This window comes from Haemorhous mexicanus, chromosome 9 (assembly GCF_027477595.1).
Source record: "Haemorhous mexicanus isolate bHaeMex1 chromosome 9, bHaeMex1.pri, whole genome shotgun sequence".
NCBI lineage: Eukaryota > Metazoa > Chordata > Aves > Passeriformes > Fringillidae > Haemorhous > Haemorhous mexicanus.
Genome location: NC_082349.1, coordinates 14,450,281 through 14,582,335, shown reverse-complemented (window position 1 = coordinate 14,582,335; position 132,055 = coordinate 14,450,281). Strand labels below are relative to the sequence as shown.

At 41.3% G+C, this 132,055-nt stretch overlaps 7 protein-coding genes across 7 annotated transcripts; 5 read left to right on the top strand and 2 right to left on the bottom strand.

Annotated features, from left to right (window-relative positions):
- Window positions 1-22,964: 22,964 nt before the first annotated feature.
- Window positions 22,965-43,091, top strand: SSX2IP (SSX family member 2 interacting protein). Its single transcript, XM_059854129.1, has 14 exons — window positions 22,965-23,200; window positions 29,606-29,739; window positions 30,461-30,624; window positions 30,876-31,076; window positions 32,663-32,773; window positions 34,020-34,155; window positions 35,746-35,821; window positions 35,898-36,069; window positions 36,845-36,995; window positions 38,193-38,329; window positions 38,744-38,911; window positions 40,942-41,050; window positions 41,913-42,033; window positions 42,213-43,091. The coding sequence occupies exons 2-14, from the start codon at window positions 29,697-29,699 to the stop codon at window positions 42,361-42,363; spliced, it is 1,740 nt and encodes a 579-aa protein (XP_059710112.1). The 5' UTR covers window positions 22,965-23,200; window positions 29,606-29,696; the 3' UTR covers window positions 42,364-43,091.
- A 4,222-nt stretch (window positions 43,092-47,313) lies between these two features.
- LOC132331073 (vitellogenin-2-like) lies at window positions 47,314-70,381 on the top strand. Its single transcript, XM_059854049.1, has 35 exons — window positions 47,314-47,383; window positions 47,498-47,518; window positions 47,620-47,771; window positions 49,042-49,293; window positions 49,801-49,962; window positions 50,054-50,202; window positions 50,791-50,941; window positions 51,043-51,200; window positions 51,289-51,454; window positions 52,293-52,418; window positions 52,776-52,994; window positions 53,912-54,129; window positions 54,263-54,360; window positions 54,612-54,736; window positions 54,845-54,946; window positions 55,579-55,698; window positions 55,784-55,973; window positions 57,615-57,708; window positions 57,820-58,005; window positions 58,549-58,693; window positions 58,811-59,033; window positions 59,112-59,287; window positions 59,659-60,402; window positions 60,865-60,915; window positions 61,771-61,857; window positions 62,898-63,110; window positions 63,201-63,343; window positions 63,737-63,875; window positions 64,375-64,510; window positions 64,962-65,148; window positions 65,475-65,563; window positions 66,618-66,715; window positions 67,465-67,624; window positions 69,011-69,172; window positions 70,040-70,381. Exons 1-35 carry the CDS (start codon window positions 47,314-47,316, stop codon window positions 70,156-70,158), a joined length of 5,631 nt encoding a protein of 1,876 aa, XP_059710032.1. The 3' UTR covers window positions 70,159-70,381.
- Window positions 70,382-73,956: 3,575 nt separating this feature from the next.
- On the top strand, window positions 73,957-96,605 carry LOC132331071 (vitellogenin-2-like). Its single transcript, XM_059854046.1, has 35 exons — window positions 73,957-73,996; window positions 74,347-74,367; window positions 74,545-74,696; window positions 76,461-76,712; window positions 76,849-77,010; window positions 77,141-77,289; window positions 77,712-77,862; window positions 77,968-78,125; window positions 78,206-78,371; window positions 78,859-78,984; window positions 79,997-80,215; window positions 80,620-80,837; window positions 80,951-81,048; window positions 81,476-81,600; window positions 82,216-82,317; window positions 82,915-83,034; window positions 83,125-83,314; window positions 83,649-83,742; window positions 84,531-84,716; window positions 84,922-85,060; window positions 85,895-86,123; window positions 86,207-86,382; window positions 86,590-86,916; window positions 87,196-87,243; window positions 87,397-87,477; window positions 88,800-89,012; window positions 89,105-89,247; window positions 90,572-90,710; window positions 91,431-91,566; window positions 92,790-92,976; window positions 94,232-94,323; window positions 94,794-94,891; window positions 94,971-95,130; window positions 96,200-96,361; window positions 96,484-96,605. The coding sequence occupies exons 1-35, from the start codon at window positions 73,957-73,959 to the stop codon at window positions 96,597-96,599; spliced, it is 5,175 nt and encodes a 1,724-aa protein (XP_059710029.1). The 3' UTR covers window positions 96,600-96,605.
- Window positions 96,606-96,616: 11 nt separating this feature from the next.
- On the top strand, window positions 96,617-103,067 carry CTBS (chitobiase; the record flags this gene model as incomplete). The annotated part of the gene is made up of 7 exons (XM_059854045.1): window positions 96,617-97,009; window positions 97,337-97,475; window positions 98,404-98,612; window positions 99,243-99,414; window positions 99,972-100,069; window positions 100,739-100,900; window positions 101,857-103,067. Coding segments are annotated over 7 exons (1,359 nt in total), but the record flags the coding sequence as incomplete, so codon positions are not given.
- A 1,418-nt stretch (window positions 103,068-104,485) lies between these two features.
- On the bottom strand, window positions 104,486-120,060 carry SPATA1 (spermatogenesis associated 1). Its single transcript, XM_059854030.1, is given in 15 exon segments — window positions 104,486-105,015; window positions 105,885-105,983; window positions 106,994-107,163; window positions 108,950-109,075; window positions 109,846-109,935; window positions 109,938-109,959; window positions 110,553-110,613; window positions 110,762-110,888; window positions 111,346-111,591; window positions 111,696-111,863; window positions 111,866-112,010; window positions 112,105-112,158; window positions 114,171-114,288; window positions 117,342-117,448; window positions 119,908-120,060. Coding segments are annotated over 15 exon segments (1,791 nt in total). The 3' UTR covers window positions 104,486-104,910.
- GNG5 (G protein subunit gamma 5) lies at window positions 119,955-124,412 on the top strand. Its single transcript, XM_059854128.1, has 3 exons — window positions 119,955-120,139; window positions 121,157-121,312; window positions 123,407-124,412. The coding sequence occupies exons 1-2, from the start codon at window positions 120,059-120,061 to the stop codon at window positions 121,280-121,282; spliced, it is 207 nt and encodes a 68-aa protein (XP_059710111.1). The 5' UTR covers window positions 119,955-120,058; the 3' UTR covers window positions 121,283-121,312; window positions 123,407-124,412.
- Window positions 124,413-124,573: 161 nt separating this feature from the next.
- Window positions 124,574-130,041, bottom strand: RPF1 (ribosome production factor 1 homolog). The gene is made up of 9 exons (XM_059854127.1): window positions 129,844-130,041; window positions 129,705-129,761; window positions 128,498-128,578; window positions 128,053-128,148; window positions 127,212-127,365; window positions 126,614-126,696; window positions 125,572-125,753; window positions 125,363-125,489; window positions 124,574-124,998 (listed from the first exon to the last, which is right to left on the bottom strand). Exons 1-9 carry the CDS (start codon window positions 129,997-129,999, stop codon window positions 124,957-124,959), a joined length of 978 nt encoding a protein of 325 aa, XP_059710110.1. The 5' UTR covers window positions 130,000-130,041; the 3' UTR covers window positions 124,574-124,956.
- Between the last annotated feature and the right edge of the window lie 2,014 nt (window positions 130,042-132,055).

Genomic DNA, 132,055 nt, shown 5'->3' with positions numbered 1-132,055 from the left:
CTGTCTCCATGGGCTCCAGGAGCCTTGCTGATTTACAGAAACAAGACCAAGGCCAAGGATGGAGGAACTTCTGCAGAGTACAGTGTGAGATCTGGCTGGACACTTTCTGTTAAGTGCTTGTGCCTCCTGTCCCCAGTGGCGGCTGAGATTGCACCATGGTCCTTGCTTCTCTGGAGCAGACTCTCTGCCCAACTGTTTATTTTCCCAAAACCTGTTGGTAAGGCAACACCTTTAAATCTTTGCCACTCAGCCAGGTTTTTTGAAATTGAGTGATGATTTCAAAAATTTCAAGGACTAGTCAGGCAAAAAGTGGCACACTGCCCATGCCTCATTCCATTCAGAAATCAGGATACAAGTGCTTTATGGATGCAATTTTATGCTTGCCTGTGCATAGGTGAGGACTTGCAGGAAAAGGATGAAGGCAATCCCCAAAGTGGCTTCCCAGCAAATCCCCAGCACCCTGATATCCCATCACGGCTGTGCCTCTAATCTTTGCACCCAGCCAATGCCAGGAAAACAGCAGTCTGCCATCTTTATCCATTTTGTAGTCAGCAAAATTGTTACAGAATTTTTGAGGTGAATTAGTCTTGGCTCCTCTCTGCAGGAGTATGAATGTGGCTTCTCCAAAAGGTAGCAGGATGACTTGCAAGGAGCTGTGAGTCCATCTGTAAGCACAGAGTTGCATGTGAAGGAAAATCAGGCTTCCGTGGTCGCTCACCTTGTGTATGGTGGGCTTACTTTTGTGATGCCTGATGTTCAGAGGTTTTGCAAAGTGACTTGAGGATTTACCTCTGTGTGAGTTCTGAGACCTTCCATTTGGTGGAAGTGGTTCAAATGAGCCAGAATCACAGAGGAATTGACCTGAGGGGGCTCAGGGGATGCAGAAGGTCACAGGAGATGCCCAGTGCAGAAACTCTTCTTGTTAATGAAATCTGGTGCTACTGACTCTTCATTGCACTGTTTGTGTACCAGCTGGGGTTGTAAGTTGTAGTTGTGGTTGTTTTTATCTGGATGGCATTGGGTCACCCTGGAGCTGTGGGTGTTCAGAGGCTCAGATGTCTTGCTCAGGGGCAACAGGACCAGGTGCTGATGTTCAGTGCCCTGACACAAGGGTAGGAAGGTGAAAGGACTATTAGGAGGTGACACCTCAGTATCTCAAGGGATTTAAGCCCAAATAACTCACTGAGGGTTTCTAGAAAGGAATCTTGGGTGGATGACAATTCACTTCTCTCTCTCTCCCCTCTCTTGTCTTACCTTCTGTCCTTTCTCACCCTCTGCAACAGCAGTACAAGCTTCAGAGTTGAAGTACAAAACCTTTTGGCCAGGCAAGCCAAATGATGATTAGAAGAGGTGCCAGGGATGAGATAACACTCGGATTTGGTATGAACAGTTCATCCTCCCCTGAGGCAGTCAGACTGAATATTTTGACTTGCTACAATGATTTTCTGTGCACTGATAACCACTGATTCAGTACAAATGGTAGTAACAGGCTCCATCAGGAGCTATCCTGAAGGGCTGTTGATTCATTTAATCCCACAATGAAGATTGAGTGAGCTATTATTTTGAAAGGCAAGTTGGATCCAGCGTGTATTTGTATCAACACGCCGGAGATGACACAACCAGTGCCTCACCCAGCCCAGCAAAGTGGGGTTTTGCTAATGTTTTATTTGGTCTCCATGTTTGGCTGGGAGACAAGCAACGCTCTTTTGATGTGTTGTTTCTATGAACAGTACCCTGGAAACATTCTCTGTGAGAGGGTGGCACTGCTGCGTTCTGCTCACTTGATTTCTGTGCACCTCCCTTCTGCATGGGTTCTAGAGGGAGATGCCACTGTGAGAATAAGGACCTAGGGCCCCTGGAATTGCCACAGTGACTGGGACTGCTTGCCCACCAAATGCAGCTGGGAGCTCCTCACAGTTCCTGCTACACTTTGGAAGCAGAGAGGAGAGCCTGTGGGTGGCCTTGCAGAAGGAGCCCTGGTGGTCCTGGTCAGACATTGTGCAGTAGCTGGCTCCCACCTGCATGTGGGCTCTTCGCAGGCTCCTCGTGACTGCTGGCCTTGGAGAGCTCACAGGCACTCAGGCAGCTTTCCAGGTATGAGGTTTAAATTTTTGCCCTTTAGTTTTTAAGGAACGTTTTTGACATTGTCAGAGTTGAAGCAACTGGAGCTTTCTTTAATCTAGGAATGAAGTTGACTCAGCTCTGCTTTGCCTAGTTTTATTTAAAGACCATGACTCCTACTTCTGAAACATTACTCATGAATGATGTTATTGCATTATCTGCTTTTCCATCTGTTAGATGCCATGGCCCCGGCAGCACAAATACCATAACAGTAGCAGCTGTCAAAGGTCTATTTAGGCATCTTCAAAAAGTAGTAAAACCTGATACCACTGAAGATAAGCCAAGTTTTATTACAATAAAGTTTTCTTTGGGTCTGATTTTAAAAATGTTACTACTTAGAGCACCTCTGGAATTTTACTTTTGGTAGGAGGGAGGTTGTACTAATCTATTATTTTAATTACAATTATTTGCTTATTCCTGGTTTAAACAATGTTGTGTTATTGCTTATAACCCACGTACAAAAATATAACCCTCTGTTATATCTGTCTGCAGTGTTCTGTTTGGTTGCTTCCCAACTCTGGGAGTTCACTTAGGATAAAAAAGGATCACTTGGGCCAAACCCGTGTCTCATATTCGGGGTAACCCCCATGACTTCATGACAAATCAAAAGTCTAATTATAAGCATAGCTCATGAAGCAGGAGATGCCCTGAACCAAGTCCTGTGTATCACTTAGAAATGCAAAATTACAATTCTGTAGTGAATAGTGCATTTAAATATGAATGATAATTGCAGCAACAAACTAACCTTGTTTATGCTAATTGAGTGGATCTGAAGGCTCCTTGAGGACAGGTGTCCCATTAATAAGCATTGCCTAATGGACTGCAGTTCCTTCAGAAGCCTCACAGACTTGACCAGGCACATGGAAACAACCAAAGAATTCTGCAACACTACGGCTCCATGATGCTGCACACAGACAAGCTGCAAGTTGGCAGGAGGCCTGGGCACCCTGCTCCTGGTCCTGGCTGCTCTTACACCCCTGTTCTCATGGGCTCAACTCCTGCTGGTCCTTCAGCCAACCTGGAACACTGCAGGAGAGCACTGTTCTTCCAGTCACAGCCCAGGAGGGGCAGGGGTGATGATGTAATGGCCACCAGCTCCTCTTGGTGGATGGTCTGCCCCAACAAGTAGGCACAGAGGTGAGTGGTGCCCTATGGCAGCTGCACATTCCCCGAGAGCTGAAGGACACAGCAGCAGCACCAGCCACTTTCCTGACATTTCTTGGGCATCTTCCTGCTCATGACTGGATGTCTGAAAAGCACATTGGATAAATGCATGTTTTAGGGCTAAAGCCAGAAATAGGAAGAATGCTGGGGCCCAGGCTCTTCTTGGTGATAACTGCAGTCTGCAATCTGTCAGGTAAGGTGTGCTTTTGGTGTGGCTGTTTCTTTTCCCTAACAAGGCACCCTTGGTGCTGCCATGGGGCAGCCGGCAGGAGCCACTCTGGGAGGTGGCACGGCACGTTCCCTGCAAGGTACATGGCACTCCTGTCCCCTCCTCCCCGTGTCCTGGAGCCTGCCAGGACAGCCCAGCACCTCGGAGGCATCGCCGTGTGGTGCCTGCTGGCCATGTGCCACCCCAAGAACTCCCTCCCCGCCCTGGGGACTTTGCACAGAGCGCTGATCCTGCCCAGACCTCGGAAGCCCCTCAGCAGGGGCTGGGCAGGGGGAGCCGGGGGTGTGGGGACAGGGCAGGCGGAGGAGTGTAAAGATGGGGTTGTTGATAAGGCTCCAACCACCAAACCGGTCTGGAACCGTGTGATTTGGCACGGTGCACGGAGCTGTAGCTAGCAACACAAAAGATGAATAATTGCGGGTCGTGGCATTCATTCTCTGAATTTAAAAATGATTAAGCTCTTGGTGAGGGCAGGCAGCTGCAGGTTCGGGCTGCCTTTGTCCCCCCAGCCATGGGTACCATGGCACTGACGTGCGGCTGGCGAGCAGGCGCCTCTCCTCCTCCAGCTGTGCCCTTGGCCGGAGCACAGGGGCTGCTGCAGGGCCCGGCTCTGCCCCTCCTGCCCCGGCCTGAGGGGGGATTGGGCACGGTGGGAAAGCCAAGGGTGGTCCTGCTGCCCCCCAGCTCCCCCCCCGAGTCAGGAGGCGATGTAAGCTGTGACACGGGCTACGTCGCAGCCACCGCAGCTGCCTGGCTCAAGAGGTGGAAATGAAAGGGGCAGGGAAGACAAACCCCGGCTCCAAACAGGCACGTCCAGCCCGGTGCTGTTCTCTGCTGCTGCCTTGAGCCATGTCCCAGGCCACAGACCGAGCTTTAGAGGGATTCATGGGCCTGCCTAAACTGAGTTTAGTTCTGTATTTAAAAATATTGGATATATTTAGTTAAAGCATAGTAGCTAGTGACTGGGAGCAGGGAGGTTTTTATGATGTTGTTGAAGGGAAAGCAAAAATAAAAGGGCTGGTTTCTAATCAGAAAACTGTAACCTATATAAAACTATATCTTATCAGGATTGCCTTATCTCATTTTACATTCTCTCAGTGCTTGAAAGGTACCATGTATGCCTACAAGTGAATGTGTCCTTGGAAAAGAAACAGTTGCTACTGAGAGTTCGGCAGAGGGCTTGCAGTGAAATCCCGAGGACGCTGCTAGTTAGTGTAAAAATGTTGGCGTTGGAGCTGCTGCTGGATATTTTGAGTTAACAGTCTGTGTGAGTTTTGCCATCAGATACAATTTTTTGGTACAATTAATGTGGCACTTCAAAGCCTGAATCCTGTGAGCAGGAGGCTGAAGCTAAAACAGAAGAAAATGAATCCACCAATGTTTGCTACATAGTCCTTTCCTCTGATTGCTAATGCTTTTTTAGTCCTTTCTTTGTTGGAGTCTAAATGCCTACCAGCTCCTTTCAGAGTTCACAGCATTGCTGACCCCGGAAAATTAATCTTTTTTTTTTCTTCCAATTTTTTTTTCCCTGTTTCACTGAGCAACCCTTTGAGAACCCCCTTACTGTCTGTGCATCTGATTGAAATTTGCCTTTGCTGCAAAGCCTGCAGAGCTGCCCCCCAGCTAATTCTTTACGTAACCAGGGATGGTGCACAACACTGTCACTCGTGGGGAAGAGGTGAAGTCTGGGATGGTGAAAAAGGCTTGGGATTGCTAAGAAGGGGGGAGAAAACAGTGCCTAATGGAGCAGCAGTTTCAAGCCAAGGGTTGAAAGGAATGCATTACAGCAGATTTGGAGAAGGTTGGTGTTTGTCTGCCACATGCTTTGTCTACACGTGGGAGAAGTGGGGAATGCATCAAGCAACAGCATCCGTACACAGGCTATCAAACTGCATTTAACATGGCACAAAACTCATAATAAACCTCATTTAAAGTGCTCTGCGATGCACACAAGCCTTGAACTAGCTATGAGTTTCTCTTGAGTGCTCCTCAAGAGAGGAACTTTCTGTATGAGATTATGGCCACAGCTTCCAAGCACTGCTGCTGTTGCATTTGGCTTTTCCTGGGGAAAGTTGACTGCAGTTGCATTTCGGTTTACAAAGAAAATAAAGCAAAAAGGAAAGAAAACACCCAAATGAATGAACAAACAAACAAAAACCCAGAGAAAGAATCAGGTGCAAAAATAGAAAGGGCCATCCCAAAAATAAATCATTGAAATATACTGGGTCACAAGCTGGATATAAGCCATTAGTGCTGCAGTGCTGCAAGCAGGGAAAAACCCCAAGATTTATTCTGAGATCTGTTGGTGGGATGATTGCACCAGCAGCATGGGAGCTCGACAGTGTCAGGTCACATCCAGGCTGAATGTTCTGGACACACTGAGATGTGTCCACCAGACAGCAACAAACCTGTCAGTTGTAGAAAATACCACCAGTGAGGAAAGTCTGAAATAATCGAGCTGGACCCTAAGCCTTTCTCATTGGGGAGGATAAGCACCATGAATGAGTGTTTCAAAAAGAGATGAGTGGGCATGTTGGAGCCTCAGGTGTGGTTAAATGCATCTTAAACAGAGCAACCTTAGGTTTCATCCAGTACTGTGTTCTGGGATCTTCCTGTGTTATTGCAGATGCTGAATTGGGGTTTTAAACTTTTCACCCTTCATGTTTTGCAGGATGGAGTGGGAGGAAGGCAGGCTGGCAGCCACAGCATAAGACCTCACCACCACAGTTCCCAGACCCCACTACCAGTTCCACTGCTGATCCTGAGCAGCATTATCTGCAGGTAATATTCTTACAATCCCTGGACTTCTTGAAGGGGTTAACAGCTAAACTCTTTCCTGAACTGGGCTGAGGTCTCTATGTGAGGGGGACTAAAGATCTGCTAAGTAATATCATGTTGCTGTTAAGGCGGCAGGAGGGATAAACTATCCTGGCTCATATATAAATATTTGCACTTACAAACAGGAGCAAGGGTAACTGAAGAAAAATGCAAAAGACTCATGTTGTTACCATTGTTTTTTGGAGTTTTCTGTCTGGCAATGAAACCTTTTAAATAATTCTATGGCAACCACATCATAACAAACCCCACATGGCCTGCTGCTCAGTTACTTTGACCAGCACCAGAATGAAGGTTGGTCATGGAACCTTAATAGCTGCTGGTGTTTTAGCCTAAACACAAGTCTGCAGGAGCTAGGTCCTGCTTTTTTCTTTACCAAATTTAAGAAAATAAAAATAATACAAAAGATGGTATATACCAGGTAGTTACAGCAGGAGAGATACAGAAATATCCTGTTTTATAGATAAGCTATAAGATAGCTCTGAGCATCTGAGTGCTAGGCCACTCAGTAATTAAAAATCATCTTAGAACCATGAACCAAGCTGTGCCTTACACACTCCCATTTCAGACCAAACAATTACAGACAACAGTCTAAAACAGAACTAAAAGCAGCAGACAGCTGGTTAATAACCATAGGGTACATTAGGCACATTAGGGTACATTAGAGGTTTGCTTGTTTACTTGCATTTTTTCTGCCATAAAGAAATAACATACTTCATGACCCTCTCCTCTCCAGGGCTGAACGTGCTGCAGACATCCTGTTAATAATCACAGGGTACATTAGGCACATTAGGGAACATTAGGAAATTAGAGGTTTGCCTGTTTATTTGCATTTTTGGGGGGGATAAAGAAATAACATATTTCATGAGCCTCTCCTCTTAAGGGCTGGTAGAAGGCTGAGATGGGAGATCAGCAGAGGATCATGACTGCCAGTAGCAAATCCTGTACAAAAAGCAAAGGCAGAGTTGTTAAGGATCATCTTCTCAGAACCAGGACTGGGAGTGGTGAGCCCTGGAACTTCTTCCTCCTTTACCAGCACCTTGTAGGTGGGTGAGATGGGGTGCAATGCAATGAGTCTACACAGAACATTCTGGAAGGAGAGGCTACTAGGGCAGGAAACACCTCCTGCCCAGCAGAAGAATGAGGCTGTGACTCAGGTGGTGCAGAGCTGTCTTCCTGCTGCTCTCCACAATCATGGGTGAGGTGAGTCTGGTTTTGCCAGACAAGGCAAATGCAACTGCTCTTGGAGATTAAAACAGGTAGAGGGTAAGTAGGACCTATGAACCAGCACCAACTCTGAGGCAGAACTGTTCCTGGCAGTGTAATCCCAAGCACTTGAATAGATTTGATTTTAAATTCCCCTCTCACTGTGATGTTCTCTGCTTCCTCCAAGAGGTTTGGTTCATTAGGTCCATTAGTGCAATTAGGGATTCAACACAGCAGATCACTTGAAAAATATCAGTCCAAAGGTCATCTCACTGATAGCTGATGTAACTTCTCTCTTACTTCACCAGAAAAGCTGCAGGAAAAACAAGAAGAATGTCTGAGCGTGTCCTTTCCTGGAGAAACTTCCTTTTGCCATGAAAAAGCAAGGGAGTCCATGTGGTGCTGCAGTCTGATGGCAAAGCAGAGCTTACAAGGCTCTGTGCTATAGCTGGGCTGTGTGGTAGAGCATCCTGGGGCCCAGCCATTGCTGTCTCTCCCAGCCCTCACATCCTGGGGAGACCATCCATGCAGGAGGAGCTAGGATGGTCTCTTATCTGGAAGCAGAACACAAACAGCTGGAGGAACTGCTGTTCACATAATGGGGGTCATCATGGCCTTGTATTCACTAAAATGTGCTTGTGGGTCAGTGGCAGCACACACAGCTGTCTGCTGGAGATGGTGGATGCCTGTCATGAGCTGCATCCTACCGTGGCTGCTTTTGGAGAGCAGGGGGCCTGGGAGTGAATCAGGAGTCAAGTTTCAGCCTCCCTTAGGCATCATTTGTCTTCTCTCACACCTGGAAAGGAGCTGGTCAGGGTGTGAGGGAGCTCTGGCACCATTTCAATGACACTGCAAGCCAGAACAGAGTTATTTCTTGCTGTATGCATTTGGAAGAGGCCCATTCTCCATATTGTCCTGCTAGTAATCTGCTGAATCAGAGGACAGTCAGTGCAATGAGAGGAAAATCACTTGTCAGGGAGAGAGTTGTGACATATGCTAAAGCAGTTATGAGAATTTTGCCTGGTTTTGGACAGCTAGTTTCTGTTTGATAATGTGGGAGATGATCAAGATCCACTTTTAGATTTCAGTACGGAATAATCTAAGACAGCAGCTCTTGATGTCAGTGGGAAATGAGCCTATTTATGCTAGACAGAATTTGGGCATGGCAGACCAGAGCAGCCATATGTTGCACAGTATTATGCCACGCTCCATGTACGTGTCTAGTTAGTCCCCTACAATTCAATATGCTCAAAGTAGAAGCAGGCTGTGCTGTGTTTCAGGAACTTGTGCAAGCAGCAAATCCTGTTAGGAGAATAAAGCTGCCTAAGCCACGGATTGCTTATTGCACGCTCGGCACCATCAATCACTGCTCTGCCACAGCAGCTGGGGTAGGTGCCAGGGTGCCAGAAGTGTTCTGGCAAAGAGCAATGCCAGCAGGGCTCATGGCCACCACTCAGAGTGCTGCAGCCACAGCCCCTGGGGGACCACCTGGCCCCTGCCATGGACGGATTCTTTAGTGGGAGATGTGGCTGAAGGGAATGTTCAGCTCCACTGAGTCACCACATCTTACAGCTTGGTGTGCTAAACTAGAGCTTGGCAGGTTTCCTCTTGTGTTAATATGCAGGGCAGTCAGCTAGGGCAGCTGTTTGGCTTCCAGGAAGGGCAGGACATTCCCCTGCATCTGGAATGACTCCAAGGGCCACAGCTACATCCAGCTGCTGTTCAGCCTGCAAACAATGTGTGCAGGACATGTACCTTTCAAAAGGCTGTATTGGCTTTTCCATTAGTTGAACACTTAGGAATCTTCCAGAGGTTTGAGTATTTTTCTCATACAAACTTTATTTAATTGCACAAATTCTTCCTGAGACCATTTGTCCCATCACATCCACAGTCTATTCAATCTACTGCCAGTCACCACATTCCAGCTTATAAACCTGGCCAAACAACTACCCCTGGCACTCTGTATGCACAGTGTTACAGGGCTGCCATCCCCTGCCAAAGGCTGTGAACAAGACAGAGCTGAAGAGAAACAGAAAAAGCATTTCCTTTAAACAAACAAACAGGCAAACCAAAGAAAGAAAGAAGAATCAGGTCAAGTTTCAACCGCAAAGGCTTGGGCTATAACTAAAGTGCAGATATTGATACTTTTTAGACAATAAACACTCCTACAAAGACTTATTTTATTAATTCTTTAAAAAGCTAAATTGTACAATAACACACACACCCAGTAAATTAATAGAATATTTCTTTTTCTATTTCATTTACTTAAGAGCCTGCAGTGGAGACTAATTCCTACAGCTGTGTGGATTGTCATCAGCCATGCACTGCACAGGAGCCAAACATTACAGCCCTCTGTGAGACAACTTTTCAGACATCTGCATCTCATGTTGCCATGGAAATGGACCTGAGCTCACTGAAAGCCAGGTAATGGGCTCTAAAATCATCATTCCTTATATTGAAAAATTGCTGGGGGGACCTTAAGTAGTAGTAGTAATACTAATAATGTTTTAGCTTGTGGAACATTGGTATTTGTTGGTTTTATTTTGTAGAAGTGTTATGTTCATGTCTGTATTTAAATTATCTGGTCTAGTATAACCCTTCCCTTTGCATTGCACTGACTGACCACAGTGCTACAGCAGTCAGATGCCATTCAGACCCAGCAACAGGGAGAGCATCACTAAGAAAATGGAATTGAGGAGGATTGTTTGTTTTAACTAACCAGGCATATGGATACAACTGACCTTTCCTTTTATCATGTCTGTTCTGTTGCACAACCATTTTCCATTAATCCAGAAGTGTTTGCTTGATCCCCTGCCATTACAATATGGGATGAAGTTCAGTAGTGTTATGTCCCACATTAATGTCCTTTCACTTTGCTGTGTTCAGCAGTCTTCAGCTTTGCCCTAGTTTCACAGTGTTCCTAATTGTACTGGAAATGTTTGCCTCTAGCATCATAGTAACATCTTACTAATCAAACAATACTGGCAAGGAAAATTTTGCTATGCAGATAAACTTGACCATGAGAATTTAAACTGTAAAAACATTTAAAGCTTTTAGGGAAAAATTGTTCCTGTAGTCACAGGGTGAAATGCAGGGCTGCAAACAAAGAAAGGGAGAGTTGGAAGCCATCTTCTCAGCCTATGGTTTTGTGGAAAAACCTTCTATATTTACAAGAGTCCTGCAAAAACAAAGTGCTTATATGCCAGTCTTAATCCTGAGATATTTTAATAGGTTGCTTTCAAGTTATTTAACTTTATTGAATTAGCACAAGGGCAATTTTTTTACTTTTATATTTGCTCTAGAGAAACAGCATTGTCACCAGAAACTAGTATTTTTTAAAATTACTGTAGCATATCAAGATATGATGTTGAAATGATTTAAAATCTGAGTCTTGAGCATATATTAATATACTCTAACAAATTGAGATATACACTTTAAACTCCTAGAAAAATCTTGCTCCCTTGATCTGCAATCACCATACACTGAAATACGGCTGAAATTAAGAGAATGTATGTACTCTCCACCTTAATTTGTGGCATGCTCATTTTTATTTACTGATCAGCTGATTTGTGGGTAGATTCATGGCATTTCAGGCTATTTGCTTTCAACATGTCCTTTGCCAATCCTCTGTCAAATTAAAGAGAAAATTTTGTAACCATTTCAATCCATTTCCCAAATCTGACTTGCCTCCTTATGGTGCCTAGCAGCACTCCTCAGCAGTATTTCCAGGCCTTTGCAGAGTGTTCCTGCTGTATCTGTTTAGAAAGATGCCTGAACTTGGTGTGTTATAGTCAGAAGAGCTCTGGGGCAGAGATGGGGTTGGCACATTCAGAGGGGAGGCTGGTGATGAAGGAAGCTAGCACTCTGCAGTAAAAGTCATTAGGCATGCAGCCAAATTTAGATCTTATAATCTTCCTCTAGGCCATGCTTGTGAGATTCAGGGTTGCTTTAATAATATTGTTTCTTTCAAGCAGATTTTATAGGAAGAGGATTGCTCTGTTTTCCTTCAGTGACTACTTTTTTTCAGAGGCTCAGAGGTCAAGGGTAAGATCTCTGGTGGTTAATTAATTTCTGCATAACCTTCTCACACCCATTATTGTATGGGGTTCATATTTTAGAATTAGGATTGTGACAGGAAGAGCTTAACTGGTGCAGGCTGCCACTTGCAGAAGAGGAAGTTTTCTGAGCCACTCTCCAATCAGCATAGCCACTGTTTACAGCCCTGCCAAACCAACACATGGCCTCTTGATGCTCAGGAGATGTGGAGTGCCTGTCCACAGGGCAAGGGTGATCTCCAGAAGAGACAGTCAGCACAGAGTTCTAGGAAGAGTCTTTCACAAAATCTGTCTGTCTTTCAGCATGATCTGAAAACTGCATCCCCTTTTCCTCAAGTTAGCTCCCTGTTTCAGTTTGGATGAAGTCAGGGGCAGATCTCCCACTGACTTCAAAGCAGCAAAGTCTTGGCATTTAGAGGAAAATCAATATGAAGAATAATGATGCAATATAAACACTTCTGTTATAAATGCATAATGTAAATAACACTCTTTTATAGCATTTATTTAAATCCCCAGGCACTGGTAGAAAATAGGTCTCCAAATAACCTAAATAGTTTGGCACATTAAGCCCTCAGTCCTTACAAATATTGGTAGTGTTTCAAAGAATGCATTTTTAAGTGAGCAATAAAAAGCAATTAGGCATGTAATTGTTGTTTTAGAGATTTAATCCAATTCCCACTGCAGTCAGTGGGAGTCTACAATCACTTCAATGGGGACTGAGTTGGGACCTTACACATTTGAAGGCAGGAAGGGAAAAAGAAGGGGATAGGCGAACCTGAACAAAATCAGAATTGGGAATTTCATAAGCCTAAATAAAATGCACTAAACATTTGAGATAGAAGACATCCTTTCGTTGGGCAGAAAGCATCTACTAGCCACAACTGAAGATTTCCCCCCTCCCCTCCATACAATGCCCCTCCTATCACATGCCAGCCATATGACTAAATTATGGGAGAGTAAACTTTTCTGAACTTCTCAAAGAAGATAACTCAGTTTTTCTCTGTCAGATGTCACACCACCTAATTATAATTAATTGTATTTCTGTATTTGTCAAGTAGCACAAATGCTGTTAAGACAATGTGTAAACCTGAAATGGGTAAACACTATAGAACTTATATTTGACATATTTTGGATAGACATGAATGCTACCAACACAGGCAGATTGAAAGCTTCAACATATTTTACGTTATTATTTTCAATGAAAGTAAAAGCTGTATTTAGTTTTTAAGGTGGAAATTGAAAATATATACTTTTTAGAACATTCACAATAACTTGTAAGAGTCATATGTCAATATATCAATATCATATGTTAATATCTACACTGCAGAGATCTGAATCCAGGTTGTTAAGTATTTTGCTTTCCCCTTGGCTGATGTGCAAAATATATTATGACTATCAAGTTACATAATTCAAAACCAAGCTCCCTGTTTGAATCTTTAAATTTTTGTCAGGATTATATCTGATGGGAAAAAACGTTATGCTTGTTACAAGATGTTAGAGAGATTTTATAGTATTTTTACCCCAGGTATCACAGGATCTCATTTACAGCATTTTGTTTCTCACAGGACTGAGACTGCAGCCAAATATTTTGTCATTACTGAGTCAGGGTTAGGTTCATTGCTTTGGCTGAAATCTGAATGGAGTAAACAGAAGATGGATGTAAATGGGCTACTTGGAGCTCTGGTGGAGACAACACCCCCTTTCTTTTGGTGCAGGAACAGAGGCAATGAGCATTAAGATGATGAATGGAAGCTCTCCATCCACAGTTTGAAGGTAAAGCTCTAAAACCAAATAAGGCAGATCATATCATCTTAAAACACAATTTAGGTCCAGGAAGAAATGGTATAAAGCTACACAACACAATTTCCTAATAGTGAAATGGCTAGTAAGGAGACATGAGGCAACTGACTTCACTGGCATGACAAAATGAGTTTCCAAGGATTTATAGCAACCTAAGTATTACTTCTGGTGATTTATAAAGCTGCACACAGATCTTCCTCCAGACAGCCAGAGGAACCAAACACAGAAGACAGCTGCAATGATGCATTACTGTTTGTTTGACCTCATTTGTCACAAGAACAGGGCTTTAGAGCAAATGTGTTTGCATCAAGGCCAACTCTGCCCTCCCTACAGTTACTTGCTGGCTGCAATAGGGCCTTGGAGAATTAACATTTTAACTATTGGACTTTTGAAAAATGTATTTTACTCTTTCTACTTCAATGCAAATACACTCTATTTACAAGGAAAAGCACTATCCACCACAATTCAAAAAAAAAAAAAAAAAAAGCAATCAAGGACAGACTATTAGCATATCACAGTATCTCAGTGAAACCCTGGAGAAGCAGGGCTTTGAATTTGCTGATTGACCACTGGATGCCACTATTGTTCCACTGAAATGAAGTGCAGTGTTGTCATATTCTGACTGGCTTACTATCCCAAAGAGGAGAGTTCAAATAGCACTGGTATGTGCGATTTTCTGTAGAAAACAAGCAATTAGATTTGAAATTATTAATGCCTTTCAGTGTGTTTAGAAATTTGATTTTTCTCCAGGCTCAGAGCCCTTTCCCTGCAGGAATCTCAGCACCAGTCTTTCCCTTTGAAGGCCCTGGCAGACTACCTCCATGTTCTGACTAAAGAGAAGCAATTCTAAATCCACACTCTCATCATGTAGAATATTTAGGCATTATTCAGGAAAAGAGGAAGAGATGAATGACCTAAATTCAGAGACCTGACCTGGGGAGATGGTCATGTACTGTGGTCCCCAGCTGGCAGAGGCTGCAGAGATGCTCAGAGCCTCTGCCTGTGATAAGCTCAGCCTTGGATGTCACAGAGACATTAAGATTAGAAGACAATAATGTTACAACATTGTGAAATTTTCTCTGCACGACTGGGTCTGGGTTATCTTGCTTTTAAAATCTCTGTGCTGTTTTTAACATTTTAAACTGTATATATATATATTTGAAGCCAGACCAGTTCTGCTTGTCTGCAGAATCACAGGACATGGATTGCTGTATTTCTCACAATCCTCAGGTTTGTGTGCAGCTTGTCAAGATCTCTGGAAGCCCACAGGAAAGCCCTGTAGCTCTCAGGACAAGGAGCAGTGCTGAGGTGCTGCCATGACTGCTCTGCAGCCTTCCCCCTGAAAGGGCACTGAGCCCTGCTCTAGTAACAGAAAGTGTGAGCAGCAATGTTGCTTGTGAGCTCCTCTGCTCTCAGCTTTTCCTCAGTCATTTTCCCGTGCAAGTTCTCCACACATCAACCATTAATCCCTCACTGTGCCATGGAGCCATGGTGTAGATTTTTCTCATTTCCAGGAGATAACTCTGTCAGGAAGGAATAGACATTCTTCTCTTAACTGCTCTACTTGATATTCCAGAGGCAGTCACCTCCAGCAAGAGGTGAAGAAAACAACTGCAGGTAGTAATGCCTTAAATCCTCTGCTCTAAAACTTTGCACTAAATCAGGGAGTTATGTTATCTGCTGGCACCTCACTGTACAACTAACTCCCTTTCCTCCAGAAAGTATAAGAGGGAAATATAGGAGCTTTTTTCCCTCATGAAACCCATACACATTCCTTCTATTGGCAATTTCACACACACACACACAAAATACTGGATGTTTGAAATTAAAATCAAGATTGCTTTATTCTAGCCCTGGAATCCCTAACCTCATTTTTCAATTGCCCTTCAAAATCCAGCAAGTGTACTTGAGTCACCAGGGAAAGATAACTGCCAGCTATGTGGATATGGAGCCAGAAATAACAGCATAATTTATGATTGAACCTAAACCAAATCACCAGGATTTTTTTCTTTTGCAGTTTTCAGCAGTTCAAGTGATTTCAATATGACAACAAACCTGCCCCACCATGCTTTGTGATCAGTTTTATCCAAAAAAAATGCCCTTTTTATTCATGGTGGATTTCTTTTATGCTCCAAAACAGAAGTTTAAAAAGATTTATTTGGTTTAATTTCAAAAGGGCACAGTTTAAATTTTTGTAAGTCCAATTGAACAATTCAGAACACCAAATTTCAGTCAAAAAGAATCTGATATAATAATAATCATCATCATCATCATCATCATCATCTAAGTGTCCCAGAGCACATCACAGCCTGGACAACGACTGCAGAAGTGCATAAAAGACTTGTTACCACGGCCACAGCATACAAGATTAGATGTTGTTTCTGCAGATATTCAAAGAAATAACCTAAGCTTATGGAGTGGAATATTCAGGTGTTTCCAGGAATGCAATTCCTGGTAACAATTTTGCAAAAATTATTTCACTCAAGGACATTTTTAAAGATTCATTTGTTGGCCTTGATCTGTTTTTTTTTAAGCAGTTCACTTTATTTCTTCAAATAACAGAAGACTTTTCTTTAAATATTACCTTACAGCTTGGCAAGAACAAGTTACTCATCACTGTCTTTCCAGTTCTAGACAGTGATTCCACCAGCTGTATTTATCGTGTTTGGACTGTGTGTGCTGGTGAATGAGAAGTTTCTTTGTGCAGGCTTCAGATCAAGAGCTAAGAAGAAAACAACTCACGTTAACAAGACTTTATTATTATCTTTAAACCTTAAGATTTAAAAATATTTTCCTCTGGTTTTGGCCTTTGCATTTCTTCTGCAGGCACAGCGTGCAAGAGGCAGGCCAGCTCTCAGCAGAGACAGTATGTCTGGACAAAGATATCTGAGAAATATTGCTCTCCCCCATATTGCTGTCCCTCAAATTTATTTTAACCCATATTTGATTATATTTTCAGATATTAACTTGAATACTGCATTTTTTCTAAATAGTTAAAGAGCCTTTTAGCTGGTAATCTGGCTTGAAATTTCCTTTTTTTTCCTACAGGTGATGGCACTTGTGCACGTGAAGTTTAAGTTCTACACAGGCACCTGAGCATCAGCACTTGCCAGACTGAAGAGTGATAGAGAACCACTTACACAATTGTTCCCTAAATTTTAGCTGTGCTCATCCTGAAAGAAAAAAGAAAGGATTTTGATTTAAGTGTCTTTAACTCACCATAGCTCAGACACTCCAACGGAGTGACATGAAGCACCTCTCTTGGGAGAGGCATTGTTCAAAACTAGTTGCAGCTGAGAATGCTTAAAAACTGGAGTATCAGCTGTATTCTGTGTGGACAACTGCAGTTTAATGGCTCTGCAAGCTATCAGAGATCAGCTAAAGAGTGACTACTGAAATGATTACATTATGCTGCTTCTCTAACACTTTGTGTTGCTTTGTGGGCATCAGACTGAAAGGACAGTGCTGTGGTGAACTGTGATTCTAGAAGTTTTATTTTCTTAAATATTTCAGTGTATGGTTGATAGTAGCACTGGATGAAAGCTTTTAATTCTCCTTTTTACAGTCAACAAATTATGCTGCAGTAAATTTTCTCAAGGAAGCAGAAGATTTGTATTTATATGCAGTGTCCTGGTAGCTCTGAGGCCTGTGCTGCTTCATTGGACTGAAAAATGAGTGGTAAACTCAGCTGGGTGTGTCAGGAGCACATTTTTATTGAAATTTAATGTCCTAATGATCTGAAATTGGAACTAAAAAAATAAATTGCAGCCCTCGGTTATGGAATGGGTTTCCCTGAAGATACACTCAATACTTTGGTGCTTAATTTCCCACATGTTTGAAATTAACACCACTCCTGCTCCCTTTTCGCTGACAACTCTTCAGAGTTTGGGGTTGTGTGTTTATTTTGGGGTGCTGAATTATGACATAAATTTATTTATTTGCTGACAGTAAAAAAAGTCTTGTTTTTATGACTGGTGAGAGATCAGATAAACCACACACTGTTTCTGCAGGCACCAAACTAATGCACTTCATTTATTGCTTTCCCCAGAAATGTTCTTTTGCTGCTTTTCACAAGCTGTGGGAGCTTCTCTTCATTTCCCTGGTGCTATCTTTGGCTCTTCCTCCTTTACAAATACACTACAACAATTTCCAACATTTTTGAGTGCATTAGTGTTTGGTAATGGCATTTACACAACTATTTCAGTAGCTGGTCTAATGAAGGAAAGCAGTTAGATGCACAAGATTCAGCGACATTTGGCCCTGCCTAGAGTGATATTTCACAAGTGTGAGATGCTGAACAAATTTTTGTGAAGCTTTTTCAGATGGAGATTGAAGCAGACATGCAAAATATTGCACATATTCTCCAAAGATGGTGTATGTGTAGTCCAGGATAGGGTGGGAAGGAGAACAGCTGTTTCATGGCATGAGTTGCTATAGCTACTAACATCAAAATTTGTCATTAAATATCTGCATCACTGAAACTCTTCTAAACAGTTAAACCAAATGGCATTGTCTGTGCTGCTCCTTACTTCATGGAAGAGGTCCCTTGAATTACTGGCTGAACAATTTCAGAAGGGAACCTGAGTTGCTGCAGGCATTGTAGACAGGTGATGTTTTATCTTCCTCCAAAGGTCTTTGGGGTAAATTCAGTAAAAGTTTACTTGGTGCTTGCCTCCCAAAATGGAAGAAAAACTTGAGTGCCTACAGTACCCTTATCATGTGGGAAGGCAGTTAAATGAGGGAAATATCTGCTCCCATCTTTAATCAGAAATTAGGTTGCAGAGAGAGAAAGGTGTGGTTGTGTTTCCCTGAAAGAGATTAGCATCTAATGCCTCATTGACACTAAAACTGTTGAGTCCCATTCCTCTTCTTGATCTTTCTTTTCTTTTTCTTCTGTCCTAGATTGTTTTGTACTTGCTCTAGCATATTTGGAACACCCTGTGAGCCAATTCACTTGCTAAGCTGCTGGAACTCTAGCCCAACAAAAAATTAAAATAAATAGAATTAATGAGCTGAACTGACTTAGATGAGGGTGCAATAAAAACCAGGGCCTGTGCAAAAGCATAACTATATCGACAATTTTGGGGAGGAGCTGTGAAATAGTGGCAGTCCATGTTTTAGTTGGCATCTTGTCACTCACCCTGAGGCAGTCTTGTTCAAAGGTTTTGGCTGTGGTTTCTTTTCTGTGGAGTCAGCATCCTTTTTGTGTTGCACCCACTTGGATTCCTGAAGCTTAGTTTGCTTTCCATGGCTTTGGCTTGGCACAAAGACTTGTTACTCTGACAGGTAAGAACACCATCTCATCTGTGGATGTTTTTGAGACTGTTGGTGTCCTTGGTCAAACTCCTGAGGAAAGATAGGCATCTTTCTCTCTGCTTTTTTTTTAACCTAGCAGGGATAAGTCTGAAATTTCACTGTCTAAGTGCAGGAGCAGAGGAAACTTTCAGGCAGAAGTTGAACATCTTTTAAATACTGAGCCACGTGACTCGCATGTAGTGGGACACTGGGGGAGAGGAGGGAATGGATCACACAGGTGGGCTTAAGAAAGTAAAGTCCTGTAACCTGCTGTAGGTCTCTGCATCTTTGGAGCCACCAACGGGCTCCAGAGACATCTATTAAGAGCACTGCATGACAGGAGCTTCTACTGTGGGAGCTGGAACTGAGAGCAGACGTTAAAGTGCTTACCAGAGCAGAGCACAACCCACAGACTGGCTTATGAAGTTATTTTTACACATCTCCACAAAGAGACACGAAAGCCCTGGGAGCTGGGCTTTGCTGAGACGCAGTTCTTACACCAAGAGACAATGAAGGAGTCACAGGCTGCCACTGGCCTATTGCATAACCGGATCAGACATTTTAATGAGCTTCTGCTCGCCCAGGCCTCATCAGCCCTGCTGACTGGTAATCAAGCAGGACACTGCTATAGAAACCACTCCAGCAAACAGCATTTCTGAATGTACTTAAGAAGATGAGCTTGAATTGAAATGCAAACAAACTGTGGATCAGCCCCTTGCTTTCTGAATCGTAGGAGCCTGTTGTTTTACAGTTCATGTTATGGTTTAATCCAGCTTGAATTCAAGTTTTGAGAGATATTTTGTACATTTCACTTCATAAAGCAGTTTCCTCTGGTTCTTTATTTTTTTTTCCCATTATAATTCTTAATCCCAGTTTTTAGCAAATAATTACAAAGAAGCAATTATAAATACATCTTTAAGATTTCTCTAATAAATTTATTCTATATAGTATGTTTATAAAAGAAATTGAAGTACAATCAATTTTTAGGCTAAGAGTCTATATGACAGAGTGGAACAGCTATGAAATAACACAAGTTGTTTGGTTATTTTAAAACTGAATTATGAAGCAAAATAAAAGGAGACTCCAGATAATTCAGTTGATTAGACTCAAGCACGCCCACGTAAAGAAGGAAAAAACTGTTTGAAGAGTTACTCTTAAAATCTGGATTATTGTCAAAGACCTGACATCTACTGGGGGATATTTATGATATTACTCAAGAGAATACAGGAAATAGTTGATCTTACCCTTTACTGTATCCCTTAGGACCCCAAGCTTCTAAAGACACCAGTCTTTCTCTGTACCAAAATCCTCCTTCTGTCACCCTGTTAAGAATCACTTTGGAAAGCTGTGTTTTACTTCTCACCCCAGTTCACAAAGGCTATGTTATACCAAATTGGTGCATTATCAGTGAAGGATTGTGTTGGACTACAGTTTTTCATACGGTAAAATTTTCTGATTCTTTTGCCTGAATGCATCTCACAAAGACTTCTCCTTTCCTGGCCAGCCTTTTAAAAAAACATAAACCAAACCTGATCCATGATGCACAGCAGAGTGCTTGGGGAGCTCTCCTTTGAATAGCATCAACTTCAGGAACAGCTGCTAAGATCAAATGGACAAAGGGAATTCGGCACCACCCATGCCTGTATTATGTTTTAAAGCCCCAGGAGCTTAATCCTTCCTGTGAACAAGGTCTGTTGTCCCACTTGCCATTACCACTAACATATTCTGTGTAAGTCTGCTTCCTCCTCGGAGTGCACCTGTGGCAAAGCTGCAGTATAAAGAGCCAAAGTCTCTGCATTAACCACAGTGATAAAATGGAAGTTTTCTTCTGCACTGTGAGGAATGATTTCCTACAACCCGAATAACACTAAAAAATAAAATCAGTTATCAGAAAAAATCTCAATGCTTTTGCAAAGGTACCAAAAGCCAAAACAATAATCAGTGTTTCTGCAAGATGATAGAGCGTCCTCCTGACACAGCAAGAAATAGTCAGCTTACTTGCCCCATATTCTTTTTCACCTGCCTGGAGAGGTAGTTATGGTCTGCTCATAAATGGGAGAAATAGCTTTATTTCCAAGATGTATTGCAGGAGTATACTTTACCCCTGAAAGTTAATTTTTTTTTTACTTTTGAAAGGCTGATTTTGACCTTACTCAGCATTTTTCCATTCTTAAGCTGACTTTTGAAAACAAGAAATGCTGAATGAAAGAGAATGGAAGCAGGGCAAGCAGTGTGTGAGAGATGTAGGGAAATTTATCACAGCTGTGTTTGTGGCAGGAAAACCTACAAGGCCCATTTTCTTTTGCAGCTCCATCCCTTGCTGCACACAGAGCATTGTTCTGTCTACATGGTGACCCTAACAGTGAAAATGCTAATGGTACTACTTGTGTCCTATGCTACCACTTTGTTATACTGAAAATACTCAGAAAATAAGCAAAATTTGCCAACTTGAGTGGTCAACTGAATTTAAGAAAATGTATGTACCTACAATCTATTAAAAATAAATATTTGATATCCCAATCACAGCTGTTTCTCTATGATGGTGTCTTTCCAGTCACAATAGTCATTCTGTCTACTGCATTCTAAGTCTCTTTTCTGTAATTTTTTTTCCCTTTTTTTTTTTTTTTTTTTTTTTTTTTTTTTTTTGTTTCTCGATCTTGTCTATAACACCCTAGCTTTTGAAGAAAAAATAGCAAGAACAATCATCAATCTCTTCCTGTCACCAAAAACCAGGAAATAGTCTCCCAATAAATTTACTAGGTCAGAGAGCTGGCATTAGTTTATTAGCAGTGCTTGATGCATGTGGACTTCTCAAAGCATTCATGAAGAGCAACCTAACAGGCCAGGTTATATGCGTGGAACTAATGCATATTCATCACTTTTCTACTACATATTCATTACATTTCCTGAATACATATGTAAATGCTAATTATTTCCATTAACTTATTTGAATATGAGGTCTTTTGAGCGTCTTTGGTGGTTGTTTGTGAACACCCCATGCCTCAAAATTTCCCTTTTATGGTCCCGGATTTTCTGATGAATCTCTTTCCCTTGAGATCGCTTTGTTTAATGCCTGTGATTACTTGCACTGAATCCTCCCACAAAGTGCTCTCCTCAAAGCTAAATGTAAAGAGAATATTGGACCTGTTCTGGTGACCTCATCCTTATCAAAAAAATACCACAACAGGTTAAGATTGACAATATCGAAAATTGTTGTTTATTAACCCAGAAATACATTGAATGAATACAGGATGAGAACTCCAAATTTTGAAAGGCAACATGTCACATATTTAATGGTGAGACATTGGAAAGTTGAATTGATGTTCTCTGGGGAATAAAGCATGTGCCCGGCTGGGTGTCTTGGTGCTCCTTGAGCATCACTCCCAGCCACAGGGACGGCTGTCAGGTCTTCCACAGGGAGGCATTTTTGTGACATGGGACTGGGAGAAGAACCCATTGAGAGGAGCTGTGGAGAAGGACTTGGGGGTTCTTGTGGAGAATGGACATGAGTTAACCCAGAAAGCCAACCCTGTCCTGCGCTGTATCCTAAGAGCCACTGCCAACAGGTCAAGGGAGGGGAGTCTCCCTCTCTGCTCCCGTGAGAGCTGCACACAGCTCCGGTGTCCTCAGCACAAGAACGGTGCTGCCCTGGGAGAGCGGGTCCAGAGGAGAGCACGAAGATGCTCAGAGCTGGAGCAGCTCTGCACCTCAGGCTGAGTTGGGCTTGTTGGGCCTGGAGATGGCTCAGGGCAGACCTCATCACACCTTCCCGTTCCTGAAGAGAGCTTTTCAAAGACAGAGAATGCCTTTGGCGAGGGCAGAGAGTGATGGCACAGGGGGCGGGTTTAAACTGCCCGAGGAGCCGGGCCTGTGCCGCCGGCGGGGCCGGGCAGGTGGCGGAGGCGCGGCCGGGCCGTGCTGGGCCGCCCGCGGGCGGCAGGTGCCGTTAATGGTCTCCCGGCAACCGCCCGGCCAATGGCGGCGGGGCGGGGCGGGGCGCGGCGCGGGTTTAACCCCGCGGGGCCCGGCCGGGGCCGCGCCGGCCGCGGGGCTCGCTCGGGAGCCGCTTCCCTCCGCCTCCCTGCGGCCGCAGCAGGTGGGGGGTGCGCGGGCTCCTCCGCCCCGGCACGGGCGGGGCGTTGGGCGCGGCGGGTAACGGCGGCCGCCGGCGGGGCGCGGGGGAGGCGGCCGGGGGCGGAGGTAGCGGCGCTGCTCTGCCGGGCTCCGCTGCCGAGCCCGGGGGTTGCGGCGCTCCCGTGGTCTGGGCTCGCCCCGGGCCGGCGGAGGGCCCCGTGCGGGGGCGCAGCAGCCGCTGGCCCGGGCGGGTTGCAGGTCCTGACATGTGCTCCGTTCTCTCAGGCTCCGGCTGATCCGCGGGGACGCGGGAGAGCCGCGGCGGGGCTGGGGCTGGGGCTGGGGCTGCCGGCGCTGCCCCGGCGCTGTAAGGCCCAGCGTTTGCTATCTCTGTGAAGCTACAAGCGGCAGATGCTCGGAGGTGAGAGCCGTAAAGCTTTCTACTGAGTCAGGGAATTTGTGACTGCTCGGGCTGAGCTGGCGGCTCACGTGATGTAAGAGTACAGGTTTCGTAAGTGACTTGGGCTTTTTTTTTTTGTTACTGTTATTTAAAATTTTATTTATTTGTAGCAAAGCTCATTTAAACTTGAAGATCAAATCGTAATGCAAGTCTAGTTTGTAGTGTTCCTGCATCCCCAGATTATGTAGAACGCTCTGCTGCTTGCCGTGGTGAGTGAAATAGTTAAGCAGAGCTCCATAGGCTGCCAAGGTATGATAGGAATTTCAGGGCAATGACTTAAAATAAGAGGTATTGGAAGTGTAATGTGAACGTATTAGGTAAATTTTAATAGTGAATTTAGAAAGGAGACCTAGAGAAATTATTTGATACAATGGAGGTTTCAGATTATAGGTGTGTATGGGGAAAGATGTTGTTTTTACGGTTTGTTTTATTTGAGGTAGAGGCTGTGGGGGGAGAAAGCTGTGATACTAGTATCAGTTATAATTTGGACTGGAAAGACCACAGGAGAGGGTAATACCAGGCTCATGGGGCTCAATATTTTGGTTCTGAAGCTGGCAGCAGATGCTAAGGAAAAGATGTTAAGTACAGTTTGGTTGTACAGCAATGCTTTTATCTGTGCATCCTCCCAAGATGCTGCAGTCTGGAGTTGGAGATTTCTGAGCAGAGGCTGCATCTGTCTTTTAAAATGTAATAGATGCTGATGGATGTTTTTCAAAAAATTGGAGGCAGTTTATGTATTGAGTATTCACAGCAACTCATGGTGATTCAAGTCCACAGTTTGTGCTTTATGTGGAAAAAATGCTTTTATTTCCCAGCTTTTGCACTGAATGTTACATTGCGTTCTTTATGACTGCTGTGTTAAAAGAAGCAAAGAATATTTGTTTTCTGTATGTTGGTCCTGTTTCTCCAGCTGTTTCCTCTTCTAGTTGAAAAGTCACAGCTTATTAGTTTCTTGTATGAAAGCGTTGCTTGACCTTTCTTGCACCATATTTAGGTATATTCTGTCTCTTTTTACAGGGAAGGTTGTATCTCTGGGAGGTATTTAAGGTGCAGAAGCTTAGTATTCCTCAGGAGACATCATGGGGCTCTCTTCTGTCCTCTGCCCCAGAGTTCTGTTAACTGCCTGGGAGCTCATTTTCCAGAGGACTACTCATAGGGACTGGGATCTCTTCCTGCATGATAATGCCTAGCTAGAGTCTGTTTGTTTAAGTGCATGGCAGAGTTGTCTTTTTAATTGTGTTAGTTTGTGTTTATGAACAAGGAATTTCAGCTGCTGATTTTTATTATCCATTTGTTCAGCTTGAGGACAACCTTCTGCAGTTTGTCATTCAACCTGGGTTTATTTTTGTGATTAACTCGGTATAGTACATGAGTCTATCATGTGTTATAGAGAGATGCCTGCACAGACCCCTCTGGGACTCTAATTTCTCTTTGTCACTTTCATACACTGCTCAGCCATCTATAACTTGTTCCTACACTTTGCCCTTTTCCATTTATAATCAGTCATTTATAAATTCCTTAACATCTTAATTTAAGAGCTTTTGGAGGGAACATTGTGAAAAGCTTTTTGAAAATCCAGGTATGCTGTCTTGCCCAGGTGTGTTGGATGATTCCTTCTTCCAGAGCACTGTGGCAGACTGGTTAGTGTTCCTTCCACAGAAGGTATGCTGACACTTCACCAGTCCCATTTGTTTGTCAAGTCTTTTCTGTGACATGTTTTGATTAACAGAAACCTAGAATTTACAGGAGAATTATTCCTTGAGTTCCCTGGTAATCTCTAGAAAAATTATGTACTTATCTTCTTGCATTCCATACCATACATGCTGCTGAAACATGCAAGTTTCCTAATTTCTGATATCTGGAATACTAGTTCTGGCTCTGCCCAGTAAATATCTTACCAACTTTAGGAAGTAATAAGACAGTGATTTGCTTTTCTTTTAAGAAGTTGTGTGCTTGCAGAGACAGCCAGCTGTAAAGCTTGGCTGAAGCTGACCTCAGGAAGAAGAGGAGCACATGCAGAAGATGGTTTTGAGGTTCTCTTGTCTGTCACATAGGGAGATTTGGTAACAGAATGTTCTGCTCTGGCTACATATAGTAAATGGTTTGTGAATGCAACGGGAGAAATGCAGTTTTGAAGATTAACAACAGAGTTATTGTTTAGTGATAGGAAAATGCTAATGTGAAATCCATTGTGTTAGTTCAAAATGGGGTAGGAATTTGGGAGCCAGATAAATGTTTCCATGTGTTTCAATGTTTTCAGTGATTGAAGGAACAGAATTTCAGTCATCTCTGTATGTAGCATGTAGAGTTGAATCTTGAGGTAGTGCATCAGATTATATTCCTTGTAACCTGAGTGTTTGAGGCAAAGACCATGGCAGATCAGCCACTGAACACTGAATTTTGTCAGATGTAAGAGTATATTCCTGTGTAATTATGTGTTGAGAAGATTGAATATTACTTTTCCTAAAATCCTTGGTAATTTTATTTTTTTTTCCTGTTTGCTTTTCTAAGTAAAATGGAGGAGAAAAATGTAGCTTGGATTTTTGAGTATGATGCATTCAGAATGAATGGAGACTTCATACCCACAGGCTGGGTGGTTTGACTTGATTGTTCATGCTACTTTTGACAATACTGGGAAATTCACCTGAAAATCTGATACTACTTAAAGTTTCCATGGCATGTGGATAAGTTGAGGGATTTCTTCACCCTCATTTTGAAGCTAATAGATTAATGATTATATTGTCACGATTTTGTAAGTGTGGGAAGAAAAATCTGGGCTCAGATTTAATTACAAGAGCCATCATTAAAATTGCATTTTTAAATAAAGGCCACTAGAATTAATAGATTTTTAGAGAAAGGTGTTCATTATCACTGGATATGATACATATATTAGTGCTAATGATAAACTGTTATTAGGAATTATGTAGAGAGACAATCAATGTCAAAACTCTAGGGAGGAAATGCAGGGACTTTTATGGCAATTACATGAATGAAAGCAAGTATATGTCATGACATTGTCAGGGATGTATTTGTAAACCTTCATTGTCATGTCTAGAGTGCACCCTGAATTCACTTAGAGTTCTGTGTCTCTGTCTATCCAGATAAAAGCCATTTGTGTGACATCTGCTGATTACTAGACAAGTGTAAAAGCTTTAAGCAGCTCCATAGCTCCCTTTGGGTATTATTTTAGTAGAAAAGAATCACATTGGTCTTCAAGTAAATGCTAAGTACCCCCACAGTTTTACAAGTTGAAACACATGCATGTCACAAGTTGGAGTGTTTGAAATACACAGAGAAGGGATGGTAGACTATTTCTGGTTGATCCTGACTCTTCAAACTTTCTTCTGGGGTATTGCACCTCTCCAGAGGTGCCTTTCCATATCCTCTCTACCTTGGCAGGGGTAGAAGTTTTCTGGGTTAGCAGATACTGCATTTCCCACTTGCCACACCCTGTCTGGGTTAGGGATGATCAGATGGTGCAATGTGATCACAGCACTGTGGCAATTCTCTGCTGGTTGTTTGAGTGTTTTACAAACCCAGTTACAACTGCTCCTTTCCAAGTATAAACATGATATTTAGAAATTTTGAGTGTGCTGTTTTAAGTTTTTAGTTCTTGTTGCTTGTGGTTTTCTTAATTTTTTGTTGCTTATGATTTTCAAGTTTTTATATAGCCTGAACTCAAGCTTAATTAATCAGATTTCTCTCTTAAATCTTGGCACATTTATTGTCAGTTCCTCTCCTGTCCCCCAAAACACAAGCCAGTAATTTTATGAACAGCTTCTTTCAGCACTTTGAACTTATGAAATATATTGGTTTTGAACTTTAGTTGTGTTCTTGAAAAGAAAGATGTATTTATTAATGAGTTATCTAGAAGTTTCTGGAAATACTTATGTGTTTTTTTGTCCAAAAATTCCCAAGGTGGCTTTCAAAGAAGTTCTGGTATGTGATTACCATGACAGTGATTTTTTTTAAAGTTCCTTGGGGTTTTTGTACTTCACTTGTTCCAACTAGCACTTAAATGCCTTGGTTTCATTACTACTTCCTTGGTGTAATCAAACCCTCTGTGATTTTAGTGGGGTGTATGTTGGGGTCTTTTTGTTTGATACAAGATTTTTTTTTTTCGGTGAGATGGCTCTGCTCTTGTATTCACTCTTTGGAAGTTGGGTCCCAGAGGCTCATTTTTGTACAATCCATCTGTCTTGGCCTCTAGGAATTTCTTGCTTGGGAGAGGAAGTGACACTGCCAATTGGGGCAATTGCCTCTGGAAAGCAGTGGGTGGTCATTTTGGGCAAGTCAGTGAACCTGGTGGGGAATGAGCTATAACAAATCCTGTGCACAGGGTAGTCTTGCTAGAGCATCTGCTCTGAATGAATCTATGTGTGACTTGCAGGGTGCAAATTGCATTCCTACACCTGGATTAGTGCTGCTTCCTGTCAGACATTGTTTATGGTGACAGATGCTGTGTCAGAATAGTACTGTCAGTGCAGAGACACCTGGGGGTTGAGAATACTGTGTGTTCAGGGAGTGTGGGTGCAGTCTATTAAAGAATAAAAGCCAGTTTGTTTGGAAGTAGCAGCATATCTAAAATGAGATAAGTATTTTTGTGGACTTTCCAGCAAATGATGGAATTTGTATCTTAAGGTTCTTAATAATCTTTTGAAAAATGTTGTAAGATTGCAGGGTTGTGATGTCAGTAATGAAAACATACTTGTACCTTAATTTGCTGTCTTTTTCTCTTGTGTTTGTGCATTTATCTGTCTGATGGATCCAGCAGAAACAAAGTAGAATGTAAGAAGTGTGTTCTCTTAATACTTACTGACTTTGCATTTTGTTTTAAAGACACTGTTGTCTAGTTAATTTGTCAGCATCTTGCTTTTATGGGGGGGGGAAAGTTGAAAAATGCACATAAATCAATTGTAGAGAGAAAGCAGAACAAACCATTTCTTTAACAAGAACAGCAACTAGATCCTAACATTGACTGTTTTCTTGCTGTCTTGTGTGTACTTTCTGATCTGTAAGTTTTCAGGAGCTACTAAATTACAGCACATGTGAGGAATAACTGTTAACCTTGTTTCCCATGTACGTTTATGAACCTAGGAAAAAAATATTCATCCAGCTGGATAATTATCTGGATAATTCTTTAGGTTTTTTTCTTTTAGTGCTGAGCATTCTGTAACATGACTGTGCACCAGTATGATCTCTTAAAAGCTTGGCATTTCTTTGGACACTATATTTTGTACTTTGTCATTTGAAAAGGATTTTTTCTGTCGTTGTGTTCTCAAGAGACTTTAGGGCTAACAAAACACTTCCCACACCCCCAGTCCCTTCCCTTTTTTCCCCACCCAAATGATATTTTTCCACAGTGATAAAAATGCAAGGTTTTGGTGTTAAAAATTTAGAAGTTGCTTAGCCAAAACATGTTTATTGGAACATTAGCAGGGGGTTAGGGAAGAACCTCCCTGTGCTCTAAAATCTGTTTTAGATGGATTCAATAGACTTTAGACTTTGTTCCAAAGTGTTAGTTGAAACAAAGGGGCCTTCTTTTCTGTCAGGTGGAAAGTTTGTTTCCCAAAAGTATCATTGTTCCCCTAACAGCTGATGGGTTGTGCTGTCCAAATCTTTAGCATCCGAGCTGGATTTAAAGTTTCCAGCAGTGAGAGATAACTAATGCTATTATGTGCCTTCTTACTGTGTGGTGGAGGTAGGGTGAGGGGACAGTCATTTTGTTCTTTCTTTAGAGTGGGTAGCTTCCCTTTGGTTTCCAGAGGGACAGTGCTGTACTGAGCCTGTGCCAACAGGGTAAGGCTTCTGCTATTTGTTTCCTTCAACAGTTTTGGGGTTTCTGCAAGGAAGCAAGCAACTTGCTAGGGAAAAGCAATAAATATGTAAGTTAATTTAAATGGTTAAATATTTATTAAAAGTTCCTTTGTCCTCTGCCAGTATATCCTTTCTGAAGCCTTTGTAATACATCTCTTTAAGTATTTGGACAGACCTATTTTAAAACTTCATGTAAGTTTGTAGTAATGAAATTGCTTCCTGGTTATATACGGCAGGAAAAAATATTTGTCTTGCTCTGTTTTTTCTGACGTACATCAACAGAAACAGCTAATTTTCTGAGTCTTAGTTTTCATGTGTGCATAGCATTTTGGCTTTAGTTAATGGTTTACAAGACAGTTAAGGATAAATATAGATAGGTGCATCATTTTACAGCATACTATTTGCTGTGCTTACTGTGTTCCAGATTTAGTGTAAAGAAGTAGAAAAATTTCACGTGGTTCAAGTTCAGCAGTTGCTCTCCTGTGCCTTCTTTAACCTTCTAGCTGTATTAGCTGCTTTTGTTAATCTAAAATGCTCTTGCTATTTTAGGAGATGCCTACGTAACACACATTGCCAGCAATTGTACTGAATACTTTGCTGCTGAACCAGTTGCTCAGGTACCCAGCCTGTCTCTGTTGCTATGGGAGATTGGAGGACCATTACTGTGCCGCTGCTGTCATCAGGTAAACTGGGAATATTCTGAATTTAGTTGATTTGCTGATTTTACCAGCAATGTTATAGCGGCTAGAGAAAGACTGGAGTTTTGTGCATGACATATTTGAGTAGTTAAACAGTGTGGTAAATAATACAAACAGTGCTTTGTCTTGGGTTGAGTCCTTACAGAAATACTCATGTAAAAAACTGTACTTGCACATGTATGGAAAGGTTAAGAACTTGCAGTTGCATTTTATTTTTTATAATCATGCCTATCAATGTATCTTGTGTTTTCAAAGATTTCTTTACTTGTTCTATATTCTTTTACTTTATAAATTGGTTACAAATTTGTTAAAGGAGTAAATATTTTCTTGCCTATTTCTGCCTAGTGGAAGAGTAAATTACAGCATACACTTAATAAGTATAATAATACCATACGTTCTATAAGAATTCTACTGAAAGCCCATCTCTTGCACCTGTATTATAGTAAGTCAATAAAAAGGAAGTGTGCTTAGTTTTTTCTTGGTGGATGAGTAAAATTTGAAAGGTTCAACAATTTAAAGTGTAATTGAGTCTGAATCTTCAGTGGAAGTTTGTTTTATATATGTTGTGAATTGTTTAATGTCATTCTAGATCAAATTTTCAGTTCTAGAATCGGAATTTCTGTAAGTAATAACTTGAATACATAAGGGTTTGATTTTGTGATGTGTTAAAATAATAGCTGATTTCTTCTTAATGTTTAACTTTTAGATAGCAAAAACACATTTCCGTATACCTCAGAAAGGAAATCTCCTGCAAGCATGAGCTCAGAAGTGCTACGCTTATCACTGCCTTCATCCAAAAACATGCACAGCTTTTTCAGTGCCTTCTGCACAGAAGACAATATTGAACAGAGTATATCCTATATTGATAGGGTAAGCCAGATCTTTCTGTTTATTGGAGATTGTCACCTGCACACAATCAATTGTGGTAAAAAAGATTGACTGGATTAACAAGGCTTCTTCCTCAGTGCCCTGAAACTGAAGTTGGTGGGAAGTGAGAGTCACATTTTCCCCCTTCATACAGGATTTCACCTGATACTGTTTCTGTCTTTTGGAGAATGGAGGGAGATTGATCCAGTTATTGATCTCATTTTCCCCCCCTCTCTCCCCTTGTCTTTTACCAGGAATTAACAACATTGGGGTTTCCCTCTATTTATGCGGAGTCCAAAGGAAAAGAATTAGATTTAGTATCTATGGTAAATTGTATGAATGAATTGCTTGTACTGCAGCACAAGAACCTCCGAGCTCAGGAAGAAATAGAAGTACAGCATCTGAAACTGGGAAGTGATATGGATCACTTGCAGAACTGCTATTCTAAGTTAAAGGTAGAAAACAAGATCATTCCACTAAAATTATGCAGCTCCTCTTTTTTTGGTGGTTTTTTTTTTCCTAGCCAGTACTAATTTATAGTTGTATTTTCATGAATATTTTGGGGATTTTGGAAGTCTTTTTTTCCAAATGAAAATGCCTTAAAGTTAATGAAATATGAGCTAACAAGAGAACTTCTAATTGATTGAAATTTTAGCTTCCTTAATCAAGGAAGGGGGAAGACTGTTTGTTTGAATCGGGAGTGTTAATGTACACTCGGGGTGAAAACATTAAATACTTCAGTTCCTATCATTTATTATTGCCTAAAAGGATATGCCCAGCTCTTAAAGATAAATTCCCAATGTAATTTTAACAAGTAAAAGCACACATAACTCTTCTAGTGTGGTATTTTTTAGTCTTTTTTCCATATCATTAGCTTTTTTCATGTGTTTTTTTTGTTGTTGGATGCCTTGAACATCCAACTACAAAGTCTCTTTGTAAGAATTGCTCAGAAACTGTTGTCAAACCACAAGTTACTAAGCTTCATTTTATCACAGGATAAACACATGCTCAAGGCCAATCCCTGTGGAGTAGCTGATATATTGGAAGCTCCTGGGTGCACTTGTATGTGCAGTCGTATTAGAAAAGACTCAATTCTGTCAAGAAAATAAAATATTTCAGTGCATGATTCAGTGCTTTTTTAGGTTTGCTTTTCACTTGGGCTGGTCAGCACCTTCTCCTTGAGAAATATTGCTGTAGATTTTCAAAATTGTAGTAGCCCTCTTGCTGAGATTGGTCATTCATGTAGAAGGATTTTGATTACAGATTAGAAGTAATCTGTAACTGCACTGATTTTTATACAAACACTGTAAAATGATAGGTTCTAGAGCACTCCAATTGCTTTCCCTAGATTAATGGCTGTAAGGGGAGAGAGGGAAATCTTCTTAGTACTGCATGAATCCCAGGGCATTTAATTGGCTTGTGAGGTTCGTCATGTAGATTCTTTCAGCTACCATACAGCAATCCTCTTGACTTCCACTATTGTGTTACCTGTATTTCACTGTGGTGTGTTTAGAAGTTCTTGTTGTTTAAATATATCTACACATTTGTACCTCAGTATGCATATGAAGGAACAGTTTGTATTTGGCTTGTCATTTAAACTGCCAATTTTAGGTCTGAGTCTTATTCGTGGACAAAACTTATTTTAAAATGCTAGTTTTGCATTGTCTGTTGTAACGAGATCATCTGTCTAGCCTTCTCTGTATGTGTGAATTGTTCCATTTGCATTGTTATGGTCACAGTCTGTATGTCTGTGTTTATTGTACCCTCAATTATCCAACAGAAATGCTCCAGTAAAACTGTAATTCCAATACAGGTTGCTAAATATCCACCTCACTCTCACAGTACAGATATGCTTGCAGAATCCTGACTTAATGAAAAAGTCCTAACTGTAAAAAATATCTGTTAAATACCAAGCCATATCTCATGTGAGGTGGTTTGGCAGTTTGCTTAACATGGCTTGTTTGTTTTGGTTGGTTGGGGTTTTTTTTAAATCTTATGCTTTTAATTCTTATTGATACTGAACTATCAACACTTTTTCTAGGAACAGTTGGAATTATCTAAAAGGGAAATAGTTGGGCTTCAGGAAAGAGACAGACAACTGCAAAGCAAGAACAGAAATTTGCACCAGTTACTTAAAAATGAAAAGGATGAAGTGAGTTGTTTTGTACATTAACACAAGTCATTATATAGATATTGAAGAATATTTTTTTATGCATGGAGTCTTGTAATTGCTCATTTTGAATGTGGTTTTTTGTTTGGTAAATGTTGTCTTTGAAGTTGACTGGCATGTTGCATATGGATAAATAGATTCTCTATGGGATAGGTCCAAGTTACAACAATGGTAGAGAGTACTGCAGAAATGCAGATGTGCAGTTTTCTGGGATTTTCCGTACAGCTTTATCTTAGAATGTTCAGATATATCAAGAAGTAGGAGGAGCAACAGGATTCAGTCACTTAAGCACTTGTGTATAGAGACTTCTGGGGTTTTCTTATTATATTACAGAGAGGAGCAAAAGACCAATAAGAAGGGAGGTGGGGGGAACCCAGCTCAAAAACACCATCTCATTAAACTTAAATATCTTGAAACAATTAAGATCAGAAAACACTTTGACATCCATGACACTTCTTAGTTTGGCATTTGTTTCCTTTATGCTCCTTCCCTAGCATTGTACTTCACATGGCTCCTATGTTTTTGTGAGTGTGGCTCCTCTAAGTTTCTGTGAATGTTCTGTGTTCATAAACATGTTCATACAGTTGGGAATAACAGTACTAACTGTTCATAGTGCACTTCCTGGAGTTCCAGCTTAAAATATTGAATGTGCTGTATGTTTGTAAGGTTAAATCATAAAACTAAAAAAACCCAAACAATACAACCCTAGGGATTGATAGTACATGTCAAAAATTTGCTTTGATGTTTCAATGGTCTTTTAGACAAATGGAATAGTCTGTCTTTCAATGTCCTGCTGCCCCAAGGAAGAGGAGTTTATTTTTTTAGTATAAAGCCTAACATGCATGCTTTAGGATTGGAGTAATCCTAAGTAGATCCTGAGCATGAATTACTGAAAGTAAAGATACATCTTTCGATATGCTCTGTTCAATAAAGGCATTAAAGGTTATGTGACTTACCAGAACATGAGTTCAGTTGTACTTCAGAGGAATTATAGTATTATAATCTGCTGTTTATGATATGGGTTTCTGCTGAAAATAAACTACTTCTCCTGAGATAAGTCTGAGATCAGAATCCATGGGGTGCGAGAGCTCTTCTGATTCCTTTTGTCACCTTTCACCAGAAGAACAGCTTAATAGGAGTTTTGTTTTGCCTCATGTGTTTTGGTTTTCTGAAGAAATTATGTGTATACTTTAGTGGAAGAAACAGCCTTTTGTGGCATTGCTTTTAGGTTCAGAAGTTACAGAACGTAATTTCAAGTAGAGCTACACAATACAATCATGATATGAAGAGGAAAGAGAGAGAATATAACAAATTAAAGGAGCGTTTACATCAGTTAGTCATGAATAAAAAAGACAAAAAGTTAGGTAAGTAGCTCTTTGAATTTTACCTCAGCAAAATTAGCATATTCTGTATGTTAACCAGAGCCAATTTTAAGGGCAATGCAGCCCTCTTGCAGTTTTTATTTGTATGTTAGAATGTTAAAGAAAAGATGCAATATTTCATGTTAAGTGACTATGTAAGACTTGTCTGCCTTGTGTTCTGTGAGATTCCTTACCAAGCATAAACCAAATGCTGATCTTTACCTAATGAGGTGGGGTTGTTTTTGGTGGTTTTTTTTTTTTCCTTACTAAGGAAAATTTATTCCTAGGATACCCTAGGAATCAATGCCTATGCTAGAGCCATCTCTCCTCTATTTTCTTGCTACTGTTGCTATCACAAGATTTTGGATAATGTCATAAAGACTGTATTGTTCCAAGCAGTTGCCATCAGGAAGGCATGCTGCATGAGCTTTTACTCTGGAGATACTCTGCTTGTGGTTAGCACAAGTAATGAGAGGTTTGAGAGGAGGTAACAAAAGGCAGATGTACCATCCTGTACTGTGTGAAATGAGAAGAAACCATATCTCCTTTGTCATGAGTACTTGTATGTTGTACTGCCCAAAAATTGTGTTCAAGACATTCATCAGTGCTATTTACCATAAATACATGGGTAACCATGAAAATGGGTATTGTTAGGTATTAAAAAAAATGTACTTTTTGGTTCATATAGCTGGCCTTAAAGTATTTATATAATGTATCTCCAGTGGAAGGAAAGTCCTGCTCTTGTCCACCTGCTGCCCCCAAGCTCAGCTCTTTGCCAGCTGTAGTGCATGTTTTAGTAAGCTCATTGAATTCACTAAACCAGAAGAAAGCTATTCCTGTTGTTGCCAAGATGGTTCTCTGCTTACTTATTTTTCTGTGAGTCCTTGTGCTTAAGCCAAACCAGGTTAGGATACAGTAGGAAGATCACCTATTTTGGCTGCAGAAAATCTTTAGAGATCATTTCAATAAGCTCCAGAAACTTCACCCTGAGGTCAGCAAAACTTTTAAACATTCTTGACTTCTGGTGGCTAGTACTAGTTCAAGTATCAGTGAGGTAAAAATAGCAAGGGTTTAAAACTAGCTGCTGTTTGCTTGATGGTGAACTAGCTTGGACCACCGATCTGTAGTCTTAAATTGGGTTTGGGTTTCTGTTGTTGGTGTGGTTGGGGTTTTTTGATTTTGTTTTTATTCAAATGTGGACAGAAGTTTTGAGGAATACCTTAAGAAACATTAATAAGTTCCTTACCGTAAACAGGAGCTAAAACTGCCATTATTGCCAGAATGAGCATAGACTTGATACATTGATATATAGGTTGAAATAGGGATGGAGGTGGCATTAAGAAATGCATTTAAAAGATAAGACAGGATGAGAATATATCCTTCTGAATTTCAAAACTCAAAGACTTACCTTTTTTATTTTGACTATGTTATTTTTGCTTTAAGCAGGGCCATGTGATTTAATGAGTCTGAAGTTTGAGGGGATATTTGAGTAATATGATCTTTTTATAATAACTGCATATAAATGCAATGTCATCTAAATCTTTATCTATTTGCATATTGTTTCACACTTTGAAATATCCTTTTCATTTGTAGCTATGGAAGTTCTAAATTATGTTGGTAGAGCTGATGGGAAGAGAGGTGCATGGAGGACTGATAAGACAGAAGCCAGGTAGTTGTCTTAGAACAACATTAATTGAAGCATGTATGGGGCTGGTATGTTGTTACTGTAAGATTATTTCTTCCAGAAATGAAGAAGAAATGTACAAAGTTCTGTTAAGTGATTATGAACAACGCCAAAAACAGCTTTTACTGGAAAATACTGAGCTAAAGAAAGTTCTTCAGCAAATGAAGAAAGATATTATTTCACTTCTTCCACCACAGAAACAAAAACCTAAAGAAAGATCTGAAGATGGGCTGGTAAGTATTCTTCAGTTAAAATTTAATCTTCATAGTAGTTTGGTATAGTGCTGGAGTAATTTGATAGTTATTTTAAAAAAAAAGTAAACTTCTTCTGAGAGTTGCAATGGATTGCACATCATGTGCTTTGTGTGAAATTCATCCAATATAAATATTCTTCTCTCTGTGAACAATGTACAGTGTATTTTTTCCAGTAAGTAAATTAAAAGCTTGAAAATCTTCTTTGAATGAATGTAAATGCAGTAGCTACTGGGATGTAATTCTATACTGCAATGCAAAATACTGGATTTTGGATGCCTGGGGGTTTTGTTTGTTTCCAGATTTCAAATATTTCTTTATACAGAATGTTTTTATTGAACAGTTTACTGCCATGGCTGTGTAGAACAGCCATGTAGGTTCTCTGTCACCTTCTTTATAAGGTGTAAGTATCTTCTTGACTGGATGACTTGCCCCCATACTGGGGCAGCTGCTGCCCAAGTCTGACAGCAGAACTCAGCAGTCTGACCCTGCCTAGGTTGAAGATGTGAATGACTGAGCCTTGCTGGCTGACCCACAGTCTCTGTGGTGGGCTTCTGGGATCTGCCTGGTCACTTACCTCCTCAGCATTATGCTGTCAGGGAGCTGAACTTCCTGAGAGTAAAATTTCCCTGGATGGAAAAATCTTTATATAAGGGTTTTCTTCAGTAAATTTGAATCTATGCACATATTTATATAAACAAATACACATATTTGGAGGGGTGAAATGGTGTGCAGCTTCTTATTTCTGCTTCTACAGGTGCTGTCAGACCAGGAGGAAGATATTGGAGAATTAAATAAAGAGAATATGTGGGAATTATCTTGTGAAACTGTGCGAGAACAGCTTACCAATAGCATTAGAAAGCAGTGGCGAATGTTGAAAAATCACGTTGAAAAGCTGGATAACCAAGGTTGGTGTTTAACTGCACAATGTGTACATATAAAATACATTTGAGAAAAGGTAATGCAGATGTGGCACTTTGAAATAATTGGATACAAAATATGTGACTCCCTCTAAAGAGCCTAGTCTTGCCACATCCTCTGGGACTTCTTGTGGCATTCTAAAACCAACCGACTGATGGTATGGTGCTGGACTCTCCTCATTTCCAGCTGTTAAACAGCATTAAGACAGCTAAAAATATATAAAATTCTTTCCTAGTATTATTTTTCCATGCAAGTAAATGCAGCCACTACCACAGGGATGTTTGCTGTCAAGAATAAGATTGAGAAGGTCATGCATGCTGTTGCAAATAAAACAGCAGATGGCCTTTGAGAGTATGTTTACACCCTAGAAAGGATTTCAAGAATGCTTGTAATACTTTATTTGGTGTAACTAACTGAAAAACAATCATCAGGAAAAATGCTGCAATTGTTTGCTCTTTTTTTGGAGTCATCTTCTAGGTTTTTTAGTTTATTGGGGTGACATAGTATAGCCCTTTTGGATTCTATTAATGTTCAGATACTGGCTTTAGAGGATCAAAACTTGTCTTATTACAATCATTGTGATTTAGCTATGCATTGAGCTAAATAAGCCAGTGTGTAATTGTACAGAATACAACCGTTTCTGTCATTCATTCCCTTACTGGAATGAAAACATGCATCCAGTGTTTGTTAGCTCCATTTCTCCTTCATAGGACTTGAAGGAAAAGGCTTTCTTTTTATATCTGTGATAAATATAGTTGCTGTCATATTTTTATGAGCCCATAAGCCCTTCAAAAATGGGCTCAGAAGAATGGGCTATAACAGCATGTCAGTGAAAAAAGAACATCTTTAGTTGTCTTGAGTTTTCTCTTAAATGACTGCTGAAACAAGCAAGGATTTTGTGTAACACTTACTGCAGTGTAGATGGTTGGTTTACCTTGGGGAATGTGAAACAGCCATGTTTTCATTGCTTTTTTTTTTGTTTTGAACTGGATTTGATGGTTACTTGCTCGTGTAGCACCAATTTTGGAACTCTTGTCTCTGATAGAACTGCTTTTGAGTACGCTGTGTATCTGTCTTTCACGCTGAAACAAAAAGAGTCTAAAACCTTTTGCTCTTCCAAGGTGTCTCTGATATGAAGTGTTGGGGTTTTTATAACTTTTAAAGATGCTTTTGTTCTCCCTTAGTGTCACGTGGACATTCAGGAGCTTTAAATGAGAAGGACGTCATTTCAAGAGAAGACCATGAGCTAGAAACTGGAAAGTTAGAGTTAGAGATTCAGCAATGTAAAGAAATGATCAGAACTCAGCAACAGCTCTTACAGGTAGTAGGCTGTATTTTTTTCTTATTTTTCTCAATTGAATCCAAGGGTATTTTGTTTAACGTTCCACTCTTCTTGCCTCTGAGCCTTTCTCCATTCCTTGATCGTGCTTTTAAAATAAAACTACTTAGTGGGTGGTCTGAGTATAACTGTGCTAGTGGCTTGGTTAATAATGTAAGAACTTCTTACTCCTGGTAGGAAAAATTTTGGAGTCTGAACAAAAGTGTGGCTGTCTGAAAAGGGAAATTTTGATTGCTGCCTGAAGTCTGCCCCCACTATCCACCAACTTGATATCTGCTGCATTGTTTCCACATTGAACTTCAGCCATTTTTCTGATAAAACTGAAACTGTGGAAATAATGTACCTCTGAAGTCACTCCCAAATTAACATTTGTCTTTTGTTGCTTTATATCTACAGCAACAGCTTACATGTGATGATGACACCACTCTGTTACTACAAGACTGCTATTTGTTGGAAGAAAGAGAGCGTCTCCAGGAAGAATGGAGACTATTTCGAGAGCAAAAAAAGAACTTTGAGAAGGAACGAAAAAGTTTTACAGAGGCTGCTATTAGATTAGGACTTGAGGTATTGGGAAAGGGATCTCTTATGGAAGATGAATTACAAGTCTGTCTTTTATTTGTGACAAAGTGCAGCCATCCAGCAATATCTGTTTCTGATGTCTATAGAGAAAGATCATTGCCCTACTGTATAAAACATATCTTTAGTTGTTCTGGAAGATCATTCTCTTGGCAATTGAAAAAGCCAAGATTTTTGTGTGTATTGGAAAATACAGTTTCTGCAACTGGAACCAAACCATTTTTGTTTCAGGTTTTGAAATATCTTAAGTGCTTCCAAAATTTATTAACTAAATCCCTTGGATACTTGTAAAGTTTGGTTTCCTACAAAGTAAGGCCTATGCAAATTTCAGTCAAATTTGGCCTCAGGGTTGGTACTTGATTTCTAAGATTTGGTGAAAAGCAATGATTTCTGCAAAAACACCAAGTAATTACTATGCTTCCCTTAGTAGGGTCATTATCTGTTCTGGTTTTGTAGTTAAGCTGGGCAGCAAGCCAGTTTAAGTAAGCAAGGTAGATGTGTCTGTGAACGAGCTCTAGCCCATAGTTTGGGTCAGAAATGTGAAGGGGCTTACAAGTTTGTCAGAGAAAGGTCGTCATGATGTGATTATGGAACTAGGATGGTACAGATATGACAGGAAAAAAGAAATGGACTTTATTGCTTACAGAACAGCTTGCTTTGATGTGCAGAGCAGAAAGTTGGAGTGGGATGTGATTAAAATTTATAAAGCTGTGGATTCAGTTTGAGCAGATGAAAGCCCTACTGTTGTTCACCAAATCCCTCCAGACTTGGACTAGAGGGGACTCTAAATTTTGAAATTAAATCAAAAACATACCCAAAAAGGTAGCTTTTTTTATAGTTAGGTAGTTGACTTCTGGATTTTTTTGAAGGAGATTGTAAAGGCAATGCCTACCATCAAGTTCAAAAAGCACTTGCCTGAGCTTATGGGCAACACTCACAGACAAAAATGGGGCACAAGGAGGGGTGCCTTTCAGCATCCATAATCACATGGCTTTTGGGAATGGGAACCTGTGAGGGAATGCACTGCTGAAAGGGACCGTGCTCATAAATAGCATTTCTTGTGGCTACTGTTGGAGACAGAGTACAGAGCTAACTGGCCAACCTGTCTGACCCAGAATATAAAATACTCTAGATTTTGCTTCAGCTACTGGGATAGCAGTAGTTCACATGGTAACAAATACAAATTATGACTCATTTAATTTTATTTGCGTTTTAGTGAGTTAGTTAATTCATGTTGCACATCGAATTCAGCTTTAAAAGTAATGAGTGATAATACACTCATTACTAATTGTTTGTCTGGAAATGATTAGGACTACATTGCAGCATAACTGCTCGTGCTTCAGCTTGTCAGAATGCTGAGGTATGAAATGAGAAGCAATGCTGTGAGCTTTGTAGGTGTTTGTGAAAGTTTGCGTTGGAGTTCAGCTTCCTCTGTTTTTCTACTGGCACAGAGTAGGAGCATCCTGTTCCACTGATGGTTTTTGGAGATGAAATAGCTTGTTGCTTGATTCCAGAGCCATTGGATGTCTTGGAGGTTGTCTGTTAGGCATTATTTTCTTTTTCTGTCCTTAGAGGGGCTGGAAAGGGAAACAACCTGTTTGTTTTCTTGCCCCAGATTTAGACAGAAGCAATCAGGGCTATTTTCAGTGTAATTTTTCCCTGTTTGGAATGTTTAAGAAATATTCATTCCTGGTAGCTGCCTTGGATGAGGGCTGCTCCAAGGGGTAGTGCTGCTCTGGGGGAATGAGCACAGGAGATGGTGTCACTGGAGTGTAGAGGAGTAAAGTGAAAGGATTACTCTGACCTCTGTGGGACTGGGCTGTGAGTGCCTCCTCAGCCAACCCTCACTGGGCTCAAAAGCTTGCTCACAGACAGTGTTTGCTATGTTAAGCTGCTGGCTCTCCTTGGTGACGTGGACATGCTACAGCTTTGGCTTTCTGAAATAGAAGAGCATCAATTTAATGTGGGCTAGGTTTTTTCCTGTTGTCATAAGTGTAAATTGTCATTTCTTTTCTTAGAGAAAGGCATTTGAAGAAGATAGAGGAGCATGGCTGAAGCACCAGTTCTTAAGTATGACTGCTGATTGCAAGTCTGAAAATGTGACAACTCCAAGTGCCTTGTTAAGAAGCAAGTATTTGGTTCAAATTATGTTCTTGCACGGTTTCTTTCTCTTCCTTTGAACTAGGAGTCACAACTATGAAGAAAACAATTAAAAAACCAAAAGGTCTCAAGAAAAATTTTTCTGTATTTCTGTATGCCTCCACATATCAGGGCAACTGATGGCTCAAAATTTCCTTTGCAAAAGGGAATTGTACCTCCCTTCCTGATAATTAATTACGTAGTGAATTTACATTTGTGAAACAGTCTGGTGAATATCAAATACCTGACAGCACAGCAGGTAACTTTCAGGTGCTTTCATAAGTACTGAAGAGCATGTAATCATTCTGGTTTTCCACTTCATATAAAACTTTGAAATATAAATGTGAGAAGGGATTGATCTGGCCCTGCTAAGTTTGCCATGTCTTTCCATTGACTTGAGTGATGGTTAGTTTCATGTTAACAGTAAGACATCTAACTTCATTTTGGTTTGGTTTCTATATTCTGACAAGTTTGCAGGTTTTCACCTTGGTATTATGTCTGTGCATGCTGGAGAGGTCTTTATTTAAGGAATAAAAAGCTTTATTAATTGTAAAGTGAGAAATTACACTTGAGTGACTTCATATGACTACTTTTGGTGGTGGCTATATGTGAAAATGCTGCATTTTCAAATTTAGAGTCCTAATTTTAACATAACTTCATTCAATAGCATTACAAATACTTTAAAAAATTTTATCCCAGGTTTGTATCAATGACAGTTTTATTATAGCTCTGCTTTAAGGTCTTTGTGGTTTGGTTTTTTTTTTTTTTCTTTAAAGCAGAGGACACAAGCCCTTGAAGGACTTGCTTATTTCCAGTGGACTGCAGTTTAACTGATGTGTGTCTCTCCTAGATTCTGACACAGACCTTCGTTTAGTGAGATCTGCATCCCAGCAAAGAAGGCCTCCCTCTGCATTGAGTTCTACTGTTTCACCAGAGCCTTGCCAGATATCCCAGTGTCTTACACAAAACAGGTTTGTGAAACAATGTTGTAGGTGGTTTGTAGAGTGCTGAACTCTGTGGAGAGCACAGCGCAATCTAAAGCTTATGGCTGGTACATAACCAAGGGTATATGACATTATATCATAAAAACAATACTGCTTCCATTCAAAGCGTTATTTATCTGCATTGTAACTTCTTTTTCTGCTTCCAGTGTTGCATCAGAAAAACCTGCTGGAGATTGCATGCCAAATCTGTGGGTGGAAAGTGATGACAAAGAAGAAACTGAAGAATGCACGAAGTCATGGGAAGACTCTGGACTTGGCGCTCTAAGTAGAAACTTGCACATGGAACAGCTGCCTTAGACTTCTAGGGTTGCCTGCTGGGATTTTTGTTAGAGACTTGTTCATAAACTTATCATTCTAAATGAAACAGAATGCTGTGAGTTTGATCATTCTTCTGGAGGATTATGTGGTGATCTGAATTGTGGTGTGTTTCTATGTGTGTGCACATGGCTTTTATTTTTTAGATCATTTTTTGCCTCTTTCTTGCAACTCTTGAAAGAAAATTTAAGAATATATAAAAGCTTTGATATTTTTCTAGTAACAGAAGCTCTAATTCTGTGAATAAAGCAATGGTCTGAAACTTTGACTGTAATGAAATACTGGATCCTAATGTTACCTTTCATCACGGGCAGAGATAGCACTTTTAGAAATTGTTTAATTATTGGAAACATTCATTTATGTCTCAAGTATAACTGGCATTAAATCCTTTTTTGCCTTGACTTGAATGTACAGTATACTGTAGATTTTTAACAAAACAGGTTCTATATTTATTGTGTGATTTAAAAATACCTCTTTGATATCTCAATGATTTAAAGTGCAAATCTTTATATATTTGTAAATAGAACAAGTGGTTATGCTGAGAAACCATGAAATGAAACACATGCGTACATGAATATTATTTTACATGGCATTTTAAATTGTTTTCTAGTGATATTCAGTTTACAGATCCATTAGGACTTTCAATGGTTCAGTCAGGAACCAAAGTATTTCAAATGTGAACAATAAACGTGTAATTCTATTCTAAAAAACCCTGGTTCTATGATTTGTGTGCAGTAAACTTTAAAGCTACCATGCTTATAGGGCTATATACAATGTATACAAATCTGGTGCTGGTTTTGTATTTTGTTTGGTTTTTTGTTTTGACTCCAGAATGTTATTTTTTGTGTAGCCTTGGGGAAGTCTCTTGTTTATAATGTAATAAAAATAGCCAAGTTAGAGGTAAGATGTTTCCAGGTCTCCTTCACCTTACTCAGTGTGTCATTTTCCTTGCCCAGTACAGATCCATCTTGTTGGGTTTTTTGCAAGTGTGATCACTTGTATAGCTCTGATCCTTTGTAATTGGCCTTTTGGAAGATGTCTGAGCTTAAACTGCCTTTCTTGGGGACAGAGGTGGGAAATTAACTCAAGTTTAGAATCCTTCACTGAAGGATATTGCTGCTCTGCCCATTTACTTCATAGTTGGATGGAGTGTAGTGATTGGATTATCTGGAAAAATAGCAGTAGGATAATACAGGGTGGAGAAGAAACTGAAGTAAAAAGCTGCAGTTTCTGCTGCAGTGAATCCAGTCCATTGAGTTCCAGCTTGAGATGAAGTAATAGCCAATGTAAACTGCAGAGGATGATACTTGTGTGGTTTTCATATGGCACTTGTAAGGGAGCAGAAGTGGATATAATGATAGTACCAATACTAATGTCTTGGTGGGCTTTTTGCTGCATGCGTAGTCAAGGTGGAAAGACAGCATCATATTTCTGTTTCTCCTGTTCTTGCCCAGTAAATGGGTGTTCCAGAGTCATGTCAATCACTGCTTTTTAGCAGTGAGCAGTTCCTGTTGGTTTCACCTTCCCCAGCTGTTGGGCAGCTCTTGCCTGAATTTTACTTGTGGGAGAATAAATACACTTTCAAAAAACTTAAGTGAAAATTTATTATATTAAGAGTTTTTATATTAAGGGAGAACAGAAGTGCCAGCAGGATTATGTTCAAGCCAGTAGTGACTGCAGAGCTCCATGGCTGAGGCAGGATCCAGGTGCCACCAGGGGCTGCTGCTGTTCCATTGTGTGCTTGTGGGTGCCCTGCTGGGATTGTTAATTGTGTTTGCTTTACTTGGGCCTTCCTTCTTCTGCCTGGTTTTCTTAAAAGTAACTTTTAGGATAATAATGCCTTGAAGAACAAAATAACTAACCAATTTAAACTCCTGTTTCTGGCTATTGAGTGATTAGCAATTAATAAATGTTTTGTACTAATTTTTTGCTTTAGAGTTGTGTAACCCATCTTACAGAAGTGGAAATATGTGTGAATGTCTCAATGGAAGAGCTAGAAAGGTGTATGCAGTTGAGTCCTGAGCTGGCCTCAGACTTGGTGTGGTAGTCTGGAGTACAGGTTTGGGTCTGTCTGTGTAAAGAAGTGCTAGAGTTTTTGGATTTCTCTATATGCAGTGTCTGGGAAGATTTTAAATCTGAAACTACTGCTAATAATGATATGAATTCTGCAGAGGGTGACATTGTGGTACTTCGAGCTGTTAGAAGCAACTGCAGGATCTCTTTACTCAGAGATTTGAAGAGCAAAGGGGGGAGACTTCCTGCAGGAACGTGATACAGGTGTGTCACTTCACACAGGTGTGTATTTGAAATAATAGAGTGAGTGCTCTTCTCAAGGAACAAGAAGTGGAGACTCTCAGCAGGTGATGACAGTACAGCTATTGTTAGCTACTCATGCATGGTATTGAAAAGATGAGTGGTTCTCTTAAACTGTGGTGTTTCTCAAAAATCTTTAAATACAGCATTCATTGCTACTTTTTCAGTCTGTGATGAACATGCTTTTACCATAAGTATCAGTCTGATTAGGTAGGAGTACTTACTTTCCAGGATTATGTTGGAGCTGGTTTTTTTCCCTTTCATCCCCAGTGGCTGAGGCCTATACAATATATAGCTCCTGCAATACAGACTGTATAGCAAAAAAACCTAATAAATGGAAATTTTTCTTAAGAGAACCTTCTCCCTACAAAACAGCTGTTTTCCTACTTTGAAGAACTGCTTCCACCAGATTCTGCAGGCATGCTTCACTGCAGGCTACTTCACTTGTAGGACAAAGGAAAAAACAGACAATATTCTAACAGATTTCCTAGGGCTTGTTCTGCGTCCAGGTCGGTTTCAACCAGGTCAACTGGTAGGTTTCAGCTGATCTATGTAGATAATACCAATACAAACAGGTTATTCTTGAAAGGAAAATGGCAAAACTGTATGTTGAATTAGCTTAGTTATTGTGCAGCTTTTTTTTTTAATTTGCGGTTATCACTAAGCTGTCTGTGAAGCCTTATAAGACATCTTGGTTTTAGATTTTTTCTGATTTGCAAGAGGAGTTGATGAGAAGATATGAAATGTGGACATAGTTGTGTCAAAAAGCTGGCCTCAGAAGTGTTCAGATTATCCAATGATTTATTTATTGCTTTCAGAATATACATCTGATATCTAATGTTCTCTATGCCCTACAAAGCTGCACTGTAATGAAAACCTAAGCTCCCATGGTATGTATTTAGTTGTAGTTTTCATATTTTGTTGTAGTTTTCACGCTGTCATGTTTCTTTATTCACTTTTCAAGTTGTACAAGATGTACAACTATTTGGTATGCATAACGGATCAGTTTGTTTTAAATAAATATTTACTAATAAAAAATTAATTACAACTGCATAAAAGAGCTTGTCCCTTGAGGCACAAAACATGCTTGTTCCCTTGAACATGATAGATAGATAATCATGAGAAATTAGGCATTTCTTGCCAGTGTCCACCCTTCATCCCTCAAATGTCATCTGCAGTGAGCTGGGTGGCAGTTCCCAAAATAGTTCACACAGCTTGAGATGGATTTACAGTCCATGTGGAATCTGAAAAACTCAAGACCTGTGGAACTGGCAACCCAGGAACAGCACTTGCTGATGGAAGACTGTAGAAACTGCTGAAATAGAAATGTTCATTTGTGGGTGTTAAAATAGCGTTTGCCACAAAGCACACTCCTGTGGTTAATCATATAACTACAGCAGTTGTGGGAGTGGAAATAAAGTGTCTGATTAACCAGTATGTCATAGATGTTGAATTTGAATGGGATTTGTGGCTTTTGTGTGACTTCAGGCAACACAATAAACTGGAGGCTTTGAGTTGCTCCTTCAGTAACATCCTTCAACTCAGAAGCCCCTGTTTTTTGCCTTTTATTGCTGATTTTTCTTGCCTTTTATTGCTGATCCAGATGCCACCTAGCTGGCTTTGGAAGACTGTGTCTCCTGTGGGAGGGATGGGTCTGGTCAGTCCCCCAGTCGCTCACCGTACTCGAGCAGGCCAAGAGTGTTTTGTGCATCTCCTCTTGCCCCCACGGCCCTGGGGTTTCTAGGAGAGAACACCTGGGTGAATGTGTGCCTGGGCGCTCTCTGTAAAGCCATGGTGAAGCTGGCTGCAAGCCTGCACCTGTTCAGCTGCATTTTGGGATTGACTCTTTAGGAAATGCAAAAGTTCTAGCTGACCTGCACTCCCATTCCCCCTACTTTGCTGGGAGGAGTCTCTGTGGCTTTTAATTGTTCAGATTTGGCTGTCATTTACCTTGAAAGATAAAATATTTACTGATGGCTTATGAAATCTTTGGTCATTTAAAAAATATTCCTGGTCATTGTGACCAGAGCTGAGAGGACGCCCTGATCCTCTGATTTATTTGAATAAATATATATATGCCATTTATATATGTTTATATATGATTTTTAAATGTACTTTGGTGCTCATAGGAGTATAATATCAAGGGGATATCTGTCCTTGTCTGCAGGGGCAGCTGGAACCAGTGCTGAGGGAAGGGGAGGAACACTGTCAGTGTGTGATACCGACTCTGTTAATTGGGTTGCTATCAGCTAGATAACAGTTCAGGTCAGGTGCCAGGTCAGCATAACCTGGGCAAAATCAACCTAATCTATGGTAGGACCAAATAGCAGCAGCCAGCTGTGACACAACCTAGGAAATTAAGTAATGTGTTTATTGTAAAATTATTGTAAGAGATCTAGTAAAAACTTATTAGGGTTAAGTTGAAACTTTTAAACAATTCAGCAAAGCACTTATGAGATAATCAGTGAGATGCCAAGGTATGACTTGATTTCTGTTATTCCATCTGAAGAGAAAGTATGATTGCAAAAAGGGAGGTGTTTACATTAACTGATAAAAAACTTGAGAATTCAGCAGAACAGAGCCACGTGTTCCTGAGCTTTCTTCCATAAAAGTGCCACCATGTCTGCCACAGCCCCATTCACCTTCACTATGAGGGGGATCATACTTGCACTAGTGCTCACCCTTGTAGGTAAGGCTACCTATCCTTTCTTCACTTTTCTTCTCTAAATTTTCCTTAAGTTCACTGGCAGCGATTGGATCTAGATTGAACATTACTTACCTGGTTTTTCATCTCTTTTTGTAGGTAGCCAGAAGTTTGACATTGGTAAGTTAATTTCCTTCCATAACCTGTTTTCAGTGAATTTGCTGTTATTTCTATTTATTAGAACACACAAGTAATGTGAAAATGGCTGTTATTTCCCTCAGACCCTGGATTCAGTAGCAGAAAGAGCTACATGTACAGTTATGAAGGCTGGGTGTTGAATGGGCTTCAGGAAAAGAATTTAGCCAAAGCTGGTGTGCGCCTGAGCTGCAAACTAGAGATCAGCGGGCTGTCGGAGAGCCTCTACCTCCTCAAGGTACTGCACCTCCCAAATGGGCAGCAGCAAGCTAAAATCACAGTTTTCATTGCATCTGGCTGATGGGGGGGGTCTAGGAAAGCTGCAGGAAACACAACTGGAGGCTTGTCACTGTGGGTGAAAGAATGAGCTGCAGGCTGCCGTTTCAGAGGGATGAGTCACTTACCTGTGCTCCTTCTGCAAGTTGTGGTAGCAGCTGTTCCTCAAGACTTCATATTGGAAATACAGCTGCTGGGGGTTTGCTAGAAAATGGAAAACTAAAGACATTTAAGCCTGCTCTAAAATTTGATTTTAGTCTTAACACACACTTTGAACTCCTGTGGGAAGCTAGGACTTGGGTGTGTAAAACCATTGTCATGAAGGCAACTAGTAACAATAGACTTAAAAAGTGATAAAAACTAAAGATAAAAAGTGATACATGATAAAGGTAAAATTAAAAAGTGAAAATCATAAAAAAGGAGTATGTGATAATGTTTAGTGTTTGAATAATGCAGTAAAAGATCTGTACATGTGGAATCATGCCTCTGCTGATGTCAGCAGTGATAGGACCTGGCTCAATTAAAAATAAATATGCTTCAGGAATGTACTTTTACCCCTTTAATTCAGTTACAAATCAGAGGGTCTTTTTGGAGTACTGAATTCAGTGACAGCTCTTTGAAAATTGGGGGCTAGGGATTGCAGTTCACACTATAGACTTTGTCCCGAAATTCTTGTATAGTGTGCACCAGCCTGTGCTCTGAGGTACCTAAGCTGGCAGTAATTTTGCCAAAGTTATTGAAATTGCTTCTTATTTACATAGTATCTCAGTGTTTATAAATATATTGTTCGTTGTTAAAATATTTTTCTTGATTTAAATAAATAACAAATATGAAGCAAATATAGTAATTTAGTCCAAAAAAAGAGTAATATAGGAATAAGTTAAAATGAAACATTCTAAAACTGCACTTTTTTTACATTTAGAATGGTACAAGCTTTTAAAATGCTAAATCTAAAGCATGACATTTATTTTAAGGCTGTCAAAAAGGGAGACTTTATTTGATATGTTAACTGCTTCTGTAAGATAAAATAGTACTGTTGAGCAGACAGGATTTCCACTGGTTTTACAGTAGTGTAAGCACAAGACAAAAGAATAAACTGCTCTATGATTTTCTAAGCCTACATTTGGAAGTAAGGAGTATCTCACTAGTGGTTATCCTAATTTCTTCCAATATGTTTGCATATTTAGTACCAAAGGGATTTTATTCACCTGAGTATCTTGATTTCCTCCCAGATCCGCTCCCCACAGCTCGAGGAATACAATGGCATCTGGCCCAGGGACCCATTCACTCGATCCTCCAAAATCACCCAGATGGTTTCCTCATGCCTTACCCGGCCCTTCCAGTTTGAATACAGCAGTGGACGGGTTGGAAACATTTATGGCCCAGAAAACTGCCCTGATACTTGCATTAACATAGTGAGAGGAATACTGAACATGATACAGATAACCATTAAGAAGTCACAGAATGTGTATGAATTACAAGAGGTTTGTTTCTTTCCATTCTAAAACTATTTTGCTGAAAGGATGTGTTTATTCTCTTTAGCTGGTCTTCCTCTGAGTTTCTGTCTATTTGCATCTACTTTTGTGTGTTTGTAGTAAGAAAAAGATGATTTTCATTCATACAGAAGTAAATGTGTGGATGTGTGTTCAACAAATTACCTGGGCTGAATTCTTTCTAAGACATATGTTTTTAAGTCTTAACATGCAGTTCTTTGGAAAAAAAGACTTGTTATCCATGAATTTATTTGTTATATGGCTTCTGTAATACAGCTATTTGATCAATTTTATTTGCTGATTGTTGATATTGATTACTTTTAAAGTTTAAACTCCATGCCCTGACCAAGCATTGCTCACATGCCTATTATTTAGTTCAATAGGAATGATTGTATGTAATAGTAACAGCTTCACTGAGAATCTTCATTAAGTAAAACTTCTCACACAGTGAAATCCTGATATAATTGGGAAGTCTCATTTTCTGTATTTATGTGCCAGGCTGGGATTGGAGGTGTTTGCCATACAAGGTATGTCATCCAGGAGGACAAGAAGAACAACCGAGTCTCTGTGACCAAAACTGTAGACCAAAATAATTGCCAGGAAAAAGTGGTGAAGAGTCTTGGAATGGCTTACATCTATCCCTGCCCTGTTGACATGATGGTATGTGAGATGTGGAAAGATCTTCCTAATAACAAACATGGCCACCGTGTTCCCATTCATTCACTCTTTGGGTCTCCCTGTCCTCCTACAGAAAGAAAGGATCATCAAGGGCACTGCAGCTTTCTCCTACAAGCTGAAGCAGTCAGACAGTGGTGCCCTGATCACAGAGGTGGTGTCTCAGCAGGTGTATCAGATCTCACCATTCAGTGAACCCACCGGTGTCGCTGTCACGGAAGCAAAGTAGGTGGGACGTGGGCTTGCTTCACAAAGTGAGAATAATTAGAGGTTCTGTCTGTCCCCTTCACCCCCAGCTGAAGTGAAATGAGACTTGAGCTCCACAGCAGTTGAATGGAGCTGTGTAATCACACTTGGAGTTTCCACAGTCCAAAAAGTTCAGCAAGCCATTTTCTATTTGTACCCTGGTCAAACTGGCATTACAATTACATGGAAGGAAAGGAGAAAAGCTGCATTGGTCATTTATACCATAAGAATGCTACTTTACTGCTCTGTTTGTTCTGAAAAGGGGCTAATTTGTAGTGCCAGGAGGAAGAAAGTGTATGTAGAAATAAGACCATTCATTACACCAGGTCAGTAGCTTTCATTCAGCAGACAGCAATTTTGCTTCTCCTCGGAAACAGTTTCATTGTAGATAACTCCAATGCCATTTTGTTCTAGACTGAAAGCTTTATTCATTAGCAAAAGGTTTTCTTTTGATAAGAAAAATTTTTAAAGATTAAGACAGTTACCATCACAGTATCACTGAACAAACAAACAAAATTCCCACATGGGTAAAGAGAGATAATGCCTTTCTCCTGTGACTCTTGACAGACAACAACTCACCTTGCTGGAGGTGAAGAGTGAATGGGGGAGCTCCCCAGACATCTCCATGCAGAGCTATGGCAGCCTTCGGTACCAGTTCCCAGCAGTGCTGCCACAGATGTCAGTGCAGCTCATCAAGACCAAAAACCCTGAGCAACGGGTATTTTTTCCAAATTGCTTTCCTAATTAAAAATAAAACCCCTGATCATAAATTCCAAAGAGTGTAATTATGCATGCCCTCTGTCTTGTGTTTTGTGACAGATAATCGAAACACTGCAACACATAGTCCTGAATAACCAACAAGATTTCCATGATGATCTTCCATACCGTTTCCTGGAGCTCGTCCAGCTCTGCAAGCTGACAAGCTCTGACACCCTTGAATCCATCTGGAGACAATGTTCAGACAAACCCCGCTACAGGTATTTCATTGTATCAGCCTATCAGAAACTCTTCTGGTTGTGTGACAACTGGGAGCTAAAATGAAGGATTTTAAAACTCTCTTTGCAGGCGATGGCTGCTGAGTGCAGTTTCTGCGACGGGCACCGCAGAAGCTCTCAAATTCATTAAGAGCAGAATCCGCAGTGATGACCTCAGCTACCTTCAGGCTCTTCTGAGTGTTCCCTTTGCTCTCCATTTAACAAAAGCTGATGAACACACTGTTCCAATAGCAGCAGTGAGTAAAGCCATGTGAATGTTTCCTATCTCACAACGAAAGGAATGATGATCAACAACCTGTGATCAAGTACCTTAGGGGATGGATTCTCCTCTCGTGTGCACTAATTTTGTGGAAATGTTGACCCGTGAATTTTTTTTTGCATGGCATTTATTAGAGGATAGTTCTATGTCTTCATTTCTCTATATTGATATAAAGGCCTTTTCTTATAAGAGCTTCTGGGAATAATTCCCATTTTAGTTTTCAGGGATCACATGGCATGCCTTCTATAGACAAAACTTTTTCCTTTTAATCTCTTACTTCTGAAAGAATTGATGGTTGGGGTGTTATGTCACTTCAGCAGCTCTTTTAATCGCAAACTAGTCCATGAAGTGGAAACTGCTGCAGGAAAAGTATTAGTGTAAACATCAAATACATTGACACAATAATGAACCATTAATTCTGAGCAGGATTTTTGCCATCTCTAGCCAATATTCTTTAACAGGAAAAGCAGAAATAATGTGGAAATGCATCATTAATATAATCGAGTTGCACATTTTTCTAGAGGCATTCCATTTATACATTGATATTTATCCATAATCTTAATCTTTTCAGTGTTCAGTTGATGAAAATCAAAGTGTAGCTATGTAAGCTTACATTTGTATAAACTAGTAGGGAATTAAGATCCTAAGTAAAGCTTCCAAATATAATGTCTACAACCTACTTTAATATGTTTAGATAAGAACAGTAATCATTCTCAAATTGATCCCTTCAAATAAGATCTGATGATTTTCCTGCTCTGAAAGCTTTGTGAAGCCCTGTATTAAATGACAAATTAATTTTTTTTTCTTCTTCACAGGATTTAGTGACAAGTTCTCGAATCCAGAAAAATCCCATGCTTCAACAACTTGCCAGCTTGGGATACAGTTCTGTGGTGAATAGATACTGTTCTCAGACCTCAGCTTGTCCTAAAGAAGCTCTCCAGGTACGTAGCTGTTTGCCAGGCTTTTTTGTTAATAGCTTAGTAATGTTCATTATATTAGCTGAATTCTTTTAATATACAGTATAAAAAGGGTGACTGGAAATACAAATACGCATTTTTGTAGGTTTTCTTCAGAACAAAGGCATCAAATAATTTTGTCAATGTAATAATTTGCTTCATCATTGAAAACACAGTTTTCACATTGCAAGGGTAAAATCCTGAGAGAAACCACCATTGAGTGATTTTTATCAAAGCCAGTTTGTTTATTGTGGTAGGCTCTTCAGTGGGTAAGGGGGACACTGTGGACAGTCTATACATTAGAGTGAGAGATTGATTGATTGATCTGTGCTTTGTTTGCAGCCCATCCATGACCTGGCAGACGAAGCAATCAGCAGGGGCCGTGAGGACAAAATGAAATTGGCTCTGAAGTGCATTGGCAACATGGGAGAGCCAGCCAGCATCAAGCGCATCCTCAAGTTCCTTCCCATCTTTTCATCCAGTGCTTCTGATATCCCCATCCACATTCAGATTGATGCCATAATGGCCTTGAGAAAAATTGCTTGGAAGGACTGCAAAACAGTACGTAGGATCTGGTAGATTTTCTTTGCTTAGTGAATTAGAATATGTACCATAAGTGTAATGATTTAAATGGTATTGTGTTGGATTCAGTTTTTTCAAAAAAAGATTGTTTTTAAGAACAATACTACACAGTTTTACATTCAGCTGATGTTTTCTGCTAAGATGTAATGATAATTAGCCAGTAGGAATCTTCCAGCAGTGTTGCTTTTATCTTCTGTTGTAACCAACTAAGTCTTGTGCTAGTAATAGATAGTGGACACTTAGCCACCTAAAAGTCAGACATATAATTTAAATTGCCTCTGTAATCTGGAGCAAACACACTTTCTGTTAAACTCCTAGGCCAAATGTCAGCATTGCTCTACCTCTTTTAGACCCTTCCCTTGAGGCTGAGTGAGTCACCACTGACCCCACACTGAGGTTGCTGTCACAGAAAATGTAGGCAAGACTTTCAGATAGTTTAGGTATAGGACCTATATGAGAAACCATTCACTCAGACTGTCTTTGGTGAACTGCTGAACCTTTTAAAAACTGGTCTAAAATAGTGAAGCATGCTCACTGAGTCAGTGGAGTTACTTCAAACCATTAATCTGTCTTATTATGTACATTTTTTTCTTCCAAAAATGTTCACTGATGTTTGAATGTCAATAATGCACAAAGCAATGCTGAAGCCTTTTGGATTGCCATGGGTTGATAGATGGACATTTATTTGCATTTCAGTGGTTTCATGAGGCTCTTCCACCATGGCCCCTTCAGTTATATCAGTAAAGTTATGTGGAACCCTGCAGTAAAAAAGATCAGGAAACTCTTCTGCAGGGATAATGATCCTCTCTCCCCTATTTTCTGTGGGTTAGGTGTGGATCCAGTTTGCAAAATGGTTTCAGTTATTGGTAATTCCAGACCCTGTTTTGTCTCTGCAGGTGCAGGGATATCTCATCCAGATCCTCGCTGACGAGTCGCTGTCCCCCGAAGTGCGGATGATGGCTTGTGCTGTTATCTTTGAGACAAGGCCTGCCCTTCCCTTGATCACAACCATTGCCAACGTGGCCATGAAGGAGAGCAATTTGCAAGTGGCCAGTTTTGTGTATTCCCACATGAAGGCTTTGTCCAAGAGCAGGTTGCCATACACGTACAACATGTGAGTAGAGACAGGAACAAAGCAGGTGCTCTTCAGCAAATTATCATCTTCTGCATGTGCTGACTACTGAAGTCAGTTTGTTTACTGACAGGAGCTTGTTTCTGGATACTATTACCTTTCTCATTTTGTTTAGATCTTCAGCTTGCAATATTGCCCTTAAGCTGCTGGCCCCCAAATTGGACAGGCTGAGCTATCGCTACAGCAAGGTCATTCGTATTGGAGGCTACTTTGGTAAGTGTTTCAGTGATCAGGAAAAATTCACTTTAGAAATTCATTCTTTAAATGTGAAGTCCTTTGGAGAAATATGGCGTTCTTTGTTTCAGTGAGAAATTAAATGGGAGATTCATATGTTTATAGTAGCCATTTAATAATTTCTGCCTAAACAGTTAGAGTTTATGTAATGATATATCTTAAAGTTGGCAGTGAAAAAAGCTAAACAGAATGGTTAGAAAAAAGATGTCTCTTGTTTTCTTCTGCCATAGATAACTATAAAGTTGGTGCTGCTGGAGATGTATTTGTTATGAACAGCCCAGGAACGATGTTCCCATCAGCAATCATTTCCAAGCTGATGGCATATTCTGCAGGGTCGGTGGCTGATTTGGTGGAGGTAAATATTTACCTAAGTCAATAATAAATCAAATTCAAATTAAAACTGCTCACAAAGTTTCCTCTCTAAGCACATTTCAGACTGCTCCTTCTCGTGCTGTTTCGGTAGGCTGGTGTCCGTGTGGAAGGCCTCACAGATGTCATCGTGAAACGAAATATCCCATTTGCAGAATATTCCACATACAAAAAGATAAAGGAGATTGGAAAAGCTGTAGGTATTTTCAGTAATACAACGTGTGGGTAATATTGGTGATGCTTCTCACTAGCTAAGCCCTGTATCAGGAGGCAAACTGTTCTCCTAGGAGTCAGCTCAAGTATTTCTATGAAGGAGAGATGTGCAGTAGGGACTTCAGGGGACATTTGCCATGGCTGCCATAGTTTCTGCCAGTTTTTGCTCTGGCTCTGCCTCCTCCCAACTCAGAGATGGCTGCAGGAGGAGCACAGGAGAGAAGGGAATAGCAGGCATTACAGCACAGTGTGCCACATGCCTGGCAGGCTTCCTACTCCCTCCCTTATCTACCTCACCTAGATGACAAGAATATGCCTTTGTCTTCAAGAGAAATTATCCTTTTTTTTTGCAGTGCTTTCAGACTGGGTTTAGTGGTACTGATGGCTCAGACCCTGTGTGTGAATGTTATTGTATTGGGATAGCAAACATTTGTGGGCACCTCAGTGGTGGAAGGAAGTGTAAATTAGTGCCATCATGCTATTTACAACTGGAAATCTTACAAAGGAGAAGGGCAGCTTGACCAGTGATGGGTTTAGTTAAGGGTGGTTTAGGATGAATTATTATTTATGAAGTGTTCCATTAAGAAACTTTGCTTGTCTCTATCTGTTCCCCAGCTGCTGGGATGGAAGGAGCTGCCAACAGAAACCCCCTTGATATCAGCCTACTTTAAACTCTTTGGCCAAGAGCTGGCCTACATCAACATCAATAAGGAGGTGCTACAGCAGGCGGTGAAGGTACCAGGGCCCCCTGCTTTCTTTGCACTGCTGGGCCGCGTCGCAGCTGCCCGCGCCGCCCTGCCGTGTGCCCGTTCCCTTGCAGGCGCTGCTGGAGCCCGCGGACAGGAGCTCGCTGCTGAGGAGGCTGGCGGCGCAGCTGCGCGCCGGCCTGGCGGCGCACTGGGCGCAGCCGCTGTGGCTGGCAGAGCTGCGCTACATCGTCCCCACCTGCAGCGGGCTGCCCCTGGAGTACAGCTCCTACAGCACCGCCCTGGCCAGGGCTGCCGCCAGCGGTGAGAGGGGCTCCGGCACAGGGAGGGAGAAGGGGGTGGGGAGCCAGGAGGATAGGAAAAGAGCTAGTTGTGGTTTTGGAGAGTGGGGCAGTGAAGATGTTTAGAGACAGGATGGATGCACTGGTTTGAGGTGAGATGAGAACCTGGGAAACCAGAGAGAGAGAGAGGCCACAACGTTCGAGGCCAAAAAACCACAAGAGCTGCCTGGGGAGCTGATGCAGACATGGGTAGGTGGACTCACAAGCTAAGGAGGATTCAATGTTGATTTAAAAAGAGAACAAAACAGGAAACAATCAAAAGAGCACTGTTAGTGGCACTAAGAAGGAGGAAGAGAAGAGGGCCTGTGAAAAGAGACTGGAGCTCTCTTTTAAAAGAACAAATATGCAAGTGCTAATCCTCATCAAGAAGGTAATTCAGTGATCACACTGTGAGCTGTTCAGCAGACTTAAATTAGGCAAGACTGACTCTAATATCTGCTGACACCATGTAAGGAATGAAGGGTGATGGACATGTGCTTGTGCTCTCCCACGTACCCACTCTTTGCTGGTTTCTGGTTTGTTAGTTTGCTTTAGTAACATCTTTGCAGCTCTGTCCCTTCTCTGTGTCTTGTGGTTTGTGTTTTTTTGTTTTTTTTGTTTTTTTTTTTTTTTTTAATAGCAACTTTGTAGCCAAGTTGGGGAGGTATGGATTGGATGGATGGGCTGCAAAATGAGTGAAAGTTATCTGGACTGTTGATCCCCAAGGGCAATCAACAGCTGAAAACAGAATTGGTGACTTGTTACAAGAAACCTTCCGCTGCCATTGGCACTTGTTCAGTGTCTTTTAAAATTCAAACTTTGTAAAAGAAGGCACCCTCAGGATTTCTGTGTCAATATTAACATTGAGTTGGTGGGAGCAGTTGCTGCTCTGGGGGTCAGGCTGCCACTGACAGGCAGCTTAACAGGTTGGAGAGGATGGCCTGACAGAAGTGTGGTGAAATTTGACAAAGGCAATGCAAAGTCCTTCACCTGGAGTGGAGTGACCCAATGTATAGGCTGGGCATCACCCAGATAGAGAGCAGCTATACAGGAAGGGCAGGACAACCTGGTACAATAAACCAGCAGTGTGTTCATGTGGTGATAAATGCCAACTGTGTCATGGGCTGCAGAAGCAAGAGCAGAGCCAGAGTGACAACGATTTCCTTCTCTATTTAGCACATTTGCAGCTGTATCTGGAGTAAAATGTCCAGTTTTGGGTCCACAGTACAAGATGCTCACACTTGGTGTGAGGAAAGATTGGAGATCAGAGGTTGATTAGCCTTGTTCTCTGCATTCACTCTGTCTTCTGACTCCCCATGTTTCTGAAATGTTAATGCTACACTAATTATAAAATTTTCAATTTGGGTCAGCTCTTCAATTTCTTAGTATATTTTTATTTCCATTTTCAATGTGTTGCATCAGAACCTTTGCTTCTATAACAAGCTTCCTCTATATTTTCAGTATTCTTCAGAATCATGAAAGGTTTCATGTACCCCAAAGTCTGTCTTGTTTTCCAGCTGTATTTGCTGCACTAACAAAACCACTACCTCCTACTGGAAAGTGCTTATGTTTGACTCCTTTCTTTCATTTTTACAATGTTTAAATATTGTTCTTGCATTTGCAGTTGATGGAAAGATAGCTCCCCCTTTAACTGGAGATTTTAGACCTTCACAGTTGCTCGAATCCACTGTGCAGATCCATTCTGACATAACCCCCAGGTATGGCAGGTTTCTGAGGCTTTCCATATGAAGGAGGTTTTTGAGGGAAGGCAGAACCACATGGATGAAAAGAGCACCTTCCTTACACCTGACTGCTGCCCTCTGTTTCAGCTTATACATACAGAAATTTGCAACAATGGGTGTCAACACAGAATACTTCCAACAAGCTGTGGAAATTCAAGGCAAGGTCCTGACAAGACTGCCAATGAAGTTTGATGCCAAGATAGACATGAAGCTGAAAAATATTAAGATTGAAACAAATCCATGCCATGAGGAAACTGAGCTAGTGGTTGGAAGGTACAGTAGCATGACTTCAGAATATTTTGTGTTGCTGAAGCCTGACAAAGTTCACTATTGACTGACCTCCCACAGAGGTCTCCAGAGAGGCAGAGTGATTCTTCAGTGTATAGCAGAACCTTTGGGATAAAGCACAAAGAAGACAAATACAGTAGCTAAAAATCAGAAGACACCTGAATTATTTAGCAGTGTAATTTTTATATTAAATTGTTTATTATTTTGTGTTCTTGTTTTTTATTGTTTTATTGTCTTTTAAGGATTTTGATTTATGTGTTTGAAGGAAAATTTTTGATGCTTTGGAAATTTTGTTTAAATTTATCCAGACTTTGATAACTTCCTGCAATATAAAAAATTATATTTGTCATTAACTCTTTTTTTGTTTTCAATAGTTTTTATATTTCTAAATTCATATATAATCCCTGTGTTCAAATATCTTACCTCTGTGCTGTCACATGATACTTACAAGGATGATTCAAGGATACTTACAAGGATGATTACAAGGATCCAAAGACAATTCACTGTTTTTTGCATATATCTCAACAGACATAAGGCTTTTGCTGTATCAAGAAATTTAGGAGAGCTAGGTGTTGAAAAGAGAACTCCAATTCTCCCAGGAGATGCTTCATCAAATATTGTGGAAGAACCTTTCAAACCATCAGCTAGAGCTTCCAGCGAAGACTTCACAAAGGTAACCTATTTTTTGGGCTTGTACAGTAATATTTACCCTCTCTGCAATGGATGTCTGTAGTTTCACTCTTGCTGTGACACACTCCCAGTGGTCCTCACATCCCCATCTCTAACGCAGCCGGAAGCTGACAGCGCGTCGAGGAAACGCGCCTATGGCTCTCAAGAGGATCTCGGCCACGTCACGGGAAAAAAAGCTCACAAACGAGACATTTGTGTCAAGCTGCATCACCTTGGCTGTCAGCTCTGCTTTGCCAGAAGGTCACGAGATGCCAGCTTCCTGAAAAACACCTATTTGCACAGACTCATCGGAGAACACGAAGCTAAAGTAGTCTTGATCCCAGGTAAAATACTGAGCATCTGAGGCTTGTCAGTGCTATTTGAAGCAGTGTAACTTTCTAATGTGTGCAATTGGTGTGTAGTTGAAACAGATGCTGATATTGACAAAATCCAGCTGGAGATTCAGGCAGGATCCAGAGCAGCTTCCAAAATAATTAATGAAGTAAACTCGGAGTCGGAGGAAGAGGGTGAATCATCTCTGTATGGGGACATTCAAGCTAAACTGAAGAAGATTCTAGGCATTAACAATGTGTTCAAGGCAAGTGACTTTGAGTATGGCAGAGGGGAACATTTTCCCCTAAATGTGGGCGAGAATTAGAAGTACAGTGTGGGCAGCTGGCATGGCAAAGAAAGGCTGGGGCTGTTTTGGAAGGTGCCAGTGCCCCATGCTGAGGTATTGCTCCTGTGGGGTGCATCCAGCAGGGTGGGCTGGGCTGGGCTGGAATTCAGATGGATGGAGTGGATCTGAGGGAATTCTGCAGCTTCTGCTGTGAGTGAGGCAGGGAGGTGGTTTTTCCTTGAAAAGCTAGTGTGAAAACCCAGCTTTGTCCAACACCCACAGAAGTTTTACTTTGCAAAAACAGGACCAGATGTATTCTCTCTTTTGCACCTCTTGGACTGTGTTTGCAGATTGCAAATAAAACACGACACCAGAAGAAGCAATCTTCAAAGAAAGAAAACACTGTGCTTACAGAGCTTGGGGCAGACCCTGATGCAAAACATGCCTCCAGCTCATCTTCTGCCTCCTCAGCTGTCTCCTCTTCCTCATCATCTGCTGTTTCTCCTCATCGTAAAGAGGCTGGAGATGAAGACGAGAATAATCAAGAAGAGCAAGCGAGAAACAAAGATGCAAGGAGCAAGAGCAGCAGCAGCAGTGGCAGAAGTAACAAGAGCAGCAAGAGTAGCAGTAGCAGCAGTGACAGAAGTAGCAAGAGCAGTAGCAGTGGCAAAAGCAGCAGCAGTAGCAGTAGTAGTAGTGGCAAGAGCAGCAGCAGCAGTAGCAGCAGAAGTAGCAAGAGCAGCAGCAGCAGTAGTGACAGAAGTAGCAAAAGCAGTAGTAGCAGCAGCAGCAGCAAAAGCAGTAGTAGCAGCAGCAGCAGCAAAAGCAGTAGTAGCAGTAGCAAGAGCAGTAGTAGCAGCAGCAAGAGCAGTAGTAGCAGTAGTAGCAGCAGCAGCAGCAAAAGCAGTAGTAGCAGTAGCAGCAGTAGCAGCAGCAGCAGGAAGTCATCAAGTCATCATAGCCATGGGCATCACTCGAGGCATGCGAATAGCAGCAGCAGCAGTGAGTCACAGAGCCACCACAGCCATGAACATCATTCAGGACATCTGGAAGGTGGCAGCAGCAGCAGCAGCAGTGCATATTCCAAAATATTGGTAATTTTTTCAGTAAATCAACTGATGCTACTAATCATGCTCCTGATGGCTGCTGGCTTTGCATGGCAAGTCAGGACATTAGGAGTTGACCAGTAGATTTAGCAACATAAAATTGAAAATTTTATTCTACAAATACACCTGCAATCATTGGCACAGATGTCTACTTCATCTCAAAAGTTTTCACAAGTTTGTTGAAAATTTGGTTACTGTCAGGAAATGGGTTTTTTGACAATTTGCTGTCCATAAACGTTGCATATTTCTGTTTTAATTTTGTGGTAGAAACATTATTGCTTTATATAAATGACTTCATCTTGCATTATGTGCTTGTGACTAAGCATACAGAACTATGTATGAATGATAATCAGTAAATTTCTTATTTAATTTCCAGTTCTTAGGCTTTCATATAATTGCATTTCTTTTCCTCTGAGACTTCTAATCATCTTGTTTTTGTCGATTTCAAAGGAAGCTCATGAGATTTATCAGTACCGCTTTAAATCAGCACAAAGACAAGAGGTGAGTTTTTCTTTCCTCACTGAAAGAAGTATGGAATCTGTCAAGAGTCAAATGGAGACTTTAGTGGCAACTTGTTATCTTGGTTGAGGAAAATTACAGTACTGATAACATTAGAACTATGGTGTTTCTTCTGAGATGGGTAAAGACAGAGAGCTGGGTTCCCTTTTGTGCTGTGCACATGAAGCCACTTGTGGCTCTGCAAAGGAGCTGCAAAGCCTCTTCCAAAGCAACAAAACAGACTGGAGCTGCACACTTGGGAGGAGCCATCAGAGCCTTGATTCATTTGATTGGCTTTGATCACCTGGTTTCTTGGGTGGGAATCACTGCACGTACATGAGGATAATGATGCAGACAAATGTAGAAAGATACCTTATTTTATAGTACTTTGGTTGAGGAGATTCTTACTAGGGCATGAGCCAGCCAGAGCAGTGTACTTGGCACTAGTGTTCCTCAAAAAGTAACATTTGAGCAGTGTGTGTCCACTCAGATGCTCCTTTCCATTCAGTTGGTCCATTCAGTTTAGCTTCCAGTTCATCAGACCTGTGCAAAATTTTTGTTCTTTCTTACTGAAGTGAGAAGCTGATTAAATTTGACTTGCTTTGGTCCATTGTTTTTCATACAGGGAATTCTCATCTAGGTATGGTCCTTATGGGCCATGAAGAGTCAATTATGTTTGGGGAAACAAAATTTTTCAGAGTTAGATCCTACGTAGTAAGCAGGAAAAAGCCAAGTGCCATGATAGAGAGAATTGCTCAGGACTGCCTCGTGCAATTTCTTCAAGCATGCTTTAAAGTTACCTTCTTAAGCCTGCTGTGGCTTGATTTTTTTTGTTTTTTTTTTTTTTTTTCTTTTCAGTTCCCAAAAAGAAAACTCCCAGATGACCAAATTGACAGCTCACATTCCTCTGCCAGATCCAGTCATGCCACATCTCGAGCTTCATGGGTTAGTTGCTTCATTTTTATCATTTTTGGAGGGTTTTGACAGCTTGGAATAATGTCAGAGTGGCTGTGCACTGACAGTGGTTGTATTTATTAATAACAACAATAATCATGGGAAGGGAGGAATGCCAACCTCTTGAGTCTCAGGTATCAGTCAAGACATGCACCACAGTTCCCATATGCACTTTCCTCGCCACTGAGGATCCTTCTTACTTGCATCACAACCCTTCCCTCATGGAAATTCCACTCAACAGATGCCTGCAGAGACTCATTTTGTGACCTCTGCCGCCTGGAGGGAGATTGAGGTGCTACAGTGCCAGTGTGAGGACACTGGTGGCAGCAAAAGGCGTGTTCCAGAGGGGGCATGGAGCACCTGGGCTCCTGACCACCAGGCAGATGAGTGCAGGCTTGAGAATGATGGAGTGAGATATTGAAGATCATGATGCACTTAAGGCTGTTCTCCAAGGGAAGGGGTTCTTGATGTTGGAGAAAATGTCCTGGATTATATTCTGTGCTGAGTTGCTGTGCAAACACAAAACCTGACTGGCCCACAGAACTCACAGCCCAAGTGTGAGGAGAAAGCCAGCACAAGACCCAGACAGATAAACAAGAGGAGATGAGTGGGGGATGTTTCTGCTGTGGGAATGAGTGACGCATACAACTGGCAGCTGATGTTCAAACTGAACCACTTTCTTTTATTCACAGGCTGGATACACACAATGAAGCCCAAATCATATAGTCATTACTGTGTTTTAATTATATGACTATCTCCATGGTATCAGCTGTAGCTCAGGAAATGGCACAAATTTTGGCTCATAAAAACACAGTGATAAAAGCCATCTGGCATGCAGAGGCACGTGCACATCAAAGACATATGCAGGAGGTTTTATAGGCATGTATATATGTGTGACACATATGCTGGTATATATTTGTGGTTCAGTTGTTTATTTTTTCATTTATCCATCTAGATCTTGCATCTAAAATGTTCCATGGTAACTCTTCTATAATTAAATGTTTTGCCTGCCTTCTCCCCCTTCCTTTCAGCCAAAGTTTTTGGGAGATGTTAAAGCCCCAGTATTAGCAGTTTTGCTGCATGGCATCCGTGATGATAAGAAGGTGGGAGGCCTCCAGCTGGTGGTGTATGCTGATGTTGACTCCGTCAGGCCCCGGCTGCAGGTATTTGTGTCAAACCTCACCGATTCAAGCAAGTGGAAGCTCTGTGCTGATGCTTCAGTTCACAATGCTCACAAGGCAAAGGTAAGGCTCAAAACTGGCTTGTGCAGATCTGTATGCATCACAGGAATGCTCCAGGCACTAAACAAATGGACCATTGTTCCTCCATCACAGGCCTACCTGAAATGGGGACGGAATTGCCAGGACTACAAGGTTTCATCTGAGCTGGTAACTGGGCAGTTTGCTACCCACCCTGCTGTACAAGTGAAACTGGAGTGGCCTAAAGTTCCTTCCAGTGTCAGATCCATAGCAGAATGGTGAGAATTGAGTCTTCAGTGACACTTGTTAACAATGCTGGGCAACTGGGAAAAATCAGCATCTGCACACGAGGCTCTAGCGGCTTAAGAACTGGCTGATACTTTATTCTCTGATCTGTCCAAGTACTACCTTTGGACATAAAAGCTGAGTGGGATTACATCATATTTTAATGTACAGTAACTCCTGATATTTGCCATAATTACTGAAAACTGAGGAACAGATCCTTCCTTTCACTAACACTTGAACAGAGCAGAGAATGGGTGTGAGGACATAACCAGGGATCCTGAAGACTGTCATGCTGCTTACACACAGGTGTGAGACTATCTAGCTGGGATATGTGCAGCCTTTTTTTTCTCCATCTCACTAAATCTTTCTGATTTGAATTTTTGAAGGTTTTACAAGTTTGTTCCTGGGGCTGCATTTATGCTGGGATTCTCTGAAAAAATGGACAAGAATCCTTCTCGACAAGCCAGGCTGATCGTGGCTCTAACTTCTCCAAGGACATGTGATGTTGTTATCAAGCTTCCTGATGTAATTATGAAATATTTTTATCGCTCTTCTATTTTATTCCTAGTAGAAAAGTGTGACTGTTTAATTACAGTAGGTCAATTCTGAGAAAGAAAAATTAGGCTAGCATCAGTTTGGGTTCAGTTCAGCATATGCTGAAAATTACTTTTATATATTTCTATAATTTTAATATTTCATAGAAAGATGTCTGTATAGTGATTCTTTTCATGGAGAGAGACGTGGGCACTCATATGACATGAGTTTCCATCTGCAGTATCTCCATAAGTGTTCACCTCATCACCTTTGAAAGGGAGTAATTCATCCTCTCCCAAAAAATACCTGAATGACTTCTCTCACACCATGAGGGAAAACTGAGCAAAAGCAAAACCCTCATGGACAGTGAGTCAGATGAGATATGTTCACATAAATTCTTTGCAATGAAAGTAGAAGAAATAGGAAAAAAAAGTCCTAGCTGTTTGCTGGCACAGGTACATTTTGAATGTGCTTTTGAATTCCTTTTCAGATTACCCTCTATGAAAAAGCCATGAGGCTTCCCCTGTCACTTCCTGTAGGTCCAAGGATATCAACCTCAGAGCTGCAGCCTCCCAGCTGGAATGTCTTTGCTAAAGCCCCTTCTGCAGTGCTTGAGAACTTGAAAGGTCAGATCTAACTGGGCTCAGAAGCATGACAGCTTCAGACTCACCATTTATTTGGACACCTTGTAAATTTTTCTGGCATTGTTTGTCTCAGTTAATTAGGAAATGTTCTGTAATAATGTGAGGACGGTTCAACTGAGAGAAAATACTGTGCATGTAGAACAGAAACCATCATTTCAGGGATCAAGATACTAATTATCTGAATTGATATAATTTTAAATTTCTGTCAATTCTTTTATTTTTTTGTTAGCTAGAAGAACACATTTTATAGGCCTTTCTAAGAATTTATGGGTGCTTACTAGCCAAAAGTCCCTGTGAACCTTATGAAAACATCACATAATGAAAAAAATACAAAGCTAAAATAATATGGCACTAAAAACAAACCACACAATTTAATGGCTTTCTCTCATGGAAAAGACAAAACTCACTGGTTTTTTTTTTTTTTTAAAACCAGCTCAATGCTCAGTTTCCTACAACAAGGTCACAACCTTTAATGACGTTCGGTTTAACTACACCATGCCAGCAAACTGCTACCACATCTTGGCTCAGGATTGCAGCTCTGACCTGAAGTTCCTGGTGATGATGAAGAATGCAGAAGAAGCTGTGAACCTGAAAGTAATCAACATCAAGCTTGGCAATCAGTAAGTAACTTCTGCCAGATGCTGGGAGCATGGGGGACCTTATTGCCCACATGTAGCATGAGAGGAGCTCCAATCTGAGCTTTCCTGCAGTGGCTAGCAGCCCATGAGGTTTCAGCACTCCCCTTATTTATTTTCCATGCATATTGAATGTGACCTTGATGCTCTTATCCTGCATCGTAGGTGACAAGAGTACCCCTGATGTAATTTAAACCTTTGAAATGAGCTTGTGCTCTGAGCTGTGACATTTAGTGAGCAGGGAGTTGCCTCTGTCACTGTGAGTGTGTGGAGGGGGCACAGCCAGGCTGTGAGCACTCCTGTCCTTGCAGTGAGGTCGATATGCGCCCTGCCAACGGACGGGTGAAGCTGCTGGTGGATGGGGCTGAGAGCCCAACAAACATCTCATTGACATCTGCTGGTGAGTGATGCAGCATGTGCTGCTCAATCTTCACATTCGTTTGGGGAGAAAGGAGGAAAGAAGAAATCTGGAGAAGGAGATTTGATCAGTTTCTATTCAATCAGTGTTTCTTTGGTTTTAAGGTAATATTTAAGAATATGTACTTTACTCACTTGCCAAGGGACACTTTGATTAGAGTGTGAAGCTCTTGAAGTAGCCTAAATAAGCAAGATATTATTAACATGAAGATCCCACTTTTTTGTACATCATTGCAGGTCCTGTTATAGTTCCAAATTTGAGATGATTTTGGCTATGCTATCAGTTTTGCTTGATTAAAAAAGTAGAGCTTTTCTAAAATCCACTACACGTGACTTGTATGTTGATGTTTTTCCTGATTTGATTTGTAGGTATAAATTTGGCTTGCATTCTGCCAGGGATAGGTATGGAGAGCTGGTGATATAGTCTGCTTGATTCTTCCAAAACAGGAATAGTTTGTTTCTGTGAAAAGTACAGGAAGACCTTGTTTCATCCTGTGCTGTGTAGTCAGGGGCTATATACAGTGTGGGTATTCTGACTGAAGAGCTGCAATATGTGAATTGGGCTAAATCTTGCTGAAATTGGGTTAGCATGTACCAGTGCTGAGCTCTGTCCTGTTTGTTATGGACTTGGGAAGTGATAATTGTGCTAGAAATGGCCCCAGTGGCACTCATGGTGTTCCTCATATTTCCATATTCTAATGCAGTGCACTCAGAGCCTTGCTAACCTGCACAAATACAGAGATACTATAGACAGCTCAGTAATAATTTATAGACAGAAATGTGATTATTTTAATAACCCCCAAAAAATTAATACGTCTATGACCATTAACATTCTCTTCCATCCTTTTGCAAACACCCATTTTCTATGTATGCCCATTTCTACATTGCTTTATTCTATATTTTTGTTTCTTGAATAGAGTAACTGAGGAATTTTGAAGTAAAGAACGTTTTAGAAACATGACAGGTGCTTTTTTTTCTCTCTTAAAGAAGCTAGGTTTGGTCTGGTTTTGTTTTGTTTTGTTTTGTTTTTCTTCTAGGTGCTTCTCTGTGGATCCACAGTGAAAATCAAGGGCTTGTACTTCTCGCCCCAGCCTATGGCATTGATAAACTGTACTTTGATGGATACACATTCAGGGTATCATTCTTCCTCTGCATAAGATTGGGTGTTAAGAAATTTCCATAGGATCCCCTTAAATCTCTGTGTAGGAAGGCAAAGGTATACAGTGGCAAAGGCAATGTGTGCAGGGCACAAAAAACCCCAAAGGGAAGATGATCATACAGGATTGCACAGTCCTGCTCTTTATTTCTGAGTGTGAGAAATGGGAATCCTTGATCAACAAAAGTATTCTGTTCTTGCAGTTCAGATGTGTGTTGGGAAGTGGCTCTGTGAGTGTACACACGCTGAGTCAGCAGTGCCTCTGCAAGAAAAATGAGTTTGCAGCTCCTGACACTATTCTTACAGCTGTATAATTCTCCAAAACAGCAAAAATGCAGCCATTCTTGTTAGATAAATGAGTGGCTTAAAGTCTGCACTCAAATTAACATGAAGCTGGAACGTAAGGGGTTGGTAAACTGTTTCATATCTGTCTCTTGTACTATCAAAACAACCACCAGAAAAAAGCTTCAGCATATTAATAGTCTAGAGCATGAATAACTTAACATCCTAGACTGGCACAATAGGTTACAAAGACTGTATCAGTTTTAGATTCTGCAGCCCCACAGGAGTTTGGCACCTGACTTTCAGACCCTTTCGAATTCTTATCAAAGAGATTTTAAATGTTTGTGCATTAACTTACACTGGAAGGGACCTGCATAGCAAAAATGTGCTCCACAGATATTATTTTTTTTAAACTTGAAATACTTCTTGTTTCTTTTCCCTCCAAGATCCAAGTTGCTTTATGGATGGCAGGGAAAATGTGTGGGCTGTGTGGAAAATATGACGCAGAATGTGAACAGGAATATCGGATGCCTAATGGATATGTAACTAAAGATGCAGTGAACTTTGGGCATTCTTGGATTTTGGAAGAAAGACCTTGTAGAGGAGGTATGCAAGCTCTAATAAATTTAATATAATACTGCAGTTGTTCAGGAAATGTCGAATCTGTTCAGAAAATTTAAAATCCATATATATTTTGGAAATGAAAAGCATATTAGAAGATTAATAATTAAGTTATATACTGCTTTAAAATTACTTGCGAGTTGAGAAAGAAATAAGAAATCACAGGTTAAACAAGCCAAAATATACAACTTAGTTGTAGTTCAAAAAATAAGATGAATCAAAATCTTTGTTTCAGTTTTGAAGTATTTTAGATGAGGATCAGAAAGAGGATAAGCTTCACACACAATGCTTTTATTTAAGCACAACCCCATTTTCTGGACATCAATTTTCAGCAATTAATCCATCAAAAAATCAGATGGGAATTAGTAGTTATTACCAGGGCTGACCACCTGGTTTTTGAACCAGTGCAACCTGTCAAACAAAGCATTCATGTTTTGTATGTACAAAGTAGCTGAGCAGTCCAGGGACTTAATTACATGGTTGAAATGAAAAAGCTGCATTTTAAGTCTTTCTGTAGATTAGGATCTCATGGTGTGCAGCTCTCAGCTGAGGTTATGATGCAACATCACACCACAGTGCTAGAGGAGAACAGGCACGTTGCATCTGTAGAGATGAGGGAAGGACATCCTCAGTCCCTGGAGATGGCTTGTGCATGTCTAGCTCAGCATTAGCTGTTATCCTTCCATGTTTTTGTCACAAATTCTGGACAACAAACTTGCTTTAGATGGATATGGAGCTCACATACACATCCACAATAATATTCCTGTTGCTGGTGGTGACCACGTTGTGTTTCCATTTAACATATGGTGGAAGCTGCTGAAATTTGAAGACATAAAATCTATATCTAGGAATAAGTTGTGGTCTGTTTGGCTTCTCACTTGTAACTGTTTGTCCTGGGAATCCAAAATGAGATCAATATTCCTTGTTGGCAGCAATGACTGTTGCTCTCTCTCTCTCTGACCAGTTCTGTGTCTGAATGACACTGGTAATAATGCAATTCTTTAGTGATTAATTTTATTTGGTCAGAAATCTCCCCTTTAGTTCCACTGCTGAATATTCAATATTTTAAAATGTGGTTTGATAGCTATTCAGTAAGACAGTTTACCTTGAAAAATGTTTATTAGAAAGTACTATGTTTCTATATCGTGATCTAGAAGCAGAGCAATTGCATTTGAAATTAGCTTTCCAGGGCTCCATACCTAACAAGCTGATTTGAAAGATATATCAGTCAGTAAAGCTTCTTCAGTTATGATCAAAGCACAGTTTTCACAGAGGGAAGTGTGCAGATGGGCAGCGTTGGCAGATGGGTCCTTCTGGGGGGGTCTGGAGCTGTATCCCGTTATCACAAAAGCTGTCCCCTGCCTGTTGCAGCCTGCAAGCTGCGGCACTCCTTCGTGAAGCTGGAGAGGGCGGTGCGGCTGGCCGGGGTCGAGTCCAGGTGCTACTCCACGGAGCCCGTGCTGCGCTGCACCAAGGGCTGCTCCCCCACCAAGACTGCTCCGGTCACCGTGGGCTTCCACTGCCTCCCTGCTGGTAAGGCAGCAGAAATCCCACCGGGGAGGAGCTGAGCAAAAGGATCAACAGATTGTCACCCTGCTCAGTCATTCCACTTGAAAAACGTGAATAATACAGCATAGCCATAGGTGGGATGGACTTACTGCCCTACTGACTGAAGCCCTTTCCCTGTTTTATTAATAGGCAAACATTCCTTCAGAGAGGGAGAGGGTTCTCTATTGGACATTTAATTGTTTTCATTGTATTGGGATTTAAAATCTAAACTGAATTCTCCTTTGTGGTGCTTAGGGCTAACAAAGTAAGGGCAGGACAACAGCACAGTCAGCACTGTGATTCAGCTGAAAAGCTGTGTACAGCAGCATGTGCAGACTGAGCCATAGAGGACCAAGTGCAGCACCCCAAAACAGAGATCCTTGCCTTGCATTTTTATATATCCCTGCCTTTCGGTGTGATCCTACTTCACGGAGCTGGTTTAGGTACTAGATGGGCAGGTGTGGACAGGATTGTTGCACACAGGCTCAGTGACATAGGAGGATTTATTTTCTAAACATGTATTGTAGATTATAAGACATTAGATAAAGTAGATACAGATTATATAGAGCATAGAGTTGTATCTGTTTTCCAAGGTTTTTTTTCTTAAAGATTGTAATACCCTTTCCTAAATGTATCATTAATAAAATTCTGCATGGAAGTAGTAGCTTTCAAGGCAGAACTGGCTTATTAATGAAGTGGGTTTCCTGGAACATCTCTGTGTGACTTAGACAAATACGAATATGTAAATCAGTGGGGAACAGCCAAGCCTGCTGTAACTAATAACTAGTGCATGGTAAATGCTATAGCTTGCAGAAGTAAACTGTTTAATTTTCATTTCTTGTTCCCCATCAGATTCAGCCACCAGCCTCACAGACAAGCAGATGAAGTTTGACCAGAAGTCAGAGGATATGAAGGACACTGTTGATGCACACATAGCATGTTCTTGTGAGGATGAAAATTGCAGCACATGAAGCTGTACCTGTGCAGCATAGGAAAAAACATAAATACTTTCATGTTTTTATTGTGTGGTGTAAAAAACCTTGTCTTGAGGAATAATAGATGCTAAATTAAGTACTCAAGGATCTTGTATGTGGAATCTTCCCGAGTAATTTAAAGTATTAAACTTTATTATTGTAGAAACTGTTGTGATTGCCCATAAATACCTGATTTCATAATAAATCCATGCAAGGAAAAGATTGTGAAGGCTTCCTTATTTCACTGGTGGTGGAAAGAGGTCGGCATAGGTTCTCCTTATCCCCCATTTCGTAGACTTCTTGAGTTCTGTGCACTGGGGTTCTGTTCAGGGTCACACTGGGAATTGGGTTGGGTAGCTGTGGTACTACTACTGCTTGTTCCCCCCATGCTTCCTTCCCTGGTGCTGGGGCCCTGTGCACCTCCAGCAGGACCTGATCACCTTGGTGTGATGCTGCAGCAGCCATGCAGCAGCCATGCAGCTGTGGTGCTTGGCCAGAGCTCTGTGACGGGCCAGTGCTGCTGTAGGGAGCAGCAGGCTCAGGGAATAAGCCTGAATCTCCTGTCCCTGGGCAAGGCTGCTCTGAGGAGCCAAGAACAAGTTACATTTCTGGTGCACCACATGCAGAAGCTGCGGTGAATTGGTGTCTTTGAGCAGGACAGGGTGGGGCACAGCAGGCACATCAGGCACAGCACCTGCCAAAGGCTCTGGAGCTGAGCCAGACCTCTGCACTTTGGGGGAGATGCCCCAACCTCTGTGCCCAGCAAGAGCCATTGCTGCAGCCACCCCCAGGTGGGCTCTGCCCCCGCCCCAGGTCTGTGTGGGCATGGTCAGGGATGAGCTCATCTGCCCTGAGCAGTGGGGCCCAAAGGATTCCAGCAGACCTGGAGGGTGTTTTCTGCTTGCCTTAAGGCTGTGCTTGCAGGCTGAGTATGCACACTGGGTGAATGGGATTTTGAAAATACTTGAAAATATTCTGTGAGAATTGTGTTGTTTTGCTCTCTCCAGCAGCTTTTGCACCTTCAACGGATGCACATACCTGAGTTTTCTTGTTTGGATAGCAGCTTTATAGTTCAGAAAGGTTAGGTCCTTAGTACCAAAAGAAATATGTTTGAAAGGTCTAAATATACCATTCTATGCAGTTTAAATGCTGCCATGGTAACCTGCACTGCAGAATGATGGGGAGCTGGCAGCAGCAGTAAAGCCACGAGCTGGTGGGTTTGCTCCTTGCCTGGAACTCACACAGAGCAGTGATGGAAAGCACAGACTTTTCAGGTAACCTCAGGCTGAATCCAGCTGAATCCAGGGCTTTATGTGGCCCCTGTGGGCAATGCTGGCACAAACTTCCAGCTCCAGTTTGGGCAGCCCATGGGGTTCTTCTCTTCCCAACGTGCCAAGCTGGAGAAGAGTTTTGGGGGAATTGTTTCTTGCAGCCTCAGCATCCAGGTGTGCTGAACCCCAGCAGTACTGCCCTGGCAGGAGACCCTGGGTGAGCATCACCAGGGCAGCCAGAACACCTGTGGGGCTGCAGGCCAGGTGGGTGCAGGTGGCCACTTCCTGAGGGCCTGTGAGAGCCCTCAGGCAGCCTCTGCTCCTCTGCCCCACTGCCACTGTGGAGGGAGCTGAGCACAGCTCGAGGGAAATGGGCTCAGCAAAACTGTTTGTCACACTCACAATTTTCTTATTTTGGGGTTTTTTTCCCCTCTCTCTTTTTCATTCAGGTTATATCCTTCTGAGTAATACCAGTGTAAAAGGGCTGTGACTATATGGGAGCAAAGACTGGGAGCTGAAATTGTTCTTGAGGTACTGAAGAAGTGACCTAGAAAAGGAGAGGTTTCAGTTTCATAGAGAAGTCACTAGAGACAAAGCCCTTGCCAGCAGTTTTAGGTGACCCTTGAAGCAGAAGAGCAGATGTCCCTGTGGCAGCAGCATGGCTGGGATGACTGGGGATGGAGGATCTGCTGCCCTAAGGGAGGCATGGGGATAAGATTCTGCAGCCCCAGTCTGCAGTGCTGGTGGTTTTGGGGAGCAGCTGGGTGCAGCCTGTACAGCTCCCAGTGAGGACCTTTCTTTTGAGGAATGTTGTTTGACCTTTATTTTGAGAAGTGACTGTTGTAGTGTGATGTTTCAGTGACATAGTGTTATAATTTTGAGAATACAAGCATTGTTGCATTTAATATTGCCATCACAGCAGCTTTCTACTTGTACTGCTGCTGACCTCAAGTCCTTGCTGCCTGCAGGTTGTTTTTTTTTAAAAAACCCAAACCTGTGCAGCTGCTATAGCTATGCCATAATTGCTTCTGAGCCCTGACTACCAGTGGCCAGTAGGAGTATATTCAAACCCTTAAGTATATTTGCCAAATATCCAAAGACATAACAGAACCCTCCAGTGAACAGCTTGGCTTTCTATCATGTGCTACCAGTTCTACAAGGGAAGGGGTTAAAAAAATCAGGACCTGAATATAGAGCCAAAAAAATCACGGCAAGGGATAAGGGATTTGTCATGCTTCAAATTTCTTTTTTTTTTTTTTTTTTTTTTTTTTTTTTAACCCTACAGATGTGATCTTTGATCTAGGAAGAAAACCCACTGTTTGTCAGACATTATAAATTATATCCCAACAGCTAATTATAAAACCCCATCAGCTAAACAGCATTACAAAAACTAAGCTGTCTTGGATAGGAGCTGCTGCTCTGTTGATGAGAAAATGAATCCAGTCCCTTCCCACAGTGAGCTGGGCAGCAGCAGCTTTGTTCCCACCCAGAGGGGAGAGGCTGGTAGGGAAGCAGTGGCCACGCAGTGCCAAGGTGAACCCCCAGCTCTGGGCTGCCTTAGCCCTCCCTGTGCTGATTCCTAATGGAGCACTCTGTGACCTGACTGGAAGGAACTGGTGGACTTGGGAACAAAGCCAAACCTGGAGCCCAGAGCAGCCTGAGAGATCTGTGAGTTGGGCTACAAAGGAAAAATGCCTGCTGGTGAGAGAAGGGGGCTCCATCATGGGGTGAAAATGTCACCCCTTGTTGAGGGATGTGAAATGTTTGGGTGGCCTGCACGTTGTCCACCTTTGTTAAGCCAAGAGGTTTGATCTGTAACACCTGTCAGCCTCACCCTGTCCCCCTGGCCAGGCAACCCCCACCAAAACCCCTCTGTGGCCAAACACACCAGTGGAAGGGGCTGGCACATCAGCCCTGGAAGAGAAGGCAGGTGAGGAAAGCGTGGACATCAGCAGCATTTAGCCATGGCCCTGGTGACAGTGACAGGTTTGTGTCACTGGGGGAGGTCCCTGTCCCCAGAGAGCAGCACTGTACTGACAGCCTGTCCCACTCACAGCAGGGCAGGGGTGGGCACGGTGTCACAGGAGAGCTGCCCAGGGTTTTGCACAATCCTGCTGGGGCACTATCAGTTAGATAAGCTGTGTGTCTTATGGTCAGGTCAGGACAACCCAGACAAAGTCAGCACAGACTGCAATAGCACCAGGTGCTTTTGGGGAGTAAAGATAATTAGTAGTTTTGCTTACATAGTAATAAATTTTGGCTTTAACTATGTTTTAATACTTTTAGGTAGTTGTTTCTAAAGGTTCTTTCAAGACATTCAGTTGGCAAAGTGAGAACAATAGAACTTGTGATGGTTTTGATTCAGCAAAAAATATCCATTGCCCTGACCCCAACCCCCTCTCCCTCAAAGGGTTTGTTGGGTGGTTGATAAGAAGTTGATAATTCAACAAAATTCACTGTGCCTGTTAATAATTCTTCTATAAAAGCCACAGATTTTCCCCTGTGGACTTCAGTCACTTTTAGCATGAAGGGACTCATCCTGGCCCTGGTGTTCGCCCTTGTGGGTAAGTAGAAGCTTTATCATCACTGCTGAGCTGTGACAGCCACTGTGATCCTGAGCAATTTGTATCTCCCCGGGGCTTTCCAGGGATATTTACAACTTCATTTGCTGAAGCCCTTTTAAAGCTTCAGCTGTAAACTGTTAGATTTCTGTGCTAAGCTCAGCAGCAGGAGAAAAGCCAAGCAAGCAGCAGCTTGTGAGCAGGGCTGGCATGGACTTGGTGTCCTGGGTGTGTGGGGTGAGCCCCATTACTCGTGGTTTGCCAACCATTAGCACACTGGCTTAATGAATAATACATTAAAGGATCTACAGAAATGGTTTTTTTCATGAACACTTCTCTTTCCTTCCTCACAGAGGGCCAGAAGCAGGACCTTGGTAAGTGGCTCCCCTGCCAGGCAGCAGCTCCCTTGCTGCCTTCCCTTACAGCCTTGCCTTGCCCACTGCTTGCACCTGGTTTTGGCAGTGGCAGCTTCACCTTCCTTTGCTGGGCTGGTTCAAGTAACACCACAACAGTTATAGCCAAGTGTTTCTGTTATATTTTTTCCCTAACAGAGCCTGTTTTTCACATGGGCAAGACCTACCTGTACAGCTACGAGAGCATCATTATGCATGGGCTCCCTGAGAGGAGCCTGGCCATGGCAGGGCTGAGGCTGGCCAGCAAGGTGGAGATCAGCCGTGTGTCCCACAGTGAGCACCTTCTGCAGGTAAATCACCATGGCCACAGGAACCTTCCCACCCACTGATATCATTCAGCTAAAGATGCTTCCTTCGTACCTCCAGGCTGGCAGGATAAGTGACAAAAAGACGTAGAGCTCCCACAAAAGCCAGGGGCCCTACCCACTGCTGAGATGGCCCTCCAAGCCCCAGCAGTTTCCCTCAGGCAGTGAGGATTCTCCAGCAGGGACAGAGGTGTGGACATGGGCACTGAGCTCTGCACCCTGTACACTCGAGGCGTGATGGGGAGAGCTGAGGGCACTGCTGAAGGGTCTGCAGCTGCTTTGGTTAGCAGCAGGGACCTACAGAGAGCACCACAGGCTTGCTCACAGGAGCAAGGAAGGAGCTGGAGCCGCTCCACTCTGCTGCCATTGGGGTCTGAGCCCCCTGACTAAAGCTACCTTCCGTTCACCTCCAAACAAAATATGGCTGGCAGCTGCTTTAAAGAAATGTCCTTAACATAATTTTACTAAGGCAGCACTAAGCTTGAGTATAAACATGAGCATTCTAGAATGAAATGTCCATGTTTTTTAACCTGGTCCATTGCCTAAAAAAGCACAGCACTGGAATTCAGATACCACATGAGAAAGACTCAACTATCTCCATTATGTCTCTTTTGATATTCTTAACATAGGCATTAATTCAAAAGTGAAGAATTCTAATGGTAATGCCTGTGTTTATCATAATGATATCAGATCTAGAAGCATTGTTACTCATCAAAAAGATTAAACCAAACAGCTTAAAATACTGGCATGTCTTGAAAGACCACAGACTAGGGATTGAGAAGACAGCACATGGAGAAAAAGCTGTAAGAGCTGCCCTTAGCACTCACCTAGGAGTTTTCTCAGTCTGTAATCCTGCACATATATTAGTGAAACAGTGTGATGGAGTACCTATTGCCAAACTTTACACACGGCTGCAATTGCAGGCTCTGTGTAACCTCACTGGAGTTGCTACAACGTTAGCAGTTGCAGACAAGAGCCTTGAGTAGGATTCAGTTTGAGAAAATGTGACAAGAGGCAAGCCACCCTTGCAGCATCGATTAGAAATGCCTAAAATAAAACAGAGCACAGAGCCCACACCTTTTCCCTCTGCAGGAACATGTACTTTACTGCACGAGGGTGGGAGGTGTGTGTCTAAGTGAGGGACTAGATGGGTCTGTGCACGCAGCACACACTTCCACTAGGTAGCAGTCAAGGACTTGTGCACAAGCTTCACAGCCAGAGGAGCTCACAGGGGTGTCAGCCACTCCCAAAGGGTGAGCTCCTGCGGTCACCTCTGCTCCCCCATCAGCTGTGCCGTGGCTTTGGTGCTCGGGGACGTGCTGGACCTGGAGCGGCAGCCAGAACAGTCCCTGTGAGCTCAGGCAGGCAGCTTGGGCAGTAATGGCTTGGCTGCCTTGCAGACTGAAGGGAGATCTCACTTGTCATCTGTGGGAAAGGAGTGAGTATCCTGTCTGTACTGATTGTTGGTAACTGGCGTTTAACTCAGCCTACAAGCTTCATCAGACTTGCTGAACTTTCGAATTCTGTTCACATAATCTTATTTTTCTGGTAGAAATCCTTCGTGGAAATTTGCATTTTCAATGATGCTTCCTAGGCTGAGCACAGGTGTCCGAATTGGAAATTGTTTCCCGAAATGTTAGACAAGTGACTTTTGTCTTGCCATGGAAAAGGAGTGTCCAGTTTCTGTAGTACAGCACTGTTTCAATCTGATGGTGAACAGTATGATTGTTCTCCTATTTTTGTTCACAGATTCGATCACCAAAGCTGGAAGAACACAATGGCTTCTGGCCCACTGACTCCTTCACTCCATCTTCGAGGCTCTCAGAAACCATTGCTGCATGTCTCAGCCAGCCCTTTAAGTTTGAATACACTGAAGGAAGGGTTGGAAGTATTTTTGCCCCTGAGGATTGTCCCGTTCTGTGCACTAACCTAGCGAGAGGGGTTCTGAACATGCTGCAGATAACCATCAAAAAGACACAAAATGTGTATGAGCTACAGGAGGTTTGTTTTTTCCATTCTGATTTTACTTTTAGTCTCATTTCAAATTAAAGAGTAAGTTATACTTCCCAGACATTTTCTTTGACCTTTTCATTGCTTTTTCAAGTGGACATTCACTGTGTTTAACCAACACTTGCAGGCTGGGATTGAAGGCATCTGCCAAACCAGATATGTTATCCAGGACGACAGCAAGAATAAACGTGCCACGGTTTCCAAAAGCAAGGACCTGACGGACTGCCAGGATAGAGCAGAGAGGAGCCTGGGAATGGCCTACGTGCGGCCCTGCCCCACCTGTGCCCTGGTACGAGCACAGGAGCCAGCGCTGCCCTGCTCGGCCGTGAGCGCCGCTCGTGCGGACGCTCCCGGGGCTCTGGCTTCTCTGGGCTGACCAGCCCATTCCTGTTTCTGAGTGGGTCTCTGTGCACTTCTAGAAAGCCAGAAACATTAAGGGCACGGCGACATTCACCTACAAGATCAAGTATGATGACAGTGGGGCATCGTTGACGTCCGCTATGGCGGACCAGGTGTACCAGATCTCTCCTTTCAATGAACCCAACGGGGCAGCAGTCATGGAGGCAAGGTAGGTACTGTGCATGTCCTTACATTATCTTAGCCAGGAGGAGGTGCTTGAAACTGGTTATACATTTACTGTTGATGGTGAGATAACAAGAAGCGTCTGCCCTGTGGCTGCCAAGGGCCAAAACACCATACAGCTCCTGGGATGCCCAGCCCAGGGTGCCCAGGGTGTTTCAGGTGGCCTGTGCCCTACTGTTTAGGCCACCCAAAACATCTGTCCAACCCCTCAGAGACTTTAGCAAGCTCTCACAAAGGCTTTTGCAGTCGTATGGCTTTTCCAGATAATCCTGAGCAATGGATGAACAGGGAAAAGCACCTCCATTTGAATTCCTGCTGGGTAGCCCTCAGTCTGCTCCAATGCTGTGCAAGCCCTCCATGCACAGTGTGGTTACTGTCTGCTGATGCGTTTCCCTCTTTCCCTTGAAGACAAGAGCTGTCCTTGGTCGGCACTAAAAGGCCTCCTCTCAGTGAACCAACATCTCCACTGCAAAAACAGGGGAGCCTTCGTTACCATTTCTCAGGAGAGCTACTCCAGATGCCAATTCCTCTAATAAGGATAAAAAATCCAGATTTGCAGGTATTAGAGGCTTACTTTCACCCACTTTCACTATTTATAAGGCTAACAGGTCACCACATAATTACTTTGGCCGTGGATCCTTCCAGCTGTCTGTTTTTCCCACAGTTAACGGAGACGCTGCGGCAATTAGTTCAGAATAACGAGAGAGGAGCCACGAAAGAAGCTTCAGCCAAGTTCTTACAAATGGTCCAGCTGTTTCGTGTAGCAACCCTTGATCAAATGGAGTCTTTGTGGCTGCAGTTTGTCAATGAACTCCCCTACAGGTAGCTATGCCCTTCAGCCAGGGGTTCTGATCAGAGGCAGGCTGGGCAGTGAGGATGATGAGCCCTCCTTTCCCTGGCAGGCCCTGGTTCCTGAGTGCCATCTGTGCTGCTGGAGCTACTGACACGTTCAGATTCCTGAAGCAAAAAATCCATGACAAGAAGCTGAACATCTGGGAAGCAGCAGTGACTCTCCCTCTCGCCTTCCATTTTGTGACACCAAACAAACAGACCCTGGAAATCGCCTCAGTGAGTACAGATCATTCGTCCTTTTGTTTTCCCTCTCGCTCCTTTTTAAAGGTGAATTCATAGGATGATAAGTGAAAGATACAACATATTTCCATCTAAATTTGTAAAATGCAAGGTATTAACAAAAATGGGACATGCTTCAGAAAATGTTCCCAAACACTTGTTTCCCAAAGTTTGTAATTATATTTTATATTAAACCCCACAAACTATAAGAAAACTGCTGTTGATTCTTTTTGCCAAATCGCAAGTTAAAAAGAAAAAAGACAAACTCAAGAAAATAATATGTTATCAGTATCTAAAGAGCAAACAGCATAACTGGGCAAATCTACTTAATTTTCTTGTAGCTGAATGTCTAGCATTTGACTTAATTCCTGAAATTATTTAGAAAGAGCACAAATCAATTTTATCTATTTTGCAAATGCATTTATTGATAAATACAGCTCTGATTACTAGAAACAGTAAAAAATGATACTTCTCCCTTCTGCAGAGTTTTCTGACCTGTCCCCAAATCCAGAAAGTACTGATGCATAGGATAATTGTTTACCTAGGATATGGTAGCATGGTGAATAAATACTGTGCTCAGGCTTTACTGTGTCCAAATGAACTTCTTCAGGTATGTGACTCTCATTTCTTACTCATAAAAGGTGAAAAAAATTTAAAAGTGTCTTTGATTTAGCTCTCACAACGCTGACAATTAGATAACTCACTATTTTCATGCCTCACTCAGTGATGCAAAGACAGAATGAAACACTGAGCTGATGCCTTTGAAAGATCAGGCTGTAACAGTTCAGAATTTCAAATGTAGTACTAGAAGCCCATTGGGATAATGGATTCTATAACCAGCCTGAAACTGAGTTAAGCTGTGACAAAACTCGAATTAAAGCAAAATAATTATGATTCAGTGATTCTAATTTGACATTAGGTAGAGTGTACTTAAAAAGACAGCAAAGTGTGAATATAAGCAAAGCCCTAGGAATGTCATAGGTTAGGGCTTCCAAGGAAGCCCTGTTACACAATTACATTTCACTGTCAGAAATATTCAGGACATTGTCCTTGGACTGTGCAGCCCCAGCTCCTTGCTCAGCAGGACCACAGCACTGAGGAGGCCTTGCTGGTGTTTGACATGTGTTTAAATCTTCCAAAGAAAAAGTGAAATAAAGCTAGGTGACCAGAAGGGTAATTCCACTTCTCAGAACAGCAGAAATGTTCAAGTAAACTTGAAATGATTGTAGGAAGTGAAAAATGCAAGTGCAATTTGGCAAGGCTGGCAGAGGTGGCCCTGGGAGCAACTGAGCTTGGCATCAACTCAGCACTGCCTTTGGGCTGGCAGCAGACTCTTTGGTGCAGGCACTTGCCTGGGATTGTCTCCAACACTCCAGCTCAGGCACAATTCAAAATCAACTACAACACTGTGCAAGGAGAAAGCCAAGTTTATTTGTATGGTCTGTGTTTAGTATCCTGATAATGATGGTGAGATTTTTCCCGGGAGAAAAGTCTGAAGAGCTCAGTTCTGGGATTTGCAGCAGTAATTGTTTTGCTTGCTATGGCAATGCACATTTTTATGCACTACTACAAAATCATTGATTATTACCTGGTGAGATTAACAGTGTCTGCTCCATTTTCAGCCACTCCACGACCTTGCTACTGAAGCCATCAGCAAAGGTGATGCCAAAGACATGTCCTTGGCCCTGAAAGCCATGGGCAATGCAGGAGAGCCAGCCAGTATCAAACGCATCCTGAAGTTTTTGCCAACATTTTCCTCAGCTGCAGCTTCTTTACCAAACAGAATTCATGCTGATGCTGTGTTGGCCTTAAGGAAAATTGCAAGAAAAGACCCTGCAAAAGTAACTGAAATTATTATTTAAACAAATGTCTTAAAGGGTATGGATTGGGTTTGCTTAGTGATTCAGTAATAACAAAGCCATCAGGTAATGTTAGCAACTCTGGACAGGCTTCTCAGTTACTGTCTTCCCCTTGCCCATGCTGCAAATCCTGCCATCATCCCACCCTTGCTGATATCCTGGGAAAGAGTGCTTTAGTCCCTGTAATGCTCAGCCTAGTGGCTGTTTCTCCCAGCCCTGTTCACTGTGCACCCAGCAATGTCCCCATTTTCTGTGACAGCTCCCCTGCCCACATCTCTTGTTTAGGGTTCTGTTCTCCATCCACTGCAGAGCACACATGCACTGTTCTGGAAGCACTGCTCACCAGGAAGTTGTGGGCTTCTCAGAGGTTCTATCTCCTCCTGTAGGTAAGGGAGCTCACCCTCCAGGTCTTCATGGACAGCACGCTTGCTCCCAACGTCCGAATGGTGGCTTGTGTTGTTCTCTTCGAAACCAAGCCTGCTCTTCCAACAGTAACAGCTCTGGCCAGCTCGCTGCTGACAGAGCCCAGCCTGCAAGTAGCCAGTTTTGCATATTCACACATGAAGGCTTTGGCAGCAGGCAGGATCCCACAGCTCTATAAACTGTAAGTAAAGGAAGAAGTGTATTTTTAGTAGAAAACTGGATTTTTTCCATACAGTTTTCTAAGAATTTGGTCACAGTCACCTCTCTTCATATGATTTTAATTCTATTACTCAGATCTGCTGCTTGCAACATTGCTATTAAACTCCTGGGCCCCAGACTTGACAGGCTGAGCTATCGCTACAGCAAGGTCATTCAGATCAGCGACTATTCCTGTGAGTATCAGCTGCCCTGTGCACTTCCTCAGCTTAGGTAGCCAAATGCCTCTATTGTGTTCTGTGATTTCCACCCAAAATCCTACCATGAACTGTGAGTTTAGTGCACTCTCGAAATAGAAAAAGCAGAAGAACTTCCTAACGTGCAAAATTTCCTGAGACTCTTCCGAATCCAAATCCAAATCTCTGGTATCTGCTGGGGAAAGTGGTGCTTGCACATGGATTTAGGCCTCCCTCTTCAGCCCTGGGGTTGTGTTGACTCTGCCCTAGAATAAAGTCCTCCTCTTGAGGTTGCAAGCTTGAGGATCAATGGGACTGAACCCTGACAGAACCCCTTGTGATCTTCTATGGCACATAGCTGAGGTGGCTTATGTGTACCACACACCTTGGAGACCCTAATTTCTCCTGCTTTTTATTCCTATGACAGCTCAGTATCAGGCTGGTGCCATTTGGAGGGTCTATCTAATGAACAGTCCCAGCACCATGTTTCCATCTGACATAATCACAAAAGTAAGAGGCTATTATGCAAACACTGCAATGGATATCATTGAGGTAAGTATTGCATTAAGGCAGCCAGCTTTTGGACTGTGATGTAGTGTTTAACTCCATTTCTGGCTTTGAGGGCGGACGTGGAAGGGAAAATTTAGATAATGATTATGATTTTACTTAGGCTTCTTCCTTTATTTGGGCTTCTTGACACATAGATTCATCAATGAGCACATCCAGTATAGGCATGTAAGTCTAGGAGCGGAGGAAAGCTTACACAGCAGAACATCCATCTGCCCACCTAAAGTCACGTGGGATCCAGGGTATTTTGCATAAGTACAGGGAAATTAAATTTCAGCCAGCAGCACAGCCAGGGCAGCACAAAGCTCCATGTAACAGCATGCAAGAATTCACACAGCTCTTGAGCAAGCTTTGCAGCCTGGGCTGAGTTCTGCCCAACCCTAAAATTATCCCTGCTGACTAATTTAAGGCTGGCTGGCTCAGCACGTCCTCAACATCTGCAGCCATAGCCTGCAGCCATCTACCAGGCAGACATGTCCTTATAATGCAATGGCTTCATGAAACAAGTATTTCGTGTGGCCTCAGTGAGTTAATCCCAGGCACAAGAGTTTCCCTGAGCTCTCTTGTGCTTGGGCTGTGCTGCCTGACTCTTTCCTACAGGTGGCTTTCCGGGAACAAGGCCTAACCAAGCTCATGAGGAAGCAGAACATTCCCTTTGCAGAGTACGACACGTACAAGACCCTGAAGGAGCTGGGTAAATCGGTATGTCTGGGCACCTTTCTGACCTGTCTGCATCAGTCAGCCTCTGACAGCACCAGGGTTGCATCACCCACCCACTGAGCCATCCCTTTGATGTTTCTGGAAGAAAGGAGTCCGTCATCCTGCTCAGTCATGGAAAGCTGTACACAATTGTACTTACTCTCTCAACAGGTGCCACCTTTTCACTCAACATGTGTTAGCTCTTAATGTATAGTACAAAAGATGAGGCTGCTGCTGGGAGCCAAAATGTTTTAAAGTGTATGTTAGAACACACTAAGTGGTTGTTCTTCTCTTTTAAAATGATAATTGAATAAGGTTTTTCCTTCATGAGTCCTTGGGTGTCACCTACTACTTACAGCAGCAGAAATTACCTTGCTCTTACCTCATCCTCACATGGGGAAACTCTCTCTGAAATCAGCTATGCAATGTAAGAAAGGCCATATTGGTTCATACCTGTAATATTGGGTCTATTTGGTTTTTGGCTAAGGAACCACAGTTCTCATCCTTCGGGTGGGATTTACTCTTTGTTAACACATTGCTCCACTTTAAGTGATATTTTCTGCTTCTTCCCTTTCTCCCCATCTCTCCTAAACACCACAGCTTCTGGGATGGAAAGAACTGCCACCTGAAGACCCCCTGGTATCTGCTTACATCAAAGTATTGGGTCAAGAGATTGCCTTTGTTGACATTGACAGAGATGCCATTCAACAGATGATGATGGTACTGACAAGGCTGTTGACTTTTTGTCTGCAATTCTGAATCATTTCCCTTCCGTGTCTCCTCTTACCTAAGCTATTTCTCTGCTTCCAGAGTCTAACTGGATCATCAGACTGGCAGCCAGTGGTGAAAAAAGTGGTGGAGGAGGTCCAGAGAGGCATTTCAGGGCGATGGACCCTGCCAGTGCTGGTGGGTGAGATGCGGCACATCGTCCCCACCATCGCTGGCCTGCCACTGGAGCTCGGGCTGTGCGCGGCCGCGGTGGCGCAGGCGGCGGCCGACGGTGAGCTTGGGAGGGCAAACTGAGCAGTCCCCCACATAACTGTGGGTCCAACCCCTGCTGAAATTGAATCCTTCTATAATCTGGAAAAATACCCCAGTAAAGTTGAAACCTTGGTGACCAGCTGCCTCCAAAAGGTTTGAGAAGTAATGAGGATACTTCACCTGAGACATATTTGTATAACTCTGGTTTGAATTGGCAACCTTTAAATAACCATGTAAAGTATTTCAAAATGTAAAAGCACTGCCCTTGCATTAACTAATATGTTTATTGAAAGTATTTTATCCCAAGAATTCATTGTTTCTCTGTTCATATAATTTCTGTCTGTCTTTTTCAGTGGATGTAAAGGTATCACCACCAGTATCTGACAATTTTAAAACCTCACAGTTGTGGGAAACCGAGACGGATATTCATGCTGACATCAGGCCAAAGTAAAAATTACATATATATTCACATACACACACAAGCATTAATATTTATATTTATATTTAAAGTTACTTCTAGTTATAGTTAGTTATAGTTATATCTGACATAGATATGTGGTGGCATGTAGCTATACAGGAATCTTGTTTGTCCCAGATTTTGGACAAATGTGTCAGTCTAGTGCAGCAAAGTTGTGAGAAAGCAACTCAATCCTCTGATGCTCTACAACCCTGCAATGTGCATAGTATCCCACAGGATACTGTGCTGTTCTGCCATTGCTAGAAATGCTTACATTGTACCTGTTCAATGACTAAATGTACTAAGATGTGAAAATATGTTATCTTAGGTATCAAGTTTTTTACAATTTCAGCATAGAATAGCATCATCACCTGGCATAAGCCAGAAGGATTTCAGGGGGCACAGGGAAATGTTTCTGGACCTGCAAAAGCAACAGTACTAATAAGGATAATGGTAACAATGATGATAGTAATAATAGTAGTGATAATATTACAAAAATAGGCAGAATCTAAAGCTATGAGATTCTGGAGTTAGCTTGTCCTCAAGCAATGACAATGACAATACCAGTGACAATGCAGTCAAAAAGTCCATGTTAGCTTTGTTTTTCAGACAAGCCACATTTTCCAGTGGCATCTTAGCTTTTTATTATCCTCTTGTGATAAATCTCTTCATCCATCAGTTGTGGATGGAACAGCATCAAAAAGTACTTTTGCATTTCAAAGTTAAATTTTTGTGTATTAATATATAATTGTGCCTGGTTTTATTTCCACTCTTTCAGAGCATATTTTCATATGATTGCAATGATGGGGATTAATACACAGTACTTTCAGAGTGGTTTTGAATATCATGCCGAGTTCAGTGCCAACACTACAATGAAATTTGATGCCAGGATAAATATGAAAGAAAAAAATTTGAAGATTGAAACCCTTCCCTGCCATCAAGAGGTTGAGCTTGCAGCTGTGAGGTACAGAAGAGCTTTTTCCATTTTGCTTGCTCTGTGTTACTGATTTTGAGTTCCCTGTCATAAAATCACAAGTATACAACTACTTGTAAAGGTCTGCCATACCTCAGCAGCCTCACAAAGCTTAGTACTGTCTTTTTGGCACAAGCAAAGATGGGTAGAGTGAAATCAGGAGGCGTTACTTGTGTGCCATTTATCACCTCCACAGGAGTGAAGTTTATGCTATTTCAAGGAACATGGAAGAAGTAGATTCTGAAAAGAAATCCCAGATTTTCCCCAAAGGAGAAATACCAAGTATCTCTGATCAGCAGTCAACAGAAGGATCTTCAAAACCTGGTAGCTGGAAGGTAAGGAAGCCTCTTGCCACCTGTATTGCAGACAGGCAGAGAGCAGAGAGCTCCTCAGAAGGGCTGGGCACCCCTGACATGGGAGTTGGCTAACCAGATCACAAACACAGGAACAGTGAAATTCAACAGGGGCCTGATATTTCCCAAATCAAGCCTAAAACCCAGTGGGTTCATGACATGATCCTTCACAGTCCACTCACTTTCTTCACTGCATGCAGGCTGCTTTGACAGCATGTCTTCCTATTTCTTCACAGCCACGGGAAGGTGTCTGAAATTCACATCCTTTGTACAATATCTCTCTCTTTTTTTTTTTTTTCTTTTTTTTTTCTTTTTTTTTTTTTTTCTGAATTAGACTAATGGGAAAAATATGGTTCTTGGACAGGATATAGATTTTTCTTCCCAAATCCTGAGATCACCCTGAGCAGATTGCAGGAGCACATTCTGTCATGTGCTCTTCAGCTCCTGAGGCTGGTGTGGGAAGGCTGCACTGGCTTGCAGGAGGAGGGCCAGAAGCCTGAAATGGATGCAGAGGGACTGCCCCTGCAAAGAGCCCTGCAGGTTCTCATTGGAAGTGCGTTTGTGAAGCACTGCTTGAGAAATGGTGGGCAGGAGAGGTGTCCTCTTCCACTGAGCAGAGCCGTCCTCTTCCACTGAGCATTTCGCAGGAAACCCCACTGCTTTCAGTGCCTGGATCTCTAATTCTAAGCATTGCTTCCTTCTTTAAGCAGGACTGTAATCATTCTCTTCATTAACTGAAGGAATTATTTTAAGAGCTGGGATGATTTTATTTTTTATGGAAAATGACATTATCTGCCTTATTTTTGTTTAATGCAGCAAAGCAGCATACCTAATGTGATATCCAAGGGATACCAGCAAGGTTCAGAAGAGGCACATCACAACAGTGCAAGAAGAAGATTTTACGCACGCAGGTTCTGTAAAAAATTTGAAAGTTTGGGATGTTCTACTTGTCTCAGCCTTAAATCACAAAATTCTGCTTTCTTAAGAAATACCTATCTGCATAAACTATTTGGAGAATTTGAAGCCAAAATATTTTTAAAGCCAGGTACAGTCATAATAACAAATTTTTCTGTCAATCACTGTAAATAAGGCTCAAACAGCACAGCCCTGGAAAGCTTTTCCCTTTAGTTCATACAGATGCTGATATTGACAAAATACAGCTGGAGGTTCAAGCAGGATCCAAAGCAGCTTCAAAAATAATTGAGGTATCAAGCTCAGGGTCAAAGGAAGAGGGAGAGGCAGCTCCAAATGAGGACATTCAAGCTAAACTGAAGAAGATTCTAGGCATTGAAGAGGTACTCACGGTAAGAGACTTTGAGCATCAGAGAGGGAAATATTTCCTGTAATGAAGCCAAGGGTTTCCATTGTGGAAAACTGGCATGGGAAAGCAAGAAACTGGGCTGGGAGGAATTCTATTTCCTTGGAAGCTTGTGGTGAGCATCTTGTCTGACAGCCAGGGAAATGTTAGAGAACAAGCTATAAATTCATAATGCTTTCAACTGTTTTTGGAGGCTGCAAATAAGACACGGCGCCGCACAAAACGGATTAACCGCGAGTACAAGACTGAAGACACAGGCCTCTGGGCAGAGCCCAGCATAGCCCACCTCTCCAGTTCCTCTTCCTCTTCTGCTGCTTCCTCTGCTAATGGCAGAGAGCCTGGAGATCATCACAGGAAAGATGAAACAAGGCAGTCTGGGAAGAAGCGTGGCAGCAAGAGCAGCAGCAGGAGCAGCAGTGGGAGCTCTGCTAGCAGTGAAGCATGCAGCAGCAGCAGCAGCCAAGAGGACCACTCTGGGGACAGGCACTGTAGTGGGGACAGGGAATATTCCAACCAACAGGTAATTCACTCTGGCTGGACATTTTATATTTCTTATGGTGATTGTTTTTGTACATCAGAAAATTGTGCTCATAGACTGTGGACCAAAGAAAGAGGTTCCCTAGTTCTCTGAAGCATTTCAGATCAGAATTTTGACATTTAAGAATTCTTCACTGTAAAATGTTTAAAAAATTTAATTTTGCGGGTTTTTTTCCACACTCTGAACTGAAATTTTTAATGCATTTTTCAAAAGTTAGTTCTTTATTTTCTCTTGGGTCTTACATCCTATCTATTTTCACAGGCAAACCCACCTGTTTACCAGCTGTTGTTTAAGCCAGTGGATGAACAGGTACTGCACATACTGGAGCAGCGTGTACAACTCATGTTGCTGTCTTTGCTGCAATCACATCCTAGTTCTCTGGGAGTGAAAATATGATAAATTAATTCTGCAACAGCTTACAGTGGTAGGCACCTGCTTCAAGGTGATTCTTTGTTTTTGCAGGACACAGGAAGGGAAATTCTGAACATCAGCATCAGCTCTTCCTCAGCTAGTGATGAAGATTTCTCTAGAGCCATGTCTCAGGTGAATGCAAGAAACCCAAACATTTACTTTGCATTTCCAGTTTTTGTATATTTATAACAGATAGGAAAATTAAAGTGATTCAGCATATTAGGTATATAGAAAGAAATTGAACTGTTTCTTATTTTATAAAGGTGAGCACATTGGATAATCACTGAATGTAATTTAATATTCATTTAATACAGGCTACATTTTTAAATGAAACTGGAATATGTTGAAATTTGTCTTGCTCAGTAAACAATTCACTACAAAAATCAGAACACTTTAGAAGTGCTGACCTGCTGGATCAGAAACTGGTTTCAGGGATATTTTCATTGTGTATCTTTCTGTAAAAGTTTAGGAGTTGACTCTGCTACTCTCTTGTTCATTAGGTCCTCACTGCAGTGTCCTTCAGTTCATGTTAGCAGGACCACAACAACAGGCCTTTGAAAAACCCTTGAGTTTGCAGCAAGGCTCTGAGAGCAAGAGGTGTTTATTCAGGAGTGTCTGCATGGTACATAATTAATTGTACCTGGTCCTTCTATTAGAACTGAGGGAATCTGGAGCAGATTTCAACCAAGAAAATTGTCACACATTTCAGGCAATGACCTACATGCCTACAAAATAATAACCCTTACTGTGCTGAGGCATGCCTTGTGCAGCAGCAGCAGCTCCCAGTTGTCAGTGCAAGTAGCTTGTGAAAAGAAGGCAACCTGATCGACCTTCTCCCCCACCATTTCCATGCAGATTAAATTCACCTCTCTTGTCCATCTTTCCACCACATTACTACTTCCCTGAACTCTTTTTCAGCCACAGCCTTGTTCTTTCCCCATTTCCTACTGCCAGCTGTCTCATCCAATCCTTTTGTGTGTCTCTGTCACTCAGACCTGCTGCCCCACAGCAAATTCCACTTGCATCTGTCCCTGTCCAGGTGGGGACTCTGCCCACAGCTCAGGTAGGACACTCAGGCAGGCAGGTGCTGCACAAGGGTCCCACACTGAGCAGGGCCACATGCTGCTCCTCGTGCAAGTACCACACTTTGGACTGTCCTGAACAGATCCCCCTGTAACACAAATTATCATGGTTTTAAACATGTGCTCAAGCTAGTTTTATCAAAAAGGCTATTAGTTTAACTACAATTTGGTAAAAGAGCAGTGCTGAGCTGGGTAATATTGGTTCTTTATCCAGTACCATACTTCTTTTCGTTGCATTGAAATTACAAAAAAAAATTACAAAAAAATTCCCATCATAGTCTTACTTGCATTGGTCATGCCAGTGGTTTTACTATGGTAATTCTAATGCCTTCTTTGTGTCTTTGGTCTCTATTTCCTCTCTATGCACCAAAGCCTGAATTCTTGGGAGACAGAAAGCCACCAATACTGGCTGCAGTTCTTCGTGCCATCTACAGAAACAAGCAGCCAACAGGATTGCAGCTTGTCCTGTACACTGACACACAGCCCAAGAGGTGGAGAATACAGATGTTTGGATCAAGCATCACAGGACCAAGTAGATGGAAACTCTGTGCTGATGCTTCAGTAATAAACTACCGAAAAGTATCAGTAAGTTTAAAATATCAATCAGCCCAAATATAAATAAAAAATAATGATCTTACTATGCTTTATGCAAAAATGTATTTATTTCCTTTTTCTAGGGTTCTCTTAAATGGGGTAAAGATTGCCAGGACTACCAGATTGCTACTCAGATTGCAACAGGGCAATTTGCTGCTTATCCAGCTATGCAGATGAAGCTGGAGTGGCTGAAAGTGCCTTCAATAATCCGAGCAACTGCAAGATGGTGAGACTTCATTTTAGTTGTTGAAAAATATATGTGAGCGCTCCAAATAATTGCAGGTTCAGTTCTGCAATTTCCAAGCTTGAAAAAAATCTCCTCAATCAGTAGGATTTTATAAAATCAGATTACATATGTTTGCTTTCTCTATATTCATTCCCTCAAAGCATACTGCATTTTCGTATGCAAGAAAACCACTTGGGATGATGGGATTCACTTAACCTATTGCAGACTTGTCATTTCAAGTGTCTGAATTAGGAGATTGGTCTTGTCATGCTGCCTGATTCATGGAGGCTCAGAGCAGAAGCCTGACCGTGGGTCTCTGATGAAATCAGTCTCTTACTTAATTTTCTAATGCAGGCATCTGCCTATGGCTTCTAAAGCAGGTGATACAAATACTTCCCATAATACTTATGCACATTAAATAACATATTTTTTATGACATTTAATGTAAGAAAACTGTACATTCTGGATTCAGTTCACGTGTGTCTCCTTTTTAATGAAATATCTGTTGCATTCATTCATTGTATTCCTCCATGCACTTGTCTGCAATAACATATAGATCCACATTGAAGCCTATTTTTTTGGCATAGTGCTACTGAAATATAGTCATATACAGCAACTCAGTTAACTAAGTACACATACAACACAAGTTTTCACATTAAAGGCATACGGGTGATTTGATTAAAAGTCTCTTGAAGAAGGTAAAGTTTTACATTAGATTGAATTACCCAAAGCTGTTATCTGCTCATATTAGAGGAGATTAAACCACCCAATTTACTATGGATCAAAGCCAAAGAACTTACCTTTTTTTCTGCTCTACAGCTATGCCTTTTTATAAAGGAATATTTTCTGTATTTCTCTATTTGTGCCCCAAACTTGTTTGGAAACTCAGTTGTAGAGATCCCTCCATCAGCTTGTTGACAGTCTTAGTGGGCAAAGGATCCTTGCCTAAAGTTACCACTGCATGACTGACATATTAATGTGAAATATTAATTTAGCATTTTTAGCATGTTAGTATTTGGCAGCTTATGTAATTGATGCCTATTTTTAAGTCTGAATGTGTTTAAAACAAATTTGCCACACTTTTCTTCTCATATTACTCTCCCATCCAGACTCTTGAGATCTTTTACACCAATTAAAAAATAAATTTGTTACCTCTCCTTCAATACACAACATCATATATCACCAAACCCCGATGCAAAACATGCCCTGATACTAACACATATGCATATTACTTTATGGGGGTATTTTAGTGTGAACAAATAATAAAAATTTCTTTCAAAGACAGTTCATTTTATTCACTTATTTCCTTTTTTTTTTTCCCCAGGTTTTACTCATTACTTCCAGGAGCTGCCTATTTGCTTGGGTTTTCCCAAAGGCAACAGCTTGGTCCCTCTCACCAGGCAACCTTGGTTATGGCTTTGACATCCCCAAGAACCTGTGATGTTGTCTTTAAGTTGCCAGAGGTAACAATTTCCACCATCTTTTATCCTGAAGCAGTCAATAACTAGGAAATGGATTATTAAGGGTTTTTTAACCTGCCAAAAAAATTAAAAAAAAAAACCACAATCAAAACTATAAAGGAGCTGCCTTCAGAAGACATTATGTTCATGCAATTGGTCTTAGTAAGAAAATATCTTACACTGCATTTGTCTTTCTCATGTAGCATACGAGCATATGAAATAAGAAACAAGTTAGAAAACAATCATCATGATTGACAGCAAGTTAAAAAATATCTTACTAAAAAGGCCACTCCTCCCAAAACCTTTAGAAAGATGACAGGGTTTCCTGTGCTCTGGAAAAGACAGTAAAACCAGGCTGTTGAGACAGGCTAACAGCAGCACTTGATGGATAGGCAGAAAGAGGGTGTGCATCTCAGGTGAGCACACTGTTTAGCCTGAGAACAAATGTCATATACAGCTACCCAAAAAGCTGCAAATTGGTGACTATCCAAATTCATTTACAGCACTGCTGTTCCACAGGTTGCAATGTGTCACACTGTAGAAATATTTCATGCTGTAGACAGAGGACTTGATTTCTTTTTCAATCTGACTGAAATCCAGATGCTAATTTAGATTTCAGTCAGCACAGTTCTCTTGGAAAACTAGAGGGAAATGCTACCTTATCTCTATACTGTACTTTGCATTTCCATTCCCATTCATGTTTGTTTCCTGCCTGATTTTCAGCTCACAATTTACGACACGGCCATCAGTCTGCCCCTGCCAGTCCCTTCTCATCCGGGTACACCCATCTCAACATTACCATCCTCGGGCTGGAAGGTCTTTTCCCAAGCAACACTTTCACTCATTGAAAGTCTTAAAGGTCAGCAAGTGACTATCTGTACAAACATTGATTGACTTTGTAAATTTTGTATACATGATTTACACTTTTGATGTAATTTTTTTTTTCAACTTATTTATTCCCTTAAAAATCAGTTGGATGTCAGATAAAAACAAAGCATCTCTATGAAAATCTGTGAAGCTGCAAAGATGTAAAGAAATGGAGACATACTAGGAAGATTAAACATTAAGTTCCATGCCAAATAATGCTTTCAGATACATCCATTCCCAAATGCATCCATTTTGGCTTCACTGAAAAAATTATGAAGAAAATACAATACAAAATTTGTGAGAAGAACATCTAAATGACCTATGATTTGGGGTGCCCTGCTTGATTAGCACTGTTATGTTGAAGCTGAAACAGCTCCAAAAGTGTACTCATTAATTTCAAATCCTGCACTTTGAGTTTAAAGGGATTATTGTTTTATTAATGCTGTATTAACAGCTAATCACATTATACTTACTTAGGGAAAGTTTTACAATGAAAAGCTTTATGTAATCCTGCAATAAGGAGTCACATTTTGCTTGGTATCAGTGGGATAATATCATACCATGCATTCATATGAAGTGTCCTTGTCCACAGCAAGGGGATTGAAATTAAATGATCTTTAAGGTTCCTTCTAACCTCAGCCATTCTATGATTCTATGGTATTTCTTAGGTAAACACCAAAACTAATCAGTATTAACTACAATTATTACAAAATATTTTCTAATCAGAGCTGGTGGATTTCCAACAAAATGCCATTAGAGTGAAAAAGAGAAAAGTGTTAGTGTGATATTTTTTCCTTCCCAACTTCTAACTATTTCTAATCCTGCTTATGACTCCATAAAGGTATCTGCATTTCAGTAAACTTTCCCAAGTGGAATGATATGTGAATTGTTTTCAGCCCTTGTGAAATTCTTTTGACTACAACAAAGTTAGAAAAGCCAAAATGCCACAAACTGACTTGCACCAGCACCAGCTGTGAGCACAATTCATCTCACACAATGCCTGAATCACAGGGATGTTGTCCTGCTGCCTGGGGACTGGCAAAGTTTTACTTCTGAATTACTACCAATCTAAAATTTCAACTGACAGAATTAATTCATTTCTACATTGGAACATGCAGAACAAGATGATTTTTTTTCCCTTTAATTACAAAACTAAAATAAAATAGCTGTCATATAAATTATAAAATGCTTACTTTTTACTGGGTTTTTTTTCAGGTCATTGTAGAGTTTTCCAAAATAAGATCATGACCTTCAATGGTGTTGAATTTAACTATTCAATGCCTGCAAATTGCTACCATGTCTTGGTGCAGGACTGCAGTCCAGAGCTTAAATTCCTGGTGATAGTGAAAAGACTTGAAGAGTCTGCTGACCTTACAGCAGTAAATGTCAGACTCGCCAGCCAGTAAGTAATTGAAAACTTTATAAAAAATAGATGCCAAGCTGAATATGCTATAAATGAAGATCAAATTGGTAGGGCAGACTGGCACTAGCATTAGATTCATGCAGAAAGTACTGATGTCAATGGAAAGATATCTAGGAGTGTCACTGGGGTTTGGGACTTCGTCTTTTAAAAGTGCTTCTGAAATATATCTGAGGTTCACCACAAGACTTCACTGCCACAAAATCTTCAATAATTTGTTAGAATTTAACCATCTCATTTCAGTACTTAGTGATTAGGCAGACACATAAACTAAAATCCAGAAGGAGCTATTGTAATCATTAGTCTGGCCTTCTACACTAAGCTAATAATTAGAACAAATTAGAACCCACAAGCATTACAGCAGGGTTGCTGAGAAGTGGACATAGCCAAAAAGGGCATTACTTATCCCAGATTAGAGGCACTCTCTTAGGACATCTCTTAGTTGGTACATAATGTTCTAATCTATTTGAAATTCATTTAAGATACACTTTGTTTCAGCCTGGATCAATCAGCCCTAAATTGTATGGGATTATGCATACTAAAATCATTGTAGTGAGTGTTCTTCAAAGCACATAAATAGACTTTGATCTGTAAGGTTTCATTACAACTGATTATTTATTTCTGAAAAACGTGTGCCTAACTGTGCCATAGTGTTAGAGAAACAGGGGGAATCTAGTATTCCCTGCACCTGTTTTGAGGAAGAACACAAGGATGCTTGTTTTATAGACTGTATCTTTTGTGATAAAGACATTCCTCATCACTGAATCACTCCTGACTGTTTCATGCAATTGTTTGGATGTGCTTTTGATGTGCTTGAGCTTCATATTTCTTCTATTAGAGCAAACACTGCTCTGAAGAAAATACTACAATACACACCCTGTTCAGGCTGTAAGAGAACTGCCCCGGGGAACCCAATCTTCCTTTTGAAATGTAAAGCACCTTCCATTTATGTGAAGGTAATAGCAATTAGGTTGTTCTGCAGCCTGGTGTCTTCATGCCTGAGCTGTGGCCGTGAGCAGCCACACAGAGATGGGAACAGCCAGGGGGAGGTGTACTGGGAACACTCCTGCTGGCAGGCTGTCCTGGGCCTCCTCAACCTTCCCCCTAAAGGGCAGAAGGTGATTCATGCCAGAATGATAGGAGCTTCCTGCAGGGATGGTTCTGCCAGGACAGGAAATTATAAGCTGAGTAGGGCAAAGGAGAAGCATTTGTTCACACTAATTTCCTTTATTTAAAGTGAGGTTGACATGTATGTTTCCAATGGACACATCCAGTTGAAGATAAATGGTGTCCAAGCCTCAAAAGATCTTCCATACACATCTAATTCTGGTAAGAGACTCATCTTTAGATTTTGTTTAATCTATCCTGATCTTTTGAAGAAGGAGAGGACACGATCCTGCAGACACCTCACAAAATAAAGATCATCCTAATCTGAGAAAGAATTAGGAGATTTTAACATACCTCCATGCAAGCTTTTCTTGTGGGTGGCAAGAGAGATGAGCAAAGAAAGAGATGCTGGTCCTGTGCATCTTTGCACCGACCAAAAATGCAGGCCTGTGGTATGTTTTGCTGTTTCCAGAGACTCACAGAACCAGAATTTAGACGACCCCTTCACAGCCACCCCTGTGAGTGGTTTCAGGTTTTCCCAGGGCAGGAAGCAGTAGTCTTTTTATTTCCCAGCATCTCTTTTGGGATTCCTTACAGTGTGCATTCCCCAGGAACTTAACAAAAGGTTCAGGGTGGACCCTAAAACAGTAACTTCATTTTAGAAAAGACCACATTTTTCTTTTCTGTTGCAGCTGCAAGCATGCTGATCAGCAGTGAAAAGGAAGGACTGACACTAAAAGCCCCAGATTATGGCATAAATAAACTATACTATGATGGGCATAGACTTGAGGTAATTTTTAAGTTACTTTCAGTGGGTTTAGTTTTAGAAGAATAGCATTTACATGCAACATTTCTGTATTTCCACAAAGATTCAAGTTGCTTTCTGGATGGCTGGAAAAACATGTGGTGTTTGTGGAAAATATGATGCTGAGATAGAAAGAGAGTATCAAACGCCCGCTGGATATTTAGCTAAAGATGCTGTGAGTTTTGGTCACTCTTGGATCATCTCAGAAGACCCCTGTACTGGAGGTACTAAAATTCCAACATATATTAATATAATTGCCTTCAACTAATTAATCAATCACATCAATAGTTGGTTTATATTAATTGTAGCACAGTCATCTCATTTTTTGCTATTGTTATGATTAGAGGCCACCAACTAAAAGAAGAAAAAAAATCTGTTTTTCCTGAGTTTGGTAGTTCACTGCAAGTTCTAGTTTTGTTGGGTTTTTATATCAACATCTTATGCATTGTGTAGTTACCTGGAGTTTGTGTGTTCAACTTAAAACTCCCTCAGTTGATAACTTAGTATGAAAAGGAGGAAGTTTGACTGTTGACAAAAGTAGTTTTACGTCATCTTTAATAGTTTCATTCTTTATTTTCATTCTGTTATTTTCAGGCTTTTAGTTTAGATTTAAGAAATCATATCTAGCCCTGACTATCAAACTAGAGGGCATCTGAGGTGGGAAAAACTAGTTTTAATTTCCTCAGGCTGAAGAATACCACAATCTGAAAACTTCAGCCTGGGAATGACTAATTGTTCTTGCCATCTAGGTCTTACATAAAAACATGAATGTGTTGGTTAAATTAGGGTGCACTACACATTTTGTGTGGAACACAACCCTCTGGGCATGTGTTGGCCTTTCTGTAATGTTTTCTTAGATCAAGCTTCCCTGGGGTGGCTGGATCATAGACTCATGGACTAAGCTACTCAGCCATGGCAAGGCAGGTGTGATGTTGCTCACAGTACAGAAGAGGCTATATAGCCCAGGAGCCACTGCTGCCCCAAAATGAAGTCTGTCTTAGTTTAAGTAAAGTTGAGCATCAGCTGACCAAGGTTTTCCAATCTTTTTGGGTTTGGACATCAGTGTCCCACCTCGATCCCATCTCTGTCCTTGCAACTGTGCTCCACGGGCCTCGTTTTCTCACAGCCTGAGCCTTTGACAAAAAAATTGATTCACTTCAACCAGATTAGCTTCATCTAGCTATGTCACACTGTTCATCCACTGGTCTTAGTGTTTGCCAGTTCTACAAATTAATTCCAGAAAGCCATTTATCTAAACTCTGTGCATGCTTTAAGAGAGTTCATGTTTTGTAGCATGTAAACTGCAGCACCAACTTGTCAAAAGTGAGAAGCCACTTTCATTTGAGAAGACAGCAGCAAAATGCTTCTCCGTGGAGCCAGTCCTTCGCTGTGTGAAAGGCTGTTCAGCAACCCAGACTGTTCCCGTGTCCGTGGGCTTCCACTGCGTTCCAGCCGGTGAGTCTGGTGACCCCGTGCACAGCACGACGTGTGACAGGGGTTCTGTGAAAACCCAGTGCACCGCACTAACACAGCAGTACCCCGGTGTGTAACCAACCCCGCTCTCCTTTCTCCTTTAGACTCCGCTCTCAGCCTGGACAGGCAGCCTAGGCTGGACCAGAAATCCGAGGACGCCGTGGGCTCAGTGTCCGCTCACACAGCGTGTTCCTGCCAGCAGCAGGCCTGCCCGGCCTGAGGCCCCGCTCGGGCTCGGCTCAGCCCGGCCGCCCGCGGGCACGGCTGCCTCGGGCGGCGGGGATCAGCGCCGTCCCCTCCGGGAGACCGCTCTGCTCTGCTTCTTCTCCCGGGGATCCTGGAAACAAGCCGGGCACCCGTCCCCAGACTGACCTTTCAATAAACAGCTGCTTTCTGAACGCTCGGCCGAGCTCATTTGTCCCTGCGCAGGCGGCGCTGAGGGCCCGGCTCCGCCCGGGCCCGCCCCGGGGCCGAGGCTGCGCGGCCGGGCCGGCACTGGCGGCCATGGGGCGGCCGTGGGGTGGGTGGCTGCTGCCCGTCGGCCTCCTGCAGCTGCTGGGCCCTGCCGGCGCCTGCCCCTGCCGGGACCCGCGGCTGTGCCAGCCCGTCACGGGCTCCGCCGGCTCCGAGGTGCGCGGCCCCGGCCCGGGCGGGCGCTACCGGCGCAGGCGGGGCCGGACCCGGCGGCAGCGCCGCTCGCAGCGGGTTCCGCGCCCAGGGCGCTGCTCTCGCCCGGGAGCCCTGCGCTCGGCCCCAGCCGGGCAGTGTCCCCGGGCCGGGCAGTGTCCCCGGGCAGTGCCCGGGTCGGTGCTGCCCCGCACTCGGCTCCCCGGCTGCCATCCTTGCGGCCGCTGCCCAGCGGCGCCGGGGATGTGCGGTGCGAGAGCCGCGGGGAGAATGGTAGTCCTGCTGAGAAGCGCTCCGGGCTAACGAGGGTGCTTTTTACCCCTCATCCAGGTATTCGTGTTTGATGTGGGGAAGGAAGCCTGGAAGTCCTACGACTGGTCCAAAATTACCACTGTGGCAGCTTTCGGAAAGTACGATCCTGAGCTCATGTGCTATGCCCACTCCAAAGGCTCGAGGGTAGTACTGAAAGGTTGGTTACGCAGGAAAATGTTTATGATACGTGAATAAGAAGGTACACAGGGCTATATTGCCTTGACATTTTTCATTCAGTTGTATGCAGAGTACTAAAATAATTAAGAGAATTAATTAATAAGGCTTTAATGAGCCCTTGGCATTTTGCACGTGCTGGTATGCAGGGTATTGAAACCAACAGTGGTTTGTGCCACAGTAGTAACCAAACCATCCCAGTGACATCTTAATAAAAGTTCTCTTAACAGGGAACATCACTGCTATGGAGGAAGAGGGAGGAAAGAGAAAGCCTGTTATTTGGGTCTGTATTCTGGATCTTATGTGGAGTACCCGAAAGACAAAGTAAGGAAGGGGATTTTAAGTAATGTTTAGTATTTTGCACTTAAATGAATCCCGCTGTATTAGGAAGTGGTTGAGTTTTAAAACATGAATACTCAGGAATTCTGTGCAGGTACAAATGCCGATTAGAAAGACAAAGTCCATTAGCTTACATGTTGTAAATACCTTTTGGCTCTGTTGAGAAAAAGCAGAATCCAGGCCTACAGTGTGGAAAGTGACAAAGGTTGAACACAAAAGTAGCTTTCTTCTAAATATAACCAGTTAAAATGCTAAAAGTACTTTGATTTCAAGAAAGGTTATTTACAGTGGTTGAAAGAATATTAAGCAGAAGTAAGAAGATTAAAATTATAGAAAAACCAAAGGAACCTAATTTTAACACCACTCTCTCAAAGAACCTTGGTAATTTTTTTCTGGGGTGATTTCTCAAAATTATGCTTGAGGAAAAAATGAACTCTTTTGTATTTTACCAGTATTGATATGGACATATTTTATGTTGTGATTAAATTTCTTGGTAAACTAAAGACAAACCTTTCCTCCCTACAATTACTGTGGTGCAAATGCATGTTAACTCTTGGAGGCCTCTTGTCTAGGTGATGTACCTCTTCAGGAAATTGTTGATCCTGCTAAAAGAGCAGCCTGGATATCCCAGCAGGTGGACCTTGCAAAAAAGCAGTATATGGATGGAATTAACATAGATATAGAGCAAGAAGTTAATGAAACCTCCCCTGAGTATTATGCATTGACAGAGCTTGTTAAAGAAACTACAGATGCTTTTCACAGAGAAATAGCTGGATCACAGGTAATAATAATGTACTTTATACAAACGTTAAATTTACCCTTATGAAATGTAAAGACTTTTGGCACTACTGTTTAGCATATGAATATGAAAAAGTTTATGCAGATCTAAATATAATATTCTAGTGAATGCCTAATTATGAATGTTATCTGTGATATAATCTTGTAGGAATCACTCTTTTTGTGAATTTCAATGAGAGATGGGCTTCCCTGTGATTTGTACAAACAATGTTACTGCTATGTGTGAGCTGGCAGTTTTTAGTGTGCCTTTATGAATTGTTGAAAGTAGGGCAAATACAGCCTTCTGGGGCAAAACCTTGACAATGTTTTGGTAAACCTATAATGAAAGTTTTCAAGATTTGCACCATGCTTCATATTTTTGGTGGTTTTATATTATATTTTAATTTCTTTGGTGCTTTATGTTCACTAATGTGGTACTCATTTTATTATCTTCTGTTTGTTTTATCAGATGAGCAGCTTCTTCTATAGTTCATTATTATCAAGATCTGTTAAACTGTACCATTTGAGAAATACTGTCTTTAAAAGTCATAGCTTTTTTTTTTTTTTTTTAATAAGAGATAACAAGGGCACCTGAGGGCCTTACTTGGTACTAAGTTGTGCATTTTTCCTTCAGGTAACCTTTGATGTGGCTTGGTCTCCAGCATGCATAGATAAAAGGTGCTACAACTACACTGGGATTGCAGACGCATGTGACTTCTTATTTGTGATGTCATATGATGAACAGAGCCAGATCTGGACAGACTGTATTGCAAAAGCCAATGCTCCTTACCTGCAGACTTTAGTTGGTGAGGACAGAATGCCTCCCCAGGAGTCAGAACATTTCTATTTGCTCACATGATTGAATAGAAAAGAGGGCTTTTTCTTAGACGGGTTTATTTTGTTATTGTTGCAGTGAGGCTTTGAGTGTGCTCACATGTGTTGTCAGGACATGAAAACAGTGTCTCTGGTCCTTGTGAGCCTGCAGGCAGACCTTCAGCAGTGGTGTGGTGGTCCCTGTAACCTCAGGAGTGTGAAGAAAGCTTTTGGAATGACAAATGGCAGCCAGAGCAGTGGTGTCTGCCTGGGATTGCAGAGAACCTGAAACATTGCTCTCTTCTTTGTGAACCTCTGCTCAGGGCAGATGGTTTGAAGCATCTGAACTGGAGCAGTTACTGGGATCTCAGTAGAGCAAGCCTCTCACTCACTGGAGAGTGCTGGTGAAGGCAAAGGACAGCTTGCACCTTGGCCTCTGTCTGGGGATCATGCAAGTTCTGCAGTGGCTCTGGTTCTAATTTAGTTGTAAGAATAAAAAGCATGGGAAAAGTAAATGATGCATGTTAATTTTTATTTGCCTCAAAACTAGGATATGAAGAGTACATCGCTATGGGCATTGATCCTAAGAAGCTTGTGATGGGTGTCCCCTGGTATGGCTATGACTATGTCTGCCAAAACCTATCCGTGGTAAGGTGAAGATTATTTGTTTGTTTGCAATCAAACTGTTAATTTTTTTCCTTGGAAAGATGTAACTAGATTTTGGTAATCTTGTTTTTGGACTGGGAAATACTGTGGCCTGATGGATAAGAGCTGGGACACAAACCAGAATCTTTTGCTTGGCTGATAACTGATGAGCACTGTGTTATTAGACAAGGCATTTTAGCTCCTTAGGCAGCCTGAACCACATGGTATCCAAGCACTGTGTTTGACTAAGGAGCTATACATGTTCTCTGTATGAGAAGAGATGAAGTCCAAAGGCCCTACAACACTTGTATGTGCCTTTTCAACACCACTGTAAAGACAGGTGCAACAAACCATAGCAAACCTATGACTGTTACAGCATAGCAATTTATGAGCTCTCAAATATTATACTTATGAAAAATCTAAGGGTCAGTTAAAGGTGGAAAAGATAAGACAACTGTTTAAGCTGAAGGGTATCCATCCAGTCCTGTATTACTGCAGATTAAAGAAAATGTAGCTGTTTTAATTTACTTTTCTCTACAAATAGTATCTGCTGGATTTGCTTGAAGATTTGGAATTTTTGTGGCCCTATTTGTGAATTGTTCTTGGCTGTACTCCTGTTCTGGAGTTCAGTATACCTTACCTGAAACCCATACCTCCCTGTTTGTTTTTCAGGAGCACGTTTGTTCCCTTCCCAAGGTGCCTTTCCGTGGGGCTCCCTGCAGTGACGCTGCGGGGAGCCAGGTGCCCTATGCAGCCATCATGAAGCAGGTGAACAGTTCTCTCTCAGGGGTGCTGTGGGATGAGGTGCAGAAGGCTCCATTTTATGAGTACAAGGTAAGAGTCTTTTTCCAAGTCACTGTGGTGTGGAGTAAGTGTTCGTGAACCACAGATCTTTGACTATAACGTTTTTTGGGTTAGATTCTTCCTTTTATGTTTTCTATGTTTTGGTTTGGTTTTTTTGGTACAGTAAAGGATTGCTGAAAATTTGTGTCTTGAATTCCTAGTCTGAGAGAGGGGTGCAGTGCCTGAAGACTACAGGAGTAATAAAGATCTTTATTACTTTCCAGTCTTCTCGAGATACTGCATCATGTCAAAAAGGACTTTTTGGCACAAAGACATCCTATAGCTCCATCCTTCACTGTTAGAGTCACTTTCATGAGTTGATAAATTATTTAAACTAAAAAAGATTCTGAGATGCTCTTAATTTTATCTAGCTTGATGCCTTGCATGCATGTTCTCTTCTGCATTTGTTTTCTACATAGACACAGTGAAAGAGTCCATAAATGACTGTGCTTACAAGAACACCACAATGTGTCCATTTTGTCTTGATCTTTAAAACATTATTTAAGTTTCACATGTTGGTAATAAAAAGATGTTGTAAGCAAGGACCAGATAAAAGCAGCATAACCTTGTTAAAATTTCACAACCTCCTCTAAAACTGTTTATTGCTTACAAAACCCCACAATCTCTAACTATTAACCTGTTAGCTCAGATACCATATCTGAAATTTTAGCCGTATTTAAAAAAAAATTAAAATACAAATTAACAAAGTCTTTTCATCTAACTTCAGGTAAATTGTGTCACTGTTTTATAGCTTATATTCCAGAATTTAAAAAAAATCCAAATATTTGGCTTAGAATTTTTAATTGTCCTGTGTGACAAAGAATTGATAAATCAGAAAAGTATTATATAAATCTACGTACCTTGTGTATCTCAGTTTTTAGTTGTACTTTTAACTGTGTTCAAGAGAAAATGTGATCACTGACACTGGTGTTTAAATGTTTTTCTAGGATTCTGTTGGTCAATTCCACCAGGTATGGTTTGATGACCCTCACAGCATCTCTCTAAAAGCAGCATATGTGAAGAGTCGAGGCTTAAGGGGCATTGGCATGTGGAATGGAAACAGTCTTGACTATTCCAGGGAAACTGCAGCAGAGCAGCAAACACAAGCAATGTGGCAAGCTCTGACACCATAAGAACTGTGTGAACCCTTAGTTTAGAATGATGAAAATTGGTAATTTTTTATTTTGGCTTACACTATCACAGATTTTGAATTTATACAAGTATATTGTGATTACAAAAACTTTAAAAACTAGGCAAATTAATCTTGTTATTTTATATGCAAAGCTGTATTTTCATTCTTCAGAAAGTTCTATTGTTGCTTTGGAACAACAATCCTTGCATCAGCAGGTTTTTTTAAAGACTGCTCATTTTTTTTAATTTTTCACAGATACTGTAACTGTGAAATTGAACCCAGTGTGTATCTGGTAACAAGACCAATTGATGGATTTACAGGGGCAGTCTCATAATGATGCTTTGCTAAAGCTGCCACATACAGCAAATACTTATTCCTGTGTTACATGGTGCAGTCTCAGTCTTCTGACTTCCCAACCCAAACAATATTTTAGCTAAGTCACTCTAGAATCAGATTAAGCAGAATACTGGAGAGACAGATTGTTGATTATATGCAGTTTGGTTACTCTTGTAGATTAAAAGATTTTTGTGGACTGAAGAAATTACATGACATGAAAGAGTTGCTGTTAAAATTTTTATCAAAGTTGTTGTTAGAAAGGAATATTCAATTAGCTCCAGTTTCACTGTTCTTATGTATCACATATATTCCTCTGTTTCAAAAGCTGAAAATCTCTGACCTTAGCTTGAAGAAGAAGAATTAATGTGAAGAAGACTTGGATGATGTTTCCGACCATTTCAAACTACTTTACTTCCTGAAAACTAGAATTCAGAAGCTTATTTAATGAACTGCATATCTATTTTCCCACACACCCTAAGATTCATTCAGTAGCTTGTTTTTTGTTTTTATGGGGTGTTGCCTCTTAGATAACAGGAGATTGTTTTCTTTCTAGTTCATATTTTCATAAAATCATTTGCCTAAAGAAGTTGTATAACTTTTTTTAATACCCATAGTGAAGTAAAGATTGGCTGGTGTTTACAGGTTTTTTTTGTTGAATAAAATGCTGCTCTTGGTAAGGCTTGTAAACAATGTTCTCTGTCTGTGCTTTACTTGTTCTACAGCTTACAGCCCACACTGCTTGTCTGCTTCTCAGAACTGTTTCACAACCAGATTAAAGTGCAACTGGGCCTTGCTTAAGTGACTCCATTAATTAAGAAAATTATTTAATTGGGTAGATGTAGTCAGTTGTGGGCTTGGTGGGATTTTTGGTTTGGTTTGGTTGGGGGGGTTGGGGTTTTTTGTCTGATTGGTTGGGGTTTTTTTTGCTTGCTAAAGAGTTACCATAGTATGGCAGCATTACCGTGATGGCTACTGAGGACAAGATTGGAAGACTTCATCTGAAGAGTCTGCTTGATATTACAGGTGATGGAAAGCAGGAGGTGAAGCCTACTGCTCTTGTAGAAACTGAAAATCTCCCTTGACAAATCAGAAGGCTTTTCACTAGAACACCACTCTATAAGTCTTAAGAGAAACTCCAACACTTTAGATATTACACACACATATATAGGTATATACACATACACATGTGCTTCAGAATGTGTATTATTACTTAAATGCTTAAATACTGTGAGATGGATATTTGCTGAATTGAAAGTCTTCTGGTATGAATATCTGACCTGCAAAATTCTGAGGCCCAGCTGACTTAATAAAATTCTTCCTGAAGCAGTCAAGAATCATGAATTGATAATACTGTACTTTAAATTTAGGTTCTGATTTTCCAGTAGCTAGTAGCCTGCTTTCATACCTTAAATAAGACACGATTCTTAAACAGAGAATGTGAGCTTCAACCCTGAATTAAGCAAAAGTGGGTGTAGTTTTAATAATTTATTTAATCCTTTAGCACTAAAATCTGTGTTAAGTCCTATTTTTAAGAAAATTAATTGGATAATGGTTGGTTTGACTCAAGACATTTCTAAGTTAGTTCTTTTGAGAGCTGCATAATTTTTTTATCCCATAACTTATTTCCCATGAGTGTTTCACTTCCAGTTATAAATACAGCCTTGATAGCTTTTTAGCTGAGATTAATTCCTAGCATGTTATTCTTCTGCTTAATATAATAACATCTGGTTTGCAAAGAGACAAACAGCAGAGCTAGAAAAAAAATCCTATGAAGAGGTTTCTGATTCCTCTTTCAGAGAATTGTTAATCTCAGGGCATGCATGGAATTAAGGAAAGGCTGAACATGCAAGAGTGTAAATTGGACCAGGATCATCATTATGCTGGTCCAAGAGAAAGCTTTCAGGCAAACCTTCAGACTACAGAAGACACTTAATGTCTGTGTGCCTTTCCTAATAAGACAGGGAACAAAAACAGCTAGATATGGAAAAAAGTGAGATTATCTGATTTTTTTTATGCTTCATATTAATAAAATAGTAATGATACATTGTTAATTTTTATAATAACAAAAACATACTCCAGTAAATAGCCAAATAAAGGATTACTGTTGCTGTAGTTCTACAGAAACTGTATTCTAATACTTTCTAAAAAATGGAATGTGTGAGCCTGAAAATAAGGACAGGAGGTTACAGATTTTAGGGTTTATTTCTTAGTAGCTATATTTAGTTAATCAGAGAACATCAGCATACTACTGGGATGTTACACTATTAACTAATTTGCACTTAAAAAATGACAGCTTAGACATGTTACTAGCTTAAACTGTATGTTTAAGTAGCTGACTGATCTTACAGTGAGACATAAAAAGAAGTGAGCTGCATTACCTCAGTAGCCTAGTATACAAATTCCACAACATTTATATAGTTTATGTCTTTTTACAAAGTAACTTCAAGAACATACAAACAAATGCTCTGAAATTCTCTTTTACATACACTAGAGAGCTGCTGTACACTTTACAGATGTTACTCATGTCATCTTCCTAAATTCCTGATTTTCTGGACTGGAGAATTAAAGCTGAATGAATCTTCTTCTGTGTCAGTTCTGCTCTCAGTGCTCGTAAATCAGATGCTGCCTGCTTTCTCATCTGCAAAAGAACCCATCATTTAAGGAATGGCAATTTAAGGAAGCTTTTTTTGGAGCTGACATGCATATAGGTTTATATAACTAAGACTGAATTTTATATAGGATGGCTGAATACAGAATACATCTTTCATCTTTGCAATTTCATGTGTTCTAGCACTACTTTGTTCTGTACTTTGCCTTTATGTTTTTGAAACAACTGAAAAATTAATTGTTCTTTCCACTCCTTACTAGATAATGGAGGAGTCACAAAGTCATAATAATTACAACCACCCTGCAGTACCCAGTAAACAGGAGCATGGGCAATCTCTGTGATGTAAAACACTCCTATTTCAAGCTTTCAGAGCTGGAAAGCTGTCCACTATGAAGGCCTATAGTATCTCCTCCTTCCAAAAAGTGTCACAGGCAACACTGATATGGAATAAAGAGCAGATGAAGAGGTCTGCAATCTGCTTAGAAAGCCTTTTTTTCTTTTTTAAGGTTTTTTTGTTGGTTTTTTTTTTCCTTTATACATTTTTTATTTCTTTAGCCATGGTCTATTTATTACTGCTCAGTGCCTCACCACACCAGGTATATTTCTTCAATTACCTTTTGAATGAATTGGGAATTTTATGAACAAGATTATGAACCTTAGCTTACATAGTATATGGAGTATCTAAGTTGTTTGAATGCCATACATTCCAAATAATCTGATAACCTGTGTTCTGGAGTAATTTAGTTCAAATGCTAAAGTCACAACACCTAACACCTTAAAACTAACAGCATAAAACAAGAACTGTTTTGCAAATATTTACATCATCTAATAATTGAGAAGCTCTATTTTTTTTCCATACATTGCCACATTTTGACTGTTCTAATAAAAAGGCACAGTACCTTAATTTCTATTAGGAGTCTCATTTTTGTATCCTCTAGCTTCCTCCTCAGTTGGTTGAGTTCGTGCTGCACTGTAGCAATCCGGATGATTGTGTAATTCTGTGTGAAACAACAACAAACCTCGAGGTGCAGCTTTAGTGCATCTGTTCCCTCACTGGGTGTTACTTCACCACTCAGAAACAATCCTCTAACAACCTCTTTGCACCTTCCCTGCCCTCCCACCTGGCTGATGCCTGCCTGGCTGCACGTCGCTCACAAGAGCTGGGGAGCACCCTTGTGCTAATAGCTCTGTAAATTCTGGCTCCCTTCTCGGGGTGCTGCCCACTACAGAACTGCTGGAGGCTTGGTGCCTTGTGCCTGTCCTTCATGTGAGGCCTCTCAGTGCCAGCCAGGGAGACCAAAAATACCCCACCCCTGATATGCCCTTCAAAAAGACCAATAATGTGCCTGAACGTAGCCAGTGATGCAATGCCAAGGCTATTCATATTTTTATTTTGTAGCTATTTCAAGATAGCTCAAATAATACATAATATACACTCTTAGATTGTACTTGCACACACCTTTCAGATGCCAGAAAGGGACATTTATTTTTCCTTGGCTAGATTCAGTTTTGCCTTGCTTCCATTAATGTACTTAGAAAATTAGCAGACACAACTGTTGGAAAGGGTGTTTCCTCCTTTTCTTTTATCTTGTCTCTTTTTAATCCCTCTGAACTTCCTATGAAACTCACAGTTGCACAACAGTTGAAGTGCAACCACTTCAAAAGCTACAGATATGGCTTGTGTGCTCCAAACATTCATTGCCTCCCTGTATGAAATCTTGGATGATAGAAACAAAGTAGAACTGAACAATGCATTAACCATACTGAACACAAGGGGATTTGTTACAAAAGGTACCAACAGAAAACAGAAAGAAACAAATGCTCAGACTCAAGCACTTCTGCAGTCTTTTTGAGACAGATGGCCTGAAGGAACTCTGTCCCTCAGATCATTGAGCTAAAGCTAGTTTACAAGTCATTGGTTGATGATGAAGATGATGAATCTGTTTCTTTAATTTACATTTTATACAAAAAAAACACTCAGACTGTGAAAAAAGAGATAATAAAATACCTTGGAGGTTGTTGTTTTGTTTGGTCGTTTTTGGTTATCTCTGGCTTCCAATTGCAAGAGCAATTTCTGGTGGAAAAGCTCTAAATCTTGTTGCAGTTTGTTTAAAGTGTCCTCCAGTGAAACTGTAGCTTTCTTGGTTTTAAAGTACTTCTTCTTCCATTCCTCACAAACTGCACAGGAGAACAGTAACAGTGTTTGGTCTTGTTCACCTTACCATAAGGTCTGTAAGACACTCGTGACCAGCTCGCCTCACAAGCTTCAGCTGGCCAATGCACACACTGAAACATGGCAAGAGGTTTCTTTAAAGTAAACATTTAGTAAAAAAATCTTCATTAAAGTTACATTCACTCTAAATGCAACTGAATTTTCCTATAAAAACCTGCAACAAAAGGCTCCATCTGTCCACTAAGATAAAAACAGAGTCCAAACCCAAAGTTTATTCACCCTGGCTGTTCTGCAGCACCTAAGTGCTCCTGTGGTGTGCCCAGCACAGTCTGAAGTCCACAGCTCTACTATTCCAGAAAACATAGCATTGTAGATTTAGGCAAAATTTATGCTCTTCATGGCCAGAGATTTTGAACAGCTTCATTTTGACATCCCAGATTATGAGAAACAGTTAGTTACCTTTACCCTTCACTATGATTGCCCCTGTGTTGTTAATTTGCTATCAAGAGGTGGCACATAAATGCCCCTGTATGTGCTGTGGCAGTCTTAGGGCCACTGCATGTCTGCAGTGTCTCAAATGAATCCCTTCTCTCGAGGCATAGTTTATGGGAGCAGGACAACTGAGACTTACCCAAAAGAACTCAGCAGCTGGAGGATGACCCCGTGCCAGGTAACTGAGAGTGCCTGCCAGCATGGCACTCTTGGGGGGATATTAAATACAGACTTGGATGGCTGCTACTGTAGAAAATGCTCTTTCCTTAATACCTTAGAAAGAAACATGCCTTACTTACAAAACTCTTCAGGTCTGATTAAAAAAATTCAGAGGTACAGATGCTTCTCCCAGAACCTGCAGAAGCTGTTTGAATCCTTGTGAAATAACCTTTATTTTACCTAACATAATTTAAGGCAAGGCAGGTGCCATTTAGGGCTTATCTCTAGCTTGAATTGCAGCTCCATGCTACTACAGAGTTACTGCTTCACACACCCAAGCTTGGGGTTTTTAAATACAAAGTCCCCACACTGTGCAGCCATGTCCTTAGAGAATAACTGAAAGAATGGGCTTGTCTCCTTTCAATCAGCTACAAGTCATATTTGGGACTTGTAATGACTTACTGACATTTAAACAAAAAGAGAAAGCTCTCAAAACATCAAAATTATTAAATCTCATCTCTGCATAACTGGGATGTGACCTAGGGAAGATAGTTTGAAGTATAAACTTGAAAATCACTTTATTAAGTGATTTAAGAAAATTCGTGTGAAATTTCAATGAGATTTGACTTTGTTAAAAACCAAGGTTTGTCAAGCTTGTCACAACAGGCTTGGAACTTCCATGTCATAAGCTGAATACCATGGGATAGGAGGAACAAAAATTATTGTGCTGCAATTTACCTGAAGCCCTATCAACACAGTACAAGCCTCTTGTAAGCTAAAGACAGGATTGGAATATGCCAAGCTGCCCTCAGGGAGAAGCAGCCTGCAGGAGCTCTCTGAGCACTGCACATACATGAGACATAACTTGAATAGTTTAGGAAAGCCAGAACAACCTTAACTTTAGAAGACATGCCACCCAAAAAAAAAAAAAAAAAAAAAAAAAAAAAAAAAGTGGAAGGAAACACTTCAACCTGGAATTTTTCTAGCATGCTATTACACAAAATGAGTCTTCTTGGAACGACTGGCTAGCAAACTGCTCTCTCTCTAATTAACCTCACTGACAAGGAGACAAATATTTTCACATTGGCTTCAGTGTGATTTCTTAATCAATCCAAATTTCAAAATAAATTAAAAGTGTACCTTGGTATCTCCTCAGCTTATTTTGTTCCAGTAGCCCTTTAGATTTTTTTCTCAGTTCTTCTCTAGTATTTTCTATGTGCCTTCTGTCTTCCTTCATTTGTTGCAATTGTTCTGCCACCTTGTTTTCTAAAGATATTACAATTATATTTAGCAAGCATTTGAATACTCCAAGTACAAAGGATCAGTCAAGACTTTTGTAATGCACTCATCACAAATTATGCCAAAAGCTCTGTCAGAACAAGCAGTAGAAACAATTTCATTTTAATCAGGTTTCATTTTAATCTAACTTTTCAGAATGGCTGGTGCTTTAGAAAGAGGGGGAAATCCAGCATGCATACACACATGCAAACAAACATTTTTCTATATGTTTAGACAATGTACCACTAAAACTAGGTAATCAAGAAATATATTCACTCCATACACTGCAAACTCTTGTCAACGAAGCCAAAAAACCCTCCAAAAGACTATTTCCTGCTTAAAATACATTGCAATAGAAACTGTAGAGAAATCTTGGCTGAAACTCCAGCTGGCAGGACAATATCTCAGACTTCCACTAGTCTGCAACAATAGGTCTAACACTTAACTTCTCACTGTCCTCCCCCTCAGCAACACTACTTGTGATTTTCTTTGCTACATTCTCACTTCAGCCTGCAGTATTCCATCTGATCTCCCTCTTTTTCTCCTTCCATCCACTTGACAAGTTGGGTTTTCTAGTGCTGGGAAGCTGCCAAGCTCTAGGACAGCCCGTGCAATCATAAATACCTGGAATTTTCTATTCATAAATTAAAATACTGGGAATTAATGCATGTATAAGTCTAGGTATTTATGTCCTCACTGACTCTTCAGTCTTGATTAAAAGTTCACTTCCTCACAATTTCTTGGAATCATGTACTCACTTGCTGCCTGAATTACAGGAACTTGAGCTGGATTTACAGTAAATGCCAAAAAAGGTGGACTAGGAGCTGAAATACACTCTGTAGGACAAGATGATTTTGCTTGTTTTCATTTGCCTAGAGAGTCAAAAGACACAACTATAAGTACATAACCATAATCCTGAATAGTTACATTAGACACATGCCCTGAAAGTGGCCTGAGTGACTGAGAGGGCTGAATTTGACTTCTGCAGGTAGGCTTTTTTAATCTGTTACCAGTAAACATGACCACTAAATTACAAACAGCTGGACCTCTGCAAACAAAATGAGAGCACTGAACACTTCCAGCACAGAGAACACACAGACAAACCTACAGACTATTACTACTGGTTCTTGTCCATGCCCATAACTCCCAAGTTACTGACTGGGAGTAACCAGCAAGACCAGGAACTAAGAGCCTTAAAATGGCCACCTGGCTTGTTAATTATGAAATCAAAACCTGCCAATTTCTAAACTGAAATATGTAATTGCAGATTTTAATTGTTTAGAAATATAGTTGATATTTATTAGAAAATCAGCTAAGTAGCAGAGCATGAATAAACTTTTCTCAATTATTCTCAAATCTTTCATATTTATAATGAGTCCCCAATCTGACAAAAGTAGACTGTTTCTAGGTGGAGGACTGTATTTATTGCTCAAGATTACTAGGAATGTTACCTTGAAAAACATACCTGATTATCCAGTTTTTCACCAAGACCAGCTCTAGTCTTCTTAGTTCTGTTTTGCTGCAAGCTAAGATAAAATCAAAAAAACAAGTGAAAGTTCATTGACCAAAATGTTTTTTCCCCTCCTTTTCTTTCATTTCTTTGAAGTCTATAAATAAGTCTGTATCAGTGAATTCATATTATCCATTATTTTAGAACATGCATGATTTGCTAACCTTTGTGTTTTGTGGACATAATCTGTAGTTTGGTCTTCCATTATTTTAATAATTTCAGCATCCTGTGTTCTATCTCTTCTTAATTTGGTATCTTTTTGGTGCTCATTATTTTCCATGTTTGCTAGTTCTGTGACAGGATAGTGATGACAAAAATACATAGATTACACTTGCAAAATCAGGCTGGTTTGACTGTCAATGACTGGACTTTCCAACCGGTATTAGAAATTCAGTGAATCAACACAGCAAGTGGTGTTATCTCTAGAATTTGGAAATGTTCCATGAATAACAGAAGAAAGAAATCAAGGGGGAAAAAAAGGTATTTTTGTTATTAGAATTTATATCTGACTAATTCTGGTGATTAGACAAATGCATCAACTATAGTAAAGTGTTTCTCTGTGTCAGCACACAGTGCTAATGAAGGACTCACAAGGTAAAACCACATCTCTGAAAGATAGCATCATTATTTTTAAAAAAATGGAATATTGTTCTCATAGTGCTATTCCAACTTACACTTAATTTACAGATTTCTTAAAACTTAGCTTTACTTTGCTTTAGCAAAAAGACAGTAACAAACATGTGTGTACCCTTTTGATATTTAATGTGATTTTGGGGTCTTTGGTTACCCTGGCCTTGTTCATCACTGTGGTTCACATGAGTAAGAGCAGTTCCTTTGGCTTCGTCATTCCACTTAGGAGCATTGCAGTCTTCTTGATCTTGGCTGAGATGATTCTGCTCAGAGGTCTGTAATACCAGGTCACACTTTCCAGACTCCTGGTCTGCAGGATTTGATTGCCTTGGTGTGAAGAGAGATCCATCAGATCCACTTTGATCTGATAATATGAAACAGAGATATTCTTTTACTGTAAATGTTAAACATAATATTTATTTTTCTTCTCATTCATCACCCTCCTTCACTTACACTGGTCAAGCTTACCTTTTCCTTCAAACTGTTTTTCTGGAATCCTGTTATTGTCTTGCTTATTGTTTGTGTGTGAAACTGGAACAGGCTCTTTCTCACCCCATTCCACAGGACTGGGCACTTCCAGATTTTCTACCTGATGCCTGCTTCATATACTTTGTAAAAATGGTTTGCCTTTTTCTGTTGGGAAAGGCTGGATAATCTTGATCCATGACCAAACCTATTAGCTTCTTCACTAAAGGGATGTTTTTGTTGAGGTGATGATAGCAATGGATAAACATCTTCAAAATATTCCACTCCAGGCAACAAGTATAATTCAGGATAAAGTGCCTGAAGTTACAGAGTCTATCCATCAGACAGGACAAAGAAAATGTGCAATGTAAAGTTTCTGAGAATGGTACCTTACAAGTCATTCAGTACTTACATAAGGAGGAGCAAATGACTTCAGTTCCAGTTCTGTTTCCTGCTTTGCTTTCACCTCGGAAGATAAAGCAGTGTAACAAATAAAATACTTTTTTCACCAAGAGTGTTGTGTGTGACATATGCATTCCATTGTCCTTTTTACATACTGCATTCTTTTATAACCATCACCATAATCTGTAGTGGCCTCAGACTACATTTGTATTTTCTGACAGAGTTCTGAAACTTTGTCTGTTTTTCAAAATCTTAATCAGACCCACAAGATCACATGCACGTACTGAATGTTTTTTTATCCTCTGCACTTTCTCTTATGGTTCAAAGGACCTGATCCAAGAGTCACAGGAAAAGAAAACTTGCAACTTTCTTTATCAAAAGTTGCTTCAAGCTGAATCTGGATAGAAATGCTGAGTCTCACATAATTTTCTCTATTTCCCTAATACAGTACTGAAAAATATTGAATGTATATGGAAAAAAAATCAAATATTATCCTATGTTTTCTTGTATTTATCATTTCCTTCATATTCTTTTTGTGACATACACATTCACATTTAAACAGTTGTCCTAAAAACAAAGGCTAAAATAGCCAATATATATTTGAAAGATGTGTTCCAAGGAAAAGAAACGTGTGTAAGGAAAAGAAATCTGAGCTTACATTCAAATAATTATATTGAATTAAACACGTAGGTTATATGCAAAAAAGGAAGAGCAAATGAACATGATTTTAGTTTACGTTTATCCTTTCATCTAAAAGACCCTTGCTTGCAAGTAGGGCACAGCTCTTAGTTCTGCTTACATGGTTAGCGTTGTGAAACAGAAGACTAAGGGGAGAGAACACTCAACAAATATTTGATCATGGAGATGTAATTCAACGAGGTTACCATGACCCTAAACAACAAATAAAGCAGTTGGTTTATTGCTTTACACTTTGCTATAAAGTTAAACATCAAGCAACAGTAAATACCTCAAAGAAAAACTTTATCTTTCATTTGTCTCAATAAATCCTCATGTATGCTACGAGTATCTTTAATTCTCTATTAACATATTTTATTCATTTGCTGACATTATAAAGGCTGGAAAATTTCTCCATTTATCTCTGAACTGTGTGGGGAAGAAAATTAATCATCTTACTCATTGTCATCCAGTTAAGAAGACCTCAATTCACTGAAAACATATGCATACTTTCCAATTTAGATTGTATCACAGTCTTTTAAGTTTCTTTTCATGTATTTCCACCTAGTTTTTGCATATCACTTAGTATTTATTCTAGTCTTCTGTGAGAGTGATTTTAGTGATAATTCAACTATAAATGAAATAAAGAACGGCACCAAATTTCCTGCTTGTAGTTAATTTCCAAACCCATGGGAAAGAGGTGAAATAAGACATGGAAAAAGTATTCTATACTTACATAAATTACCTAAATCTTTGTCTGTTACACGAACAAACTTTCAGTTGGACAAATTTTGAAGTTTATTTAATCTTTAGCTATACTTTGTAAGATATATATGTAGAATTGATGTGAGGAACAGTTATGATTCACACATGTAGAGGTTTTATTACTGACATCTCAGGCTACATTATTGGACTAAGCAGTGGAACATCCAGAGAAGTTTTCATTCAGAGAATGATGCCTTAAATGCTTTTGGGCAGGTCACAGCAGGAGCCATCAGAGGAACTCTGACTGAGCTTCCATTGCAAATCTGTCAACTGAATTATTCCCAACTGTGTACAGGTAGTAATGGCCTTATGGGTTTGGGGTTTTTTAATGCAACCAGATTTATCATATTTAATCCACGGACTTACCAAAACCATTATATTTTCACTGGATGGTGACTAATTACACCTGTTGTTTTAAGGGGTACTTTAATACAACTGTCCAGCTTTGCCTTTGCACTTGGGGAAGCAAATATGCTCTGACAAGAGCTCATGCTGCAGCAGCATGTTTAAAAGAAATGCTAACAGTGCCCCTTAAGTTATCTCTACTTTATCTGATATTATATATCTGCAGGAATGAAATCTCTGCTTTACATTATAAAACAGAAGAGCACTAAAGAAAAAAAAAAATTAACTTACCACTGCTAGATTTTTCCCAATGCATTTTAAAAATCTGAATTTATTTGCAACTGTCACTCCACCCAGGTACTCTCCAAGCCTCTCCCACAGCACTCTTAATGTGATGTGAGGAGACACCCTAGAATGTTGTCATGCATTAATACATCTGTAAGATCAAATAATGATGGCTAGTTAGGAGGAGGGGGAAGATAAGGGTCTGTACATGCTGGCTAGCACAGACAGAATGACCAAAACTGGGAACTATGTCCTAGAACTGAAGCCAGTAATGGATAAGCCAGAGGGTCTTGGTGTGGCACTCAGAACACTGCACACTAAGGGCTGTCCTAACATTTACCAGCAAGACTCACATTGTTCCAGCCTCACACAAAGGGAGAACATGGAAGCAGACAAAATATGAAATTTACTTCGTCAGAATGCTGTTGCTTATCTGCAGATCAAGAACAACACCACTGGGAGCTACAGTCATGCAATTCCATTTAAGTGACACAGTCTCATGGGGCTGGACCAAGACTGTTGAACAGTCCCTTCAAGCACCCAGGGCCAGAGGAGCACTGTCCACTTTAAGCAGCAGACACCTTCCTTTGCTTTTGTCTTTTCCAGCACAAATTTACAGTTGGGTGTGTGCATGTGTGCATGCAAATGTATTTTAAATAAAAACCAAACACTGCAGTGTGAACATTTCTACCATGGTTTGCAGATGAGAATGCTGACACAAATATGAATTGCATCATTTAGTGTACTACTTAAAGTATGCAAATGTTTAGGTAATGAGCTCAGTAGAAAAGTCACTACAGAAGAAAAAGCATCTCTGCACAATAAACCCAAATGTGCCGGAGGCATACCAAAGCACTGCAGCACAGCACAAGCAATTCTAATTGTTCCATGCTGCCATAGAAGACACCAGGGAACAAAAGCAGGCCTGAGACTGGTAATCACCCACTCTGATTACGTGGTAGGACGATTTTGGCCCAGGCAGCTCTCCCTCCTCATGCCTGGGGCACAGCACACGCCATTCTTAGCAAGCAGTAAAGACAAGAACCTGCCAGGTCTTCCCTTTGAACAGGTCTTCAGTATTACCCTGTCAAGGTTTGTTTGCACTTGCAAGCAGCCCTATAGGCCTTCAGTTCACAGCTCCAGCACATAGTAAAAACACTGCCACTTTCATCTCATGAACACATAGTGCAGTGGGCTGCAATGCTTGCCTTGTATTATTTCAAATACCCTGGACTTAGAGGAGCCTCCTCAAGATCATAAAACAGCCCTGGAGCTCAGGCACGAGGCAGAGGAGACCAAAGTCTGCACAGTGGACACATCTACAATGTATAAAGGGGGAAAAGTATCTAGGCATCCAGATCCTGAGATATAGGGCAGAAATTTATCTCAAAATTGTTTGCCAGTGCATCTGCTAGGAAAATGCAATAATATTAGTCTGTCACTTGCTGCCACTGGCTGGCAGAAAACAGTCACATACAAGTCACTTGCTTCAGGGTGTCCCTTTAAAAGTAATGCAAACTAGAGTTCATTGCAGCCATCTCATCTAGAAAAAAAAAAGTTTGGCTTCTGTGGTGAGGAATGAGGAATGAAAAAAAAAAGCTCACAGAGGCTAAGAAATCAAGTTTATGGGAACAAGAACTCAGAGGCAAAGGCAATTACACCCTTAACATCTTCATCTAATTTCACAGTTAATGGAAGTGTGCTGTACCTTGACCTAGGAATCCTTTGGAAAGCTGACTCAGACAGCACTGGGATTGTCAAGCTGACTGAACAACAGAGCTACCAACAGCGTCCAAGCCACAGGAGTACCAGCCATTGCCTCTCCTGGATTATAATAAAAGAAGTTTTTAAAAATATTCTTTGTTTTTAAAGACAGTGATTCACTGGCCAGGTACTAGTTATGTTAATGCTAGTGCACTGCAGCATTGCATAGTACCCATAGAAGAATTAATTAACAATTATCTAAGAGTCATTAGCAAGCAACAAAGTCCTGGCAGATATAAACCCACTGAAATCAGTGAGGATCCTAATTTAATTTGATGCCTCAGTGAAATAAATTTACGCTAGAAAATACAGGGCAGTGGCAGATGTCCATGATGTGAAATGAAATTACCACTTCAGAGCTGTATTCTGCACCCCTGCTGCACACTAGAACAGCAAACAAAATGGGTATATGCACTTCTTTTCTCTGGTTTTGAGCAGCCTTTCAACAAAGGCAGCTGTGAGAATGAATACATTCTGCCCTACATGCTCCTACCTGAATGCTGTCAGTCTTTTCAGCTACACTGTATATTGTCTTTAGTGGATAATACAAGACTCAATTTAAACTAATTCAAAACCTCTATTCCCTGCAGTTTTAGCTGAATTGACAGGTTTTGCACAGATGTAGACAAGGGGTATGTAAAAGCTCAGTTTCAACACACATCTTTACATTATTTGATTTTTCTACAACTTCTCACCACACTACTTACTAGATTTCGTGAGCAAAGTGTTTTAGGAGTATTAAAAAAACTTTCAAAGTTATGACAGAAGAAAAATACAACTCCTTGTGCCAGGTTTGAGCCTGGGCCTGGGAACCAGGGTATTCTTTCACTAAGTCCTTTAAACAGCTACCTGAGAGCACACGCAGTACGTGGTGTTGTGCACAGCCTTTCATTTTCTTCTTTCAAGAAGAAAGAGGAAATGCTGCTGGTTCAGGGACTGTAATGCTTCCCCTTGAGAAACAAGGCTCCAGCTCTTTCTCTGGACTGAGAGAGCTCAGATCATCATACCCCTGCTGATCCTGGGAACTGACAGGCTATCCTGCCTTCATCAAGCCACTCTCTTGAAGCTGGCTCATTGCCCAAAAGAATTCCAGCTTTTGATAATCAGGCTCAAGGAGACAGAAAGAATATAAGATATGATTTTGCAAAATAAATCATTCTGCAGAAATACCAGCACTGCTCTGGAAGTGCTTTTCAATGTCTACACCATGGGCTGCAAGGGAGCTAAGCCTGATACAGTAAAACTAACATAATGCTAGTTATGGTCACCACTTACACGCCAGAAATTTAATTAGACACCAGGTTTCTGCTGCAGATGTAATTGTGCTCCCTAGAGCAACAGTTGGACTAAAAGCTGGACTGAAGGACAGTGTGAAGGACCTACCATGTACAGGAAACCTAAAACTACACTCACCTTATAAATCCAGCTGAGACAAATTTGCTAGTAAGAGCTACAGGAACTGTATTCAGCTTGAAGTTCCACACTTCTGCTGGGACATAAAAAACATGAAGTTCCAACAGCTAGAAAAAAGAACAGATGTAAATGTATTATCATCCTCTTCCCATGCACTTTGTTTTGTTTAGGTGGATTTCCAATTTGTGTAGCAGGAATGGCTCCTTTGGTATTAGCACAGGGACTAGAACAGTGAGGCCCTGTCTCACAGCAATGACTGGATTGTGAGAACAGTGACAGCAGAGTAATTTGGGACTGAGAGCCAGCTGAAATAAGTCACATTAGAACAAGCTCCCCAATGGAAGTGAGATAATAGAGAGCCTGTGCTACTGCTGTGTATCACTATGACAGCAATGGAGAGATCTTACCAAAACCAGTTGATACTCTGGAGAGTGTCATGACTACAAGAATCCCTCAGCTGAAATCCTACCTTTGTTCATCTCATAAAAAATGCAAAGCCCTGAAAGCTTGATTCAAATAGCACCACGACTTGATTGTCTTATCAAGAAAAAAAATTCAAAATATTTCTGACTGTTTTTAATAATATTAGCTACCTTGGAAACACAAAAATGTTCCTGCTAATGCCTGCAAAAAGAATAACTAAGCTGGCTCTGAGCAAGGTTTCACTTGGGCTGTGTTTGGACCTGTGATAGTTGATAAATTCCAGCTCCTGATATTTTTAGTAAAAATCAGATAGTATTGACAAGGTGATACACTTCCCCTTAACTAAAAGCCATGCAAATAAGTTTTATTAAATATTTCTGCAATGTTGAGTTACTTAGTATGAACTAGAAAATAATTATTTCTACATATACTATTTTAAGAGCACTTTTTTTTTCCCTCTCAGGTATTCTAGAATCTTATTTTGATGTATTCTTATTTTTCATTTGTGAAATCTAAAAAATCTGTGTGGAAAAGTTCAAAAACTCTCACCTGTGCAGTTCGAGGTCTCATTTGACTCAATGACATGTTGGTCCCTCTTTGTGAGCACAGCAAATGTCTGCTGGGCTTTCTAATTTTCTTTTTGATTGAAGTGTTCTTTAAGAATGAGTTTCATGATAATCTGTTATGACAGAAGTTACTCCATAAATATGCTTTTTTTAATTTACTGGTCTTCATTCCACTTATGAAAACTGAAGCTGTGTCTGTGCTGAGGCAGAAAGCTTCCAGCTGACTGCAAACAGAACCAACCACACCTTCTACACAAGTGAGCATCACCTAAGCAACTGGGGAAATTGCTACATCATAGCCCTGTGCCTCTAAGAGATCTGCCCTAGAATATTTCCCCTTAACATTTCCTCCCCTTTCATAAAAATATTTTGGTAGTATCCAATTTTCTACACAATTCCACTGTTTTCCTAAAGACACAGACCTAAATCCCCACAAAACAAGATTCTTGCAGGACCTGGATCTGATAAAGTGATAATTATTGTGAACTGCAGCAAACCCATTGTGCCAGCCAAATGCAGTGTTCTGAGGAAACGTGACTGTGCTGGGCAACCAGGTCAGAAAAATACCTCCATAAATTATAACCGTGGTTCTGTCCTAACATTGCTATAGAATCATGGAACAGTTTGGGTTGGAAGGGACCTTTGAAGGTCAGCTAGTCCAAACCCTGCAGTGAGCAGGGACACCTCCCACTTGTTGGCCAGGTTGTTCAAACCCCCAAATCCAATCTGACCTTGAATGTTTCCAGGGGTGGGGCATCTCCCACCTCTCTGGTTAATCTCTTCCAGGCTTTTACCACCTCTAGTGTAAAAAATTACTTCATCTAATCAACCCTCTCTTAATTTAAAACCATTCCCCCGGTCCTATTGCGACAGGCCCTGCAAGCTTGTTTCCATCTTTCTCTTTTTGTTAGGAGTTTCCTTGGTGCTCTCGCTTTGAAGGCTCTTCCAGCCCCTCTAAGGTTACAAACCTCCTCTGGATTTTCACCTGCTGAACTCAGTTGCTGTTCTGCTCTCAACAGGAGATCTCTCTACTCCTCCTGCCTCCACCCCAGCTACTCCTAATTCGCCTGCTCTTGAGCACGAGTGACCGGACCTTCCAAGTCTCACTCTGCCGCTGTGGAGTTAAGATTTCCTCATGTCAGTGGGAAATACCTGCTTCACGGGGCCCGTGTCTTTTTACTTGCAAGCTCCCGCAAACAGCCCGGGTGTGACACCCCATCGCTGTCCCGGTCATTCCCCGCCACAGGCAGGCACAGCACGGCTTCCTGCCATCGCTGCCGCGGGCGGGGAAGATGCTGCACTCTGCCGTACCTGATGTCACCCCATGCCCCACTTCACTGCCGCTCCCGGGCACTTTCTGCAATGAACTAGGATTAGAAAACTGATCCTCCAGCCTACACTCAACACTCAAACTGCTAGCACGAACTAAGTTAGGAACTTCATTCACTGCATCTCAAAATGACGGCCAAAGTTGGAACCCAGTAAGTATGATCACCAAGATTCGCCACCTTGGTGCGAAAGCAGCCCTCCCCGGCAGTGCCCACCGTGGGTGCGCGCAGGCGGGGTTATTTCTGTGCCCGCGGGCGGGTCCCCGTCCCGGGCACACGGAGCGGCCCCGCCCGCCCGGCCGCAGCTGCGCAGGCGCCGCGGTCCGGGAGTTGTGGCCGCGCCGGGAAGTTGTGCTGGGAGTGCCGCGAGTGCCGAGCCGAGCCCGCCGCCGACCCCGCCATGTCGGGCTCCTCCAACGTGGCAGCCATGAAGAAGGTGGTGCAGCAGCTGCGCCTGGAGGCCAGTGTGACCCGCGTGAAGGTGAGCGCGGAGCCGCGACGGGACGGGACGGGGCGGACGCGCCGCCATTTCACCGCCCCGGGGCCGCGCCCGCCGCGCCGGGGCCGCCGGCTTCCACCTGCTCCGCCCCGCGGACCCGGCTGGGCGGCGGCCACCGGGCTTCTCCCGGGGCCCCGTCGGGGTTCCCCGGCTGAGGCGAGCCCGGATCGGCAGCGCAGCCGCGTCCGCTTCGCCGCCACCCCTGCCCGGGACTCGGCCGCTCGCTCCCCGCCGCCCCTCGGGCCGGGGGCCGCTCCCCGGCCGAAGCGCTCCCCGGGGTGATGGACGCGGCCCGCGCTGCCCGTTCGTGCCCTCGGAGCGAGGAGCGCCCTTCCCTCGGGCTCTGCGGAGAGGCCGCCCGAGGCGGGGCGCACAACAGGCTGGGCTGGCCCGGCACGGCAAGATGGAGATGTCGCTGCCAGGCACACCGAGTGCATTGAACTTGTGCCGCGCCGGGGCGAGACCGCGCCTGGCACGGCAGAGAAGCCGGGCAAACTGCAGATACCGAGTGTCAGCGGAAGATGCAACTTTTTGAAACTTCGATCGTTCTATTGTATGAGTTCGGAGTTACAGCAAAGAAAAGCAAGACAAATAATTTTTCACTGATCAGTTTTTAGCTAGGTACAGCATGCCAAAACCCCCTTATAAGGGGGTAGAGTAGACAGTATTTTTGAATTGTTTGTGCCAGAACAAGGATCTTCATATATTTAATAAAGTCATCTCCAAGTCATTTCCTTGCTCATCTGTCACCCTTCAGAGTTTACCATGGAAATGGTAAAACTTCCAAAACTTAAAACTTCGAAATCAGTTCTCATTTTTACATTGTTCATCTTCTTGTCTTTAAGAAACAAAGAAACTACAATGAAATTGTTGCATAAAATCTACATAAGCTGTATTGCAGAACAATTTAGTATTATTCTTCGTACTTTTCAACGTAAAAACCACATCCTCAGTAAAGCATGTTCAGTGAATTCTAATGCCAGCCTTTGTTTTAACTAGGTTTCTCAAGCTGCAGCTGACTTGAAGCAATTCTGCCTGCAGAATGCACAACATGATCCCCTACTGACGGGAGTATCATCAAGTACAAATCCATTCAGACCCCAGAAAGTTTGTTCATTTTTGTAATTATGTGAACTTCTTCAGTATCTTTCAGTGGTAAGTTCTTGAATTACAATTCATAAACTCTTTTGTCATTTAAATAAGGCAGGCTCTATGAAAGGCACTCAGAAACATCTGACTTGTGCAGCTGGTGTTGGTCTAGATCCCCATTTTTGGTCCCTTCTCCCTTTTTCTGGTCACAGCTCTGTACTGGACACATGCTGGCCATTGGTATTATGAGCAGCACTTTGCTGCTGCAGAGCTTCCACCAGTTTGTGTAGCAGAATGGTGGGACCAGATAGTACTGAGATGCTATTTGGACTAACAGTAATTGTGCTGTATCTTCCTCTCTATGAGGGTATTTCCCTTTTCTCACATATAATTAATTGCCTGACAGCATATGGGTGAATCCTGATTGTGGCAGGTAAAACACACTTCAGTTCTTAAGCTTTTAAGGAACAGTTCCAAAAACAGATTAGTGGTGGTGGTCCCCCAAGAAGAGCACTGACCACTGTGGGGGGGAGATGCCCTCTCTGCCAAAAGAAAAAAGTATATACTTTTTAGGAAATATTTATTTTTAAAAGCCCATATGCCACTCAAGTAAGCTACTACAGGGGTAGCAGTTTAAATAACTAGAAACAGTGGAATACTCATTTGGATTTTCATTCCAGAGCCTTCATAGGTTCATTAGCACTGCTGCTATCACCAGGAAGACTACTCACTCATCTGCCATTTTAGTGACTAGATTTTAGGCTAACCTCTTTAGAAAGGTGAGTTTTAGATCCACAGTAGTTTCACCAAAATTCAGAGAGTCACCATAACTCGGTTATTTTGACCACAGTAAATGCATGATGATTTTACCATGTTCCCTCTTCCTGTTGCCCCTTGATGTTGATCTGTTGGAGATGAGAGCACTGACGTTATTTCAAAGCACCTGATACACAGTTAACCATAGTTCACAATCCTTTCCTTCCAAATCTCATAGTGAGTCTTAACCTTGAAAAATTCTGATTGTGTTACTGACTTCTATCATCCAAAGAACTGTAGTTTTATAGATTTAAATTGTGCAGTTAGGCAGCTTTATAGAAGGGTGACCACAGTCAGATTGAAATGTTAAAATTGTTCTCCCCTCAAGCAGACTAGAAAAGTTGCAGATGTGTGTCCTAGCAGAATAACCATGTTTAAAGGCCAGAATAGTAACAGTATAGAAGTTGATCCTTAACTGTTTAACAAGCAGAACTACATCCCGCATTGTTTTGAGCAGTGAATTACAAAAGTATAACTGAAATGTGCTTTAGAGTTCTTGTAGCTTTTAAAGTGACTTCTGTTGTAAATTTTTGCCAATTACTGTTATTTAAAAAACTCAAAAAACTCTTCAGACGCTTCACTAGTGTAGCTTCAGCTGTAAGCACTAATCCAAGGAAGAAATCAGATCATCTGTAAGCATTTTAGACTGAAAACTTACACAAAGCCAAATAAACTGTACTTAGTCCATGACACTTACGATTCCCTACCGAGGTTTGCTGAAGTTAAGAAATTCCTGGATTCCTGGGTGTGGATGTAGGGAAACAATGTTTGCTCTGTCTCACACCACATCTGCATACACAGGGCATAGAAGGCTTAATATCTTCTTTCTCTGCTACAGCCTTTGGAATGGAACTAATTTCTGCTTTAGTTCCACTACCTGTATGAGAAACTCCTTCACTTTGCAGTATCTGTTGCAGGCACTTCCTGAAAAGAGGTGATTCTGTGTTTTCTTGATGAGCCGGTAGTGTTTGTGTTTGTACAGTCAGCACCACCTCACTGAAGAGGAAGTGTAATTTGTTAGTTACACAAAAAATTCCCTGCTTTTCAAAGGCAAAGTAGAAACATGGTATTTTGGTGAACAGAAAGTGACTGGGAACAGCTTCTTCTATCCTTTCACTTAGCAGTTTGGTTTTACTAAGTTTGGAGACACTAAGCTTCAGTTCTATTCTAAGAGCTTTGATTATGTTATTGTATCTTTGGGCATGACTTAATTTAAAGTTTATTTTTGAAACTAACAAAACAGCTCTGGAAAAAGAGGGTATTTTTTCCTAAACTGTTGTCCATAGCATACTCTGAAATATGTATTCTTTGATTTTCTAACTAAATTTTGGTTTTGTTTTTCAGATCTTTTAGCATCTTTTCCTACCTGCTGATGTGTGTATGGGCAGAGTGCCTCAAAGAGCAGCCTGAAGTCTGTAAAAAAGCTTAGCTTTAACGTGCCAAATCTAACTCTAAAAGTGCTACTGTCGTCAAACTTCTTACCATCTACCTCTCCAGATGAACTGTATGCTAGTTACGTATTTCTGTTTCATACGGGAATCAGTTTTATACGCCAAGCAAAAAATAAAAGTGTCTTGACTTAGTCTGGTCTTGAAATTACTGTAAGAATTGGATTAACTTCTGGGCATGGTGGCATCTCACAGTCAGTGCATCATCACTCTGTCGCAGCTGGAGAGCAGAGAAAGGAGTGTAAATACTCTCTGCTGCTGCAAGTCTGCCTGGGGTTAACAGTCCTTCAGAACAATGAGGCTCCAGCAGTACCGTACTTTGAAGCATAACAGAAATAGAACAAAAAAAAAATTTGAGACTGTTTATAATTCAGCTATACAGCTGTGCCATATCATAGACATCACATTAAGACAGAGTAAATTATTCTTAATGAGTAATTCTACCCTAGGAGATAACTTACTCTATGTGCCTTCTTATTCATTAGGTAAATATGAAAAAGCACTTACAGCTGTATATGAAAAAAAGTAGCTCAAAGAAAACTTGACCTTTTAGCTGTGAGTGAATGTGCTAACTTAGGCAAAACAGTAGTTTACGTGCAGATAATACAAACTCGAGTGTTGCTGTGAGGCTGAAGCATTTTTAAAATTTTAATGGGGAAAACCCTGCTCAGAGACCTCACATAGTCACTGAGCAGCATTTTTAGACGGTAGCTCTATGAATGTCCTGTAAGGGGGTTTTACAAATTCTTTCAACTGCTTTGGGTATACAGACCTCTTGTCAATGTGATACTTCAGAAGAGATGCCTGTAGGAGTTACGCATATTGTTTTTGTCACTTCAGCAACATGCCTATTTTATGCAAAATGCTAATGAAATAAAATACCATGGATTTCATGGATTGCATACTGCCTTCTCCGTGTTCTCTGGATAGGAGAACCTTTTTGGAAAACTCTCCCCATACTGTCAGGAACAGCATACTCTTAAGTTAGAAATAAGTTTCAAATACTTATCTCTTACCTGATTAACTGAAGCTGTCTGGGTTAACAGAAAAAATAAAACAGAACTGTAAAACTAGAAATATTTTATTTTGAAAAATTTTTTAACCAACATATTTGCTGTCTTTGATGTTGTGAAGCATAATCTGTTCCTACTGCACAGCAGCACTTCTGGCAAATCCTCAGTGATAGCTAAATGACAAGTTGCTCAAATACAGCCATAGTTTTTCCCGCTAAACTGGAAAAAGTCACTGTCCTTGTCACGTTGACTACAAATAGGAAGAGAGGCACATCCTACTTGATCTGCTGCTGTAGAAAGTTATAATGTTTGCTGTTTGTCTTTCTGCAGATAGATACTGTTCAGTATCATTATCATTAGTTAGTAGTCCAAGATCATCCATAGTTCAAAGCAGCTGCTGTATTCCTGGTCACCAGCAATTGGCAGATTTCACTTACAAGTGGAATTTTCTTCTACTTGTGTCCATTTCTCGACGCTGAAATTTAAAAGGAAAGTTGTTTACCAGCAAGTTCATGCAACAGGATGAAACACAAACAAGGATGACCACTCCATTTTATAGCAGGGCAGACAGTGAAATGTAGTTATTGTACAGTAGAGTTGCAAATAAGTAGTTATGGTATATTGACATTCATTGTCCTTGCTATTTTAATTTTTTAATTGAAATACCGCAGGATGTTTCTGCTTTGCATGACTCTCAAGATACACCTCTAAATACTTAAGTTAAATACTTCCACACTGAGAACTGCATTTATACTGCTTTTCTAGGGTAAGATTTTTGGTTACATTTCATGTCAGATTTAGCCTCCCCAAGCAGGACTCTTATCATTACTAAGACATACCTTATGAATCCACTCATATTCCCCAAATTTGGAATCAAAGGTTCCTTTTTGAAGTGACCTCAGCTTCAATGTGAAACGTGGCCCAAGTTCTTGAATTCCCACTTTCTTTTCACTCTTGAAGATATATCTTGGGGAAGAAAATAATTAAAATTAGGAATTAAGTTACAAGAGTATTCTCTCTCACTTGTAAATTTTGTGGAAAATGTCACCTGTGGAATCTGAAAAAGATGTAGTCTCTCTGGTTGTGAAATGTAGCTACTTGTCTTCCAATGAACTGAGGATCGTGTGGGAAGAGCGCAGCAAACATGCGGCCGATGGAGTGGCCGAGCCGCGTTGTGAAATTATTCAGGATCACTTCAGGGACGTGTTCCGTGGGCTCCTTCCCTTTCCGCTGAAATCAGAGTAATAAGAATGCAAAGAACAGACTGAATGCAAAAGGATTTTAATGTGTTACCAAAGAAGTGTTTGAAATAGGAAGACAGGGCCAAAACCATGCCCTAATCATTCTTTCAAATACAACCTAAGTTCATAAACATGTAAAGGAGTAGCTGGTAACATAAGGATCTTTGGTTCAACAATATAAATTCAATGAAAAAGCACAAGTAATTTTACGTTTTCTCCTGCACCATTTTTTACTCTTAGCAGAACCTGTTATAGTAGGCAATGCACTCTACCTATCATAGGAGTATTCCCTCTGTACTCATACCAACTAGGGATATATGGGACTGAGAGCATATGGGCTTCTTTAATTAAAACTAATAAGACAGAACTTATTTCAAAGAAGAAAACCCATTTTACTGCAAATTACTTAGGGCTAAGTATGCAATACTAGGAAGAGGTGACAGGGCAATAGGAACAAGAAGAACTTGGTTTTATTCAAGACAAACTACATCTAATGAAACCATTTACACTGCTGATTTTATATGCCCTATTGTGTGCATGCTAGACATGGGGTATTTCCTACTGATGTAGGTTATCATCTGCCATTTAATGACATGATTTTAAAAGCACTGGGCAGATTATGAAACAACTGGCAGTTAAAGAAATACAGCAAATAAGCCTGAAAATGGAAATGTGCTGCTTATGAAGACTACACTAGACCTTAGCCTCCTGTTAGCTTACCAAAGAAACACATTTACAAGATGAAGCTGAATCATACCAAAATGCAGTTTTGACAGTTGAAGTAGACTGGATGTATTTATCATTAACCAAGAGATACCAACCCATTTTTCAATCTTTTTTGAGTCTCACCTTTATTTCTTTACGCAAACGCACACTACTCATTCTAAAATGAGCAGTTGGACCATCAGGCAGGTGACTTAAAACAAGACCATCTGTGCATCAAGTTAAAAAAAAGCACGTAATTTACAAAGGAACATTCAATACTGCAAAATGCAGCATTACACAGAAGTTTGGATCTATAATCTATGCCCAAGGTTTTGTCATATGTTCCAACATACATTCCCAAACTACGAACTAGCTTTCTGAAGGATGTCCATTACATGCCAACAAGGGTTCTCCTCTATTACTTTCTCATTTAACAAATTTGTAATGTTTTATCTAGCCAGAAAAAAAATGGATCTTCCTGGTCAGAAAAACTTGTTTATTAATCAAACTGTTAAATTTACTGAAATAATTACAGTGCTTAACCATGCATTACAAACAACAAAAAAGTGCCAACACTTTCTTTAATAAGTCCAAGTTCCATTAGCCATCAGACACTCAAGTTGGCACAGTGATTTTTAGCTCTGTAATTTGCACTGTGAAGAGAAAGAAAACAGAAGAAAGTAGATCTCTGATGCACATGACAGAATTGTTTCCTTTCCCTGAAAAATACACAAAAGGATACTTGGTATTTTGCGATCTTCATTAATGACAATTAAATCCGTGAAGTCCCTCGCAATACACTGTGGAATGATTCTTTTCAAAGCCAGCCCTCTTCGGTAGAAGACATGTGAGTTGGGTATAACAGTAGCCAGCTGCTCACAGAATCTCACTGTTCTCTGCAAAACAGGGCAGTTAAATTGCAGTGTGCAAAATTCAGCAGTTAGGAGAACAGAGGCCTGGTCATTCCAACTACACTCCCTGAGCATATATTACTTCCAGTATCTCTATAAAGATTTGAAGATAAGCTATTAAATTACTTCATTCAGATAGTGCAAAAAATTTTATTTGCAGTAAAGAATGCAGCACACCAGAGATTTTTTTAAGGACTTCTTTTTCCCCTTCCTCCATCCCAGAAAAGCAGGAAAATGCAAAAAGCATACTCTCCACACTCATTATTTATAAAGGACACTGGTTTACAAAAAGTTCGCTGCATCTCAAAATACAATATTTCTTCATGAATTCAGGTCTGAGTTTTCAGATAAACTGAGGTGTATTTTTTTTTTATTTTTAAAGCAATTTCTTTTATGGTTTTCAAAACTGTCAGTAATCTCTTCAATCAGGCAATGCTGATCATTTCAATACAAGAACACATGCACAAGGTTGGGGTTTTTTTTATGGAGGAAACAAACAGTGCTGGAGAAACCAATGGATTACAGACACATACAAGGTTATTGTTGGGCACTAAATAAAATGACAGAAAAAAATCCATGTGAGTGCTATTACCTTCAGTTTTAACCTAACAATCATAGGATGAAAACCCTGGTACCTTATAACCATTTGGTTTCCAAGTAAAACATACGTACCCCACGAGGTCGGTCTGATGTTGTAATAAGAATTTTGGGAACAGTCTGTCTATTAAAGTAAGGTGCAAATTCATCAGTTGCTTCATCAAAAGCAACCTGGAAGAACAGAAGTTTTGTTAAATCCACCACGTACAAAATAACTGAGGAACTACTGTTCAATGTGATCTAAATTTTAATTCACAACATCTATTCTGTCATTAATCACCTGAAGGTGTGTGGTTTTCATGTTTTTAAGAATTTAGTGTGATGAACATGGACAGCTTTTACTACCAATATCAGAATAGCAATTATTTAATACAGATAATGAAAGAATGACTTCACCTCTTAGTAAATCCATTATGTGTAAAAAGTAATTCATCAACAGGTTAACAGGAAACAGTTTCATCAATCAGTTTTTGTCCCTTGACAGAAAAACAATGGTTAACTTATTAGCACATGCAGTTACCTCTTCATCATTGGGATCTACAGTGGTTTCATCATACACTCGCTGATTTTCAATAGTCTTTGGTACAGCTTTTGGGGGTGCCTAAAATACACAAAGCTTATTAACATAACATATTGATGTCATTATTAAATGCATTGCAAATGCCACATGCATACTACCACAATATTGTTTGTATGTCTACACAGAACTGCAAGTATTATTTATTTGATGCCACTTTTAAAAAACAAGTTATATAACTTCAATTAAAATATGCACAGCTATTGGGACACCAGAGAGCATCAGATGCAGAGAAGCACCACTGGAACAATGTCACTTTTCAAACAAAACAAAAAACCAGGGGAACTTTCTTTCCATTTTTATTTCTTCTGTGGAAGAAAAGGATTCTGCTTTCAACTGCAACACATTTGAACCCTGATATCTAGAATTCAATGACTAATAGACTTTAATGTTTACCCTGTTAACTTACACTACTCTAGTGAGACTATTGGAATACAGGAACTCACATCTGACTATCTTCAATCAGTCCAGGAAGTAAGCAAAACCTTTGTTCATAGCTTCACTTGGAATCCAGCAGGTAACTGGTCTGGGCAGATAACTGGTTTGGTCAGCTCTGATTGTTTTAATACTGGAGTATAATTCCTAATAATATCACACAAATGCCACAGCAATCATATCAGAAACAACTTTTCAGGAGTGGTTTTATGTCATTAAGTTTAAAACTCATCCTGCCTGTTTCTAGCATCATTTTAACGCAGGAGCAACAAGGTTTCTGAAGTCAGCTGTTTGATACCTCTGCTAGACAACAGTGTTTCTGAAGACTACCACAGCCAGCGAGCACAGAGAGCATACAATCATAGAATGGTCTGGCTGGAAGGGACCTTTAAAGGCCATCTATTCCAGTGCAGTGAGCAGGGACATCTTGCACCAGACCAGGTTGCTCCGGGCCCCTCCAACTTGGCCTTGAACGTTTCCAGAGATGGGGCATCCACGACCTCTCTGGGCATCCTGTTGCAGTGTTTTATCACCCTCACTGTATTCACTGCTCCGCTTCCCTGAAGTGTGTGGAGAAACCTGTTGGCTCACGAAGCTGAGGAGGCCCAGCTCCGGGCAGAGCTGCAGGACCCTCCCCCTGGCGAGCAGCGCCCCGCTCACGGCGGGCAAGGAGCGGCCTCGCCGCCACACCGGCTCCGGCGCCCGGAACCCTTACTTTGTCTCCGAGAGCCTCTCGCTCCTTCCTCCGCTTCTTCTTGAGGGCCAACTTCTCCTGCGGGCAGAGGAACAGCGCTCCGTTAGCCAGACCCGCCAGGCCCGGGCCTCCCCCGACCCCCGGCAACAACCCGCCCCACCTTCCTCTGCTGCTGCTTCCAGCGAAGGAACATGAAGTGCCGACGCTGCTTGTTTTTGATCTCGGACACGCTGAAAGTGGGCGGGAAGAGCACCCGCTCCGGAGCGGGCGGGCCGGCGCCATCCCCCACCACGGGCCCGCTGCCCTCACCCGCCATGGCGCTGCTGCCGCAGGGCGGGGCCGGCCCCTCACCCTTGGCCTCTGCCCCGCCGGGCGGCGCCGCGCATGCGCTGCACGGGGTTCGCCCGGGGCGGGGCGTGGGCCTGCCCACGGCGTCGGAGTGTCCCGAGTTGGAAGGGACCCAGGAGCGTCGTCAGTCCCGCTCTTCGCCGTGCACAGGACTCCAGGAGTCACACCATGTGCCAGAGCATTGTCCAAACACGTCTTGAACCTCTCGGGCTGGTGTGGTCACCGCTGCCCTGGGGAGCTGTTCCAGTGCCCAATCACCCTCTTGGTGAAGACTTCTCCTGATATCCAACCTAAACCTGCCCTGATTCAGCTTCAGGCCATTCCCTCGGGTCCTGTCACTGGTCACTGAGCAGAGATCAGTGCCTGCTGCTCCTCCTCCCCTCCCGAGGAAGGTGTGGCTGCAGTGAGGTCTGCCCTCAGTCTCCTGCAGGCTGAACAGACCCAGCGCCCTCAGCTGCTCCTCACACAGCTTCCCCTCGAGGCCCTTCACCGTCTTTGTTGCCCTCCCCTGGACACTCTCTGATAGTTTAATGTCTTATGTTGTGGTGCCCAAACCCGCGCACAATGCTCAAGGCTGAGCGCAGAGCACAGTCCCCTCTCTCGACCCATGACATGTCAGGGCTCATTGCTCAGCAGACAGCGAACCTGGAGATAAAATCAGTGTATTTCATAGGGATTATTGTTGCAGTGTTTTTTATAAACCGAGTTAGCTGTCAGAGTGGGAAGCTTTGAGCAAACGTGACACGTTGATGGGTTTACATTATTGCAGGTAACATCATGGCGAGCAAGGCCTGCCCATGTGCACACTTTCACATTCAAACCTTTGCTCACAGTGACTTACCTTTTGGGGAGCACCTGTTTATTAGGAACCATAGGGGTTTTGATGATAATGTTCCCAAAAGTTATTTTTATTCCATTAAAGTCTGTTAAAACTTGATGTTAAAATGAAACAAGAACTCCTACAGCAAATTAGAGCTTCAATTTACATAAAGTCAGAAATGAGTTTTTCTATTCCTGAGCTGATTTTCATGCTTAGAGATGTGCAAATGCTTCTGCACAGCAAAGACTACACAGTGTTTTATAGAAATTGAGTACTAAGGGATGTGGGGGGATCTGTTCTAAATTGGAGACATTTTTAATCTCAGACTGCAAAATGCTGAGCCTCAGTGGGACTGCTTAGTTCCATTTGTCCCAAGCATTTTTTCAAAGCTTGATGTCTACTAATTTTATATACAAGTACTATTTGTTTTTTACTATTTTTCTCTCACTAAAAAAAGGAAAAAGAAAACTGTTAACATAAATGCAGGAAGATAATGAAAAAGAATACCTAGAAATAACCAGAATAATAGAGAATGTCTTAAGCCTTGTTCTGTCCTATAAACAAATTTTGTTCTGCAACTCAACTTGCTTCACTGAGATTACTTCTGCTTAACACAGAAATGAAAGATCAAAGGCCTCATTATGCACAATCCCATATATTTCTGGCCTTGCTCCCATTTTTGTCAAGAGAAAATATTTCAGCTATCCTTACTGCCTTAAGGATAAGTAGTTTCCATGGTAATTGAGGTTGAGAGGATTTTGTTGAGAATATGTTAACCAAGGACTGCTGTAACTTTATCTCTCTAGCTGATGCAGAGATTGCAAGGTTATTTCTCAAAGTCATTAGCAGAGATTTTCATCACTGCTATTAGCAGAGCATACAGGGAGTTCTGTGTTGTTTGTAGTTCCAGTTTGCAATGCTGTTTTTGTTGGGATCACTGAGTGCTTACATGAGGAAAAAACATATTATCTTTCTCCCTCCTAGCAAGAGGGATGACAACCTCCTAATATTATTCAAATACCTTTCTTCCAAGGACTCAGAGGAACAAAATAATGATACACAATATTGCAAGAACTTCCTAGGGCAGGGGAGGGACAATGACAAGACACCAGAAACACACTGAGGACTTGGTAAAGATCACTGACAAGGTACAATTATTACTTCAATAGAAGGCCCAACTAATAAATGCATGCATAGTATTACT

What these genes read in the sequence shown, in the direction of transcription:
- SSX2IP (XM_059854129.1), top strand. Translation starts at nt 29,697, where the DNA reads ATGGGAGATTGGAGGACCATTACTGTGCCGCTGCTGTCATCAG. An exon ending in ACTGCTATTCTAAGTTAAAG is followed by an intron (nt 31,077 to 32,662) that starts GTAGAAAACAAG and finishes CACTTTTTCTAG; the next exon opens with GAACAGTTGGAATTATCTAA. An exon ending in TGAAAAGCTGGATAACCAAG is followed by an intron (nt 36,996 to 38,192) that starts GTTGGTGTTTAA and finishes GTTCTCCCTTAG; the next exon opens with TGTCACGTGGACATTCAGGA.
- RPF1 (XM_059854127.1), bottom strand. Translation starts at nt 129,999, where the DNA reads ATGGCGGGTGAGGGCAGCGGGCCCGTGGTGGGGGATGGCGCCGGCCCG. An exon ending in GAGAGGCTCTCGGAGACAAA is followed by an intron (nt 128,579 to 129,704) that starts GTAAGGGTTCCG and finishes TGTGTATTTTAG; the next exon opens with GCACCCCCAAAAGCTGTACC. An exon ending in TAGATCCCAATGATGAAGAG is followed by an intron (nt 128,149 to 128,497) that starts GTAACTGCATGT and finishes CTGTTCTTCCAG; the next exon opens with GTTGCTTTTGATGAAGCAAC.
- LOC132331071 (XM_059854046.1), top strand. Translation starts at nt 73,957, where the DNA reads ATGAAGGGACTCATCCTGGCCCTGGTGTTCGCCCTTGTGG. An exon ending in CAAGAAAAGACCCTGCAAAA is followed by an intron (nt 80,216 to 80,619) that starts GTAACTGAAATT and finishes CTCCTCCTGTAG; the next exon opens with GTAAGGGAGCTCACCCTCCA. An exon ending in TTGTCTTTAAGTTGCCAGAG is followed by an intron (nt 90,711 to 91,430) that starts GTAACAATTTCC and finishes CCTGATTTTCAG; the next exon opens with CTCACAATTTACGACACGGC.
- LOC132331073 (XM_059854049.1), top strand. Translation starts at nt 47,314, where the DNA reads ATGTCTGCCACAGCCCCATTCACCTTCACTATGAGGGGGATCATACTT. An exon ending in GTGCATATTCCAAAATATTG is followed by an intron (nt 60,403 to 60,864) that starts GTAATTTTTTCA and finishes TCGATTTCAAAG; the next exon opens with GAAGCTCATGAGATTTATCA. An exon ending in GTCAGATCCATAGCAGAATG is followed by an intron (nt 63,344 to 63,736) that starts GTGAGAATTGAG and finishes GAATTTTTGAAG; the next exon opens with GTTTTACAAGTTTGTTCCTG.
- GNG5 (XM_059854128.1), top strand. Translation starts at nt 120,059, where the DNA reads ATGTCGGGCTCCTCCAACGTGGCAGCCATGAAGAAGGTGGTGCAGCAG. An exon ending in CCAGTGTGACCCGCGTGAAG is followed by an intron (nt 120,140 to 121,156) that starts GTGAGCGCGGAG and finishes TGTTTTAACTAG; the next exon opens with GTTTCTCAAGCTGCAGCTGA.